This window comes from Urocitellus parryii, unplaced genomic scaffold (assembly GCF_045843805.1).
Source record: "Urocitellus parryii isolate mUroPar1 unplaced genomic scaffold, mUroPar1.hap1 Scaffold_53, whole genome shotgun sequence".
Classification (NCBI taxonomy): domain Eukaryota; kingdom Metazoa; phylum Chordata; class Mammalia; order Rodentia; family Sciuridae; genus Urocitellus; species Urocitellus parryii.
Genome location: NW_027554068.1, coordinates 2,242,109 through 2,386,287, shown reverse-complemented (window position 1 = coordinate 2,386,287; position 144,179 = coordinate 2,242,109). Strand labels below are relative to the sequence as shown.

At 38.4% G+C, this 144,179-nt stretch overlaps 4 pseudogenes; all 4 read right to left on the bottom strand.

Annotated features, from left to right (window-relative positions):
* Window positions 1-42,096: 42,096 nt before the first annotated feature.
* Window positions 42,097-42,852, bottom strand: LOC144252697 (2-aminoethanethiol dioxygenase-like; annotated as a pseudogene).
* Window positions 42,853-51,799: 8,947 nt separating this feature from the next.
* Window positions 51,800-106,572, bottom strand: LOC144252696 (E3 SUMO-protein ligase ZBED1-like; annotated as a pseudogene).
* Window positions 106,573-115,612: 9,040 nt separating this feature from the next.
* LOC144252695 (unconventional prefoldin RPB5 interactor pseudogene) lies at window positions 115,613-116,807 on the bottom strand (annotated as a pseudogene).
* Window positions 116,808-121,985: 5,178 nt separating this feature from the next.
* Window positions 121,986-122,725, bottom strand: LOC144252694 (ribonuclease H1 pseudogene; annotated as a pseudogene).
* Window positions 122,726-144,179: the final 21,454 nt, after the last annotated feature.

Below are 144,179 nucleotides of genomic sequence, written 5' to 3'. Positions count from 1 at the left end.
AGTTCAGATTTCTACATGAGTCTCTTGAACTCTAGATGTGCACCCAATTCATGGAGGGATAACTCCTAAGTATACACATGAGCTACAAAAGGAGGAGGAATATGAGGAGACCTTCCAACATTTGTTACTATTCTAATCGAAAAATTACTGCTTATAATCAGTATTTCTTAACATACATCACTGTTAATTTTAAAGAAACATTTCAAATATTTTGGAAATAATGGTGATTGATTATATACCATGATTTGGCTTCAATATCTGTGTTGAAGGAAAGCAGTTTTGTTGCTACTGACGTGTTCCTATAAAATATAGCATAGTGGAGAGGATTTTCACACTTGTTGTTGTGAACATTTGGATTGGCACCATGTTCTAGAAGAATAATTGCACATTCCTCTTCCTTGTATTATAAGGCCTGTCTGTTTTAACCAAGAAATAGATTATAAATTTGGGAAATCCAAGAAAAATATTTCACATGTTTTACTCATTAGTTATAACCAACTGGCATTAATCAATTTTTCTTCTAAGCATTGCATCAAATTCATTTTCTGCAAAACCATTGGCTACATCTACCTTCATTAACAGTGTGTTGCCATCACTGCCTCACAGGTCAACATTGCATTTCATCTTCACTATAAGAGCCACCACTGCTGGGTTGACATAGGCATAGGATAATGTATAGGGGTTCTTTGCAAGTTAGAGGCTGTGTTAGGAATTCATAAGGCACCTTTGGAATATACAGCTATTAATGCAATTATAAACATTAAATAGCTCATAATCCCTCTATTTTCTTCTGAAGAAGGTACAATATTTACTAGCTGTCATTACTTAATAAATTAATGAATGATCTGCCTATGCCATTGACACTTTCTTTCATATTTCTTGTTTCTGATATTGCTCCGGATTCTACCCTGAGGTACTCAACTACTGAGTCATATCCTAAGCACTTTTTTATTATCTTTTAAAAATTTTTGATGCAGGGTTTCACTAAGTTGCCCACCCTGACCTTGTAGTTCCAATGCTCTCGCTTCAGCATCCTAACTCACTGGAATCATGGGTATTTTCCATTGTGCCTGGTTCCATTGATTTTACTTATTTTTTTCTCTTTATTTTCATAGTTCTGGGGATGGAACCCAGGCCTGAAGCATTATGGGTAAAGAAGGGCTATACCTTAGAACCATATCCCCAGAGCAGAGTGGCCCACTTGCCTAGAAAGAACATGGCCTTAAGATTTAGCTCATCTTCAGCTTGAATTCTACTTTAGGCTCTGTGATGTACTAGTTATCCTACAGTCATACTCTCCCCCAGTTTCCTAAAAAATACAGGATTAAAATTAGTATCTCCCAGGGTCCTAATTTGATCCTTCATGGAGAATCTATGTAAAATATCTGAAGAGTTTCTAGAACAAGCAACAGTCCCATAATTGGTATCTACTGGAATCAATACTATTGCTTTTATCAAATAAGAGTATTTCAATTATTAAATTAGTATCATTATAGTGACTTTTACAGATATCTTTTAAAAACTATGTATTTCAATGAGTCTTAGATGCTTTTTTCCCTATCATTTTAACAACACTGACATTGGAATGCCACTAATAATTCAGGCTGCATTACAGGTATAATTGGCAGCATTTATTTTTTTTTTCTTCTTACACAAAATAAGGCACCATCATAATCCATGGTGCCTTACCTTAAGTGAAATGTAAGACAAACAATATATTTATGGCAGTTATAATCACATGGATGGCATTTAAATTAAATTCAGTTCTTAAATTAAATTAAATTCAGTAGGCTCAATAATAAGAATAAAAGACCAAACTAAAAGTAAAATAATCCTTACTTATTTTTCCCAAGTAACTTAATCCCAAAGGAAAAAAGAATCCAAAAGAATTAGTATGGTTAAATTAATTAAGTATTTACATATACAGGATATATGTTAATCAGGTGTTTTCAATGTTCAGTATTTAATACTGTCTTAATTTTTCACAACGGAAGTTTACAATTTCTTACCACCATAAATGCTTGATTGAAAAGGAGGAAGAACTGTTTTACTTTAAATTGAATTAGGAGGAAGAACTGTTTTACTTTAAATTGAATCTTATCACTTCAGTTTTAATTAACTGGTCACATAAAGAAAGTTTTTGTGTAAGAGTTCTGTGAGATCCTAGAATATGTCAAATACAAAATAAGTAGCTGTTCAGTTTTTAGCATAAAATAGTATTCAGTTTATGAGTACAAATGAATAGAATTAAAGAATAGATGAGTATAGTTGAGAACTTCAGTATTTTTAAGTAAAACTTTTATAAAGTAAAGCAATACTTTCGCAGTAGCAATAATATTTTATACTTGCTCTCTTCTATTTCCATCAGGATGCAACCAAAACAAAATTATTAACCTATAATTGCATATGTGAAATAAAATATACATATAAAAGTGTATGTGTAGTAATATCTACAATAGATGAATGGCACTATAGGACGTTTATATAGAAATGTACTAGGAAAAAACAAATGCTTCTTCATGTTAGCAAAGGTGTTCTAAGAAATAATAAATTGAAAAGAAGACTTCCTTTTTTCTACCTCTCTTTTTAAAATATATTATGTTGTTGATGATGACAATGTTGTTGTTCTTGCTGTTGCTGTTGTTGTGCTGAGGATTGAACCCTTACCTTTGACCTTGCTATGCAGGAGGTGCTCTAACATTGAGCTATGTTTCCAGCCCTGGAATTCTAATTTAAATAAAATAAAGTACTCTTTTACAGATGCTCAAGTTATGGTGACATATGAACATAGAAAATATATTTATTGTCCTTGGTAAGAGAAGAAATTTAAGTCTAACAAATGAGATAAATTTTTCAGCTACAATGCTTTGAAGATGAATAGTAGTGCTATTGGGCTGTTGATTAAGTTTTGAGATGTTTAATGTTCCTCAAATAGATGATTGAATGGTAACTTCTGTGCAACATTTAAAACTGTGCATGCCACTATCTAACAATTCCATTTTACTCTTCTTCCAGATATTTGATTATTATTTTTATCTTGTTCCAGTCACTTATCTTTTGGCCACTGGCAAGCAAGTAATTTATGAAAGTTAATAATGTATTTTGATACACAGAATGTCAAATTTTTGTTCATTGCAAACATTTTCTTAGTGTCATCATGACCCTAAAGAACTGCGTGTAGAACTCAAAAATGTACTGATATTTTTATTTGTTTCTTGTGAAATTGATAACCACAGAAAGAGCTCACACTTTGGGATGGTGAATATTCCTATGCACAAACCACCAGCAGCACCTACCTTTGATACCCCCATCCCCTCAGAACAGGGTAGGGCAAGGTACTGTAGGAAAGCCGCAGGCAGCTCTGTGCAGAATAGGCACCATTTTGTGCTGCTCCCTTGGCCCTAGTGACTGAGAGCCTACACTGACTGGATGCTGTCAACCAATGCTCTGTTCTCCCTGCTTGAACAGATACAGAGTAATGGATAACTACAGGAAAGGGTACTGGGACAGTGGAATCAGCAGTTATGGAATTTTGTGCAAAAAGCTTTTGGCAGATGCTTTTTTATTTTAGTCTGCCTAAAGTGGTGAAAAATTTAAAAAGCATGCTGTGTTTTCTGTTTTGGAAAGTATGAGAGCTGCCAGTGAACTCTAGTGTCCTCTGTGGAAAGGTAACTAAAGTTAATAAAGTATTTGCAGAAAATTCAGGGCTTGTCAACAACTGTTGTTATGAAGATGGTTGGATGATCAAGATGACAATGAGTTATCCTTAAGAATTTGATGAACTAGTGAGTAAAGCATGTGGGAAATAAGTAAAATCTTATTTTTAGAGGTGGGAGACAATATACTAGTGTGAAGTAGTTTTAAAATTAAAAAAAAAGATGAAGGAACATGGAGCCATCTTCCAACTCCAGAGTTCTTGTGAGGCCCTCAGGATACAACAGATAATAGATTATATTGGAAAACTTTTCAATTCTTTTGAAAATGTGTACATTAAAAGCTGCTGTGTGTATTAAATTATTTTATAAAAATAAGTCACCCTATAGGGAAATTATAATTACCTGGGAAACCAGTTGAAGTTTTGGTTTCATTTAGCTGCCAATTGGAAGTCCTGGGTACTGAACTTCCAAGGTTTGCAGGTCCTGGATATTGAGCACTCCATAGGGTATTAAAATCAAACATCCTGGTGAAAGGAGAACTGGTCTCCCTTCTGCTCTGCCCCCACCAGCACAGCCTGGATGGTGCAGGCTTCCATTCCATCAGGACACTCTTCTAACCTACATAACTGACTCACACTTTGGCCTCCAGGACTCATTCAAATTTGTGAAATGAGTAAATAGGTGCATGGAGACACTCAGGACCTCTCTGTTTCTCTAGGCTTTCAGGTCAGGACCTCCACAAATGGCCCACACCAGCCAGTATTCCTGCTCAATCTCCCTTGATAAGCTTCTTCATTGGCAATAATAATTTTGGTAAGTCATTTTTTTTTAAAAGGATAAGCACTATACCCAGGTTCTCATACATGCTAAATACTCTATAAATAATCCATATACCCAACACCTCTGTCAATGCTTTTAAACAAAATAAGATTACTATTAAATGGTCTGGTGTTGGTGGGGGTTTGAGGAGGTGACAATTGGAGGGAGCCACAGATGGAAGACAGACTTTGTGGTAGCAGATGAAAGGCTTTGTGAGGACCACACTCCATGCTCTTCACACTGCTGAGGTTTGGGGAGACCTTTCTGTACCATGTCCATTAAAAAAGGAAACCCTACCAGCCTAGCCTCTTCAGAACTAAATAAATAACATTAATCAGATAGATTGCATAGACATCTGTGGACAATTTAATCCATCAATAATGAATTTGTTTGCTTCTCCATGAAACAATGACCATTCTTTAAAATAGTTTTATATTGCCAGGCATGGTGGAGCACTCCTGTAATCCCAGTCGTTCAGGAAGCTAATACAGAAGGATTGCAATTTCAAAGCCAGCCTCAGCAATGGCAAGGTGCTAAGCAATTCAGTGAGAACCTGTATCTAAATAGAGCTGGGGATGTGGCTCAATTGTCAAGTGCCTCTGAGTTCAATCCTTGAAACCAAAATAAAAAATCATATTTTTTGGTACAAGGTAAATACAAGAAATAGAGATAATTTCTTGCACCCAATCAGATCAAAAAGAAAGAAATAACAGGATAATGACAATATAAAAAACAGAAACCATTTAATGCCTGGAGGTTAAAATACACAACTCTGGATTAGGATTGGATTACAGATAGAATCAGGGGAGAAAAAAATCAGAAATAAATGAGAATAGGGATAAAATACATCAAAATTGATTGTGTAATTAACACCCATAAATCAATTACATACCTATATATCAATGGCAAATGAACTGAAAGAGATATTATGAAAACTATACCATTCACAATAGCCTCAGAAAACAATAAAATACTTGGGAATATATAGAAAGAAAGATTTGAAATATTTCTACAATGAAAACTACAGAACACAGAAGAAAGAAATTACAGAAGACCTTAGAAGATAGAAAGATCTCCCATATCCTTGAAAGGCAGAATTAATATTGTCAACTTAACCATGCGACCAAAAGTGCTATACAGATTCAATGCAATTACTATAAAAATCCCAATGATTTTTTTGTAGAACTAGAAAAATCACCCATAAAAATCATTTGGAAATATTAGAGAACCTGAATAGTCAAAGCAGTCATTAGCAAGAAAAGTGATTCAGGAGGCATCACATTCCACAGACCTTAAACTACATCACCAAGCCAGGTAAGAAAAACAGCATGGTACTGGCACCAAAACAGACTCACAGAACAATGGCAAAGAACAGAATAAACAGTAAAAAACCCACATAAATACAGTTATCTAATACCAGAAGATGGGTCCAAAATATACACTGGAGAAAAGATACCATCTTCAACATATGGTGCTGGGAAAACTAGAAATACACATGTAGCAAGATAAAATTAAACCTCTACTTTTCATCCTACACAAAACTCAGAGTGGGTCAAGGGCTTAGGCACTAGAACCCTAGAGACCCTGCAACTAACTGAAGAAAATGTAGGCCCAAATATCCATCATGCCAGCTTAGGAACTTACTTTCTTAACAAGACTCATAAAGTACAAGACGTAAAATCAAGAATAAATATATGGGATAGACGAAAGGTAGCAGAATACAACAGTTACTAATATGGCATTATGTAAAAATGTGGATGTGTAACCGATGTGATTCTGCAATCTGTATTTGGGGTAAAAATGGTAGTTCATAACCCACTTGAATCTAATGTATGAAATATGATATGTCAAGAGCTTTGTAATGTTTAAACAACCAATAAAAATAAATAAATGGGATAGAATCAAAGAAGCAGCTTTTAAACTTCTTCTCAGCATCAGAAACAATAATATGAAGAGAAAGCATACTGAAAGGGAGAAAATCTTTGTACAGGCCTGCACTGAAAACCTTCAAGTTCTTTTTCAGAGGAAACACTACCACTGGCAACTCATGTTCTGAAACTTGACTTCAAATGACACTGCTTGAGGTCACTTATTAATGAAAGAAATCTCTCTTCCATTCCAGTCCAAGTGTGCTTCTCACACCCTAAAGACCCAAAGATACCCACCCATCCTGGTTGCTAAGCTTGGCATGCTATCACCTCTGCAAATCTGCTCCCCCCAACAAACACCCAGACTCCACATCATCTGCTCTGCACAGAACCCCTGAACAGGCTCCAATGCTCTCTCCTCCCCAGTTTCCTTCTCACCCCAACCTTCCTCAGCAACATTGTGCTGGTCCCCTGAAACTTCTTTTGACAGACAATGAAATGCCTTCCCCTCCCCCGGGTCACACTAGAGCCTTCCTTACCTGCTTCTGGGTGGGGATGGGGTTGGCAGGTGATGTCATCCAGGACAGTACAGAAGACTCCAGGTACCACAATCCAGCCTCTTGGGAATGCAACCCTGCTTACATGATGCAGTAAGTTTTTAATTCTTACTGAATGAAGATTAAATGTCATTTGTATTTGCCTTGGATTCCCCACTCAGAATCTGCTAAAAGATCACCTCATGTTTTTCCATGAGCTCTTTTTGTCATTAATATGGTTCCTCTTCTATCCATAATAAAGTACATATTTAAAAAGGTTCATTTTCAAGAAAATTCAAAAGCTTTGTGGATTTTTTAAAAATTAAAAGTTCTTCTAATATATATTGTAAATTTCATCATATGCTTGCCTGCTCAAGAATTGCCCTTTCATATTCAGTACTTTAGAGGTAAGATTTGAAACAGGGTGTAGGGAAAAAGAAAAGGGTGGGATGGTATTCCATGTATGTATATTTTTGTCAGTGTTTGAACATTTTAATTAACAATACACTGTGTAACAGTGGCCACCCTTATCCAGGTGCAGTGGTGTACACTTTTCACCTCACCTACTCAGTATGCTGAGACAGGATATCTCAACTTTGAGGCCAGTTTCAAAAACTTACTGATAGACTGGCACAAAAATGTTTTTAAAATTAAAAATACGTAAGTACATTTGTATGGTAAAGTGACTCTAACCAAAAACAAACAAAACAGTGGGGAGGACACCACCACTGGGAGCTGTCCTGGGAAGTTACTTCAACTTCTCTCCATGTGCACCCCCACAGTTACACCCTCTCTTCCACCCAGGTTTCTCAATTCTGGAGAAAATCTGTGGCTAACTGATTAAGATGTGAACTGCTGTATAATGTTGCATTATACAAAACCCAGAACATCCGATGGTCCTCAGATAAAATCATAATGTGTCATGCCTCTTCTTAGTCTTTAGTTATATGTCAACACAAGACAAGTAAATTTCTGTGACTTTTAACATACATAAATAAATTTGTCTATTCAAAGAAAGTACAGGTACTAGCCCCAGAAAGTCAATCTCCATTGTGATGGTCCATTCAGAAAGGAAGAAAAGAAGACACACCAAGGATGACCAAAATCATGCTAAGGGAAACATTCTCTCCCACTGCCTCACAATCCCATCTTTCTCTCCCTATAAAAACCCTTTGTTTCCCTGCGATTCCCAAGAGGGAACTATGAGAATGATAGCCCCCACACCCCACACTGTGCTGGAACTTCAGTAAACCTGATTTCTTTCCCACTAATTCACATCTCCTGACTACCGTATCTCCAGTGATGAGGAGCCTGGGCCTGGGTCTGGTAACACCTGGAGTCTGCCAGTCTTCTCTATCACTGATGATGACTCCAAATTCTTTAAAATAAAAAAATCCCTTTTACATCATGTCTACAGGCTCCTGTTTCAACAAATTATTCTCTTCTATTTTCAGAGTAGCCCTTTTTATACAGATAGTGCTTTGTGATGAAACACTGATTATGGTGTGATTACACCCTGTAGCAACTCTTCAGGGTGATAGTGGTCAAAAGGTACAGTAAGGCATGTTATTTACTTCTGTAAGTTCTCTATAAGCTTACAAAATGCTCACACACTATTTACTGAGAGTAAAGAATCATGAGCCCACATACCTCTTGATGCACCACCTCTAGGGTGTAGAAGCAGACCATCTTTATCTTCTCCCAGAAGCAACAGATTATGAAACCAACTAATCTGGAACCTCACACTTCAAAATGAACTCTCAACATTCTTTATACTTCTTTGAGGGTGCTATTTGCCAGCTGTTGGACAAAGGTCAGGTGCTTCCAGGACACAAGCTTTGTTTTCACCACATGATCTGAATGAAGGATGTTGGACAATTCAGATAAGGGTGTTTTAACCATCTCCTAAGCTCTTATCTTTTTATCTAAAAGGCATGGCATGTGCCTAAAACTTTTATTGAACTACCCCCTGATTGAGCTCAATTAAATTTATTGATCATTTGGAAAGTTAATCAGTAGAGAAATTCACAGAGAGGCCCTGTCTAGTTATAAACTTGTTACTTTGAAGCACAATAAAATCATTTCTAGATATAAGGTACAGGAAAAAAGACCCTTTTTACTTACTCTTCCATATGCTTGTGGTCTTAGGATTTTGCTTTCTCATCCTGTTCCTGTGTCTTTTTATCCATTTTCTTATTTAATTCTTTCTTCTGAAGTAAAAATGGAAATACAAGGGAGAATAAAGTAAGCAAAATAAATGGCCATTTGTATTAATACATTTATTTATATATATATATATATATATATATGTATAAATTGAAATGAGAATACAGGCTTACTTCTCACTGAGTTCTTTGAGCTTCTTTCACTGATTGTTCTAACACCCTTCAACAACATCTGTCAACTTTTGAATGAACCAATTTGTTTTTTTTATATGATCACAAGCAGAGCCTCTCCCCCTACCTCACCCACCCCAAACATTGTGCTTTGAAAATCTGTTATGAATGCTAAACAATATCTTAAATGGTCAACATATAACACATGCTAAACAATATTTTAAATTTTCAACATCTAACACTGGCAAAGAGGACATAATGTTAAACCATTATATTATCTGGGCCAATGGGTTTTAATAAACTGAATTAATTGGATTGTTGGGCCTGTTACTGCAGCTTGGCTCAGGGAATGTACAGATAACAGAGTAAAACTAGGTTTCTGTCTATACTCTATGAATTACTGAAATGGGGATTTGGTTAAAAGGCCTACATTTTGTGAACCTACATTCATGATTTTAAATAGGATTATCACTGCCTTTATCGCTTGAAGGTATTATGACTCTTTAAATGAGCATGACACACATATAAGATTTATTTTGGTTTCCATGTATCATTTATCATTAAATTGCTTCAAGAGTTACATGAGTTGCCCATTTAGAAATCTTTACAACAAAGAAAACAATCAAGAATGTGAAGAGAACCTACAATGGGAGAAAAATTGTTGCCACCTGTACATCAGGTTTAGCATTAATCTCCAGGATATATAAAGAAATAATAAAACTTAACATGGTAAAAACAAGTATTCCAATCACCAAATGGGCAAAGGAACTGAACAGGAACGTCACAGAAGAAATGCAAATTACCAAAATATATGGAATAATTGTTCAACATCACTACAAATTAGAGAATTGCAAATTAAAACTACACTGACATTCCGTCTCACTCCAGTTTAAATGGCAATTATCAAGAATACAAGTGATAATAAATGTTGGCGAGGATATGGGCAAAAGGTTCACTCATACATTGCTGGTGGGACTGCAAATTGGTGCAACCAATACTGGAAAGCATTATAAAGATTTCACAGAAAACTTGTAATGGAACCACCATTTGACCAAGTTATCCCACTTCTCAGTCTAAACCCAAAGGATATAAAATCAGCATAATAGACCCAATCAACCAAAGGCTAAATAATCTGTATGACATATGGGTACCAACAAATAATCAGGAGGGAGAGGGAAGAATACAAATTAATTGAATTAGACAAAGGGGAATAAAAGGATGGTAGGGAAAATGGGAGTATAAAAGACAGAATGTATCAGACATAACTTTCCTATGTTCATCTATAAATACAAACACAGTGAAAGCCCACATTATGTACAACCATAAAAATGGGATCCAAATTAGAAAAAGTTATATGCTATACTCTATGTATATATAATATTTCTGAATTAACTCTACTGTCATTTATATAACTAAAAATAGTGAAGAAAAATAATTTAAAAATTCCATTCTATAAACCTGCATAGGATGTTCAATGAAATTCTAGTAATATAAATTTAGAAGAGTAATATTATAACTTTTGGCATAATTGATGAGTAAATTTGAATATTATTATTTTATGCATCAATTCCTGCTCTAAGATACTAAAATAGGCAGCTACTAAAAGATTTGAAGTCCTTTGTAGTACTCTGGGACCATTTCTGGGAAGCAGTCTCATGTCTACAGAGATTCAGGATGTACAGAACTATTCTTTCATGGGGCAGGTGGACCCATTCTACAGCTACACTGTGACTACAACCTTGTGTGTTGCATGTATTTTTGGTGGGAGCACAACTTTACTGAGCTTAATATCCTAGTTTATTCAGTGTCAGTGATGCCTGTGTGTACCTCACAGTGCTTCCACGGGAAATACAGGGAAGAGGGCACATTAAGTTCTCAGTACATGCTCTGGGTTAAATAGGCATGTCCTTCCCAGCACATCAGCTTATTACCTCACCTGAAAATGAGGTTTTTGCATATGAAAATGTTATAAGAGGCTATAGTCAATTAAAGTAGGCTATAATCTAATGACTCATGATCTTAGAAGAGTAAAATTTGGACAGGAATACCTGTGCAGAGAGAACACCATGTAATAATGGTGATAGAAAAAGGAGAGATTAATTTACACGTCAAGGTATGCCAAGTATTTCCCACAACCACTGAAAGCTAGAGGAAACAGGAAGAATTTCTCCACTAGATGTTTCAGAGTAAGTACATTATTATATTTCAGTTTGGACTCCTAGAGTTTGGTACAATAAATTTATTTTTTAATATGCCCAGCAAGTATTATTTTTCAGAGTACTCCTAAGAACCCAAAAGGACCCAGATGTTTGGCTCCTCCTTAACACTAGAGGGGTTACTCCCAGATTGGTAGCTTCTTTTCATCAAACGAAAAAAGAGGAATCCCAATGTGGTCAGCAACATCCTGTGTCCACAAAATCCTGGATAAAATATCATGAAAACTCAGTTTGGAATTCTAAGAGGAAATTATAATTTGAAATTCACATGGAAATCAACAATCCAAAAGATGAGATTCTAAAAAACTGATATATAAACAGTGGTTTAAGTACAGAGGTAGGGCTTGCAGTCTTCAGGGAAAAGATCTGTAAATAAGGAAGGCCCATGACGCTGGAGGATCCCAAGTACCCCATTTTGTCATGGACATATTCAGTTGTAATCTAAGTAGGAGCTACATATTTTTCTGTAGGGCACTGGGGAATGAGGCAGGGAAAGAAGGTGAAGACTGGACCCAAGAAGGACTATATGTCACCTTCATTGCCCCTGAAATTTCTAGACCAGTAACATCAGTTGGAAGTTTTAGACCATGAACATTAGCAAACCCTGGAGGCTTGTAAGAAATACAGATGCTCAGGCCCACCCCTAGCACCTGAGTCAGACACTCTGAGTTGAGGACCAGAAGTCTGAGTTTGAGTGAGCTCTCCAAGTGAATCTGATGCACCCTATTTGAGATGCACTGTTCTAGTCTTGAACAAATGGCCTGGGGTAGAAGTGTCAATTTTATTCTCCATAAGGATACATGGGAAATTGCAGAACCATACCCATAGCTTTTCTTTTCCAAGCTTCTGACCCTTCATTCTAGTCTCTCTTAAAATCATATATCCAAAAGAATATGTTGTTATATATACAAAATGGAACATGACTCATCCTTAAAGAAAAATCAAATTAAGGCATTTGCCAGTAAATTGATGGAACTAGAGACTATCAAGCTAAGTGAAATAAGTCAGTCCCCAAAACCAAAGGCCAAATATCTTTTATATGTGGATGCTAATACAAAATAAGGGGTGGGGAGGGAATAACAGAAGTTCATTGTAGTATACAAAGGAGAATAAAGGTAAGGGAACAGCATGACAATAGGAAAACATAAGAATGAACTGAACATAGAGTTATGTTTGTATATAAATACATGACCAGTGAAATTCCACACCATGTACAACCACAAGAATGGGATCCTAATTAGGATAAGGTATATTCTATCCATGTATAATATCTCCAAATGTACTCTACTGTCATATATATATATATATATATATATATATATATATATATATATATAAGAAATAAATAAGGAGTAAAAGGATATGGGGAGGGAAGAAAAGAGGAAATGGAGACACTAGGGAATGATATTGCTTATTTTTATATTAGATTAATATGTCAATGTGTAACAATAAATCCCATCATTCTATAAAACTATAATGTATTAACAAAAATATGGAAAAAATTAAAAGTGCACAGTGGCATATGAACCTTATTTGCAAATTATGCTTTGGTTCAATTCCCAATACCCCCAAAATTTTTTTAATTACATATATATGTATATATACATATGTACACACACACACACACACACACACAAAATTTACTACATAAACAAATTTAAGTACAAAAATTCCATGAGATAATAAATAGATTCAGAAAGGCCTGTTCACAACACTCAGCACCCATTAAGGTTTAAAATACCAGAGGGGCTAGTGATAGAAGGAGATTTCTTCAAAATTATAGAAGCTGTATGTGATAAATCAAATGCCAACAGCAAACGAAATAAAAAAATGAAACATTTTTTTCTAAAAACAAAGAACAAAACAAAGAAGTAAACTTTCACCACTCATTGAATCCCCATCCAGAGCAAACAGGCAAGAGAATAAATCTAATGGCATACACATGGGAAAGAAAAAGTCATGTTCCCTCTGTTTACTTATGACATGAACATTTTACTTAGATGATTTTAAATGCTCCATCAGAAAATTTATAGTGCTGATAACAAATCTACTAAATGAGCTGATACAAGAATATAATACATAAATCAATTGCATTCCTATATTGCAATAGCAAACTTGCTTCAAAACAATTGGGAAAAAATGTCTCATTCAAAAAACCCTAAAAAAATACTTGGAAAAATATCCAACCTAGGAGATGTAAAAACTCAACAATAAAAATTATAAAATGGTGAAGAAAAATAAATTGAAGACAACCTTAAGAAGTGGAAATACTTCCAATGTTCTTGAATAAGCAAAATCAGTATAACTTGATCATAAATCATAAAAATTGATCCCTCTCACCCTGCACAAAAGCCAACTCCAAGTGGATCAAAGACCTCGGAATTAAACCAGAAACTCTACAGTTGCTTAAAGAAAATGTGGCCCAACACTCTAAAATATTGACAAAATTATCAACTTAACAAGACTTCTAAGGCACAAGAAAAAAAAACTGTCAATAAGTGGTATGAATTCAAATTTCAAAACTTTTGCATAATAAAGGAAACAAGAATGTGAACAGAGGGCCTACCAATGTGAGAAAATATTTTTCATCTGATCGTCAGGAAATTAATATTCAGAATACAAACAAAAGACTAAAAAATGAAACCATCAATTACTAAATAAACACAAAATCTAAATAAGATGTTCAACATCTCTAGGAATCAGGTAAATGCAAATAAAAACTACAAGGAAGAGAAAGTCTGTATTATTGTGCCCTTGATCTTTCCCTATACTGCAATAAAACTATTATGTTAAAAAAATACATAAAGATTTTATCTCACTTCACTCAAAATATCAGTTATCAAGAATATTATGGGGGGATCCACATATCAGAGAGAACATTTTTGGGGAAAGGAAGAATAAAGTTTATTGGATTAGACATTGGAGGATGAAGGGAAAGGAGGGAATGGGAATAGGAAAAACAGTAGAATGAAACAGGCGTAAGCTTCCTATGTTCTTATATGAATATACACCTGTGCAACTCCACAGTATATATAGCACAAGAATTGGAAGTTATAGTCCATGTATGTATAATATGTCAAAATACACTTTACTCTATGTACACCTGAAAAGAATTTTAAAAGAGAATATGTATTGGGAAATATACACTAATGCAGTGTTGGTAGGGCTGCAAATTAGTACAGCCATCCTGGAAAACTGTATGAATATCCCTTTTGAAACTCAGAATAGAACCACCATCTGACCCAGTTGTCTCATTTCTTGGTATATATCCAGTATCTGAAATCAGCATACTATAGAAACACAGGGACATCAGTACTTATAGCAACACAACTCATAATAACCTAATTACAGAACCAGCCCACATACCCATCTACAGACTAATGGATAAAGAATACATGATGTATATACACAATAAAGTTTTACTTATTCATTAAGAAGAATTAAGCGATGGCACTAGGTGGGAAGTTGATAAAATGAGAACACAATTCTAAGTGAAACAAGCCACACTCAGAAAGCAATGGGTTGAATGTTTCCCCTCATATGTGAATACTTGACCATACAATGGAAAAAGGGAAATCCAAAAAAAATAGCAGCAATATCTGTGGACTACAGGAAGGGGTTACAGGGAAGGCAGGAAGCATGGTGAATTTCAATGTTGTGTATGTCTATAATGCACCAAATTAAAAATCTATAAATAAATAGAAGATAAACAAACAGAAGCCAGACTCATTGTTCTCTCTTTCACTCTTCCTCTAATTTTTCTTTTACTTCTATTTATTCTCTTCCTCATAGACAATGCACGCTATGTTGTCTATGGATCAGCTCTATTTGAAAATTGCAAATCCATGTCTGCCTAATCTTTTCTTCTTTCCTCTTAATTATCTCTATTTATAACTTCTCTTACCACTGCTTAGTTTGTAAAATGTCAAACCCAGCCACTAATGCTATAGAAGAAGTTAAAACACTGGAAGTCATTGGTAATATTAATTTGAGTTTATGATGGACATAATTCATGTTTAACTACTATCTTTACTGATAGAAATTGCTGACCCTACAATTTCTGTTTATTTTGTCAATCAACATTGTAGATGTCATAATAGAAACTAAGTACTTAATTTATTACTATATGTTATATGCATAGGTTTTTTGCAATTATTTGACTCCCCCTAAACTCTGAGGTACTGGAAACCTACAAGAAAACTAAAAGCTGGTAGAGTAGAAACCCCATGGCTTCAGATTCATTTCAATAGATGGGTAGACACTAAACAATATGAAAAGAAAACACAAAAGAAGAAAACATCCAAAACAAAACAGAATGATTCAAAATAGACTCTACTGATACTGCAGTAAGGAAATGTCAAGTAATGAGTTTATAAAGTATGTAGATAAGAAAATCTAAGAGGTAAAAAATGTTGTAACGATTGAAATCAGAAAATATAAGAAGTGAAAGGTCATGTCAAGAAGGAGATACAGATTTTGAAAAAGAATAAATTGGAAATTCTTGAAATTGAAGACAATAAACCAGATTATAAATTCAATGGAAAGCATTACCAACAGACTAGATCATCTTAAAAATAGATATTGAGGTAACAAATACAATATATATAATCTTGGCAAAGAAACTTGATCATGGAGAAAAGATGTTAAGAGAATATGAACAGAATTTTCAAGAAATGTGGAGTAATATATAAGGTCAAATCTAGGATTTATAGGGGATCTGAGATATAAATTAAAGGAATGCAAAATATTTTCCATGAAACAAGAAGGTTAAAAAATTCCAAATCTAAAAAAATTAAACAGAAATAAAATACAGGAGGCATACAGGCCTCCAAATATAAAAAATTACAACAAACCCATGACAAGGCACATTATTATAAAATTGCCTAACCTTGGGGCTGGCTGGGGCTCTAACTCAGTGGTAGAGTGCCTGCCTCACACATTGGAGGACCAGGGTTCAATCCGCAGTACCACATAAAAATAAATAAACAAAGATATTGTGTCTAGATAGATAGATAGATAGATGATAGATAGATAGATAGATAGATAGATATTAATGCCTAATCTACTGAAAAATGAAAGAATTTTAAAAGCAGCTAAAAATGACTGGTCATATTTAGAAGTAAACAAAAATGATTTCAGTTGATTTTTCAAGCCAGACCCTTAAAAATTAGGAGGGCATGAAATAATGTATACAAAACTCTGAAAGATAATGAATGCTATCAAAATTTTTAAAAATAATTAAGAATTTTTGTTTTAGAAATGTTGTCTCACTATTCAACTAAGTGAATAAATTTTCTCAAACAAATCTCTATATTTACCTCACATCTAAAGAAATTTTAGGAATTCAACGCAAAATAAGACAATGTCCAAACTTTCAGGAATATGCAGATGTGGGGAGCAAGTATTTTTTTGCCAAATCTGTAAATAATGTGTGACTAAATGGTAAAGTTAGTTTTAATCTGAATTTCCCAAGAGCTGCACAAGACCAGTTGCCAGTTGGGAACTGGTAATTGCTACAAGTTTAAGTTCACATAATCAAAAGAAAGTACTTAGCACTTACCCTGATCCTGACTTCTGTAGTGTTACCACTGAATTCTACTCCAAAGCTTTTTGCTGAGCAATAACATGTCTCCTAGAGAAATTTTGTAGTAAGTTTGTATAGAACATATTTTTAACATGTTAAGATATATGCATAAACAAATTTAAATTTATGAATATAGCTTCAATCATATAACAAAATCATATCTCTCCAGAATAAACTTCAGGGTGGGGGATGTGGCTTAGGTGATAGAGCATTTACCAAGCAAAAAGTCCATGTTCAATTCCCACCACCACATGTAGCAAAGAAATAATAAAATTTAAAACTAAATATTTTATATAGATATTGTAAATACTAGATCATTTTTAAAAAGACATATAAATATATATGATAGCAGGAATGCATCTATTAAACAAAATATGAAGTAGACAAAACTCAAAGTAATATATGCAATTTAGGTATTGTATTATATTGAAATAAAAATATATAATGTAAACATGCTTTTGAAATTTCTGATTGGAGAAATATGTTCCTAAATTGTGAAATATATTTCTGATTTTACTGTGCTTTTTACACAACTTTAAAGAGATTGTTTTCCTATGTTGGAAATATGTATTTTTACACTTAAAATCACATATCATCAAGAAATTTAAAAGAACACAATTTGCTTATCAACACAGTCCTATATATTTTTATAGAAAAAAGACATTATAGTTCATATTATCAATTTTCATTTTGCAATTTTACTCCCTGCATCATTCTGACTTTTTTTTGAGAAGTTAGAAAACCAACTACTAACTTCATGGGGTTTAATAAACAAAAATTGTATGTTAGCATCGAATTAATCTTCAAATAAAATTCTTGTTGACCTTTAAATCTATGAGATAATCCCTCAATTTTCCTTAGCCTAAAATCTGTTATCACCACAGTATGTGCCATATATCAGATTTTTTTCCTATGATGCTGATTTGGATGTGCAAAAGTATAACTTCAGTTAATATGAACCTACTTATTATTAGGGAAACTAGATCCAGTGTCTTACTTCTTGGTTTCAGGCAAGACGTTTTACAAACATTCAACCACAAAATGTGTGCATTATGTACATTGAATAATGAATGTGAAAACATTAAATGTAAAAGAAAGTGATTTATTTCATGAATTCACAAAATGACCACTTCATGATATGTCAGTATGCTAGAAAAATAAAGATCAATATCTAAATTATATGACAGTTTTAGGTAGGAAGAAGAAAAAATAAGTGAGGAACTATAAATAATGAAGTTTCTATTAAATGGAAAGGGTAGGTATAAAATGTAAAAGCTGGTAAGGGGAAAAAATGAAAGGAATAAAATGTCAACAAAAGCATCAACAAAAACTTCACTTTTGATCTGATGTTTTGGGAATGCACCAGAAAGCTCTTCTTGTTCTGCCCAGATTCTCAACTTTTATCTTCCCCAAATTTTCATAATTTATTCATTTCAGATTTGGTTTATAATCTAAACCTTAAATGTGCTCATCAGATTCCCTTATTTTAGGGCTCAGAAAAAAATGCTATTTAACTAAACTTTTTTGAGAAAATTGGATTATAAATTTGGAGATTGCATATGACTTTAATTGGATATATTCAGCTATCCATCATTGAAAAATAATTTAAATGTTACATATTTTACAAGAATATTTCAACTTCAAAAACCCAACAGGTTTAGTATATTTAAACAATACCACAAATATCATAATGTTATTATTTATTGTAACTCAATGGGTCACAAGATAAAAGTGGCTGAATGTATTTAAACTTTCCCATAAAATGAATTTTAAGCTACAATGTAGCTCACATTTAAGAAATTATACTTGAATTAAAGTTACATTATAATACGAATAACCTAATACTGACATTTTTATTAAAATAAAATGTTTTTCATGAGTGGTGTCTGAAATTTTTCAGAGTAGAAAGTCCCAGACCTCACTACATCACAAACATTGACATAGCACATATCAGAGCCAGTTATGAAACTGAGGTATTCCAGAGAATACACAGTTTCTTTTAAAGATGGGGAAAAAGCCACTTCCTTTCACCTTTTTTCAACTCCATGCCCAACCTAGCAGGACAAACATAATTCATGACTACTTTCTTAGGAGGAAGAGTGGATATGCTTCCAATATTCTAGGTTTTGTTTAGGGAGAGACAGGTGTCTGAGGAAATGATTTGACTCACTTGTCTCAAATCTCATATGAGGAAATCTCTTACTTTCAATACCTGAGTTGAGCTGAAAACCAGAGAGAGCTCAAAAGGATTGTCTAAGCATCAGACTCTACAGTACTACAGTGATACACCAAGGGGAGGAAGACAGTACAAAAGCTTCCTAAAGAAACTAGCAAACCTGTCTAATTCAGAAATCATATTTCAAGTCCAGAAAAGAAGCACTCCAATAAAATATTCAAGGGGCTTCCAAAATTTCTGACTAATTTATGAAACTTTTTCCCCATACAAAACTAATACACAAAGTCTGGAAGAGATAATTGTCTTTTCAAATGCAAAAACAACAAAAAATTATAACAGAAATAACAAGACACATGAAGAAATATAAAAACACAAATAAATAAAATAAACAAAACAACTCTCCAAAGACCAATCCTAAGACATTGAAGGTCTATGGATAATTTCATGAAATGAAAAATAGCCCTCTTAAAAGTACCTACATGTGTTTTGAGAGAATACACACATAAAACTACACAAAGGGGATGGGATTCTGGCTCAGCCGTAGAGCACTCGCCTAGCACACACAAAGCCCTGGGTGCAATCCTCAGCACCACATAAAAATACATAAATAAAATAAAGATACTGTGTCCAACTACAAGTTAAAAATAAATATTAAAAAAGAAAACTACACAAAATCAGGAAAATACATGGAAGATGTAAAATGCAAACATGACAGTACAAAAAGCTAAATAAAACAATAAATGAAATAAAAAATTCACTAGAAGTGTTCAGTAACAGACTTAATCCAGCACAAGAGTGAGTCATTGAACTCAAATACAGGCTTTTTGAAATTATTGATAGAAACAAAGAAAATTTTAAAAAAAATTAAATGTGAAGAAACTCTAAGGGACTTATGAGACAACATCACAATGACCAATATGTGTTTTGCATGTATCTCTAAAGAAGAGAAAGAGAAGGGGAAAGAGAACTCATTTGAAAAAATAATAGACTTCTTTTTAAATTCGGAGAAAGAAAATGGATACCCAAATTCAAGAAGCTCAAAGAACAATAATTAAAATGAATCCACAAAGGACCCACAGTAAGGCAAATTGTAACTATCAAAATTTTAAAATCAAGGTTGTTCATGGTTTGGGGCTGGGGCTGGGGCTCAGCAGTAGCACACTTGCCTGGTATGTGTAAGGCACTGGGTTTGATTCTCAGCACCTGATATAAATAAATAAAGAAAGGCTGTTCGATTTACAGTACTGCATATAAATAAACAAATAAATAAATAAGTTCCTATCAGTGACTAAAATAAATAAATTAATCTAAATAAAAATACAAAATTCTGAAAATAAGAACTGAACAGTGATTTATCTCATATGATGGAGCTTCCAGAAAATCATCAGCTGATATTATGGACAAAATTTAGGTCAGAGATGATATATTAATTTTTTCAAAGAAAAAAAGATGCACACACACACACAAATTAAAAACAATTTGACAATCAAGAAGAGAGCACTAGCAATACTTTCCTTTAAAAATTAAGAAAAAATAACTTTCTTGGGAAAAAAAAAGTGAGTGCGTTAATTATCACTAGACCTAATTTATGGGAATTGCTATAGTGAGTCTTTCAAATGGAAACAAAAGAATGCTAGGCAATAATAAGAAAGCAAATGACCATATAAACATTCTGGGAGAGGAAAATATGCAAATACAGATTATTTTTATTTATCCAGATTATTTTTATTTATCAGAAAACATAATTTTATTTCTCATCACTGACAGCATGAAATGGTATTTTGAATACAAACCCATATAATTTTTTTCCTTTTTTATATATTTTTTTCACATACACATGACTTTAGGGTGTATTTTAACATATTATGCATACATGGTGTGCAAGCCATTCCAATTTTTATTCCATTCTTGTGTGGGTACACTGATCATGTGCCCATATGAACATAGAAAAATTATGTGCAATTCATTCTACTGTCTTTTCTATTCCCATCCCCTTTAGTCCCTTTGTCCAATTCAGTGAACTCCTATACTTCCCATATCCTTGTTATGGGTTAGCATCCACATTTCTGAGAGACCGGTTTATATCACTTAGCATGATAACTTCAGTCCCATCAATTAACAAGCAAATGCCATATGTTCATTCTCCTTAAGGCTGAGTAATATTCCATCGTGTGTGTATGTATACACCATAATTTCTTCATTGATTCATCTCTTAAAGGGTAGGTAGGTTGTCCCAACAATGTGAATTGTTAATATTATTCTATTACACACTTAAAATGTCTGAAATCTTATTTTAAAGAAATTATTAATGATTTTTCTTAAATGTCATTTAAATTAATTCAATCTTATATGAAAATTATAGATTTAAAATGCCAGCATATTTTAATACAAAATAACTATGTACATATCTAACTTAAAAATGTTCAAATGCCATTACAAAATGGGGTATTTAACAGTGCTTGGCCTTGTAAAATAAAACATACAATAAACCTGTCATTCTTTTGTTTATTTTAAATTATAATTTGAACAAAATTAATCTGTGAGTTTAAAAAAATGACCAAGATGGTAAAATCCAATAGGTTTATATCACACACAGTAAAGATGAGGAAATTAATGTTGCCCCTTAACCAATATGCTTGAAGGACTATATATAATAGATAATGGGAATGGAGGGACCTGTGAGAACAGAAGCAGATTAGAATGATGCAGCTGCAAGCTGACAAAAATAAGGAGGATTAAAGGTTATCACCAAAACTAGGAAGAGGAATGGATGGATTTTATCCAGAGTCTCAGAAGGAGCACAGCCTTATTCACACCTTGATTTCCGATTCTGACTGCTAGAATTTTGAGAGAATAAATTTCTGTTAGCTACACAGTTTGTGGTATTTTGTTATGTAACTTCCAGGAAATTTACATAGCCCCATTCAGGGCTGCCCTCTCACATATCACTTAACCACTCGTGGGCAGAAATAATAAACAAACCATAAAGAGATTACAAATTGAAAACATAATTTTGGTAGTTAAAAACATTAACATTTACCTACTATTACTATTACTACTACTACTAGAAAAACTTCTAGTCATTTCCAGGAGTTACCATGGAATAGGGATAGAATAGGTATGTAATTAGTTATTGTGGAGATTTGGTCCTTTAAGGTGTGGATTAAGGTATTTTCATTGTTATTTTGGACTCATGTACAAAAATGAAAAGAGCTCAAATATTTGAAAATATATACAGATTTGAATTTGTATTCTAATTCCAGGACCTCACTATCTTTTAACACAACAGGTAGTTGTTAAATTAATTTAAAAATCATAGTTTTCTTTATTTCTATTAGTTTATGTTGTATTGAGAGAAATATATCCATTCCAGCTAGCCAGTTTAGAATTTAGTGTAATGGAATCTGAAAGAATAATAAAAATATTCCAATTTTTATTATTCCAATACTTCTGTGCTAGAACATCAAAAAAACTGCATTATGTTGCATACATGTGCATATGTATATACTAAAATATTTACATATATCCTTAAATTTTTAATGTATACATAGTTCACAGTGTTCTTAGAAGATTCTATAATATACATTGTAGCTAATCAAAAAATAATTTTAATTACTTTTCACAAAAATCCGCTTTTCTTATAGATGTACATCTGAAAATAAAACGGAAGTATCTATAAATATGCAATTTTTGTTTAAAATGCCAATTTTAGGGAAGAGTATAAACTAGACTGATCTCTATTAATAATGAATTAACATAATATTTATAATAAATATTTTAAGGACTATACTAAATTTATTAAAGTTTTCATTGTGATGAGACAGGAACCATATTTCAGCAAAATAGTTGAAATGTTAATATTATGTTTATTGTAGGCAAATTATATATTAATTACGCTTCTAAAGATGGTAGATAAAAATTACATAAAAGTTACTGTCAGCCTTCATTAATTGTGTATTGATTCTAAACTTTATTGAAATGCTTATGCAGTTCTACTAAAGATACAGGTGATAATATCACTGAGAAGAATTTACCTACAACTTGTTCTTCTGCTGCAAAGTGCTTAATGTCATGCCTGTAAGAACTTGAACACACAATGTGTTCTACTGCTTAACTTATATGTGCTCATTATAAAATGTCACACTTTTTTAATGTAATTTCAGGCAAGATTTCTAGAAATGAACTTAATACTAAAAAATTTCAAGTTCTACAATTAATTTTTCAAATTCATTTTCAAAAGAATTAGAAATTTTCTAGTTCTCCATTGTTATTCTCATATAATAGATCTGCTAGCTTGTGTCCACACTATAATGGTTTTATACTATCATGATACAGTTAAATATTTGGTAGAACTACTCACTTTTATTTTCCAGGTATCTCTATTATGATTAGTTATGCTTGATCATACTTATGTATCCTATACAAATGTTTTCATTAAATTTAAACTATTTAAGTATATCCTTTATAGCTTAACCTTAAAAATTATTTTTAATTCACAATATCCTGATATTTTGATTTCCTCAAAAACAATAACAGTGCTATTTATTTCAGTGAAGTGTCATAGCTTTTTTTCAAATACCTTAGATCACTTTTTCAAATTATTTCCAGAAATATTGATGCAGATATTAAAAATAATTTTTACCTTATATCAGTCTGCTGATACATAGGGTTTTTATTATACTATTACGTTAACAAAAATGTTTAACATGACATTTTGTTTGTTTTTAGTATTTATTTTCAGTGCATAAAAGCATGTTAAGTTCTAAGTTTCAAGGAGCAGAAATCACTGATAGATTCTTCATTAAGTTTCAATAAGAAAGGGAAGATGATGCTTTTAGAACATGATTCATCTTACTTCTGCCAGTCTCCTCAGCATTTAAAATTGGGAAAAACAATCACTTCTATTGAAGAATCACTGGAAGAACTAAATTAGGAAACTTCTATAGTATTTTAGCTATTGACTAACAAAAGAAATTCATTGTATTTATGTTAGTTTCTTATTTGTTTTTATTTTTATCTTAAAGGTACATCTGAAGTAACGTGACAATAGTAAATTTATTTTTAGAAGGAAATTTCTGATGTAACTGAAAATAACAGGAAAAGCTTCAGAAGATTGGTGTCGGGAGGCTATTAGTAATAACTTTAAAATAACTGCAGCTGAATGCATTCTAAGAATGTCACCCAACAGTGAATAGACAATGAATAAAATTTTTCAAACATCTGTGCAGGAAATGAACCATTCATCACCAACTGATTTATGACAAACCAACCCAGAAAGATTAGCTGTCACCATTTAGATCACAGGGAATCAATGACACTGTCAGGGATTAAATCTCCATGATCCTCCAGCACTGTTGTAATATGACAACAAAGGACCATGAGATGAATGACAGTGGCAAGAGTCGCTGCTATTTTTCTTGGGTACTGTCTACATATGTCTACAGCTGTCTCCACTCAAAATATAGTTTTATTTAAAACTATTGGAAAATATTATAAACAAGCTGCTATATTTATTGCTACCTTTCAGATAGAGAAATAGGAACAGAAAGAAAATAAGTAAATTCCCTCAGCTCCCAAATATCAAATGGTTCAGATCTTGATGACATGACATGAAAGAAAACACATCTTCTGGTCCTTCATAGAGGACAAGGGGACTATTTCTTCTCTTGTCATATAAAAATCAATAATATCAAGTTGCCCTTTCAATATCCAATCAAACCTGTTTCTAAATAAATGGATAACATAAAGATAGATTCCCACATTAATCAGATAGAGAGAAAAAATAAACATTTTCAAAAGTCCTTGCTATTACTTTCATATTCAATATTTGTCACTAATATCACAGCCTCAGTAAACCTCCAAAGATTAGGATTCTTAAGCCATATTTATGATTAAATAATTGATATTATCAAAGAATGGTGCAGAACCATGCTCACTATACAGTAGATATAATTAGCTGGAAACTAGTTATCATTATGATTAAATAATTGATATTATCAAAGAATGGTGGCAGAACCATGCCCACTATACACTTTATAGAACTAGCTGGTAACTAGTTATTAACACACAGAAATATAAATATTCAAAGTAATATTCCAATTTTTCAGTAATATAAAAATTATCAAAATAAGTCCTATGAGTTTTATAATATTATGATTAGGACAAAATAACCTCATTCTTTTATTTGTTCCACCTAAATAAAAAACAACCTTTAATAGGTTACCTTAGAAAATACATGTTTATTTCATGAAACTCTTATCAACTAATTGGTTCTTTTTTCATTTATTTTTATTCATTTCTTCTCTAACACTGGACACTGAACCCAGGGGACTTATACCACTGTATAGATCCACAACATTTTATTTCAGTGATACAGATGGAACAATTTTTGATAAAGGGTTTCACAGTGTTTCTGAGGCTGCCCTTGAACTTGCAATCCTCCTGTGTAATTGTCATTATGTTCTATCTTTTCAAATTAATGTTATTCTTTGGTATGAATATAGCTCTGTATTAAAACAAGTACTATGATTAAGACCTTTAAAATTTCCAACATTGAAATATAGAGATAGTACCTCCCATTACATGTATTCTAATTAAAAATGAAAAAATCAAAGAAATGTAAGTAACATAAAACAGTTGAAAACATTTTTCTCAAACGTTTAAGACCATGTAACCTATTGAAAAATACATTATGAATTTTCTAAACAAATTATTTAGGTAGCTATAGTAGATGAGAAAAGAAGGTTGTGATAGTTTATACTTTACAAAGAGTGAAAAAAACTAAGATTAAAAGAATAAAAGAAAAACAAAAAGGTAAACACAGCTGATAATCTGAACATCTCAAATACATTTCATAGTGATGGTCTTGCCCACATCATCAGGCTCACTCTGTTACTGATATTATGTGATCAATAGCTGATATTCAAAGTTCAGTTACATAATAATGAGTGTAGCATAAGACTATACATTCACAACTTTCATTTTTTGGTTTATTGTCAGATATTTCATTTTTCTGTTTATTAACTACTTAATATCAGATACTTCATTTTTAAGTTTAAATTTTATAGCAAAAATACCAGAGTACCCATACAAATGCAAATTAATTTACCTAATATAAAAATAGTCTTTCTGTCCTTCTCTCTCTCTCTCTAAATATATATATATATATATATATATATATATATATATATATACACACACACACACACACACACACACACACATAATCATACATTTGTATGTATACAAACACACAACATAGAGAAATATTCAGAAAATTCCACTTTTACTGGAAAACATTACAAATGATGAAGTGAAAAAATAAAAAAAAACTTTTTCTGACTATAATTGGTTTTATGAATAAAAAATTGACATGAAATATATGTTATTACAAAGAAATGTTCTTATAAATGCATGTCTCAACAGAGCAAAATGTCATCAGAATACATCAGACAAATGCCTTAAAAACCTGACTATTTCAGCTACACAGTGTATTTTCCATTTTAAGACAAAACCAACTGATAATCAAGTTTCCATGAGGCATGAGTACAACACACTGGACAACATACACCTCAAAGCATTTCACCAAGCTCATATCCGACTCAGCTCTGGTCCTCCAATGCCTCTCCAGCCAGGGCTTCACCACCAGAGGCCTCAGCACAAGCATCCACTCTAGGCATTGCCTCACAGGGAAAGTCACAGTGTGTGCCCTCCTCATGCAGTACCCCCTCCAGCACCTGATGCCTCCACACCTCTCCAGTGAGGACTCTGCTCCCCAGGCCTCAGCAAGAGCATTCTCTCTAAGCATCTCCTCACAAGTACAAGCACAGTGCAGCCCCTCCCCACAAACTACCCTACCTAGCTCCTACCCCCACCTTGAATCTCCAGTCCCCTGAAGCCTATTGAGGCAGGGCAGTGCCCCCACAGGCCTCAGTATGAGCACCCTCTCCAGGCACCACTTCACAGCAACTGGCAACGTGTGCCCCCTCCTCACACCCTCCCTCACCTAGCACCTACCCCATCCATTTCGGTTCCCCAACACATCTCCAACCAAGGCCATACATCACATACCACTGAGGACACTGAAGCCCTCCCTACCTGAGGCTCTCCTCCAGGGTCCAGCAGGAAGGATCTCCAGGACTTGAAGGAACATGCTTCTTCATGGTCTGCTCATCACTTCTGCATACCTGGAAACACATGGCGCAGAAGCAGTTTGCGAAATGCCCGCCGAAGCTTGTGTGAGTCATGCATGCCTCTGTGCATCAGGGAAGGGCTTTGTGCAGAGATATTAGGAGGCAATGCTTAGCAGCAACAGGCACACTGCACCTCCTTCCAAGGCACTACCCCACCCAGCTCAGGTCCCCTAAAATCTCCAGCAAGGGCCCTTCCCCCACAAGCCTCAGCATGGTCACCCCTTCAGTCACTGCCTCCTAAGGGCAAGCACAGTGTGTCCCCTACCCTGCACTACCCTTCCAAGCTCCTACCCCACGGGGTTCCTACCTCAACCACCTCCTTCCCCATGAGTTCCTACCCAACTCTGCTCCTGGTTCCCTAAGAACTCTTCAGCCAGGGTCCCATCCCCCACAGGCCTAAGCAGGTCACCCCTCCATGAATGGCCTTACAGGGAGAGACACAGTGCGCCTCCGCCCCATGCACTACCCCACCCAGCTCTGGTCCCAGGATTCCACTCCAGGCAGGGTTGCACCCCACAAGCTGCTGAACACACTGGGACTCTCCCTACTTGAGGCTCTCCTCCCGGATCCATGATGGCCAACAGGAGTGCAGTGGTGAGCACCAGGCTGCCCCTATGGGAGGCCCCACATCCTCACTAGGAACTGGGATGTGGAAAGGATGGCAGGGACATCTTCTGATGGCGACAAAGCTGTATGGCCAGGAGAGAGCAGCCCAAGCATCCTTCAGCAGGAAGGACCTGGCCGAATTGAAGACATGTGCTTCTCCACCATCTGCCAGACACTTCTAGGCCACGGGAAACCCACTCTGCAGAAGCAGTTTGTGGTGCATCTGTGCGTGCGTGCGTCTGTGCGTGTGTGCTGCGTGCAACTGTGAGTCGAGGGTGGGGCTAGGCTCATCGATATTGGGGCCAGGCCATGTGGGTAGTGTGGCAGAGCAGAAAACAGAGCACCCTGGAGATGGAAGGATGGCTCGTGTTGCAGGAGCTGCTTCCACTGCAGGGAAGCACAGCAGAACTTGCCCAGGCAGCGGTGCTGTTGGAAACATTCCCTGTCTCTGCAGGAGGCAGCCCTGGAGTCCCCTGGAGGTAGCGGTTGGGGTTGATGCACACCTTTTGCTGTTTGGAGCCTAGAGAGTGCTCACAGTCCTCCTGGCTTCAACTCGTGAGAGGACTGCAGTTCTGGCCAATGCGTTGCTGGGCACTAAATAACTTGTGCCAAACTTGGCAGGGGCAAAGCTGCCAGCTTTGTCTTTTTAACTGGTTGTCATTTCTTATTTAGTTCCCTTACCTATCACTGGCATGTTATATTTCTTCATACTTCAGTATTGGTAAGTTGTATGTTTTTAAAAATTTGACATTTTCTTCTAGGTCATCTGTTTTGTTGCATAATTTTCCATAATCTGATAGTGGCGACGTGATCATTTGGCTGTCTATGACTGATGAGGTCCCTTGCCATTTATAATTATACGAATGAACTTGGAAGATATTTTGCTAAGTGAAAGAAGCCATGTCACCACTTAGCAATTAAGTCCTTTTTTATAATATCCTTTCAACAAACTTTGAGTTCGGTTATATTTTTGACTGTAAAATAATGATTCTTGTGGTGAAAATAACCACTCTATCTGCTCTTGTGACAATGTTTAAACCCCATAATTCAAGAAACTTAATGTGGTATTAGTTTCAAGTTCATTTCAATTCTTCCTATGCTTTAATTTTCACCTTGACCCTTAGAATATTGCAAGCCTGGACAAGCTAGCCTATGGAAGGATGAGAACATGTGAAGCTCAAGCAATCTAAATTGATGTTATCCTCAAGAATAGTCTAAAAATCTTAAGCAAAAAAAATATGCTGGAGGAATCCCATTACTCATTTCAAATTACACTGAAGAGACATAAAACAACAACAAGAATAAGAAGCATGGTAATCACATAAAGTGTACACAGAAATCAATGGACTAGAATTCAAGTCACAGAGAAAAACCAACATGTATACATTCATTTGATTCTTGACAAAGGGGCCAAAAGCATAGGTTGGAGAAAAAAGAGCTTGGCACATATTTTTATTGAGTGGCTGTTATTCTTATTGTAGAATATTTAAAATATATTTTAGATATTAATCCTTTTTTGGGTATGTGTTTTGAAGTTATTTTCTTTAATTTTGTAATTGCATTTTCATTGTTTTGATTGTTTCCTCTGCTGTGTAGAAGCTTTTTCGTTCTACTTCTCCATTTTAGTTATTGTTGACTGTGCTTTTGGTTTTATAACCAAGAAATCATATCCAAGAAAAGTTACTGATCAAAAGCTCCTAATTTCTACAGTGGTTAATTTTTGGTGTCCTTCAGTGCAGGTATTATATTTAAGTCTTTAATATCTATTGATGTTGTTTTTTGTTATGATATAAGATAAAAAATTACTTTTATTATTTTACTAGTGTATATTCAATTTCCTTATTAGCATTTGTTACAAATATTGTCCTTTCCCCTTTGTGTCTTTTTGAAAACTTTGGTGAAGTTCACTTGGCATATATGTGTATTTTATTTCTAAGTTCTCTGTTTCAATGTTCCATATGTCTGTCATTATGTAAGGAAAATAACATTTTAATAAACTATGTAGTATATTTTGAAATCAAGAATTGTGATGCCTCCTTCAACATTATTCACTGTCAAAATTAATTTGGCTACTTGTAGCTTTTGTGGTTTCATATGGATTAATGTAAAAATAAAAATTGTCTTTGCTATGTCTCTAGCAAAGGTCATTGGCGGAGGATACTATCGAATTTAAAAACTACTTTGGGTGTTAGAGATATTTTAACCATATCAACTCTTAACACATAATCACAGGATATTTATTTTTTTGTATCTGCTTTAATTTCTTTTATCTATATTTCATAGTTTTCAGTGTACAATTTTCACATTTTAAGTAAGTTGACTCTGAGTTATCTTACTGTTTTTGATGCTATTGTAAATGATATTTATTTATTTTTTTGCTTTTAAAGTTTATTGTTAGCATATGAAATGTAACTGAATTTTGTTTGTTGATTTCATATCTTGTAAAGTTACTGGATTTACTTATTTTGACAAAATTATTTGTAGACTCTTTAGGAGGAATCTACATGTAAGATTAAGTCGTAGGAAAACATAGATATTCTCAATTCTTTACAATGCAGATATTTTTATTCCTTTTCATCCACTATTTCTCTGAATCATATTACCAGATTTATATGGAAGAAAAGTGATAAAGGTTTTCCTCATTGTCTTGATTCTAACATTAAAAGAAAAGCTTTATTTTTTATTGTTGATTATAATATTAGCTGTGGGCTTTTCATATATTGATTTGATTATATTGAATTGAAGTCCTACTTACTAAGTTTATTATGAGATTTTTTTGCCATGAAAATGTGCTAATTTTGTAATTTTTTTCTCTACACTTATTTAGATACATTCTTAATCATGTATTTATTTAAATGTGATATATCATGTTAATTGATTTGAGCATTTGTGTGATCTTTTAATATACTATTAGATAACTTGCTTTTGTTATTCTTTGAGAGATTCACATCTATTTTAATCAGGGATATTAACCTGTAATTTAATATTGTTTTAATACAATTGTCTAATACTAGTATCAGGATAATGCTGTACTCATAAAATTAATTGTGATATCTTATTTCCACTTTTCAAGAAGAGTTTAAATTAAAGAATTGGCATATTTTAAAAAATCAGGAGAATTTACCTGTTAATTGGTCTGGTCTTGGGATTTGTGTTTTTAACTGGTTGCCATTTCTTATTTAGATCCCTTACCTATTACAGGCATGTTCTATTTCTTAATACTTCAATATTGGTAAGTTGTATGTTTTTAGAAATTTATCATTTTCTTCTAGGTCATCTGTTTAGTTGCATATTTTCCATAACCTCATAGAAATCTCTGCTGCATGATCTGCATGATTTTTCCCTTGTGGAATCAATTAGAATGTTTTCTTGTTTAAATTTATGATTTAATTTATTTGAGTGTTCTCTTTTCTGATTTTTATTTTAATCTAAGTAATTTTTATTAATTTGGCTTACCTTTCTAAGAAAAAAATCTCACAGATTGTTGACTTTTTCTCTATTATTTTATAATTCTCCCTTTTATTTATTAGTGCTTGATTGTATTTATTCTGTATTTTAATGACCTTGTGCTTATTTTTCTGGTATGTTGCTCAGTATAGAGTGGTTTTCCAGAATATGTGAGGCTCTCGGGTCTATCACCAACACTGCAAAAAGCAGATCATAATAGTAACATTAGGTAGGCTGTGTAAGCTCTCATTTCTTTTTGTAAATTCATTGAATTTACTTATTCTTACAAAATTTGCCATACACTTCCTGGTTTTGCTACTTCTCTTAAGTTTCTGAGTTGGGTTTTGATTTTCATTTTTCTCAAGATACATTCTACTATACATTCTGATTTCTTATTTGCTTCATTTTTTTGTTGTTGTTGTTCAGGAGTATGTTGTTTAATTTCTACATACTTATAAATTTTCCCATTTTTCCTTTCTTTATAAATTTCTAGTTTCATTCAACTGTAGTCAAAAAACATACTCTATATACAGTGTCAATGTTCATAATTTTTTTTTACATTTTGGGGGGAACCTAACACACAATCTGTCCTAAAAAAATATTTTGTGTACACTTGAGGGAAAATGTGATTTATTTCTTTATTGATTGGGTGTATTAGTGTATATATTTTTATAAATTTAATGTATTACTAATTGTTATAATATCTAATACTTTATATAATTTATTATATAATGATATGGTTTTTTTGGACTGTACATGTAATCATTTCCTGTTATCCTAAAAACAATACACCTTAATAGCAGTATTTCTTTTTTTTTTCTTTTTTTAAAGGGTTTAATTTGGTTCATGGTTATAAAAGTCCAACTCAAAGGCCCACATTTGTTTATGGCCTTTTTGATTGTAGAGTTAAAGATGATACAAGGCATTGCATAGTGAGAGACATGGAATGCTCACTCTTCTTGATAAAACATATTTTCATTTCCATTAATTAAAAGCAGCAAGTGTAATTCAACCCATCAAATCATAGTAAGAAAACCTCAAAATCCTATGAAGGTACATAATATTCTGCATTCATATAACCAGTCACTGCCAAGATTAGGGAATTTTAAATCTTCAAAAGTATTTAGATACCTCTCATCAATAATAAGCAATTATTGCATTTACTATTCAAAAGAAAAAAGCAATTAATATTGTTTGCTCACTAGTCTATATTACAGAATTATTTGGAAATACAGTAGCAGCACACTTAGTCAGTCTTGACTAACAGTCTTGCATAGAGGTGCAAGAATTTTTCTGCACCACATTTCCTTTGTAATGAGCATATTCTCTCTGTAATGTCTCATCAAAATGTTATATTTTTCACCATTAATTTACTCAGAATTTATTAGTGAACGAAAAGTTTTCTTTTTCTCATTAAACTAAACCACATATAGATTATATTGCCATTTTGGACTGGAATAATTTATTCCTTTGAAAAGTACCTTAAGCTTTTTTCTTACAAATTGCTTATAATTGAGAATGTTAATACTTTTTTGTAATTAAGTCTTTCATAATTCTTTATTGCTGTTCAATTTCCAGGATGTGTTTCTATAGGTTAATGTACTCCAGATTGCATTGTAACACATGCAACACTACAATACTATTAACAGCCCTTGTATATTAATCAACTTTTTGCTACAATGTATTTTACAAGAATATGTGACTGATAATTACACACATTATTGTGCTATGAATAAATTTTATTTAGTGAAGTTTTCTAAGAAAATCAGCATTTGCATACGTAAAATTTATTTCAAACTGAAAGGCCTGAAGAGCTGCTTCAGATTGCCCTCAAGGCTTTTTAACCCATACTAACAGGAAAAATACAATAAGGTAATTTTTGCAGCCCTGGAGGAAATGCATGGTATTATGCCTGTGTCAGGATTTACAAAATGTTTTCAGTGGCATGTGGTGTGGCCTCTTTTCTGTTTAAGGGGAAAATCATTCTCAAGAATTTGCTTTTTCATACTATTTTTAAAAATTGTAAAAAAAATGCTTATTTACTCTCGGTCTCTGTAACCTAGTCTGCATCAAGAGGGAAAGGCTCATATTGTTCCCTTATAGAGGCAACACTTTTCAAAAATAGTAGTAAATCACTTTATTATGAATATTAGAACTCTACTGCCACATGACCAAGTCAATCAAGAGGGCTTAAATAACAGCTGGGCAAATTTTAATGTGTTTATTTCTACAGCTTGTTTTTATGAAAAGTTATGTGAAATAAAAGAATCCTATAAATAGTAAAATGAGGCAAATAGTGCTCTATGGCTTAAGTAAATGATGTTAATACATTTGTACATAAGTTAAAGTTTCTCTGCCTACAAAAAGGACAAAAAAGCTAGAGATAGCAAAACTGTTTGTATCAAGAGTTGGGAGCATGAAATACTTCATTCTAAGTTTTGTTGCCCTAAATAGCTAGTAATGCAGCTATTTATTTTTTTCTTTAGGCTAGATCAACCATTCCTTCCACCTCTTCATTCTACTCCTTCCTACAGAAATCCACATCAAATGAAACAAATTTATAGCACACTATTATTTGAGGATAAAGGCTAAGGCAACACTTCTAGCAACCCAGTTAGAACCACAGCCTTCTGGAACAGTAGAGTTCCAGGGAGAACATGAAACAGCCATCCAAACAATATTTGCCAACTTTTACAGAAAGATACTGGAAATAAACAGGGGCATGGAATTCAACAGTTGGCTAGAGGTGTTTTACATTCAGTTGTTTGGAAGCATAACCAATTTAGGTTCTCTGAATCTTCTGGTTAGAAAACACAGGATTATATTATTAACTCTTAAAGTATATTGAGACAAGAAAAAAAGTAACTTGAGTATAACATGGTCTTTGCATTTAAGGTGAATCTGCAATAAGAGACCTGCTCAACTCACAGATCTGGAGATTCTTGGGGGAAGATGAGCCCTAAGTGACCAGCTGTCACTGAGATATACAGGTGATTACTTAGTAGATGCCTGCCAAGGTAAACCAGATGTGGCTACTGGGAAAGCTTAAGAAAGAGAATAAATCTTGTCCTTGATATGCATAGTTGTTTTTAGAGTGATACCCAAATTCTGAAAAGATGATTGACTTTTTTTTTTTTTTTATTGGTTGTTCAAAACCTTACACGGCTCTTGACACATCATATTTCAGACATTAGTTTCAAGTGAGTTATGAACTCCCATTTTTACCCCAAATACAGATTGCAGAATCACATCATTTACACATTCACCTTTTTACATAATGCCCTATTAGTGACTGTTGTATTCTGCTACCTTTCCTATCCTCTACTATCCCCCCTCCCCTCCCCTCCCATCTTCTCTCTCTATCCCATCTACTGTAATTCATTTCTCTCCTTGTTTTTTCTTCCAACTCCCCTCACAACCTCTTTTATGTAGTTTTGTATAACAATGAGGGTCTCTTTCCATTTCCATGTAATTCCCCTTTTCTCTCCCTTTCCCTCCCATCTCGTGTCTCTGTTTAATATCAGTCTTTTCTTCCTGCTCTTTCTCCCTGCTCTATTCTTAGTTGCTCTCATTATATCAAAGAAGACATTTGGTATTTGTTTTTTAGGGATTGGCTGGCTTCACTAAGCATAATCTGCTCTAGTGCCATCCATTTCCCTGCAAACTCCATGAATTTGTCATTTTTTAGAGCTGCGTAGTACTCCATGGTGTATAACTGCCACATTTTTTAATCCATTCATCCATTGAAGGGCATCTGGGTTGGTTCCACACTCTAGCTATTGTGAATTGTGCTGCTATGAACATCGATGTGGCAGTATCCCTGTAGTACGCTCTCTTAAGGTCTTCAGGGAATAGACCAAGAAGGGCAATAACTGGGTCAAATGGTGGTTCCATTCTCAGCTTTCCCAGGAATCTCCATACTGCTTTCCAAATTGGCTGAACCAATTTGCAGTCCCACCAGCAATGTATATGAGTACCCTTTTCCCCACATCCTCTCCAGCACTTGTTATTGTTTGACTTCCTGATGGCTGCCAATCTTACTGGGGTGAGATGGTATCGTAGGGTAGTTTTGATTTGCATTTCTCTGACTGCTAGAGATGGTGAGCATTTTTTCATGTATTTGTTGATTGATTGTATGTCCTCCTCTGAGAAGTGTCTGTTCAGGTCCTTGGCCCATTTGTTGATTGGGGTATTTGTTGTCTTATTGTCTAATTTTTTGAGTTCTTTGTATATTCTGGATATTAAGGCTCTGTCTGAAGTGTGAGGAGTAAAAATTTGTTCCCATGATGTAGGCTCCCGATTTATTTCTCTTACTGTTTCTCTTGCTGTGAAAAAACTTTTTAGTTTAAGTAAGTCCCATTTGTTGATTCTTGCTGTTAACTCTTGTGCTATAGGTGTCCTGTTAAGGAATTTGGAGCCTGATCCCACAATATGTAGATCGTAGCCAACTTTTTCTTCTATCATAAGCAGAGTCTCTGATTTGATATCTAGGTCCTTGATCCATTTTGAGCTCACTTTTGTGCATGGTGAGAGGAGGGGATTCAGTTTCATTTTGTTGCATATGGATTTCCAGTTTTCCCAACACCATTTGTTGAAGATGCTATCCTTCCTCCATTGCATGCTTTTAGCCCCTTTATCAAATATAAGATAGTTGTAACTTTGTGGATTAGTCTCTGTATCCTCTATTCTGTACCATTGGTCCACCCGCCTGTTTTGGTACCAGTACCATGCTGTTTTTGCTACTATTGCTCTGTAGTATAGTTTGAAATCTGGTATTGCTATACCACCTGATTCACACTTCCTGTTCAGAATTGCTTTTGCTATTCTGGGTCTTTTATTTCTCCATATGAATTTCATGATTGCTTTATCTATTTCTACAAGCAATGTCATTGGGATTTTGATTGGCATTGCATTGAACCTATAGAGGACTTTTGGTAATATCGCCATTTTGATGATGTTAGTTCTGCCTATCCATGAACAGGGTATATCTTTCCATCTTCTAAGATCTTCTTCTACTTCTCTTTTTAGGGTTCTGTAGTTTTCATTGTATAAATCTTTCACCTCTTTTGTTAGGTTGATTCCCAAGTATTTTATTTTTGGGGGGGATATTGTGAATGGAGTGTTTTTCCTCACTTCCGTTTCAGAAGTTTTGTCACTAATATACAGAAATGCCTTTGATTTGTGCGTGTTGATTTTATATCCTGCCACTTTGCCAAATTCATTTATTAGTTCTAGTAGTTTTTTTGTAGACCCTTTTGGGTCTTCTATGTATAGAATCATGTCATCTGCAAATAGTGATAGTTTAAGTTCATCTTTTCCAATTTTTATGCCTTTAATTTCTTTCGTTTGTCTAATTGCTCTGGCCAGTGTTTCGAGAACTATATTGAATAGAAGTGGTGATAAAGGGCATCCCTGTCTTGTTCCAGATTTTAGAGGGAATGCCTCCAATTTTTCTCCGTTCAGAATGATGTTAGCCTGGGGCTTAGCATAGATAGCTTTTACAATATCAAGGTAAGTTCCTGTTATCCCTAGTTTTTCTAATGTTTTGAACATAAAGGGATGCTGTACTTTGTCGAATGCTTTTTCTGCGTCTATCGAGATGATCATATGGTTCTTATCTTTAAGTCTATTGATATGGTGAATAACGTTTATTGATTTCCGTATATTGAACCATCCCTGCATCCCAGGGATGAATCCTACTTGATCATAGTGCACAATTTTTTTGATGTGTCTTTGTATCCGATTCGCCAGAATTTTATTGAGGATTTTTGCATCTAAGTTCATCAGAGATATTGGTCTGTAGTTTTCTTTCTTTGAAGTGTCTTTGTCTGGTTTCGGAATCAATGTCATGTTGGCCTCATAGAATGAATTTGGAAGAACTCCCTCTTTTTCTATTTCCTGAAATAACTTGAAAAGTATTGGTATTAATTCTTCTTTAAAGGTTTTGTAAAACTCCACTGTATACCCATCCGGTCCTGGGCTTTTCTTGGTTGGTAGTCTTTTGATTACTTCTTCAATTTCATCCATTGATATTGGTCTGTTCAAATCATTTGTGTCCTCCTGACTCAGTCTGGGCAAGTCATATGTCTTAAGAAATTTATCGATGTCTTCACTATCTTCTATTTTATTGGAATATAGGTTTTCAAAATAATTTCTAATTATCTTCTGTATTTCTGTGGCGTCTGTTGTGATATTGCCTTTTTCATCCCTTATGTTAGTAATTTGAGTTCTCTCTCTTCTTCTCTTCGTTAGCATGGCTAAGGGTCTGTCAATCTTGTTTATTTTTTCAAAGAACCAACTTTTAGTTTTGTTAATTTTTTCGATAGTTTCTTTTGTTTCAATTTCATTGATTTCCGCTCTGATTTTAATTATTTCTTGCTTTCTGCTGCATTTACTATTGTTTTGCTCTTCCTTTTCTAGGGCTTTGAGATGAAGTGTGAGCTCATTTATTTGTTGGTTTTTCCTTTTTTTGAGGAATGACCTCCAGGCGATGAATTTCCCTCTTAAAACTGCTTTCATTGTGTCCCATAGATTCCGATATGTTGTGTCTGAGTTTTCATTTATCTCTAAGAATTTTTTGATTTCCTCCTTTATGTCTTCTGTAACCCCTTGATCATTCAGTAACATATTGTTCATTTTCCATGTGATATTGGATTTTCCCTTCCTTCTTTTGTCATTAATTTCCAGTTTCAATCCATTATGATCAGATAAAATGCATGGTATAATCTCCACCCCTTTGAACTTATTGAGGGTTGCCCTATGGCATAATATATGGTCTATTTTTGAGAAGGATCCATGTGCTGCTGAGAAAAAAGTATATCCATTCGATGATGGTTGGTATATTCTATATATGTCAGTTAAGTCTAGGTTATTGATTGTGGTATTGAGTTCTATAGTTTCTTTATTCAACTTTTGCTTGGAGGTTCTGTCCAATGGTGAGAGAGGTGTGTTGAAGTCACCCATAATTATTGTGTTGTGATCTATTTGATTCTTGAACTTGATGAGAATTTGTTTTATGTATTTCGCAGCACCGTTATTTGGTGCATAAATATTGATAATTGTTATATCTTGTTGTTTAATGGTTCCTTTTAACAGTATATAATGTCCTTCCTTATCCCTTTGGATTAACTTAGTCTTGAAGTAGATTTTATTTGATATGAGGATGGCCACACCTGCTTGCTTTCGTGGACCGTGTGCGTGGTATATTTTTTCCCAACCTTTCACCTTCAGCCTGTGTATGTCTTTTCCAGTCAGGTGTGTCTCCTGGAGACAGCATATTGTTGGATTTGTTTTTTTAATCCATGTTGCCAGCCTATGTCGCTTTATTGGAGTGTTTAAACCATTAATGTTTAGAGTTACTATTGATATATGGTTTGTACTTCCAGCCATGTTTGATTATTTATCTCTTTTTTTTTTAATATTTCGTTTGTTTCTCCATGATTAGCTTTCCCCATTCCGTCTGTCTTTACTGAGGTACTTCCCACTGTTGGCTTTGGTTATTGTTTTCCATTTCTTCCTCGTGAAGTGTTTTGCTCAAGATGCTTTGCAACGCTGGTTTTCTGGCTGCAAATTCTTTTAGTTTTTGTTTATCGTGAAAGATTTTTATTTCGTTGTCATATCTGAAGCTTAATTTTGCTGGGTACAGAATTCTTGGTTGGCATCCGTTGTCTTTCAGTGTTTGAAATACGTTGTTCCAGGATCTTCTTGCTTTCAGCGTCTGAGTTGAAAAGTCCGTTGTTAACCTTATTGGTTTACCCCTGAATGTAATCTTTCTCTTTTCTCTTGCAGCTTTTAATATTTTCTCTTTGTTCTGTATATTGGATATCTTCATAACAATGTGTCTTGGCGTTGGTCTACTGTGATTTTGTATGCTCGGTGTCCTGTATGCATCTACAATTTGTATATCTGTTTCCTTTTTTATTTCTGGAAAGTTTTCTGCAATTATTTCATCTAGTAGATTACTCATTCCCCTGGTTTGAATCTCTATCCCTTCTTCTATCCCGATGACTCTTAAATTTGTTTTTTTTATATTATCACATATCTCTTATAGGTTTCTCTCGTGATTTTTAACCAGCCTATCTGAGTTGGCTAGACTCTTTTCCAGATGGTATATTTTGTCTTCGTTATCTGACGTTCTGGCTTCTACTTGCTCCACTCTATTAATGATACTCTCATTTGAGTTTTTAATTTGGTTTATAATCTCCCTCATTTCTAAGATCATTGTTTGATTCTTTTTAATAGTCTCTATCTCCTGGCAAAGATGCTTAACTTCTTCTTTTATCTGTTTATGTACTTCATTCTCAAAGTGTTCTTTCGCTGCTTGAATTTGCTGTCTCGTATCCTCTTTAATGTTCCGTTCCATCTGTCTCAGGTGATCCATGAGTTCTTTATATGACCATTTTTCTGGTGACTCTATGTCCTCCTGAATATTTAGGCTGCCCTGCATTGTTTGCACTCCTTTTCTTCCTTGCTTTTTCATGCTGTTCATATTGTTTCTTGTTCTGTTTGACTGCTGAGTTACTGTTTACTCCTATAAATTTATTTGATGCTTGGGAGGAAAGGTATTAGAAGGGATGGGAAGAAGTCACTAAAGAGGATGAGAGTAAACAGGTAGAATTCAAGGAAGGGGGAATAAGAGAAATGAAAAGAAATGTAAAGGCAGGAGAAGAGAAGGAAAGAACAGAATAGAAAATTTAAAAGAATTTAAAAAAATAATAATAGTAGAAATGAAAAATGAAATTAAAAAAAATAGAATAAAATAAAATAAGCTGGATTAAAAAAACATTAAAAAGGAGGACAGCAAAAAAAAAATTATAAATGTAGTCCTAGAGTTTGATTAACTGCTCTTCCAGTAGATGGAGCTATGCCTACCGGGCCAAGTCTCTCCTCTCAGTAGGCGGGAGTCAATCACTGTGCAGCAGTTCTTCCTCCCGGACTGGGCGAGTCTCCACTCCTGCTGTGGGCGGGGCCTTTCCCAGAGCTGGTCAGGGGTCGTTTGCAGCACTGGGCTGGCAGGTGAGGTGAGGGGCGGTCGGTCGTCTGTAGCTCCAAACCACCAGAGGAGGCTCACAGAGTCGGGCCGTCGGGGCCGAGCAAGCAGCGCCCGGTCCCCCACTCACTGCAAGGTTGCAGGCAGCGGCTGCTTGGCGCCAGCCGGCGGCGGTTCACAAAGCCGCAGCGGGTGTGGGCCCTGGCAGGCAGCGCCCGGCGTCGGCAGTTCACAGAGCCGGGTGGCGGGGGCCCAGGCGGTCACTATCAGCTCCTACGTTCACTGTACCGTGTGGTCTGCAACCACCCGGCATCGGCCGGTGGTGGATCTCGGAGCCGGGCCGGTGGGGCCGAGCAAGCAGTGCTCCCTCCCCCACACACTGCAAGGTTGCAGGCAGTGGCTGCTTGGCGCCAGCCGGCGGCGGTTCACAAAGCCGCAGCGGGTGTGGGCCCTGGCAGGCAGCGCCCGGCGTCGGCAGTTCACAGAGCCGGGTGGCGGGGGCCCAGGCGGTCACTATCAGCTCCTACGTTCACTGTAACGTGTGGTCTGCAACCACCCGGCAGCGGCCGGTGGTGGATCTCGGAGCCGGGCCGGTGTGGGCCCAGACAGGCCACGCCCGCTCCTAAGATTGCTGCTACGAGTGAGCAGCAGCCATTTGGCAGTGGCTGGCGGGGCTGTGCCCCTGCTCTGCGTTGCCGAGATTCAGTAGTCTGTGACAAGCAGACCCCTCCAATTAAACTTACTGGGTCCCGGTAGGTCTGCTTTCAGTGGTATTTTGCTTGAAGTTTCTCAGCCTGACGCCTGTGGGTGTATTAATGAGTCTTTCTGATCCCCTTACCAGAATGTGCTGCCTCTTCGCCGGCGGCCATGTTCTCCCCCTCATTCATTTTTGTTTCTGATGAGAGAAAAGAAGAAGAAAAATGCAGATGTCAAGGTGTGATTTAAAATACCGGCCTTGCTTATGCTGAGGAGCAGGGTGGAAATGAGGAGCTGGAGGCCTGAAGTTGGAAATAAGGAGAGGGTGCTTGGAAATCAGGTCACTCAACAGGAGCCCAGCACAAAGATCAAAGTGTGTGGGATGCCTAGTAGAAGGTCTGCAAGATGATTGACTTTTTACAGGGAATTAATTAGACAAGACAACTCACTTTCAAAGTAGCTCAACTCTTAGAATTTCCTCTGTTACAATGAATTGAACTACAAACACTTCAAAACACTGGATCATGCTCAGTCAATGAGATAAAACTATGAGGATCAAAAGGTTATAATGGCAGCAGTGAAAGACAAATCCTATTTACCAAAGGGTTGGGATTAAGATAATCACTTAGTATTTTCTGTACAGAATGGGTTACCAAGGAAGAATATTTTCATTATGGCTTTAGGGTGAAGGCCTTTCAAAGTCCCTTGCCCACTCCCACAAATCAAAGCCCCAGTGGCAATGAAAGTACCAGGAAACCTAGCCTCCCTCCTACCCTGCCCCCAAAACCATACCAGGTGTCTGTAGTCCAGTTGCCCCTGCTTCACAACCTGCAGAGGAATCAGCTGCTGCTCACCTCAGTAAATCCAATAATCAGGATGGGGGGGAGAAAGAGAGCTTTTGTTCAGGGCCACAGCCATCCAGGCTGATAAGGGTATGGCATGTCTTCTGCCCAACATTCCAGGGCGCAATTTGCTTCAAGGGAAGACCTGGAGGCCTGAATAGGGCTCTCCCTAGCACAAGAAGTCTTCAGCTTGAGGGGTTTACAGGAGCCACACCTCTCAAGGCAGGTCGCTCTCAGAGCCAGAGGCCTCCTTGGGTCTGGTAATAGTGGCAGTCACAGCCGTCCCTCCGGGTTGTAGGGTGGGGCCAGGATGTCCAGGAAGGCAGCGGGTCTGTCCACCACATAGATCTGTTGCAGCTTGGCCCTGTGAGGCGTGAGGATGCAGAGGCCTCTGACTTCAGTATACTCAGCCATAAAGTGCCAGCACTCCTGGCCGACCGCCTCCCACTCTAGGGCCTGAAGCGGGGGCTTGAACTACTGCTCTGGCAGCAGGGACCGTGGTTGCTGCCCGCTCTCCGCCTCCAACTTGTCAGTACAGCTGATGTGCACGTGCCATAGAGGACCTTGAGCTTATCGTGCATGCCAGGGTGGTCGTGCACCGGGATGGACGTTCAGCTCTCCAGCAGGAACACTCCAAGGCTGAAGCCATCTGTCTCCTAGACATGCATGTAGGTGACCAGCTGCAGATTGGGCAGCAGGTTGTGCGACAGCGATTGCGGCATGGACTTATGTGGGGCCATGTTGAGTCCTTGGCATGAACCTGGATCAGCAGGCTTTTCAGCTTGCTCATGTTTTCCGGGAAGCCAGGCGGCATTGGCACCTCGGAGCCAAACTCTGAGCCAAGATCGGCAGTGCAGTGGCTGTCCCCGCTGCCCTGAAAATGAGGCATGCCGGTGGGCAATCAATTAGGTCAGGGAAGACGTGTTGTCTTGGGTCTGCTTGGCTGTTCCTCCGTGTGCTGGGCCGGCTCCCTCCTTTCCTCTGACCTTTGCGGTCCATGGCAGCTGCCACAATGGCTAGCAGCCCTGGACTAAGTGGAAGGCCCCTTGCAAGGATCTTCCTGTGGGGTTCATGGTACGCCAGCCACCTTCACTATTAAATATTTTAAAAATAGGGCCTAGCACCTAAGGAATGCTCATTAAATGTTTATTGGTGATGAATTCTATTTATTTGTAAACATATATCTTTAGCCCTACATATTGTTCATAGACCCATAGTGGCATTGCATAAATCATTTTTCTCTGTCTTGCTATGGGTTTGTTGGTGTGAGGCAGCTGTTGGGGATGTTTCTGCTTTGAAGATCCAAAGTCTCCTTTAGGTGCAAAATCAAAATCCCAAGATCTAGACATCACTGTCAAGTATGAGGCTACAGATCTGGGCTATAGATTTTTGTCATTTCACCCAATTCTGCAAAGTATTTGGAAACTGTTGCTGCCCCACCTGGATCATAAGGGAACATGCTGACATGATGGGGATGGCAGGTTGGGAAGATAGATGGCTCTTGGGTCTTTAACCACATGCATCATCATGACACAGAATTATCCAACTCTGGACTAGCCCTGTTTCTGAGCAACTCCTTATGTTGAAATCTCTCTTAGTTGGGGCTTCTCTACTGGGAGTTGAATGCATGCTAAGCAATTCTGATTCCCAACTGCTTATAGGATATAGTAGGTGTTTCTTATAAATTGTATTGGAAGACCTGAACTTCCCCATGTTGCCAGCTTCACTTCAGCAATTTTCTCCATTTTTGTACTATCTACCCTTCCTCTGTGCGCTCCAGACTCTGTGTCAGGTTTGAAGTTTTGTAAATATGCTCTCCCTCATTATCCCCTACTGCCTTGTCTGCTAGATGTTGGTCCAACCCCACTCCTACCCATTTTTAAGGTTGTTAAGAATGCAACGTGAGGTGCACTCTCTTAACAGATTTTTTATTTATATAAAAGCTGGCTAACTCTAGACATAATGTTATAGAGCAGATCTCTAGAACTTATTCAGTTGAAACCTTGTACCTATTTAAATCAGCTCCCTACTTACCTCTCCCTGCAGATCCTAAAAACCACTATTCTACTCTGTACTTTTGTAAATTTGACTGTTTCAGTAATGCCATATAAGTGAATCATGTAGTACCTCTCCTTTTGTAACTGGCTTATTTCACTTAATATATTGTTTTCAAGGTTTATACATGTTTTCAGATATTTTAGGATTCCTTTCTTTTTGAAGGTGGCATAATATTCTAAATTGTATATATACACATTTTTTTATTCATTCAGCCACTGATTGACATTTAGGTTATTTGACATTTGGCTATTGTGAGTAGTGCTAGTCTTTTGATTTTTTGATAACAGTAATCTTGTCAGGTTTAATGAAGGATAAAAGTCATGTGGTCCTATCAATAGCTACAGAAAAATCAGTTCATATTCTTTCATGATAAGAATTTTCTACAAACTAGGATCAGAACATAATTAGAGGTTATATATGACAAGTCCACAGCTAATATCATATTCAATTGTGAAAACTGGAAATTAGGTTTTCTTCTAATATCAGAAACAGTATGCAAAGGATGCTCACTCTTATGATTTCTATTCATGTTCAACACAATACTAGAAGTCCTTGTGGGAGCAAATGGGGGTTGGGGGAAAAAAAGACATTTAATTAGGAGATAAAATTGTTCCTGTTTGGGGATGATATAACCTGAAAGAAAACCCTTGAGGACTGGGGCTGTAGCTTAGTGGCAGAGCACTTGCCTAGCATTTGTAAGGCACTGGGTTTGATCCTCAGCACCACATAAAAGTAAACAAATAAAATAAAGGAATTTTCTTCATCTACAACTACAAAAAAACTATTTAAAAAGAAAGGAACAAAAAAACTTTGGGCTGGGGTTGTGGCTCAGAGGTAGAGTGCTCACTTAGCATGCGTGAGGCATGGTGTTTTATCCTCAGCACCACATAAAAATAAACAAATAAAATAAAGATATTGTGTCCACCTATAACTAACAAATAAGTATATTAAAAAAAACTCACATACACCGCAAAAATCTGGTAGAACTAATACATGAATTTAGGAAAGTTGTAGGATTAAAAAACAAATAAACAAAGAGCCGTCACATTTCTATGTACTAATAACAAATTATCTGAAAGAAAAATAATACCATTTACAATAGCATCAAAAAGAATAAATTATCTAGGAATAAACTAAGGAGGCAAGAGACTTGTACACTGATTCTGCAATATGTTGATGAAAGAAATTGAAGAAGACACAAACAAATAGACATGCCTCATTCATGGATTGGAAGACTTAATGAATAATAAGTATACTACTCCAAACAACCTACAAGTTTAACACAATCTTTATCAAAATTCCATTTGCATTTTTACACAATGAAAAAAATGTTTTAAATTCAATTAGAACTACAACTAACTGTGACCAGCCAAATAAGTCCTGAGTAAGCAGGACAAATCTGGAAGCATCATATTACCTGGCCTCAAGATATGCTACAAAGTACTACAAAGCACAACAGTATAAAACTGGCATAAAACAAATAATGAAACAGAATAGAAATCTCACATATTTACAGTCTTTTTTTTGGACAAAGGTACCAAGCACCCAGAGGGGAGAAGGACTATCTCTTCAATAAATGCTGTTAGGAAAATTATGTATCTACACACAAAAGGATGAATTGGGTCCTCATCAACAATACATTCATTGATCAACTCAAAGGTGACATATATGTGAATATGCCACAAGGAAACCTATTATGCTATATACTGAATATGCACTAGTCAAGATAGACTCACATAGCCAAAAATTTGGGAAATTCTGCAAAATATATCTCCTTTTGAAATTTCAAACAAGGATACATTACAGTTTCATATTACAAATATTATGGTAAAACAATCAACTCCAGAGGGACTAAAGATAAACGTACCAGAAACTATAAAACCACAGGGAGACAATATAAGAGGAAAAGTTCTATAACACTGATCAGGGCAATGATTCTTTCAGATATAATTCCAAAAATAAGAGACACATGAAATATCATCAAAGGGAAAAAAAAAACTTCACAGCAAAGAAAATGATTAACAAAGTGAAAGAGAGAAGCCACAGATTGGGGGAAAGTATTTGCCAACCATACATCTGACAAGTGTATTACCCAAAATGTATAAAGAACTCAATAGAAAGAAAACATAACTTGATATTTTTTTAAAAAGGGGCAAAAATTGAAATGGACATTTCTCAAAAGAAGACCTATACATGTCGAATAGGTACATGTCGAATGAAAAAAGATGCTCAATGTCACTAATCATCAGAGAATGCAAACTAAAACCACAGTGGGCCATCACCTCACTGTAGTTAGAATGGTCACTACCCAAAAGTTGAAAAATAAGAGGTGCTGGGGAGGGAGCAGAGAAAAGGGAATTGGTGATTGCTTCATTGTGTCTGTTGTTTCTTGTGCTACTTTTTCCTTTTTTTAGTAACTATGTTATCTTGAACTGTATTTAGATGTTCTAATTACTCATAAATTTTCTTCTGAGGTCTGCAGGAGTGGACTTTCAAAAGAATGCTGTGCCCAAGTGTCCAGGGTCTGGATATTGTTAGTTTTCTCTTGCTCTGCAGTATGATTTCCTGAACCTCATGGTTTTTCCAAACTTGTGCTTTAATAAACCCAGATCTGATACACCAGTGCATGTAGAAATGAGAATATCCACTCTTTGTTAGCACTGAGATAAAATCGTGTACCTGTAGGTTGAACTGATGTTTGGGTGACCATCTTATCAATTTTACCTTAGTTTTTTTTTTGGAAAAAAACAAAAAAACTATGGTTTTATTTTCCCTTAAGGTCATTCACTGCTTTAGGATCTGATGAAACATGTAAAAATACTTGTTGATAAGAGCAGGATGTTCTTTTACTTTCTGAATACACTTCCATCCTGCTCCTACTTTGTGTTTTACTCATATAAATAAATTATGTGCTCCAGAATAAGCTGTCCTCTAACCTGATTGCTTTGTCTTTTGTAGTCCTGGATTTTATTTCCCAGATTCTTAATGTAGGACTGAGGCAGAAGAAGCACTGCTAGGAGGACTTGGCTCTTGTAGGTTCAGCGCTGGTTCTCTAAGTCAAGAAGCAGGTTGCAGGAGTTGCAGAGCAGAGCTTACACATTTTCAGAAGCAGATGCAGTTTAATTAACAAGAGTTGGTTGTTTATATACTGAAATCAATATAATTTTCAGTATGTTTTCTATATTATTTACTTATTGACAATCATTTTCAAATTCTTTTTAAGATGCATGTTGTCTTAAATTTTGAGATTGCAGAGTTTTCTGAATATCTTCATAAATATTTAATGAGCTGTTAGCAAAGGTCCCATTAAAACTGTGTGGTAAGTGAACATGAATTTGAACTGGAAATTAATAATAGTTATTGACAGACTAAAGAGATGGGTATGAAATGTCAAAAAGAAGACTTTTTTAAAAAAGTACTGCGTTTAAATTTCAAGCAACACTGAATAGTTTTGAGTTATATTGTTTTCTCCTCTCTGTTTTTTTAAAGGAAGTATAAAAAATTACTCCTTTCTGAATTGAAAACAGTTATGAGTGATTGCAACTACTGCATGAAGATGCTAGGTCATGCCAAAGATTATTCTGTGAATATTAAGAAAAGAAGGAAAAATGAAGGAGAATCTGTAAGACAAATGGGGCCTAAACTTATGAAATTATTTCAGCAGTTGATAGAGAGTTATAGCAATAATTCCTTTAAAATGTATTGTTTAGAGATTCTTTATCTCATTTCTGGATGCCTAATACTGGAATTTGTCTCCCCTCCCTTTTACTAAAGATTTTTCTTCAAAACACAATAATTAAGCATAGAAGCATTCATGTCTCTCTTTCTCTCTTTTTAAGGAATCACCCTCATGGGAAGCTGAACATCTCAAGGGCTATCATTCAGGGGCCACCTAGAATAAACTGGCTGTGATCCCAAGGTAATTTTCAGGTATGAGTTTCTAACAGTAAGAATAGCCAGTGTAATGCTTCTATTCAGCTTTTATTTTCCAATGAATAAAATAGTTTAATAAATCTTACCAGATAGTCGAAAGTGAGTTACTGATTACAGATGGTTTATTTGGTTATTTTTCTGATTAATAACATTTATTTTTCCTCTATGAATATTTTAGATATTTTAGCTTTTTTTGGTCAGCTTTAGTGAAAGCTTTAGTGTTTCAAGTGCAGGTATTTTTGTGTGAGCATGTGTGTCTGTGTGTGTGTGTGTGTGTGTATGTGTGTGTGTGTGTACAGTTTTGGGACTGTACAGCTTTGTTGGGGAATACATCACATACCATGTAATTCACCCACTTGAAGTGCACAATTCATCAATTAACTGTTATTGTTGTGATAAAATCCACATAACATAAAAGTAATGATTTGCTCATTTTAAGTGTGCAGTTTAAGTGGCATTGAGTTCACTTACACTATTGTGTATATGTCACCAATATCCATCTCCAGGATGTTTTCATCTTAAGAAACTGAAGCTCCACACCCACTAGACACTCTCTCCCATTCTTCCCCCCTCCATGCACCCAGCAACCAACCATCCTACTTGGGCTTCATGAACTTGATTACTCAAGGTGCCAGGTATAATTGCCTGAATGCAGCCTTTGGCCTTTTGCAACTGTCTTATGTTACTTAACTCAGTGACTTCAACATTCATCCATTTTAGTCTGTGGCCAGCCAGCGCAGATATTCTGAAAGGTTCAGTCATGCAGCAAAATCCTCAGGGAGTTTAAATTAAAGACACAGACACCATTTTACTTTTAAACCAGCTCCTGGATGGTGCCTCAAACCCTCAGTCTCAAGCTCCCCAAGGGGGGCAGCCAGGTTTTACTGAAGATGTGTGTGTGTGTGTGTGTGTGTGTGTGTGTGTGTGTGTGAGAGAGAGAGAGAGAGAGAGAGAGAGAGAGAGAGAGAGAGAGAGACTGCTAGGGAGAGGGCTTTTATTGGAGAACAAAGGATTCTGGGGAAAATCTAATCCAATGAAGGTCAAGGGGGGCAGTGTGGCAAGGTCAGGTACAATGATTGAATCTTTTGGGCAGTGGTGAGACACGCCTCCACATGGACAAGCTTTCAAACCCAAAAGGGTGGGGAAGGCTCTGCCACCTTAAAAGTGACTGAGCACATCACACCCAGCTGGGGAAGAATCTCAGTCATGTGCAAGGATGGTCTCCCACAGTCGATGTTGTAGAGTGGGACTTGGTTTTTTGTAAGGCCAAGTAGTATTTCAATGTATGTGTCCACAGATCATGCGGTGCATGTACAGATCAGTTTATTGATCCATCCATCCATCTATCCATCCAAGGGCTTGGGTTGCTTTCATCTTTGGGCTATTGTGAACATACTGGGGCCATGAACATAGGTGCATCTCTTTCAATTCATTTTTTGAAGGCTTTCAGCTATACAACCAGAAATAGAATTGCTAGTAGTTAAAGTTTTAAAGAACTGCTGTACTATTTTCTAAAGTGGCTGCACCAATTAACAGTACCCTTAATAGGTCTATAATTTTAAACACACAGAATCCTAAAGACCTCATCCAATATTAAAGTTCCAGTGACTTCTAAATGAAATGTCTTCTGAAAGCATCATATAATGAGTATTCTAAGTCCAAGTAGCCCCTGGTCTACCAACTCTGTGACAGTGGGGATTTTAACCCAGCATGTACTTCGCACCATGTCCCAGTGCAGCCTTGCATGTGGAAGAGGTCAAGGTGTATCTGTTGCATAATTGTTTCTATGGACAAGGAGCTTAGATCTTAATCATGTAGCACTTGTCAGAATAGCTGGCGACCAGTACCTGAGGTAGCATTGTGGAAACCAGGGTATCATGGGACCCTCTTGTCTGTCTTTATAGCATGTGTTTGAGGCAAATGACAGCTCTCCTTGTTGGTTTGCATCAGTTCACTTTAGTCCTCAATGAATAGTAAAGTATTGACATTCCCTGTGCTTCTAGAATGCAGAGTGGTTTTTAATTTAGAGAGACTAATGATAATGTTGATTTTACCCTTCATTCCTAAACCCAGCCCCTTTCCTGCCCTGCATCCTGTGCAGTCTGGCTTCTCTTAACCTGTACAAGGAGCTGTGAAGCCTGGGAACCACAGAGCTCAACGTTCAGCTGCTTAAAGAAGGGAGCATCATTCTTCCAACCTGAAAAACAGTCCTACAATTTAAAAACAGAATTCCATTTTCCCCAAGGACACTTCCAGTAAACCAATCCCCCCTAAAAAATATATATATATACACACACACACACACACACACACACACACAGAACAGTTTATTGATCTCTCTATCTCTCTATCTATATCCATCTATATGTGTGTGTGTGTGTGTGTGTGTGTGTGTGTGTGTGTGTATATATATATATATATATATATATTGCAAATTAAATGCCCCTCCATGAGCTTGAGCTTTAAAAGACTTCACAGGAATTCAAACGTCTTCTCCCATCCAGGAATTTCAAATTCCAGTCTTCATACTGGGAAGTTGGCCTCAAGTAGGTTTAAAAAAAGAGGGGAAAAAAATAGGAGCCTTTTATTCTCCCCAAGAAAAATAAAAATAGTTCACTTCCGTTCATGCATCACAAATAAAACACAGAACTGCAATATGCATGAACTACCTAGATTGGACGGGACTTTAAAAGTGGATTTTTTTTTTTTGCTAGGGAATGTTTGTAATGCCAGTATCTTGGGAGGCTGAGGCAAGAGGTTCAGGAGTTCAAAGCCAGCCTCAACAACAGCAAGGCATGAAGCAACTCAGAGAGACCCTGTCTCTAAATAAAATGCAATATAGGGCTGGAGATGGGGCTCAGTGCTCAAACCACTCTAGGTTCAATATGTGGTTCAAAAAAAAAAAGGACTTTGTTGTATTTTGTGTACCAACAAGAAAATAGAAAGCAAAGATAAATTTGGCAGAATTGTAGGAGACACATTGCAATGTGATAGGTGCAACCTGAAAGCCAGAGAGCAACACCCCTGTTTTTTTTTTTTTTTAATCTTTTCCATTTACTTTTCCAAGTGTCTGGAACTGATACTCATTTTCCCATACTTTCCACCCCCCCTCTGCGAAATAAAACCCATCCCTTTTCAAGCAGAGTATGGTGGCTAAATAATTTTACCAGACTCCCCAAGGGGAGACCTTTGCTTCACCTGAAATAGAAAAAAACCCAGGGCTTTGATGGACAGGTGATGTGCTGCTTGGGAGGCATCTGTCTTCCACCCAGACCTGATTGGAATTTTCCAGATTGTTTCAGAACCCTCTCTGGAGACACCTATAGTCAGTCCTTGGAAAGGAAGAGGGGGAAAGGAAGGGGAAAGAGTTTCATCTGAAAGCCTGTGTCTCCCAGCCTCTCCCCATGCCACCTTGGTTTTTATTTTTATTTATTTATTTTTGGTACTGGGGATTGAGCCCAGGGATACTTAACCACTGAACCACATCCCCAGCCATTTTTATATTTCAATTTTAGAAATAGGTTTTATTAAGTTTCCTAGGGCCTCGCTAGTTGCAGAGGCTGGCCTCCAACTTGTGATCCTCCTGCCTCAGCCTCCCAAGCTGCTGGAATTGTAGGCATGGACCACCATGTCCAGTTCTTGGGGAAAATTAAATATCAGCCATTGATAGTCTTTTAAGGAAGTTATGGCCTTTGGTTTGTGGAAGATGGCAGAGGACAGGGCAGGCCCAAGACTCTGTGCCCCTGGGAACCCCCAGCCTTCTATCCTTCCTTTTCAGCTTTAACTGGTCTTTGGGGTTCCAGACAAAACCCACTATTTACAGCAAAGCATCAGCAAACACGTCCCTATAGGAAGCCCCAGACCCTGAGCCCAAAGAAGCCGCAGTTGAGTGCATACCAGAGAGGGAAAATGTGCTCCTGATTGAGCCCCCACTGGCCCTACTCTTCTTCTTCGGGCTTGGTCTCGGCGGTTTTCCTGGCGTTCTTGTACAGAAAGACCTGCTGGTCCACGTGCACCGAGGCCTGCCCGTTCCTCTTGGTGCTGATCATGCTGGCTGAGGAGCTGAAGAGGCGCATAGGGAAGATGCAGGTGGCGGCCATGCACCAGTACTTCTGGAGCACCTTGGGTAGCTCCGGGAAGAGCGCCAGGCTGTCGGACCACCACTTGAGTGGGTTCCCCTGGAGGCTGAGGACCTTCTGCGACTTGAAGTTGCTCAGCTCCTCCAGCAGCTGCTAGTGCAACTCCTCCTGTTCCTCGGCGCCACCTATCTGGCAGAAGGTCTCGGCCAGCATGCTGTTGATGATGCTTCTGGGCTTCTTGGCCACTGGCCCCTTGGACACTGCGTAGAGCTTGTCCTCCGCAGGCGGCAGCAGCGGGAAGCTGCTGTCCTTGACGTTTCCAGGAGGCCTTTGGCTTCCTCCACCACTCGGTTTTCCAATTGCTGCCTCTCTAAGGCGGACAGGAAGGGGAATCTCTTGTAGTAAGGGTACAGGAAGGTGGCCACATTGAGGAACAAATATGTCTATCTCAGTCGTCTCCTGGGAGGTCTTGGAGAGCTCTTTGGAAATGATCTCCTTGGCCATTCTCATCTCCTTGCAGTTGATCTCTTTGATGTTGAGCTTCATGTTCAGCAGCAGCGGCTTCACCATGCTGATGGTTGGATGCTTGGATATGGACAGCATCTTGGCCACCTGCTTGAAAGTCTGCAGCAGGTCCACCACACTGCCAATGGTGGCTCACTTGGTGGCCTCCAACATGAGACGGTGATTGTTGCTGTCCTCCACCAGGATTCCCGCCATGGTGAACTGCTGCTCCTTGAGCCGCTGCAGATGGCCAGGCTGCTGCCCCACCAGGCCACCTGGTTGCTGACCAGCATGCTGTGCTCTGCACCATGCTGCTTCTGCTTCTTGTGGAGCATGTACTTGGCCACCAAGGACTGCTGGAAGTTCGCCACCAGCCTGAGACAGCACACCAGCAGCAAGCCCAGCTTGGGCAGCTGGAAGGCCTGCTGGATGCCCGCTTTGAAGATCCACCCCCCAGACATAGCATCTGCATGGGGATATCCAGCAGGGAGCAAGCCTTGGCGTTGTCCTTCCCACAATCCTTGGTGGTCCTGAAGACCTTGGTGCTGATGCCCCACTCAATGAACATCTCCTAGAGCACGTGCGTGATGATCTCAGCTGCATTCTCCTGGACACCTCGAAGGTCTTTAGGCACCTGGAGGCCACCTACAGGCAGTTAGAGGACGCAAGGCCCGGGATGTGCATGGCCAGAGTCACATAGGCGTGGTTCTGGTGGTTGCTGCGCCACAGCTCGGTGGAGATGCCGCATCACTCGGTGTCCAGGTGTTCCTTGAGCACAGCCTCCCGCATGGAACTGTAGCGCTCTGGCAGAGCCTTGCTGCAGAAGAACTTCCTACTGGGCAGCTCATAACTAGGCTCTGTGGTCCTGAGCAGCACACAGAACATGGGCTCATCCACAATGGAAACGATGCACAGCCTCTCGCAGATTAGCGACGGAACTGTGCCCATCAGCTCCTGCTGCCTTGTGCCCTAGAAGCCATGGCCAGGTTTCAGGCCAGTGTGTTCTGTGCAGGTGGCAGCAGCTGCTGCTGCTGCAATGATGAGGACGACTCAGGACTGAATTTGGAGAAGGCTGTGACAAAAGCCTCCAGCATCTGCTCCGTGTAGCTCTTGATGAATTCACAGAACTCCTCGGGGTGATTCTTCTCCAGGTGGTAAGACAGGTTGGACGTGTTCTTGGAATAGGCAATCTGGGACAAGCAGATGTGACAGTAGATCTTCTTCCACTACAAGATGCATCCTTTGACATTGGTGTTGATGCTGAAATACTTCCACATCTTGCTCTTGGCGCAAGGGTGCGCCACCAGCTTCAGGTCCACCTGCGAGCTGTCCACCACTTTTTCTCCATCGCTTCAGTGGCTGGGCCTGCTCATTCTCCGGGACATGTTGGCTCTGGTGAGGTTACAGGCATGCACCACCATGTCAAGCCTAGAACTTTTAATATTTTGTTGGATGATCTTGATCAATTTCTAAATAAAAAGGGAAATTTTGTGATATAAAATGATCTCTTGAAAGATATCTTAATTACTTTCAACATAAACCACTCAAGTTAAACATATTATAAAGTAATATTGTATATATATATATATATATATATATATATATATATATATATATATATATATGAATACGATGGAGTATTACAAAAAAAACTCTAATTGAATCATAAATACTTCAAGGTGAAAGGAGGGCTTGGCCGACTTTGGCCACAGACCAACTCTGGCTGATGGTCTGTGTTTTTAGAGCCTATAAGATAAGAATTATTTTTCTTACATTTTTACTGAATTGATGGAGGGGGAATTGTGTTTCCCTTAAAGCCTAAAATGTTTACTAGCTAGTTGCTACAGAAAGTTTGCTGACTACTGATATAAAGGGTAATGTGACTGAAGTAGCAAATATCTACTAACGCAAATATTGATGTGATATTTAAAATTTATGTAATCTCCTCACATACAAAAATTTATCAAATTTATCAACATAACTTCTAATAACTCTGTTCTTAGTTCACCTATTTCTAACTTTGATGACATCACATTATCCAAACCCATCACCTCTCACTTGAACTTCTGTATCATCTTCTCTATTTCACATTATTATTCTTTCTTCAATGAATTCCTAACTCCTTGTTGGAAGCTGTTTTAAAATACAACACTTCATGTAATTCACTTGGTTAAATTCCTTTAGTAGCTTTTAGCTCACCTTAAAATAAACATTTTTGAAAGTTCTTCATGATATCATACCTTCAAATCTCTAGAGTCCAAAATTATAACCAACATTGCTTATCTTTTCTGTATTTTCTGACCCCACCAGCCAAAGCCATATTCTAATCCAGAATTTTAGTCTTTTGAGTCTGAGTTTCCATTTGTCTGTAATATTCTCCCACCCTCACCTTTTCTCTTACCTAGTTCTTACTTATCTTTCAGATACTCCATTAAATACCAGTTTCATAAGGAATCCTACTTCAACCACACAAAATAAATCACTTATTTATAACATATACTCTATATTTGTCTATATTTCCATCTTAGGATTTACTATGATTGTACTCTATTAATTGTGGAAAACATATTTTTGGTTTCTTTACATTTTACAGAGGTAGGGCCCATGACTGCTGTCTATCAATCACACAGTGTGGAGCACTTCTTAGGTACTTAACTTTCAGTTGAATAAACAAATAAATAAGGAATAAAGAAGCAAGTCAATGAATAAGACAATAAATATAGAAAACACATCCAATTATATAAACCAACTCAACTTACAGTGTTGTGTTTTAGAAATATAATTATATGGGCATCTCAAAACTCTTGAAAACTTAAATTTTATTACGCATATATAGACATCCACCTTTGTAAGGAATTAAACTTTCTGAATCAGCTGGAACTTTGTTCCCATTTTGACTCTTCACCTTTCATTTTAACATCTCTCCCTGACAAGTATTCACTCACAGTGTGTTCACATATGTGTGTGCACACATGCACCATGCCTCCTGTCATCAAGATTTCAGGGTTTCCTGAGAACTCTGCATTCTCTTTCTTCACATTGTCATTGACCATCTCTATTGCTTCCTGTCACTGACATCTTGGGTCTGAGTTTTCTCTGCTACTTTCTATTTTTACTGCTATTGTCAATCTCTTGTCTATATTCTCTTCACAGTAGTAAGGTTTATGTACAGAATAAAGGCAAAGAGAGGCCCCTCCATCTAACTGTCTGCAATGTAGAAATTTCTAGTCTCCTGGTTAAAATTCCTACAACAATATAAAAAAGCTGTGGGTAGGCCTAACAATCTTGTTAGCAGGGATTAGTTACACAAAGAAGCAAGGGATGGTTGGAAGAAAATTTTGAATGCATTGATAATGGAAATTTTATATTGTATTTTGATGTTTATAGTAGCACAGGTTCACTTCTTTAAAAGACCTGGAGAAACCAATCAAACTGTTCCCTGTGTAAAAAAAAAAATTAATGAATATTCTATTGTGCTGTATATTTGAAAATTCAGAGAGAGTAGAATTTAAGTGTTCTTATCATATTTTATGATTTAGATATTAAGTGTCTCATTCTCTCACTAAAGCTCATGTGTGAGGGAATGCAAGAACATTCAGAGAAGAAATGATTGGGTTATGAGAGCCTTAACTCAACTGGTAAATTAATCCCTTGATGGGATCACCAAAGTGGTAACTGAAGGCAGGTAGAGTGTGGTTAGAGGAAGTGGTACTGGGGGTCATGCCTTTAGGGTATATATTTTGTACCTAATGAATATAGTCTCTCTCTGCTTCCTGATCATGTGAGATACTTCCCTCTGCCACTACTCTTCTGCCATGATGTTCTGCCTTACCTTAAATGCTAAGGAATGGAGATAGTCTCCTATGAACTGAGACTCCTGAAACCATGAGCCCCCAAATAAACTTTTCTCCTCTAAAATTGTTTTTGTCAAGTTTTTGGTCACATCAGTGAATAGATGACTAAAACAGCATACAAATGATCTTCTGAAATACATATACATTGTAAATGGAATGACTAAATTGAGCTAATTGACATGTGTATTGCTCCCACATTCTTGTTATCTTTTATGATAAGAACACTTATGTACAATTTGTATTTGTTAATTAAAACTTAAAAATTATATTTATGAAATATATGGATAGGTCTTTCACCAATTCTAGGATTCTCCATTCTTTTGGGACATCAAATAAAATTCTCTCCAAGTCTTATGAAAATCCTAAGAATAAGGAACTCCTTACCCCAGTATATGCTGTATTTCTTTTGTCTGTGGCACCTTTTTTTTAGCACAGCCACAGACATTGCTCAGTTTTTTCTTATTTATACTTGTAGTCAACCATACATATCACTCTTTCCCTCCTCTTCCTAATCATCAGAAAGATAACCTCAAGTCCCCATGAAACAAGGGAATTTTGTAAAAAATGATGACAGTAAGTTCATCTAAATCAAATGTGCAAGAAACTCCATTGTTCAACATAGTTGTCACAGCCATATTCTCAAAATTAGAGTGAGAAATATTCCTATTTATTGGCTTTTAGCTACTTCTTATTTCTTCAGGACTTTATATACTCTAAAACCACCAAAATAAATTTCAGAACACTTTCATAAACCCCATCCATATCCATGAACCTCATTGTTCATTTCTCCACAACTGGGCTGGGATGTAGCTCAGTGGCAAAGTGTCCGCCTTGCATTCACAAAGCCCTGAGTTCAACCCCCAGTTCCAAAAAGACAAAAAAAAGAACCCCACCAAAAAAAAATAAGATTAAAAAAAAAAAAAAAAACATTTCTCCACAACTTACTGGTCCTGAGTACTTGTCATTTTCTGTCTTTGTGAATTTAAAAAAAAAATCAAATCCCTGTACTTTTATATGGAATGGAGCATTATATATGAAAAGAGGATAACTGTGTCCTTTCTTTTGCTTCTGGCTTCTTTATTTGGTACAATGCGTGTTTGGGGATATGGGCACATTGGTTCTACCCTTGTTCAACATATCAGAGTAGACCACCAAGTAGATCAGCACCTACTCAGACTGCTTTCACTTTCATGACTCCAACCTCAAAATGACATTGTTTGAGTATACCTCCTAGAAAGCAGTGGCCCCAGGGACTCAAGGTCCCCTACAGGATAAAGACCCAATGTTGACTCCTGTGTCTCTCCAACCTAGGCCTGTCACAATGGCTTCCTAAGGATTTGGATTTCCAAATTCACCACTTCTTTCTAATCTACCTTTTTACTTTTGCTTATTTATCTGAACTACTCTGCCTAAAGATCTATATTGCCTCTTCTCTGGAGTATATGATATATAAAACACAATGATGCAAAATCCATATGAGACCTGGGGATGTGGTTCAAGTGGTAGCATGCTGGCCTGGCATGCATGCGGCCCGGGTTCAATCCTCAGCACCACATACAAACAAAGATGTTGTGTCTGCCAAAAACTAAAAATAAATAAATAAATATTAAAAATTCTCAATTCATTCTCTCTCTCTCTCTCTCTCTCTTAAAAAAATCCACATGAAAAATATCCCTAGTTGAGGAATTTCTGTATGGAAAGAATTGGCTAAAACTTCAGAAACACTTTGGATAACAAATTGTGAGGGAGGCACAGATTCCACTACTACTTAAAGGTAGTTTTAGCTGTGACAAGTAGAAAATACTTAGTGTTTGGGTCATCACCATAGGACTTACCAACATTCCTCCGTCCTCAATTGCCATAAAAGTTGTAGGTGCAGGGTAAATTAGGTATGTTTTGTCCCTGTAGACTGTGAACCCTTTGAGACTATAATCCATGCTTTCTCTATCTTTGTATCTCCAGATCATAGCCTAATGTCAATGACAAAGTACTTACTTAAAGCATGTTTCTTTCATAAACAAGTAGATGAATTAATAAGTGAACAAATAAGTCAATTACCCAATGAATATTCACTTAGTGATTATTTGGGAGAGAAGTGCAGTGGGCAGGTCAGAACCACAAGGAAAGCATGAAGTTACCACCCACAAACATGGTTATAATTGTCAGGCAGCTAGTGAAAACTGTCAAAGGACCAGGACCAAAATGCACTTTATTTGCAAGCAGGATCTGCCTTGAGTTTAACAGTTGTTGAATTTAAACTTATCTCACTAACTGCTTCCTTGCAATCCCATAGAATAATTCTGCTTAAATTTTACTTAATTGTATCAGAAAGATGCTTGCCTGTAAATCTGTATATCTTCCCTTTTTTCTACCAGTGGTTTATACTTGAAATAGAACTGAGTCAATGGAACTCTTTACAAAGTATTTCCACTTCTTGCTCTTTCCTTGGGCACCTCACCTGAAGTTAGGGATGATCATGTGACCTTCTTGGGACAATAGCAGGTGTTACTTGTAGTCATAACCCTTCGTATCCACAGAGCACAAGTCTTTACCCTCTGGCACAATGACCTGCAATTTTGATATTTTGCCTGGTACCTAGAATGGGCACATTTTCAAGCAGAGCTCTCAATCAACCCTCAATGGGAAAAAAAGTGAAAAATAAAATTTTAGTTTAAATTGTTGAGATTCTTGCCCTTCTTTGATATGATAGCATGGCCTAAATTCTCTCAAGGAAATAATAGATACAAAATAAGAAAGAATCTATATAAATATGCTGATTAGGTAAACATCTTTGAGACCACTCACCCTTGCTGGAATCAAGGTATTACATTCTTGCCTACTGACCCTGGATAAGTTAGGTAAACAATCTGGGACTAAAAGATTTCTAGAATAATTATAGCTAACTTCAAGACTTGTGAGGACTAAATGAGGTTAACATCTAAGAAACAGAGCAATGATTTGAACAGCCTAGGAACCATATATATGAATGTTATTGTTTTCACTTTTAGTCTTACTCGACTTGACTTTCACCTTGGTTACCCCTTGTGTTTCATTTAAGAGCTGTCTAGTCAAAGACCACATCTCAGAAGAGTTTTGTGAATCATTCTGTGATTAAGAGCTACAGAAATGAAAGTAAAACAAACAAACAAACAACAATAACAGCAATGACAAACTTTGGGGAAGTAAACCTGAAGAAATTACTTTTAGATTTATTGATCTTATGGTGTACTGAGCCTAACATTTAATTACCACTTGGCAATGTGGCCCCTTCTATAGTTAATCATAATTTAATATTTCTTATAGGGAAAGAGAATGACTTTCTAGTAAATAGTTTTATAACAGCCTGTGAGTTCAACTGGAGGTTGTAGAACCACAGATCCACACTGGGATATGAAGGGAACTCTTCAGAGTTTTAGACAGGAGTATAACCAGCATGAATAATCCCCAAAGTCTGGGTTTCATATTCCTTTTGTGTGACTATGACCTGCCAATAAGAGATCTGGAAGGATAATAAAGGTAGACACCCAACTGGGCACAATGAGGATGATTAAGATCATAAGTGTCATGAGAATTAAAAATGAACTTATAACATGGGGCTGGGGTTGTAGCTCAGTGGTAGAATGCTTGCCTAGCCCATGTGAGGGTCTGAGATCAATACTCAGCACAACATAAAGATAAAAAAATAAAATAAATGCATTATGTCCATCTATAACTATAAAAAAATTTAAAGCATATTTTAGCTCTACATGGATATAATAACTTTATTTTGTTTTATTATTATTATTTTTTGAATTCCAGTACTTAGTGAAACTCTAGTGCGGCAAATAACGTGTAAGGGTACTGCATAATAGTTCTTGTTTTGATACATTCCCTTTGTAGTGATTTATTAAGGGAGACTGAAAAAGCCTGATTAAAATGCATAAACTGTGCTGAACAGTAAAGAACTATGTCTAAGAATGAAAAAATGGGACCCACATGCTGCGAATTGAAATTGCCCTTAATGCTATGGCCTATTGTTGAACAGATTAGGAAGCCAAAGGTTGATTGTAATCACATTTGAATTTTCCCATCCCTTATAAAAGCAACACTTCCTTGTGCAAATGTTTCAATTTGTTGTAGTTAAAAACTGCTTCCTGACTTAATCCTTGAAGAAACCAGTTCTTTTGACTGTCAAGTGAATGGAAAAATTTAGACAGGGAACACACTGGACTTCACAAAATGAAACAGAGATTGTATGTTGAAAGAGAAATAAAATCTAAAGAATTAACAGGAGCAAATTAATCCAGCTAGAGAGCTAGAGATAGGGATTTCTTTTGTACTTCATTTAAGCTGGGGAAGAAATTTTGTGGGTTGGCTAGGTGCTGAAATCTCTTTTTATTAATATATATTATATATAAATTTTTATTTTTAAAAATATATTTATTTATTTATTTGCATAATGATAATGATTCTTTTTTTAAGAGAGAGAGAGAGAGAGAGAGAGAGGGAATTCTTTTAATATTTATTTTTCAGTTTTTGGTGGACACAACATCTTTATTTTATTTTATGTGGTGCTGAGCATCGAACCTAGTTCCCCGCACATGCCAGGCGAGCATGTTACTGCTTGAGCCATATCCTCAGCCTTGCATTACAATTCTTAATACACAATTATATAATAATTTATCATTTAATTATATATTATATATAAGTCATGTTGACACCAAATTCACATCTTCATACATGTATTATGTATAATGATGGGGATCTCCTTTTATCATCCATGCTATTCCCCTTCTCCCTTCTTTTCCCTCCCACCCCTATTCCCTATCTAAAGTTAATCTTTCTCTCTTGCTCTCCCTTCCAACCCATTTTGAGTCACCCCCCTTATATCAGAGAAGACATTTGGCATTCAATTTTTGTGGATTGGCTAACTTCACTTAGCATAATCTTCTCTAATGCCATCCATTTCCCTGCAAATTCCATTAATTTATTCTTTTTTATTTCTGAGTAATATTCCATTGTGAATAAATGCCATATTTTTTAATACATTCATCCACTGAAGGACATCTAGGTTTCTCCAGAGTTAATCAATTTTGAATTGTGCTGCTATAAACATTGATGTGGCTGTGTTCCTGTAATATGCTATTTTTAGGTTTTAGTCTGAGAAGAGGAATAGTTGGGTCAAATGGTGGTTCCATTCCCAGTTTTCCAAGGAATCTCCATACTGCTTTCCAAATTGGCTACACCAATTTGCAGTCCCACCAGCAGTGTATGAGTGTACCTTTTTCCCTGCATCTCTCCAGCGCTTCTTGTCTGTCTTCATAATGGCTGGCACTCTTACTGGAGTGAAATGGTATCTTAGAGAAGTTTTAATTTGCATTTTATGATTGCTAGAGATGATGAGCATTTTTTTTCATATATTTGTTGATTGATTGTATATCCTCTTCTGAGAAGTGTCTGTTCAGGTCCTTGGCCCATTCATTTATTGGATTATTTTTTGGTACTTATCTTGTTCAGCTCTTTATGTACCCTAGAGATTAGAGCTCTATCTGATGTGTTAGGGGTAAAAATTTGTTTGCAGGATGTAGGCTCCCTATTCACCTCACATATTATTTCTTTTGCTGAGAAAAAAAAAACTTTTTAGTTTGAATCCATCCCATTTGTTAATTATTGGTTTTAATTCTTGTGCTATAGGCATCTTATAAAGGAAGTTGAGGCCTAGCCCCACGTGTTGGAAATTAGGGCCTACTTTTTCTTCTACTAGATACAGAGTCTCTGATTTAATCCATAGATCCTTGATCCATTTTGAGTTAACTTTTGTGCATGGTCAGAGATATGGATTTAATTTCATTTTGTTGCATATGGATTTCCAGTATTCCCAGCACCACTTATTGAAAATGCTATCCTTTCTTCAGTGAATGCTTTTAGCACCTTTGTCTAATATAAGGTAGTTGTAGTTTTGTGGGTTAGTCTCTGTGTCCTCTATCCTGTAGCATTGGTCCACCAGCCTGTTTTGGTGCCAGTACTATGCTGTTTTTGTTACTATTGCTCTGTAGTATAGTTTAAGGTCTGGTATAATGATACCAACTGTTTCACTCCTCCTGCTTAGAATTGCTTTAGCTATTCTGGGTCTCTTATTTTTCCAGATAAATTTCAGGATTGCTTTTTCTATTTCTATGCAGAATGCTATTGGGATTTTGATTGAAATTGCATTGAACCTGTATAGTGCTTTTGGTAGTATGGTCATTTTAATAATATTAATTCTGCCTATCCATGAGCAAGGTAGATATTTCCATCTTCTAGGGTCTTCTTCTGTTTCTCTCTTTATGGTTCTATAGCTTTCATTGTAAAAGTCTTTCACCTCTTTTGTTAGGTTGATTCTCAAGTATTTTATTTTTTTTTTTTTTTTGAGGACATTGTGAATGGAATAGTTTTCCTCATTTCTTTTTCAGAGGATTTGTTACTGATACACAGAAATGCTTTTGATTTATGGGTGTTGATATTATGTCCTGCCACATTGCTGAATTCATTTACTAATTCTACAAGTTTCTTGGTAGAGTTTTTTTGGGTCTTCTAGGTATAGAATCATATCATCAGCAAATAGTGCTAATTTCTTTCATCTGTCTAATTACACTGGCCAATGTTTCAAGAACTATGCTAAATAGAAGTGGTGAGAGAGGGCAACCCTGTCTTGTTCCAGATTATAGAGGGAATGACTTCATTTTTTCTCTGTTTAGAATGATTCTGGCCTGAGGCTTAGTATAGATAGCTTTTACAATGTTGAGGTAAGTTACTGTTATCCCTACATTTTCTTGTATTTTGAACATAAAGGGATGCTGTTGCTGTGTTTGTCTAATGCTTTTTCTACATCTATCAAGATGATCATGTGGTTCTCATCTTTAAGTTTATTGATGTGATGTATTATGTTTATTGATTTCCTTATGTTGAACAAACCTTGTATCCTGGGGATGAATCCCACTTGATCATGTTGCACAATCTTTTTGATATGTTTTTGTATCTGATTTGCCAGATTTTTATTGATGATTTTTTGCATCTATATTCATTAGAGATATTGGTCTGAATTTTTCTTTCTTTGAGGTGTCTTTGTCTGGTTTTGGAATCAGGGTGATATTGGCCTCGTAGAATGAATTTGGAAGTACTCCCTCTTTTTCTATTTCCTGAAATATATTGAAGAGTATTGGAATTAGTTCTTCTTGAAAGATCTTGTAAAACTCGGCTGTATATCCATCTGGTCCTGGGCTTTTCTTGGTTGGTAATCTTTTGATGGCTTCTTCTATTTCCTCGCTTGATATTGGTCTGTTTAAATTGTGTGTATCCTCCTGACTCAGTCTGGGCAAATCATATGACTTAAGAAATTTATCGATATCTTCACTATCTTCTATTTTATTGGAATATAGGTTTTCAAAATAATTTCTAATCGTCTTCTGTATTTCTGTAGTATCTGTTGTGATATTGCCTTTTTCATCCAGTATGTTAGTAATTTGAGTTCTCTCTCTTCTTCTCTTCATTAGCATGGCTAAGGGTCTGTCAATCTTATTTATTTTTTCAAAGAACCAACTTTTAGTTTTGTCAATTTTTTCAATTTTTTCTTTTGTTTCAATTTTATTGATTTCAGCTCTGATTTTAATTATTTATTGCCCTCTACTGCATTTGCTGCTGATTTGTTCTTCTTTTTATAGGGCTTTGAGATGTAGTGTGAGATCATTTATTTGTTGGCTTTTTCTTCTTTTAAGAAATGAATTCTATGCAATAAATTTTCCTCTTAGTATTGCTTTCATAGTGTCCCAGAGATATCAATATGTTGTGTCTGAGTTTTCATTTACCTCTAAGAATTTTTAAAATTTTCTTCTTGATGTCTTATGTAACCCATTGTTTATTCAGAAGCATATTGTTCATTCCCTATGTGATGTAAGAATTTTTCTTTCTTATTTTATTGTTGACTTCAAATTTCAATCCATTATGATCAGATAAAATGCATGATAGTATCTCTGCTTCTTTGTATTTGCTAAGAGTTGCCCTGTGACATAATATATGGTATATTTTTGAGAAGGATCCATGTACTTCTTAGAAAAAAGTGTATCTTCTTGATGTTGGTTGATATATTCTATATATGTCAATTAAGTATAAATTATTAATTGTCTTATTGAGTTCTATAGTTTCTTTATTCAACTTTTGTTTGGAAGATCTGTTCAGTGGTGAGACGCTTATATTGGATTATTGTGTTGTGTTTTATTTGACTCTTGAACTTGAGAAAATTTTCTTTGATGAACATAGCTGCACCATTGTTTGGGGCATATATATATTAATGATTGTTATGTCTTGTTGGTGTATGATTCCCTAGAGCAGTATGTAGTATCCATCTTTATTCATTTTGATTAACTTTGGCTTGAAGTCTATTTTATTTGATATGACACCCTTGCTTGCTTCTGAGGTCCATGCGAGTGGTATAATTTTTCCCAACCTTTCACCTTCAGTCTGTGTATATCTTTTACAATCAAATGAGTCTCCAGTAGGCAGCATATTGTTAGATTTTTTTAATCCAGTCTACAAACCTATGTCTTTTGATTTGTGAGTTTAAGCCAATAACATTTAGGGTTACTATTGAGATACAGTTTATATTTCTAGCCATATTTGTTTATTTTTGTTATTTAACATGATATGTTTTTCCTCTTTGATTAGTTTTTCCTTTACTGTACTACTTCCTACTGTTGGTTCTCATTGTTATTTTTCATTTCCTCTTCATGAAATATTTTGCCAAGGATGTTTTGAAGTGCTGGTGTTCTACCTGTAAATTCTTTTAACTTTTGTTTATCATGGAAGTTTTTTATTTCGTCTTCAAACCTGAAGCTTAATTTTGCTGGATACAAGATTCTTGGTTGGAACCCATTATTTTTCAGCATTTGAAATATGTTGTTCCAGGATCTTCTAGGTTTCAGAGTCTGTGTTGAAAGATCATCCATTGACCTAGTTGGTTTACCTCTAAATCTAATCTGCTTCCTTTCCTTGTGACTTTTAAAATTCTCTCTTGTTCTGTATATTGGGCATCTCCATTACAATGTGTCTTGGTGTGGATCTCTTGTGATTTTGCACATTTGGCATTCTGTAGGCTTCTAGGATTTGGATTTCTGTTTCATTCTTTATGTCTGGGAAGTTTTCTAATATTATTTCAGTGAACAGATTGCTCAATCCTTTGGTTTGGACCTCTGTATCTTGCTGTATCCCATTAACTCTTAAATTTGGTCTCTTTATGCTATCCCACATTTCTTGGATATTCTGCTCATGGTTTCTTATCAATCTTGCTGTGCTGTCTACACTCTTTGTGATGATATACTTTGTTGTCTAATGTTCTATCGTCTAAATGTTCTACTCTGCTGGTGATACTCTCATTTGAGTTTTTAATTTGGTTTATTTTTTCCTTCATTTCCAGGATTTCTGTGTTTTGTTTTTTGGGGTTTTTTTTGTTTTTTTTTTTTTGTTTGTTTTGTTTTGTTTTTGTATAACCTCTATCTCCCTGTAGAGTTGATCTTTTGCTTCCTGGATTTGTTTATATAAATCCATTGTCAAAGTGATCTTTCATTGTCTTCATTTGCTGTCTAAAGTCTTTCTTGAGACTTTAGATCATCTGAACCATGTATATCCTGAAATTTTTATCTGACATTCCTTTTGCTGCAGATATTACCTCATCTAATGTTGAACTGCTCTACATCATTTATGTTCCTTTCTTTCCTTGTCTTTTTATACTGCTCATGTTTCTTTCCAGCTCTGTGTGACTGTTGTTTTAATGTTTTTCCCCTATATATTTATATTGCTCTTGTATAGTTCCAAAATCTCTCTGGTCAGCCACAGAACTGCACTGGTAGCCACACCAACTGATAGATGGTGAGTAAGGTTTTCCAAGATGGATTCCATCTGTTTCCTGCTTAGGGTGTTTGGTGAGGTGGGGGGTGCTGGGGTTACCTTGTGCTGTGTTCAGAGCTCTGACTGGTGACCCACAAGCAAAGCCTCTGAATTCTGTGCCACCTTCCATCTGTACCAACCATACAGCACGTGGGACGGCCTTCCATGTGTGCCAACCGCGCCGCCCTTTATTTTATTTTTATGTGGTTTCGGGGATTAAACCTAGTGCCTCACACATGCTAGGCAAGTGCCATACCACTGAGACACAATCCTGGCCCCACAAAAAAAAAATTTAATGAATACATAATTATTGCGAGTTAACTGAGTAGCTTAACTGAGTAGCTTAAGTGTCTGGAACCAGAACTGGGTTCAGAACTCAGTTCCACAATTTCTGGGTGAACTTAGATAAAATAGATATTTTTCCCTATACTAGGTAGGTAAAATAGAACTTACCTAATAAGGTATTTGGGAAGATTAAAGCAGATAATATGTAAAGCATCTGGTATAGGTAATTCACCTTTGATGACATAATAGGAAGTTTTAGAAGCTTTGGAAGAAAAATAATAACACAGAATCCTGGATGGTGAAAGGATTGTGAATCTTTCAGCTAATAACAAGATATTAATCTGGACTGTGCAGAGCCTTGAGTACCTGGAGTTGACTTAGGAGCTCTGAGAATTTGAGGCCCTGCCCAACACAACCAGGAAACTTCTTTCATCTGTGTTTGTAGCTATAGCAGTGCACTTACTATCAATAGAAGTATCCACTGCTATTGAAAAATAGGTTCATAACCATTGATTCAGAGAGGTTAAAATGTGTATCTGATGTAACCTGAATAGAGTTTATCTATTGATGTCTTTTCACTCTTTTCTTATTCTCTGGGTGGAGATATTTACTTAGGGACCCTATAATCTTTAATTAAAAAGTGAAAAAGCAAAGGTTCCATCATAAATGGCATTTTTATGAATTCATAATACATTTGCATTTCATTAAACATTTGTCACTATTAGTTACTGAGTTCTCACTCTGTCCCATTGAAGTTAACCAAATGACAATTAACTTTGAAAAAAAATCCTGCATTTTATGGTGATGGGAAGACAAAGAAATTACCTATGCTTCTGACTTGCCATAATGTGATAGGAGAAATTACTGTCACCTGTGAGGCTCTTGACTTATTCTCAGAAAACATTTTCTGGAATCAATACTAAGGTCTTTAGCATAAACCAATTAATTTTGTTGTTATTGCTCACTCACCCAAGTTAGATATCAGACTTCACCAAGGGCGGGTCTGTATTTACGCATTTTCTTATTCTCCAAGGGGGTAGAAAACAGCTACATGGTTATGGTTTCTAGAATTGGGGTAAGCAAGAGGATAAGCATGGTACTGTCTAACACACAGCATCTGTTGTCCCATTTGATCTACCTTTCTACTTTCCTTCCGTCTTTCCTTCTGTTCTTCCTTTGTTCCTTTCTTTCTTCCTACCTCTTTCTTCCTTACTTACTTCCTCTTTTCTCCTTCCTTTCTATTTACTTCCTCCTTCCTTCCTTCCAATCTTTTTCTTCCTTCCTTCCTTCCTTCCTTCCTTCCTTCCTTCCTTCCTTCCTTCCTTCCTTCCCCTTGATGACTTCATCTGGCTCATACTCTAAAAGAACTTCTTCTTAGGTTGGGGATGTAGCTTAGGGTTGGGGATGTTCTAGGTTCAATCCCTACCATTGCAAAAGTTCCCAAACTCAATGTTTATAATAACTTTTATTCTTTATCTTCCCCCACAGTTTTAGTGGTTGAAGCAAGGGCCTTATGTATGCTAGGTAAATAGTCTACCTAGCTATATCCCTATCTGCAACATTATTCCTTTAAGTGACAGAATTCAAACCTAAGCAATCCATCTTCAGAATTCACCAGCCTAACCATGACTCTTTACTGCATTAAGTTTCATTTTGTAGAGAGAAAAAAAAAGTTTATTGTAAGCCACAGGCTCGTGACTAGCCTAAATCAAAGGCTTTGTTGTATTATGCATACAACCCTAAGGGAGTCATACAGGACTGGGGGTTTAGTCTCTGAAAATGAAGCACCTGAATCTCAGACAAAGCTCTATTTGTACATATTTCATTCAAGAACCTTGAGGAAAAGATGACTATTATAGACATAAATGCTTTCCTTTTCCTCCTAGCCACCAAGCATCTTTTTTTAAAAATGTTTTATTTGGAAATAATTTTAATCTTATACAAATGAATTGAAAAATAGCATAAAGCACATATAAATGGAGATTCTATTGAACACCATCTACAGCTAACATCTTACTCAATTTGCTTGATCATTTATAAACCCTTTCTTTCTCTCTCCCTGCATATGCAAACACATAATTTCTCTCTAACATATGCACATATGCATGTATAATGTGTATGCAGTATGAAATATTTATAGCACATATACATAACCATGCATAACTATGTATATTCATAATAGTGTGTTTTTACTAAAGTGTTTGAGAACAAATTTTCTACATGGCCAAATGCCATCTTAAATGCATGGTATTTATTCACTTAAGAGATCTTGAGAAACAAAATATGAAAGTATTTTAAAATATGGATCTAAAATATGACTGCCACATTTTAGTAATAATAATAATAATAATAATAATAATAATAATAATAATTCACAGATATTGATACAATGATCAGCATCTCTAATGATGAAAGGATGATGTTGAACTCCAAGAGTTCAAGTAGCTGCCCCACAGGACAAGCTCATCTTTGCCTTCTATTTGACTGACTTCAAAATACATGCTGCTCTCACTAAACTCAGTTGCCCCTCAATAAATATGTGCAAACCCATGAATTTTAAATGAATTAATAAGCAAACACAATGCAATTGTTAGTAGCCTAACTGACCCGTGTGCCTGAGTATGCGCATGTGTGCTTATATGTGTGGGGGTCGTGTCTGTGTATTTTTTTGCCTTCAATTTAATGTTCCAAACTTGGATATGTTTAATCTTAAAAACTGGAAAGAATAGTATAATGTATATCTGTGAGTCACCACTTAGATCCAAAAGCTATTAATATTATATTATTTCTGGTGACATTAATTTAATAATATTATTTAATATACATGTTATGTGTAACATGCTTGATATTTTCTGATTTTTCACTGGGTTATTTGGGAAGAAATAAAACCTGAGTTTGTCATCTTGTTTTCTTGGACTTATATTCAAGAATGACTGCCAGCTAACAGGTGCTTCTAAACTACACAATACTATTATGGTAACAAAAAAGCTATAAGAGCATCTTAGTAAAAAGGAAAAGAATCACAGCAGCTAAATCCTGTCCAGGAAATGTTGCAAGTAGCATGGGAATTTGAATGATGGACATGACATTCAAGTCATCCAATGGTAGGGGCCTAAGACTGGGACCACTTGAGGGAAGATTAACTTTGCCAACTTTGTTTCTGCTCTGAGGATTTGTTAGTTCATTTGTTCTACAACATCAACATGATTATTATATAGAACATAATATATAATATATTATACATGATTATATAAATTTATAGTACAATTCCAATCCTTGAGAACCTGAGACTACTGATGAAACATGTCAGTAAATAATGAAAGAAACAGTCCTCTGGTGATCCAACCAGTTGAATCAATCTCAAAGGAATAAACTGATAACATCCAGGAGACAGTGGGCATTTGCAATGATTTTAATAAATGCCATATATGTGTATATAAATACTGCATGTAAATTAAAATCATGATTACATTATATATGATATGAGATTTAACGTATTCTTCCTCACCTAATATTCTGTCAACACTTTCTCATGTGCTTTCCCATGGATTCTTGTCTGTCCCATCAAAATTGTCCTTGAATCAACTTTATGCAAAACCTGCCAGCTTCATACTGTAGAGTCAGAACTTGGTTGGAACTAATAGTGAAAGAGACCAAGTCTATTAACCCCTGTTGAAACTTTATCAGATATTTTTTTTTTAATTAAGGATCTGGGCATGCAGGCCTGTGCCATAAAGCTTATCATGTACTTATCAGTGTAGCATGAACTCAACTTACTTCCCAAAGCCTTCCTAGGAATGGGTTGGGACCAGAATATACTTGGATGCTATTGGCTCAGTAACTGTGGGTTTCTTTCTCCTTGCATTCCTGTGTGGTTTTAGCCCCTCATCCTGAATAGAGTAACTCATATCACATCAGATCTCCCTTTGATTTTCTCTGAGCTGCGTCTCTCCTGAGCCATGTGAGATGTTTCTGGCTGCTCCCTTTCCAGCATAATTAAATCCAGTAGGCCTCCTTGGTGACCTCATGAGTCTGAGTTAAGCCCATTTATGAAATATGAAATGATCTCAAATGCTCATGATATAGCTTTCCCAGGGGGCTGTGGAGGCGGATCATAAGCTAAGAGCTTCCTGCTGGAGATGCTGAAGGGAAGGCAGATGTGGCATCCCTGGAGATCAGCAGCACCTCCTATGGGTTGGGCTCTAGCCTCAAGCGGTGGTCATAATCCTCAGCCTTCCTGAGCGGCTTATTTCTATCATCTCCCTGCCTCATTTCTCTCTCCATTTAAGGGTACTGGCTCTTTTTTGGAGCAAGCGACAAAAACAAAGATAATGCCATTTTTCAATGGGTTGATGCTTTGTATTGACTCTTCATGGTGATTGGAGGCCTGAAGCAGAATTGAATTAACTGATCCATATGGTCACAAAGGCATGATTGAATTCCTAAGTTATAGGACTGGGTTTCTTTTATCCATCATTTATACAAGAGTGGAATAAAGAAGAGCATGAATGAATGAAGGCAAATCAGCTCCACTGGAGAAACATAGAGCTCGCTGCTCTATGGGTAGTTAGTAGGGATAGTCATGGAGCATATCAGAGTCAACACTCACCATCCCACCTTTCATGCTTCTGTATAGGAGAAAGGACTTCTATTCCTCATCAGGGTATAGGATCAGAGGTCTACTTCTGGTTTCTCTTTTCTCCTCTCTCCTATTTAGCCTCCCACACCTCTAGCCCACCAAGCAAGGAGAAGAAATAGCACATTTTATTGATGAGACCATGTCCAAGGTCACCACTTTGGTGGGCCTTCTCTTGTAGTAAGTAGCTCAGAACTTGCTGTGTCTTTCCCAAGATGGGTACTTAAATCCAAAAGACAGGAGTGGGAGGAGGCAGAGAGGATGGTAAAGAGGAGCTTTCCTATAGTCTTTCTGAAACAAGAAGCCTTAAATCACATCCTCACATAGTAAAACCAGAGCCCCTGTATTTGGGGGCTGGGGAACATAGCCAGTGCTTACTTTGATCTTCATCTAAGTCCTGTTTTCAATTTTGTAAGATCTAGGTATGAGATTGGGGAAAGAAGTGTGCCATGAGTTGGTTCTGTGCTTGGTCCCTCCTGTCATGCTCACTCCTACAAACCTTCTCAGCACTTACCTCCTTGAACACCAGTGCTTCCCTCCATCTCCAGTCATCTTCCTGTTCATTCCAGGTTCATTATACCACGCTCTATTGTACTTACAACAGGTGTGGAGGACAGAAGGGGAAATAGTAAGATGGAGAGAGGTAATGCACCATAGGCTAAGAATGTCCTGTGTGACCAAAAGGTGAAATGCTAAAATGCACAGGCATGTTGAGGATGTTGGACGCTTCTTCTGTGCTCTGTCTATCCCAAACTTAAATCCCAGTTCCATATCTTTCTAGCCATGTGGATCTTGAATAACTTCCCTATTTAAATTCAACTGTACTGCCTACCCTATAGGATTGTTTTGAAGATTAAGTAAGTTTTCATAAAACACCAAGCACATAAGTGACAATTAGTTGTCACCCTCACCAAGGCTGGCTCCTCCTCATCATCATAAATGTAGAGTTCCCAGATGTAAGCTCACATCAGTCCTAACTTAGGTGGTAGAGAAGATTCAGATCTTATTTATGCTTTGAGGGAAATTGTTGATATACAAGAAATGTTCTGGATTGAGAAGTGCCATGTTTGCATTCTGGTCTCAGCTGAGTGTGGCTTTGGAAGCTCTTCCCTCTCTCAGTTTTAGTTTACACAGATAAAACACAGAGGGTTTGGTTTTCAGTGGCTTCCACGTGGGATGACCACATGAGATAAACCTTGGTGCTCATTATAAAATCAGATTTCTTGTCTCCTCCTAACACCTGCCAGATATTTGGTAGGCCTGAGATGGTTCAGGAGCATGTGTTGATTCAAGTTTAAGCTTTGTTTTTCAGTGCTTCCTTTATTTTCATCTGGGATACAGCCAGAACTTGGACATCAGGATCCTAGGTCATCTTTGAGACCATAAAATACCCTGCTTCTATAGCAATGGTGTGGGAAGTGATGGAAGGAGGAAATGATCTGAATCACAAAAATTCAGAATAAGGGCTGGTTGGCAGAAACTTCCTGAAGGTTCACCTTTTGCCATTTTTATTAAAAAAAAAAGAAAATCAAGCATTTTATACCAAATGTATAACAGGCTTCAACTCTCAGTTGATGAGTGAGCTTTCTGATGAGCGAGCATGGCCCCTTCTGCTCTATCATGTGACACAGAGTCAGGCTCTGGGAAAAGAACTGTCCCAGATAAACTGGAGGGATCTTCCTCTCAGAGCCGGTTTCCAATACCTCCATTTCCTTTGGAACAAATGCTCTCTTGATTAACCAAAATTTTTGGCAGCCAAGAGCAGAAAGGAGAATCCATCTTGTTGCTCTAACGTGGGGTGTGGCTGTTCTCAAACCTTCCCATCTGAGTCTCTTTCCTTGGCAAACAGGATGGCTTTGTGGTGATCCCACAGCATTTCTCTCTTTAATCCAAAGAATGAAACAGAAAAACAAAAACAACAACAAAAAAATGGTTCCTCCACCAATAAACTGGAAGTCCTTTCATCCATTGAATGACATGGTTTCTCGCTTCTTCCCTTCACCATGGGGACAGGGTGGAGTCCACATTCCCTCAAGGAACCCAAGATCATGACATTCATGGTGAGCAAACTGCAGCCTCTAGAAAGCATTTCCAATTAACACACACAGTTTCCTACTGTCTCTTAAATTATGCTTCTATATTTATCGCTACCACCCAGCCCCTCCCTCTCTCCCCAGCTCCCCCTATGCATGATCCCTGCTCCCCATTTAATCATTGACAGAACTGTTGCCATTCTTCTTTCTTCAATCTTCCATTTTCAGAACCACTTTGTTTATAGGAAGAATGTAATTGTTGCTTCCATTTTGATAACCCTGCCCACTAACATATGACTCTGAGGTTTTGTGATAAAATTCATCATTTACATCCAAGATTTCTGTTGATGGGCATTTAATCTGTACAGAATTTCACTATCCTCTGATTTACTGTGGCTTCAACACCAGTAAAGACTTTTCAAGTGTCAACTTTTTTCTCTTTCCCTTCCTCTCTCCTCTTTCTTTGTTGTCCTTCTAAACACACATACACAGATGTGCCTCTGCTAGCTTTCTCTCTCTCCCCCTCTCTTGTCTTTCCTCCTCTCTCCTCTGCTTCTCTATCTCTGTCTGTCTCTCCTCATCTTCCATCTTCCCCTGGTTTTGAGTTCAGTGTTCACATCCAATGGATTGGCATTCTGATTTTTCCCTACTAGGACACAGTTCTCTTAAGAGCAGCTTGGAGAGCACTGACCCCTGGGAAGTGAGGGAGCTCCTTATGTTGAAAGAGTTGTATTGAAAACCTGCAAAATGGCCTCAAAGTCCTCTTGAACAACTCACAGGGGCTGAGCTTGAGCCTTCTGAAAGATGAAATCCTACTTCAGCTTCCTAAGGGGCCAGTCTGTGCAATCTAAAGGATGTGATTTTTGCAGAACACTTGCATAATAAGATACCTAAGTTGTGTGTATGTGAGAGGGGCGAGGGAGGGAGGGAGAGAGAGAGAGAGAAAGAGAGAGAGATGGAGAGATATTCATGTGATCAGTGGTGAGACTCTTCTTCCTTTGTGCTACTTGTTCTCATCTCTTTGTTGACATATCAGTCCCTTGGAAGGTGAATGCCCATAAAAGGTAGGTATCAGTTGATCTTCAAAGAGAATGCAGCACCTTAATCCCACCCAAAAGAACTGTGGCCACCCATGTGCAGTATCAGGGCTCTTCCACTTTCCTCTATTCTACTTATATGCATCCCTCACCTTTTTAGTGATCTTTTCGCTTTCCTCCATCTCCCCACCCATACACTCCACGTCTGTCTTCCTCTCCTCTTCCCCTCATGCAGACAATGCTTATCCTGTAGCCTTGCCCTGCCTCCACACTTTAAAAACCCCATCCCTTCTGTGTTGCCTAAGCATCCTGTATCTCCACAGTCAGTCCAGTGTTTTGTTAGTATGACTCGAGGGCTAAGAGGCTAATGTGATGCCTTTTGCACACAAGGCAGACAGGAGATGTTTTACTTTTTCCAAAAGAAGAATGCTCTATGGCAGGAAATTTAGGTACTTAAGAGAATTCATCAGGAAAATATGAACAATTAGAAATCAAGCCCCCCTTGAGTTACAACTTGCCTGCAAAATTCAGAGAGCACTTCACTTTGCTTTGTTAAAAGTGGGAGGGAAAGGTCATTTTTGTGTTCATAGATTTCCAATAAGTAGTCAGAGAAGGTGGGACCCATCCAGCATCCCCTAGTAGATTATTAGGAAACCATTTTGCCATAGAACCTTCAGATTCTTACTCCATTTGTGAGTATCTGTGATAGTTTTCCCTCATCAAAAGGGTCACTAGCTAGTTGTTTGACTTCTTATTCTGATGGACTTAATAGAATTCTAAGCTTTAGGAAGCTGAAACATTAGCAAACTCTTTTTTTGTTTTCAATTCTTGAGTCACCCCAGTCTTACAGGATCTGAGGTGAGTTGGGTGACTAAGGAATTCCAAAAACCAAGAGAATTACAAGTGGTTTTCATCTATTGGAAGCTCCAACATCTCGACTCAAGAAGTGCTCAGGATTTAGTTGGGAGAACCCCTGAAATCAGCTTTGAAAATTTACCTACTATGGTGTTTTTATAACCTGTGTTCAAATTCTTGGCAGTCCTCCATCAAAATTTGGATTCCCCTGCCATTTCAGATGGCTCAGGCTTTATGACTGCTTGACAGCTTTCAGTACCAACAGTGTCAGGAGCATGGCCTTCTGTGGATGTGGCATATACTATGCTCTGTGCATCAAGAGCTTGATCAGACAGACTATTTGGCTGGTTCATGGTTCTCTCTTATGAGAACCAAGACACCATGTTCTTAGTGGGAACATGGAGAGGACACAAAGTCCTGTGGTGTTAAGGTCTGTAAACAAGTCAAAATAACACCTGGCATTTTGCCAGGGGAATGTTAGAGTTTGTAAACAAGTCTGTATGGTGCCTGGCAAAATGCCAGAGGGAGTGGTTTGAGAAGTAACAAAAGCGAGCCATTAAGTGTGGAGATTCCTTATTGGTCGACTGATGTATCTAGTTTATGCTAATTAAGATAAGCTGTGCAAAATGTATAAATACGTCTGTTGTCCTACAATAAATGGCTCCTACTCCTGCTGTGTCAATCTACACAAGTTATTCGTCACCCCCTGGTTATTTTGCCCAGCCAGATGGGCTGCGGCACTGTGGCTCTGGCCACAGGTCCATCTGAAAGCCTAGCTGCTGGCCAGCATCAAGTGTCAGCAAAGCTTTAAGCTAGTCACTGACTCCCCACTTTCTTATGTGTGGCCTTTTCCAGTTGCCCCTGCTGAAGCTGATTGGACCAAAGATGAGCTGTTTCCACTGGGACCTGTTCACATTTCAGATTCATAGGGAAAAGAAGTGTTGTGATTTCAAGCTGTCCAATTTTGGGGTGGTGTAACACACCAGTAACTGAAACACATGTCTCTTTTGTGTCATTCTTCCCAATAGGTATAAATACTGCCACAATTTTTGAAATGCCTGATATTGATATAAGACCCTCATTCCTAAGAACGCCAGTTCTAAAATGGCATGCCTCTATGAATAGACTCTATGGACTAGGACCCCATATGCAAGGGAGTTTACCTGTTTCTATCAGTAAGTAACTTTGCAATAGCACTGATAACCCTGGGACTCATTTTTCCTTAAATGTAAAATGATGGGGGTGGAGCTACGTAAACCCCAAGATGTTCTCCCAGCTCAACTTATATCTCCTTTTCTATGGGTCTGCTCTGACTTTTAGAGTGAGTTTACTTTCTAGAGTTCAGCTTTAAATGACTGAGCTGGCTTTGTATCATAGGACCTCTCTTTGTAAGTATTATTGGTCATTTAGCAGTGGCTTTCAGTGTCTTCCTCCAATGGAACCAGTGATGGGGGTGGTCAGAGACTGCAGCAGTCTCAGGGAAAGTCTGTATTTGTAGGTGGAAGAGGTGAACCCTGATCTGACAGCTGCCAGGTATGTGGGAGTAAGCTAGTCACTGACTCCCCACTTTCTTATGTGTGCCCTGGGATAAGTGAATTAAAGTGATTCCTGCCTGAACACAGAAGGCCATGCTCCTGACACTGTTGGTACTGAAAGCTGTCTGATGGTTCTCCATTCAGTGATAGCATGGATCTCTGAAATCCCCCCCATAATTCTGGACCTCTTTCTAGTCCCATTCAAAATGAAGGCCTGAGTGATATTTCTCATCTTACTGCAGAAGCCTGAGAGAACTTGTTACTGAGTATGGAAACCCCACGAGAAGAACTCATGTCCAGAGAGGATTTCTTCTTAGTTTCTCCTGAGAAACAATGAATTGGCTCAAAGAGAGGGGGAACAGGCCAAAATATGTTGGGAAACCAAAAGCAAAAGGAGAATAAAATAGGATGGAAAAAAATAATAAAAAGGGTTGGAACTCTTATAAAAGCCCAAACCAACAGTGGTAATTCTCAAAGTGCGGGATTTGATGACATAAATTTGTAAAAAGTTCAGTCCTAAGCATGGCCTGCTAACAACACATCTCCTCCCTCCTCAGTTCAGCCAGGTGGAGGATTATCCATAGAGGCTACTGGGCACTTCTGGTGCTGCTTTCAATCTAGAGTCTTTCCCTCACAGTAATGACAGAGAAGGTCATTACTGCAGCTGCTCTTCATTTTCTAATCCTGAAGTGCCAGATTCTGATGCTCATTTTATAGGATTCCTTTATTGGGTTCCTTCATCTGCTGCTCTTTCTTGACATGAATACTCTTGACAACTCCAGGTGTACCTTGTCTCTTCTCTGGGGACTTTGATTCTTCAACCCACAGAAGTGTCTGAGTTCCTCAAGTTCTTCTAACCTGTCTTTATTCTCTGCATAGAGAAAATAGGATGGCCATCCAAGCCTTTGGTGGCTGCTTATGCTTTGTTCCAGGTGACAGAACTACACCAACCTTGCTGAGTGTCATTGTGGGGTCTCATGGTACACCCCCAAGATCTGTTCTAAGACTGGAGGCTTCTGTGACCATTTTATTTTCTTCTTGCTTTGGCCACTGCTGTGAGCCCTCTGTGTCTGAGGACATTTTCCCTATCTCATTGCCAACACCTACTTCCTGTCTCCTGTGAAGCACTCTTTGATCTTTGGGATCCACATCATCTACCACCTTTCATTGAGGGCTTTCTTGTGTGGGAAGAAATATATGTAGAGAAATGTTCAAAGAAAAAGTAAGTGGGGTTCTTCCCAACTAGCACCACTCTTCAGATGTAAACATTCAGAGTTACTTCTATTTTTAAAACTTCTGCTGGTTATCTACATATGTGTAAAAAAACATGTTTTTAACCTCCATTTCATTTTTAAAAAAAATAGTACTATTTTATACTTTTTTTGGTACTGGGAATTGAACCCAGAAACACTTAACCACTGAGCCCCATCCCCAGCCCATTTTGTTTTTTGAGACAGGCTCTAGTTAAATTGTTTAGGGCCTTGCTAAATTGCTGAGGCTGTCTTTGAATTTGAGATCCTCCTGCCTCAGCCTTCCAAGTCCAAGTCACTGGATTACAGACATGCATCAAGGTACCAGCCTATTTTATGCTATTACAGATGAGAAATTTAGATTATTACTAGCATCCCTTCCATTGGTTTACTTATTATTTTAAATAATATATTAAAAACTCTATTTATTGAAAAAAATTTGAAAAAGTCTTCATGTTTCCAGTATTTAAGAATGGATTCAGTATCCAATACCTTCTCTCTACCTTTTCTCTGACCCATCCTCCTTTCAAGTAATGAGTATTCTTTTGAAATTTGCAAGTGTATAGCATTTACATGTAATTTTGTATTCTGAAAGTCTTTTTTAAACTTTTAAATGGCAATATAAATATTGAAAACCAATAAATGGTATTTGAAAAATATTACTTCCTCCAAACATGTTAGCATATTTGGACATGAAAAGGAAGGGTAGAGGTTGCATGTTGTCACTTAAAAGAAAATACTTAAAGGTCACAATCAAATAAATGCTCCTTGTAAATTTCACTGATTATTTAAAATTATAACACAGATGATAATAAAAAAGGGGATAACATAAGGAATCCTGTCTTATCTCTGAGTTGATTAACAAGGATAGGAGGAGTATGTAATATAGAGAATCAACTAGCATAAAGGCCTCCCATGTTCACACTTCAGGGGATCATGGGGAAAATAAAGAAGACAGAGGAAGAGGGATGGTGTGTAGGATCAAGCATGCAAGAAGCATCATAAATAACTACTTAAAATGGAGTTTGAAGGCTGGGAACATCTCATTTACCTCCTGGAGGGGCTCGACCGAAAATAACCAGCTTACTGTTGGCCACATCAAAGTAAAATTGATGGGCCCCCTAGTTTGGGGAATGGAAGGCATTATTTTTTTTCTCTTGAGCTGCCTGGGTTCCTGTGCAATTTGGGCAGGATGTCGACCTAGTGATGAGAAGTTGGTTAAGAGGCTGAGGGGCAGTAGGAGAGGATTTCCGGGCAGGGGTAAAGAGCATTATATTCTGGAATGGATCACCTAGGCTAGAGCCTTCGTATGACTCAGTCCTGAGCATCATCCACAATGATAGTGGCAAGACTGGGTCAAACACTGTCGGTTACTGGGCTACAGCAAACCAAAAGAGAGATTAGACCTTGAATTGTGTCACCCAAGCACCTCAATAGCCAATGTCAGGTTAGCCCAGAGAGAATCAGTTTCCTAAATGGTCCTACCCCACAGCATTGATCAGAGGGTGCCATGAGGCCCCTCCCCTGGGCTTTGAGGACACTTCAAGCTGTCTTCATATTCTTACAAACCATAATGGAAAAGGAAACAATGGGAGAGTAATAAAGTCTGAGAATGTGAGCATTTTACCTAAAAGCACTGTTGAAATTATTGTACTTGACTGAAATGATCCATTAATTTGAATTTATCTTTTGCTTCCCCTATCACATGTGAGCATCTGGGGAGGATCACTTACAGAAGTGTGAAGAAATCACACTTTCTCTGCACATCTGGGTATAGTGAGCGTCCAAACCTAAGAGGCCTGGGCTGTTATTGGATACCATCTTTTGTAACCACCCGGAGTAGAAATATCTGGCAAACATCCTCTGGCCTAAGAAAGCTTGCACTGTCCTATAAAAAATTTGGGATTTTTCACAGTCATGGGGGACAGGGAGAGGCTGGATCTTTGAAACTTCTCACAATAATTCAAAAATCTCATTTTTGTTGAGAGTTGATCATTGACCAAAATATGCTGAGAGGTTGCCAAATGGACTGATTTGAACTGTATCTTATTGTCCCTATCAGAGGAGTGAGGAAACTGAAATAATTAAACATGGTTTTAGCTCCCTTTGGTTGCTGGTGCTGGGCAAGGGGTGGAAGTTGAGAATGGAGGTTGGGGATGAAGCTGGGGTGAGTCTTGAAGTTATCCTAGTTTTTCCCTAGAGGTGTATCTCAGGGTATCCATGACTTTCCTTTTCAATGCCTTACTTCCAAGAGGACCTAGAATAAAATCAAAGTCCCTCTCTAGGTGGCCAGGCTTGACCACGCTGGCTTCTGCCTCTCTTTCTAACACCTTTGTGTCATTATTTTCTTTCCCACTCAGTAAGCATCAGAAGCTTTATTTTATGTCAATGCTAGTTAAAATTTTTTTTTAAAGTTTCTGCTTGCATATTTTTCATTATTGGAAAGCTTTTGTCCTTATAAAAAAATCAGTGCAAATTTTTTTAGAAATATTTTATTTTAGACTCACTTTTTTTTCAACTTGTTCTTTTTAGAATGGTATACATGGTTTTTGACATTATACATACGTGGAGTTATTACTTATTCTAATTAGGGTCCATTCTTGTGATTGTATATAATGTGAAGTTTCGCTTGTCTTCTATGAACATAGGAAAGATATGTTGTTACACAATTTTTAGAAAACACTAAACTCTTTTTTTGTTCCTTCAACACATGATCCACTTTTCTTCTCCAAGTCCTCTTTCCCCCTTTCTTTCCATAGCTTGCCAACATCAATGTCCCATTTTAATTGTCTTCTCTATGGAAGGGACTATCCTGATCTTCCATGACCCCCTGTGACTCTTACCCATTTTTATCTTTCATGACACCCTAGTTTTTGACTTTTTAGACATTTATCACAGGTTGTGACAATTTCATTTATTGACTTGCTCGTTTGTTGTCTTTGCCCCTGGAACATAAGCTCTCAAAGGATTGTACATGTCTTTTTGATCATTGTGTCTCCATTAAGTAGCACAGTGCCTGCTATGTACTTTCTCTTAATAGTTGGTTGGGAGATGAATCAAGTAGGCAGATATCATTTCATACTTTGAACTCAGTTCAGACACATTGTAGCCAAGGGATAAAAGGAAGGACAAGTCACCTCACCTACTCTATAAACTAAATAATGTCCATTACGTAGACTGTGCCTTGGTTGTCCCCGGGGAGATGAATTAAATTAGGTGGATGTAGCAAGCTATCTCATGGCAGAAAGAGGGTTAAAACTGAACAGAGAAAGAAAAGACAAATGAAGTTGGTTCACGGCAAAACAGATGTTTCACCTCAAATCCACTTTGTTTCCATCAGGAAAGGGGGGAGTGGGAGCCCTGGGGAGAGATGATAATGATTATTTGCCTGGACTTTGATTCCTCTGAGTTGCCCAGACACTGGCGACCTGGGGCTCTGAGCTCCCTCCTCCCCTTGACCCCTTTCTGCCTCACCAAATGAGTCATGGCCAAGCTTTGTGGAAAGTGCTAGCAAGTGGCAAAGGGGAGGGGGCTGGAGAAAACCTGAGAGAGCCGGCTACTGAGGTTCTGGAGTGATTTCAAGCCCCAGAAGACAAGTGTGGTGTCTTCTGGGCCCCAAAGTAAACATGCTTGCAGGCTGATGTGCTGGGCCCCAGACATTGGGACCCTGAGGAAACCAAGACCAGTTCTATGAGTGGTAAGGTTTCCAGGAAACTGGGGCCGTGAAGAGGGAGGGAGTGAGCTCTCCTCCTCAACTCAGGTGGACAGCAACTCCACCTGGCCTTTGGCAGCATGATTGATTTTGGACAGTGCAGGATGTTACTGGGTGTCACGCTGGAGTGCCATTCAAACACCCTGACACTGCTGCTCATATGCAGTACTCAAGAAATAGTTGTTAGGCACCTACATATTTTTATTATGGAAAAATCAACATGTGGACAAACAGTGGAGTTTGGGCTCACTAGAGCACACAGTCTAGTGGGCTAATGATTTGTATGGGTTCACATCATATGTCCTTACATGTTAGGGACATCCCAGTGTGAAGAGTAAAGCTGCCCTGTTTGGAGGCTCTTTAAAAAACATGAGATTGGTGACATTCAATAGCTAGAGTGACTGGGGCCATCAGACTTAAGATCCCAAGACAGCAAAGCAAAAAAGATTTTCACAGGGCAAATAGACACTCAAATCCATCATGATAGGCAGGTGCTTCAAAGTTCCCGAGGCCAGAATGAGAAAGGTCCTTGGGGCTTAGAGAGCCCCTCAGCAGGGAGGAAGCAGTTCCTGGTTCTCACCCTTACTTCCAGGCCATTTACAGTTCTGCCACATTTCCTCCTCACATCTCCTCCTTGGAGGTGCAGACATTCAATCCTTCCAGCTCCTTTCCCTCCAATCTCCTCCATCTGGGCAGGCTGTCCCTGCTGGCTGTGCTCCTTTGTTCTCTGCACATCTGCCACTTCTTTATTAATGTTCTAGATGGGATTTGTTGGGTAAGGCAGAAAGGTGGCCTCTAGGGGATGCTAAGAAATTACCCAAGTCCATATAAGTTATTATCTCATTACTTTCTTCTTTTTCCTAGCTGCTGGTTAGAAATCCTTTGTCAAGGCTACACACAGGTGTTCTCATCTCCCCAAACTGCCCAAACCCTTCTTCTGATATTGGAACCTCCTGGTCCCCTTGTTGACCACTCTTACCTCCCATGACTGTCCCTCCTTTGCTTGAGCAATACCTCTGAAGTCATCACTTTCCTTTTATCCCCAAGGACATTTGCATTTAACCAATCACCCTCAATCCAGCTTTGCTTCTCTCATACTCAGCATAGATCTTGAGTTAAAGCAATTTGGTTTGTTGTTATAAGAGGAGAATAACCTTCACTTAGCTTAAGCTAGTGTTTGATATATTTTCTATTACATGAAGCCAAATGCTTGACTAACCAATGCACCAGAATTCCCTGGTCCATTTGATTTCATTATTTATTATTCATTTTTTAATTTATTATTTTATTGAGACACAACATTTGTATATCTTTATGGGTTACCTTATGGTAATTCAATTACATGTACAACAATCAAATAAGGTAATAAGCATTTCCATCTCCTTAAACATTAATCATTTTTATGTGTTGAAAATTTCCTACTCTTCTTTTCCAGTCATTATGAAAAATGTCATAGATTATTGTAGCATATAGTTACCCTTCTGTGTTAAAGAAGAACCAAAATTAATTATTCCACTCTGTGTTTTGGTGTCCTTTATTAATTTTTTTCCAATCTTTCTCTTTCCTGCCCTTCCTAGTCTCTAGTGACTACCATTCTGTTGTTCCAAGATTGACTTGTTAGCTTCCACAGATGAGTAGGAATATGTGATATTTATCTTTCTGTGCCTGGCTTATTTCACTTAACATAATGACCTCCAGTTCCATCCATGTTGTAGAAAAAGACAGGATTTCATTATGTTTTTATGATGGAATAAAATTGCAGGATAAGAAAATCAACATACAAAAAAATTGTATTTTATGCACAAATAATAAACTTGCTGGAAAAGAAATTAAAAAAGCAATCCTATTCAAAATAGATACAAAAAGTAAAAATATTTAGGATTAAATTTAACCAAAGAAATGAAATATCTCTCAAATGAAAAGTATAAAATAGCAGTGAAAGAAATTATAGAGAACATGGTTAAATGGAAATACAGCCCATGTTCATGGACTGGAAAAAAAATAATATTGTGCAAATAGTCATACTACCCAAAGTCATCTATAGAGTAAATGCAATTCTCATTTATTTTTTTAAAAAATATTTATTTTTTTAGTTGTAGTTGGTTACAATATCTTTATTTATTTATTTTTATGTGGTGCTGAGGATCGAAGGGCCTCACACGTGCTAGGCAAGTGCTCTACCACTGAGCCACAACTCCAGCCCCCTCATTTGATTTTTGATGTTGTCATGCTGTACTTGCTAATGTTTTCTATTTCTCTTTTGATTATACTCCCTCCATAATTTTAAGACTGGTAGTGCTGGAATAGCCCTTAGATACTAATATCCAGTTCCTTAATTTTATATATGGGGAAAGTAAAACCCACAGGGGAAAGTAAAAGGGAAGTTATTGGTCAGGATTGGAGCTCAGGAATCTTTAAAGTTAGTCCAGCATTCAGTGCCAACCATCTTCCAATCTTCTTGACTAATAATAACAAAGGTTAAGAGTGTGGAATCTCTGCTCTTGCTTTATAGGGCCACTGTGGACACACGCTGAGCATAGCCATGTGCGTTTGAGGCTCTGACAATCATGTGGAAAGGCAGACTCTGAAGACATGGGCAGTCATCACTACCTGGGAGACTGGGGAGACCCAGAGCACTTGCTCACTGAGCTTTTCTGTCTGGTTTTCTAACTCACTTTCCTGGAGACAGATTATCAGCCTCTGTCAGTGTCCCAGAGATGTGAGCTCTGTGGTCACACACTTATAGGCTTTGTGTGCACACACAATCAACTACGAGAGGCATGTACAGGAAACATGTTGCTGGCCAGCTGTGTATTTCTGGTTGTCTTTCTTTCTTAATTTTTACCTCTGTTATGTCCCATTCAAATGTCCAACATGTTACTTTTCTTATCTCCCTTTCTGTCTGTGCATACCACATCTTAGTCCATCTCTCACTTTGAGTACTGAACATCTTATTTGTTTCCTTTTTATAAATCTCAGCTCCAGAGATCAGATTGCTGAATGTATTTCTCCCTCTGTACAGGGAGCTCTCCCTCTGGCTGCCTTTTTTGCCTTTTCTGTCTGAGCACAAACATCAACTCCTCAGAGAGTCCTCTCTCACCAGCTTGTGCTGCGTGTCACCCTCTCGTATGCCACTTCCATCCGTGCTTGGCTTGGATGTCTTATTTTCTTCTCAGTATTGAGCACCAACTCAGAGATTGCAGTTGTGTATTTGTTTGTTTCGTTTGCATTCTTTGCGTCGGGATGCAAGCATGTCTCCTAGAACAGAAGCATCTATTCTTACACATCCCAGTGTCAAAATTGTGCTTGGTTTGAAATAGATATTCAAAAATCTTTTGTTGAACTAAAGTGAAGTGAAGATGAACTTTTGAAATTAGCTGGTTCTATGTCATGGGGGTGTAGGGCAGCTACAAAACCCGGGACAAGCCCTCCTGTTGGCTGTCAGTCATAGATGTCTGGTAAGTGAAGGACACTCATGCAGTGACTCCTTTCTCCTGACATCCTTGCCAGCATTTCTGCTCTCTTGATGTAACTGAGTAATCCTCAGATGTTAAATTAAGCTCATTTATATCCATACCAATCAAAGAGTGGTTTTCTTTTTCTAGGATGGGGGAGTTTCCTCTAAAAGGTTTTATCAAAAATGCATGCTTTCACTCACTGACTGCTAATCCCCCCTCTGCTTAGCTTCTCAGCTTTTCTGGGAAAGCTTCTCTCCTTCCCCTGATCTGCCTGTACTGGAAACTTACAATTATCAAAGAATCTCCTGTGATTCTCTTTGAGAGACTAGAGAGATCACAACTTCTTACATGTCTCCACAGATGCTTGGATGGGTTTCCAACTTGTCTCCCTGGGTCCCTTGTGCTAGATTCAATCTAGTTTTCTTATCTTCTTATCCCCAACTCCACACTGCTTCATTCCCCAGCCCAATCTTACCATGTACTCACTTCCTATTATTTGCAGGCTCTCCTAAAATGTTTCCTGATCCTTGTCTGCATGCCCAAGCCCCCCGTTCATTCAATCCTTGGCCCGTCACCACCCCTAGAGGATGTACCTACCTCTCCTTATTCCAAATTTCTTCCTCATCCACAAATCTTTACTCAAAACAACTTCTTGTGAGAGGGCTTTCCTGACTCACTCTCTCTGGTTCTTAGTACCTAATTCCAGACATCCCTTTGATGAATCTGTCTGTCTGCACACAGCTGTATCTATAGGATCCAAATGTGTCCAGATGTGAGTAGGTATCAGATTTTAGGTTCCCACTTAAACTTCATGCTTGGTGGAATTTCTTCCAGGTAAGAAACTAATTTTTTTCTGGGCCTGGGAGTGGGCAGGCAATTTGTCTACATTTTATTTAAATAACTTCCTTTTTCTTTCATGGGCATCAGAGTAGAGTATAAATTGGAAGACCATAAATGAGTAACCATCATGATGCCAGGGCTATTTCTCCTTGTCATTCTTGCTGCCCTGGCTCTTGCTTTTCCTCTCCCTAGCCCTTGCCACTTGTCAGGTCAAGAAATGATCCAAGTCAATCAGAAACTCTTCTTTTTGAGGCAGCCCAATCTAGCTTGGAGGAGGAGGCAGAAGAAGGTGGCAGGAGAAAGTAGCTCTGTCCTCAGGGTCTTAGAGCTTATTGGAGAAGGAGAATCAGTAAGCAGACAGAAAGGAAAACACTTAAAAAATGTGAAAGGAAATGGCTTGGAAGCCCAGTATTTGGCTTCTGGATCTTTGTTTCATCCACCATTGACTCTCCTGGCAACTGTCTAGGAATATTTCAGAGTCACTTGGGTAGGGCCTGAGAATGAATCAAACGTCTCTTTTCATAGACCCACTGGGCTGACCGAGCGCTGCGACGGTCATTCTTCCCATTCCCTTGCCCCTAGGCCAGACCACATCAATTCAGCCTGCCCAGCCAGGGGTATCTCCTGTTTCCAAACCTCACCAGAGACAGATCCTACCCAGCTCTCTGTCTGCTTTTCCTGCCTCAGTGGTTTTGAGCCTCCGTAATGAATGGCTGAGACCGCTGCATTCCTTGGACACCTCTTAGCCCTGCATATTTGTCCCTCCTGGGGAGGGAACTCAAGGAAACTTAGAGGCAAAGGCCTCTGTGTGGCAGCCCAGCCATACTCAGCTTTCTCCACTGGGCTTCTCAAATGCATTTTGTCTGGGCTCCAAGGAGGGGAAGTGGTTCCCATTTGCAAGAAGATGAATGCTGGTATTTGACTTACTGCTGTATCAGGGCCCAGAAACCCTGGCAGAGAAGACATCTCTTTAATTTGGAAAAAAAGACTGAATCCCACCTGCCTGTTCAGTTTGAGCACCTCTTTCTCTTCCACCTCCTTTTCTCTTTTCACCTCTCCATGTGGGATTGCAGCCTGTCAGGACAGGCCTTACGGACAGTCCTGTCTCTGCTTGGGGTCCCACAGTTCTGCTCTCCTGATGGATGGAGTGCTGTCAACTGATATTGTTCTGAGCTGCAAACTGGTGCTCTAAAGTGAAGAGGAAGTGGTTTTGGGTGAAGGGGTCATAGTAAATGAAAAGAGAGTTGATCAAAGGCTGAGATTTATGTGCTTTTAAAAGCAGATACCTCTGACAAGTTTTCTGTGTGTCTTTGCTATAGAAAATTCCATTCCTTCCAGACCTCTTACCTGCTGCTCTAAATGCAATAAAAAAGAGGGTGTGATGATTAGTTTTATGAATCACTTTGAATGGGGTCATTAGGTGCCCAGATATTTGGTCAAATATTATTCTGGGAGTTTCTGTGTCAATGTCTCTGGATAAGATTTTAATTGGTAGAGTAAACCTACTGACCTGTGGGTCCTAGGTTGAAAAAGCACCAGAGGCCGCTACACATTCAATTCTACTAGTCTACAATTGGGTATAGAAGACCCCATCACAGTCCTTTCTGTAAAGCCATGAAGAGGCTTCAGAGAAATTCTGCTTGGGTCTGTGGCTTATTTAGAACCACACATCTTGGGAGATGGAAGATGGCAGAAAGCCCCAGAGCAAAGGCCAAGGTCAAGATTATTGCTGGCTTGGATATTATTCCTAATATCACATGCAGACGGAAATCCCAAGTGGCCTCTGTGTATATTTAAGTGGCCTCACACAAGATGAACCTGGAAGCCCAAATCCAGAAACACGTGAAGAATAAAGTGGGCACTAATGAAATTTAAAAAAAAAATATGGGAAAATGAACTTAACTCTGGGGACATTACAATAATAGAGAAACCTGAAAATTGAAAAATAAGTCTATTTAGGATTGTCAAAGACAAAGTATAATAAAAGTAAAAAGAAAAATGATGAAATAAAAAATTGTATGCACATAAGAGAATATTTAAAGTAACAGTAGTAAATTGTGATACTACAAAATAAAGTCATCAAGAAGAACTGCTAACAGATGAAATAAACTCTTATCTACAGTTTAGAACTAACACATTAAAAAAAGAAAGAAAAGAAAGAAAATAATGGGTGTGATAATTAACTTTATGTGTTACCTGGGCCACGAGATGCCCAAATATTTGCTCAGATGTTATGCTGGTGATTCTGCGTGGGTATGTTTGGATGAAACTTACATTTTCATTGGTACAGAAAAGCAGATTGCTCTCTACAATGTGAGTGAGCCAATCAGGGTGGATGAAGGCCTGATTGCAACAAGAAGGCCATGCTCTCTCAACTAAGAGGGAATTTTCGGGAAGACTGCCTTCAGACTGCATCTGCATCATTGGCTGTCCTACGCATGCTCAGCCAGACTGCAGACTTGGATTGGACAGTCTCCATCATTGTATGAGACAATGCCTTATAATAAATTTCTTTCGGACTCCCTGTCTCTCAAGAAGACATATATATCTTATTGGTCCTATTTTTTTGTAGAATTCTATTACTATAGGATAACAGAACGTAGGCCCATAACAAAATATGAACACAATAGAAATTATACATACATACATACTTGTAAACATGTGATGGGTAGTTAAGAGTCATGGGGAATGGATTGAGAAGCTTCAAAATGCATCTGATTTAGTTCCAAGAGAAAAAGATACAAAGAATGATATACATTTCCAGTAATGAAGTCATGAGTTCTTAGGTTGAAAGTTCACATCGAGTGCAAATAGAATATATAAAAAGTAAACCCACATTTATTTATGCTATTGTGATGTATAGAAAATGAATAATAAAAATGAATCCATCAGGAGAAAAAAGGTACTGAAAGAAGAATTACATGAGTTAATATCTTGATAGTGCTGAGAAAAAGTCAACCTAGAATTTTATACCCAGCTAATAGTTCAATTGCATGGATGGATTTTTTTTTTAAACTAGCCAGCTCTTGTTAGGCATTAAATTGATTCCAGTTTCTCTTTATTCTAATAAACTGTGCTGTTATGAACATTCTTATAGCCAGAGATTTATGCATTCTTAATTATTTCTTTAGTATTAAATCCTAGAAGTTTAATTCTTAGTTTAAAAACTGCCATGGTTCTTGTAGGATTTACCTCACATGCTCTTTAGTAAGACACAGAATATTTAGCTGGCCAAAGTTTGCAGCTTCTCACAATCTGAACTGAGGAAAAGACAAGGAAGGGATTTCTGTCTTCTCTTCTCTGGGAAATTTTGTGTGCATTTTTCCCAGCTATGAATTTGAAAAGTACTGAGCCTCTCATATATTTTGGTTGTTCAAAGCCCTATATTTTAGGTATATTTAAAGTAGGCTTCATGAATCACCAGGGATTGGTGTTTTTTATAATTGTGTATGTTTGTATGCATTGCTGGGAATTGAACCTAGGGCCTTGCACATGCTAGGCTAGCACTGTAACACTGAGCTACCTCCCCAGCTCTTTTTATCTTCTTATTTTGAGACAGGAGATTGTTGAGTTGTTGAGGTTGGCCTCAAACTTGCAAACCTCCTGCCTCAGCCTCCCAAGTTCCAGAGATTACTGGTGTGGGTCCAATGCCCAGCTATAATGACAATTTTACCATGACAGTTATATTTGTACATACCCTCATTGTAAGAATGTCTATAATTGTAGTCACAGGTGGCAGGGGAGGGAGAAGAACAGAGCAGTCCCTTAGTTCTTCTGAATAGAGATGCTTGTTTTTGATACGCTGAGCACAATAAAATACAGACTAATAGTATTTTACCAGAGAATAGAAAATACTTAAGAGAAGCCGGAGTGCTTTGAGACAACCTTCAATCCATTTACCAAAAGAGCTCATAATGGAATTCTCATTTCAAGGGAGGCCAAACATTAATAAATATTGAGAAAGGGAAGTTAAAAGGACATCAAGTTAATATTTTACTATCCCTTCTTTGATCTTGGAAAGCTTAAAATATTTTTCCACACTAATTTCATGCTGTATTGATTCCTCCCTGCCTATTGGCTTATTGGAGCAGACACAAATGCCTCTCTTAACTACAGCTTCCATTTCCATAACACTTTACAACACCAACAGGTATTTATGTATTCACTGGCATCACTTATGGATATCACCACTGTTCTGGAATAATCATTGCTAGTTAAAAACTGGATCAGCAAAACAAGCCAATCCCCCCCCCAAAAAAAAAAACTGGATCAGGTCATTAAAAGCACTGCCATGTTATTGAGTTGGGTCTCAGTCATGTAATAACATCTCTGAGGTGGGTTGTATTGGTTTTGGAGGGAAAAACAAAACATCCTATACTTCATTGACTCTGCCACATTCAGCTATGTTCAAAATACATTCTGAAGCTGACTGTGTTTCCATTTCTGTTGCTACCATCCTCATCTTGAAAAAATGAAAAGTCTCTATCCCCAACTGCAGTGACCTCTTAACTAACTGTTCTGTTTCCACGCTTTCCTCCCTTCAGTACATTCTGAAGCTGGAAGCCAGAGAGAGCTCCCCAAATGTAAGTCAGGCCATGTCCCACTGTCTCCTCCCTCAGAGACAGCCCCTGCATGATGGCTCTTGTTTTCCTCACCAGTGCCCTGCCTGCTTGCGCTGATCCATGGAGAAGACAGAGCTGTCACAAGAGGGTCTCCATGAATTGCCAGCACTCATCTGTATCTCCCAACCTCAGTGCCTGGATGCTCTGCCTTCCTGCCTTTTCTGAAGATCACTGTCCCTGATGCTGCCTCAGTCACCCATTCCCTTCTGCACTAAATCTTCCCTCCCACCTAGCGCCCTGGTACCTTTGGATAGCTACCCCTTTCCTCTTGTGCAACATTGATTTTTTTTCCTTCTGCTGGATCCATTCCTAGCAGCATAAAAACAGGCTGTGATTTCTGTCATTTGAAGAAAAAAAGAAAGAACAGAACAAAATAAAAATAGTTTTTTACCATTTTCTCTTTCCCAGCATCCACTCCATTTCTCTGCTCTCGCTACAGCAAAACCCTGTTCATTCTCCCATTCTTGTTTGAATTCACTGTGGCCAGCCTTGCCCGTATGACTCCACCCACACCCTTCTCCTCAGGGGAGTTCATGACCTCTAAGGTATGAACCTTCAAGGATCAGTTCTCAGTTCTCATCTTAATTGGCCTCTCAGAGCATTAGCTAGTATTGATCAATTCTTCCACCTTGAAACGGTTTCTTCTTGCTGCCAAAAAACACCCTCTCCTCATCCGCTGTGCTCCTGCCTCAGGCTCTCTGTTATGTCTCTGTTCTCACGTCTTGCTCCTCTCTCTCCATCTCTCAGCTCCAGACACCCTGGCCTCCTTCCTGTTTCTGCCCTGCCAAGTACATTTCAGCTTTCTGCCCCATGGCTCACTTCCTAGGTGTCTGCATGGATGTCACCCCACCCTTCCTTCAGGCATTGGCTCCAGTGTCACAGATGCCATCTACATCTTTCCTTGTACTTTTCCTCCACAGCATCTCTGGTCCCCTGCCTCACTGTCTGTTTTATTTCATTTATTGCTGGTCTCTGCTGCTAAGCGATAAGTTCCACGCAGGTGGAGATTTTCATCTATGTGTTCCCTGTTGCATCCCCAGTGCCTAGAACAGAGCCTGGTGCATGATAGGAGCTCAAGACATATTTGTTAAATGAACAAATGATGAACTTTCTTGCTATTGTTAGTAATGAACTTGGAGAAAAATTTCAGTGAATTCCTTTGAGTCTTTCACTTTATAGGAAGTTGAAAGATTTTGTAGTTTTCTTATAATTATGTGACTTGAAAAATCAATTTATAAGTTTGGGGACAAAACCAACAAATATTTTGGAAGATAGAATACCTTTCTTTTTCTGCCAGTCTTTCTGTATACACAACTGTCCATTGGGAGTCTGTCCTTGGGTCTGGTTGCTGCAGGAAGGTGCCATTTCTTTGCCAAACTGAATGAAAAGGACAGAATAAAAAAGAAGAAGCCAGAGCTGAGCATGGTGGCACATGCCTATAATCCTAGCAACTCAGCTGAGGCAGAAAAATCGTGAGTTCAAAGCCAGCCTCAGCAAAAGTGAGGTGCTAAGCAACTTAGTGAGACCCTGTCTCTAAATAAAATACAAAATAGGGCTGGGGATGTGGCTCACTGGTCGAGTGCCCCTGAGTTCAATCCCTGGTACCTCCTCCCCACAAAAAAGAAGCAGCTAAGATCTTGTCTCAATGTGGCATTTTTGGTTCCCAAACATCATAAGAGCAGACCTGAGTGGCTACTGTAAATGTACCAATTCCCTCCTGCCCTTCCTTCATGCCTCCCAGCCACACAGGGACCTCACAGCTCCCCACTTCCTATTCCACACATATCAGCACATGGGGGCATGTGCCTCACACCCCCTCCTTGCCTTCTCTCAAGTATTTTTCCTTCAAAAACACCTTCTATCCTAAACCTGCCTGTTGAAGTCCCTTCAAAGCAAACTCACCTCTGCTGCCTTTTCAGTGCTTTGCCAGTTGGCCTGGACTCCCCGATGCCCTGTGCTCCAGAGAACAGCAAGCCACAGGGCACCTTCATGTGGCTGCGTCCCTGCACACCTACACATAGTGTGTGCATACCCATCACTAGCTCATTGAGAACAAGGATTGTATCTTACTGTTCTGGTGTTTTCAGCACCAAGAAAATACCTTGGACACTGAAGGTACCTAAGGTAGTTAGAATTGTACACAAGTGGACATAAAGCATTTTTTAAAAAATTAGGTAAAAGATCATTCTTACATATGCCCCTCTTGCTGGGTAATATCCTTCCCATTCTGCTTTGTGACTATTTGTAGCTGCTGCACTTGGTTTAGATATTTTGCAGCAAAGCCCTGTGCCCCATCACGCCTCCTCCTTCACCCAGGCAGCAACAGTGAGCTCCTTTTTCTAGTGCTTCCTGCTCACCCAGGGGCCCTGGCATGTGTCTGCTCATCTGATGCAGCAGTGGCCAGGATATTACCCAGGGCTGATGGGGTCATCCTGTTGTTCTTTGGCAAAGAAGGAAACAGGTTAGACAACACACACCATTCTATAGTGCAGAACTGGATATCAACTTCTGCCTTTCTGAAATTCTAGTCTTGGTACTCAGTATAACCAGGCAACTATACCATTGCCAGTTCTTAAGCAGAAGCTGTAGAAGAGTAAGTCCCAGGAGTCAAGAAAGAGCTAAAACTACAAGCCAGGGCTGGGAGTGCAGCTCCATGGCTGAGCCTGTGCTTCAAGTATGCACCAAAACAAACAAGAAACCAAAAACTGTGAGTCAATCCATTCATGGTTATTGAGGCTTTTCCTACCACTATTCTCACCTAGCAACACAGACAACTGGGGTGATATTTGGCTGTTGAAACTAATATCAACTCAACCATAGTATTTGTTAGCTAGATTAAGAAAATGCTTTCAGAGGCATTTCTAAGTAAGCACCCAATAAGCAAGTTATTGACTAATGCAGACGGCCCTCAGCGGCATTACTGCCATTGCCAGCAGAGGGGATTAGGCAAAATGGCAAAGGGCCTCCAGCCAAAAAGATCTTGTGGGAAGCCACACTGATGTCTGAGATGCTGGGCCTTGGGTCCCAGAAGAAGGAGGGCTGGCATGATCTTGGCAGCTGAGCTGTGCATAAGCACCTCGGGCTAGAAATATCCATATTGAAGAAATACGTGCTGCAGCTGGGAAGCCCATAACCAGGCTTTCTCCAGAAAGGGAAGATGTGCTCATGGGTAATCATCTTTTTAAAAAGTCTAGCTTATCTCAAATGCATTCGATTAATTGTATACTAAAATGCTCTCTTTGTAAGGATTCCAGATGATGCTGGGAAAAAATGACTGCATTTTTTGAGTGCTATGGAGCAATCCAACAGAGAGATGTGCACAGTGCAGAGGGAAGGAAAGGTGCCCATGAGAGAGCATTTCCCTAGCAGACTTTTCTAACTTCCACCTGTGGGTATTTGCATGCCACAAGGCTGTTCCCTGACCCCATACTTTAAAAATAAATAAGGGCTGCTTTCTAATGCTTTACACACACTTGATTGAAAAACCAAGGGACAAAAGAGATAAATTGTTCTATATGTATTTAGCAGTCCCAAAAGACATAACCAAAGTCGGATACTGAATGAACTTATTAACCTATGAATTGCCTTGAAGTGCACAGTGTCACAGTATGAGTTCCCACAGGTAAACACTCTTTGGAAAACTTTGCCACTAGCCTGAGTCCATGCACAGCTACCCCCGTGACAGAATCCCTGCTAGAAGGGAGATGCACTTGGGAGCTGGCAGATCCAGAGGATGCCTGATGAATGACTCCTCTGTATCAAGATAGGGAAACTCTCTTACATAGCAGCAACAGTACGGATCCATGGTGATTTCTGTTTAAGGGAACTCACTCCCTGTTTGCTCTTATCTGAAATCTGTGTATCAAGTGTGTTCGTGATGATCCACACTAATTGAGGCATTCTTGGCCCCATAGATAGTGTCGTCTGGGGACCACAGCCAAGGTGTACAGTTGGGCTGAGCTGCATTTTTGTGATGGATTTATGTTCTTCGAGCATTTTCAGAAATTTATGCTCACCTGATGCAGCAACACTGACTTTGCTTCCTGCCAGCTCTTTGCTTCATTGTTCTCACTTGTCAAATGAGAATGGGGATTCCACTTTTCCTAGGGGTCTTCAGATAATAGATTATAGACCTAGAAGGCTCAATGTGTATGTAATATATTGTTATTGTTGACCATAACTCAAAACTCTGACTTCTTATAAAGGTAATGCAATTATGAACCAAAATTACTGATATTACTTGGTATCCTATAATCATTCTTATATTTTCATTGAGTTGCTATGAAAGCTTCTGGGAATCTATGGGAACTGAGATAGAAACGCAAGTAACTGATACATGGGGTAGAAAGTGGCAAGCGTTTTAAGAGGTAAGTGGGTAACTCTCAATGGGAGTCCAAACAAAAGCATGCTTTTTCCAAGGAGAAGAACCAGAAAAGACTTGATAAATGAGGAAGGCTGGGAATGGGTAAAATTGGAAGGGATGGGGATTCCCAACAGGGAAAACAGTGTAGACTGAACCCATTGGGTAGATTTCTTCAAAACCTAAGGCAATGAGTACCAGTAAACTGGGAAGAAAGATTGGAGTCACAGTATGGGAGGTCTTATATATCCAGCTGAGGAGTATGGACTTGATATCAAGAGGCAAGGATAAGCATGAGAGTGTAGGATAAGAGAGACTGGAGGAAATAGACCAAATGAAAATTGTTAGTGTCTTTAAAATCAATGAGGGCATTTCAGAGAAAGTAGACGGGGGGTGGGGGTGAGGCAAGAAAGACCCTGAAATGAGACAGGAGTTTGCCTTCAAAAAAATGAAAAACAAAGATGACCTGTGGTAGGAGATGTGGAGATGACCAGGTGGCCATTAGGGCACGAGGCTTTGAAAATATTGCCCTTTCATAGTGTTTCCCAATTTTGAATGATGTTATTTTCTACTTTTCATTATGCTCAAAAGAGCTAAAGATGCAGTCTAGACCTATGAGCCTCAGGAATGACATGATAGGTTACATTGGTAAATCAACGTGGGGCTTCAGTTCTCAGACTTGAAGAGTTGTCCCTGCTTCCAAACACATTTCAAAGAATGGATCTCTGAATTGGTGAATTAAATGATTAGCAGGTGACTATTTGAATAACAAGGAATATTTTTTCCAAAAGCTGTTCTTCAGGTGGTCCTTAGCCATTGAGCATACTGGCCCTGGCTCCCTTAAACTGTGATTTATTTATAGGTGTTTGATAAAACACAGGAACCAACTTATCTCCTGAATCATGGTATTCCTTAGAGCTACATGTTGCTGTGGGCAATATTTTTAAAAAGGCTTATTATATATGTATGGAGTTACCATAGCATAACATGTCTAAGAAATCCAATGAGCACATATTCATTTTATTTTAGTCAACTTTGAGAACTAAAGCTATATTTTTTATTAAACACATTAATGAAAAGCTTAAAATCTGATAATCATTTAGATCACTGCCACTTGCATAGTCTCATAATAAATCAGAGTCCAGAAAGTCTTTTATTATTTTTTTCTTCCAAAGTTTGTGATGAGGTAAATTTTTATAATGTCAACTCAGAAAAACCCAACAATGGCTCCCTCTATGAATCATTAAATGAGGTAAATTATTTTGTTTCCATAACAGTTCCAAATTTTCCCTACAGAATGTTTTTAAAAATCTATCTCTGCTGCCTAAAAGAATGGAAAGCAGAGGCTTGAACAGATTTTTGTACACAAATGTTCGCAACGACATTTACATTAGCCAAAAAGGAGGAACAACCCATCATCTGCAGATAAATGAAAAAAAGTAAGATATCTAGATGTCTAGTTTTTGTTGTTGTTGTTGTTTTGTGTGAGGCAAGCCCTGTACTGCTGAGCCATAGCTCCAGCCCCTGTACATATTTTTATTACTAAAATATCTTCAAATTGTGATGTCTAATTTGAGTGTGCTATCTGGTATCTGACATATATATATATATATATATATATATATATATATATATATATATTAAACTATAAAAATAACAAAAAATGCAACCTATGGCTCTGAAGCCTAGAGCAAGAGAGAGAGAGAGAGAGAGAGAGAGAGAGAGAGAGAGAGAGAGATTGATTCAGCATAGTGATGGAAAGTTCTAGCCAGAACCACTGGGCAAGAAAAGGAGACAATAGGCACCTAGACTTAAAAAGAAGGAGATGAACATTCTCTATTTACAGAGAACACAATTTTATTTTTATAAAATTCTAAAAAATCCACAAAAAATATTAAAAATCAATCAATAAAGTTTCAGAACATAAAGTCAACACACAGAAGTTTAGAGAATTTCTATACCCTAATAGGAAACTGAAAGAGTTAACAACAAAGCAATCACATTTATAATGGACACAAAAGAAAATACGTAGAAGTAAATTTAAGAAGGCAAAAGTCATCACACTGAAATTCATAAAACATTGGTGAAAGAAGCTGAAGAAGACAAATAAATTGAAATATATTCTGTATTCATGGATTAGAAAATTTACTAGTGTTAAAATTTTTATACTGACCAAAGTAATTTACAGATTTAAAGAAAACCCTATCAAAATCCTGATGACATTTTCACAGAAATATTTTTAAAAATTCTAAAATTCGTGCAGATTCATAAAAGACCAAGAATAGTGAAAATAATCTTGAAAAAAATGAACAAAGCTGGAGGCATTAAACTACCTGACATCAAAACATAGTATAAAGCTTTAGGCACACAAATAGCATGGTACTGGCACAAAATAGATGATGAATGGACCAATAGAATGGAATAGATAGCTCATAAATAAACCCAGGGACTTAGAGCCAACATTTTTTGACAAAGGTGGTAAGAACACTTAATGGAACAAGGACAATTTCTGCACTAAGAGATGTTCGTACACCAGATATCACGTGAAGAAGAATGCAATTGTACTTGCATTCTTATCTCACAAAAAGATCCACTCAAAATAGGTTAAGACCTTAAACATAATACCTAAAACTATAAAACCGATAGCAGAAAACACAGTGGAAAATCTCCAAAGGTAATAAAATTTAAAAAATGGAAAAATGGAATTACAACAAACTAAAACTCTCTACAGACGAAGAAACAATCAACAAAATGAACAGACAACCTATGGAATGAAAGAAGTTTGTCATTCTCACATCTGTTAATATAAAAATATATCCACATAACTTAGTAGCAAGGATCTGAATAGATATTTCTCAAAAGAAGGGACATAAGTGGACAATAGGCATGTAAAAAATGCTCAACATGAGTCATTAGAGAAAAATGCATTTTTAAACCACAATGAGATATCACTTTTATTCTTGATAGTATACCTGTTATGGAGCAGATAATGAATGTTATAGAAGATGTGGGGAAAAAAATCTTTTGCACACTTTTGGTGTATAATGTAAATTAATATAGCCATTATTCAATCTGATCAAAATCCCAATGGCATTCCTCATAGAACTAGATAAAGCAATCATGAAATTTATCTGGAAGGATAAGAGACCCAAAATAGCTAAAGCAATCCTTAGCATGAAGACTGAAGCAGGTGGCATCACTTTACCAGACATTAAACTATATTACAGAGTAATAGTAACAAAAACAGTATGGTATTGGTACCATAATAGACTAGTAGAATAATGGTACACAATAGAGGGCACAGAGACTAACTCACAAAATTACAATTATTTTTATATTAGATACAGGTGCCAAAAACATTCACTGGAGAAAAGATAGCATCTTCAATAAATGGTGCTTGGAAAACTGGAAATCCATATGCAACAAAAAAAAATTAAATCCCTATCTCTCACCATGCACAAAACTTAACTCAAAATGGATCAAAGACATAGGAATTAAACCAGAGATTCTGTTTCTAACAAAAGAAAAAGTAGGCCCTTATCTTCATCATGTGGGATTAGGCCCCAACTTCCTTAATGAGACTTCTATAGCACAAGAATTAAAACCAAGAATCAAAAATGCAATGGAATCAAACTAAGAAGTTTTTTCTCAGCAAAAGAAAAAATCTGTGAATTTAACAGAGCCCACATTCTGGAAGCAAATTTTTAATCCTCACACATTGGATAAAGCACTCATCTCTAAGGTATATAAAGAACTCAAAAAGCTAAGCACTGAAAAAACAAATAACCCAATCAACAAATGGGACAAGGACCTGAACAGACACTTCTCAGAAGAGGATATACAATCAACCAACAAATATATGAAAAAATGCTTATCATCTCTAGCAATCAGAGAAATGCAAATCCAAACTATTCTAAGATATCATCTCACTCCAGTCAGAATGGCATCTATTATGAAGACAATCAAGACAAATAACAATAAGTGTTGGTGAGGATGTGGGTGAAAATGTACATTCATACATTCCTGGTGGAACTGCAAATTGGTACATCCAATATGAAAAACAGTATGGAGATTTCTTGGAAATCTGGGAATGGAGCCACCATTTGACCCAGGTATCCCTTTCTTTGGCCTATACCCAAAGGACTTTAAAACAGCATACTATAGGGTCACAGCCACATCAATGTTCATAGCAGCACAGTTCACAATAGCTAAACTGTGGAGCAAATCTAGATGCTCTTTAGTGGATGAATGGATAACAAAAATGTGGCATATATACACAATGGAATTTTACTCAGCATTAAAAGAGAATAAAATCATGTCATTAGCATGTAAATGGATGCAGTTGGAGAAGATAATTCTAAGGGAAGTTAGCCAATCCCCCCAAAACAAATGCTGAGTGTTTTATCTAATATAAGGAGGCTAACTCAGAGCAGGGTAGGAATGGGGAGCATGGGAGGATTAGATAAATTCTAGGTAGGGAAGAGGGTGGGAGGGAAAGGGAGGGGGCAGAAGATTAGCAAGGGTAGTGAAATGTGATGGACATCATTATCCAAAGTATATGTATGAAGACTCAAATTAGGTGTCAACATACTTTATATATAAATAGATATGAAAAATTGTGGTATATATGTGTAATAAGAATTGTAATGCCAAAAAATACAAGGAAGTACATGCATAAAGGCATGAATTGGTGTGAACATATTCTATATACAAAGATATGAAAAATTGCATTCTATATGTGTAATAAGAATTGTAATGCATTCCACTGTCATTTATTTAAAAAAATAAAATCAACAAAACTGAAAAATATAGAATGAAAAATTTTCAACCAATTACAAAATAAGACTAACAAATGATCCAACAATCTGTTTCTTGGTTATATATCCAGAGGAAATCAAATCAGGATGTCTAAGCATCTGCACTCTTATGTTCACAAAGCCAAGATATGTGATCAATTTATTCTTTATCAAAGGATAAATGAATAAAGAAGATGTGGTATATGTAGGCTATAGAAAACTATTAAGCTTTTTAAAAGAAGGCAATCAGGGGTCTGGTTGTGGCTCAGTAATAGAATGCTTGCCTAACATGTGAGGCACTGGATTCAATCCTCAGCACCATATAAAAATAAGTAAATAAAATAAACGTATTGTGTCCATCTGCACTATTTTTTTTAAAAGAAGTAAATTTATCCTTTATGAGAACATAGATGAGGCTGGAAGACACTACACTAAGTGTAATAAGCTAGACACAAAAAAAGTTATTTCCTGATGTCTCTTATACATGGGATTTAAGAAGTCTGTAATCAGAAGCAGAAAAGAGAATGATTGTTACCAGGAACTGGAAAGTAAGTGTTGGGGGATATTAGTCATTGTGTAGAGAATCTTCATAAGAGATAGGGAGAAGGAATAGGTTCAAGAACTCTATTGTACAACATGGTGACTATAGTTAATAACAACATATTGCATTTTTGACAATTGGCAACAGTACTTTTAAAATGATATCAACACAAAAAATAAGAATGTGAATTATATACATGATTATTTTGATTTAGTCATTCCATGATGAATACATTCCTGATAAATATGTATGTCTTTTGTCTTTATTGCAAATAATTGCAATAAAAGAGAACACAGACATTTTATGAATCCAATGGTAGGCAGGAAAAACATCATACATAAAAGGATAATAAAGACAAACAACCTGATAGAAATATTTCTAAATTCATTAGTATTTCAATATATGTGCATATAAGAAATTACATAATCAAAACACAAAATCTGATAAACTAAGGTAATCATAATAAAAAGCTACTTATATGGAGTAAAATACAGTCCTATTACATACAGGATCGATGAACCTGAAATAAAACCACAGAGGGAGGCTGAAAATAAGAGAAAAACAGTAAAAAATACGAAGTATAAAAGTATCAAGTTAAAAAATACACCACTGTAGCCATTTTAATATGGAGAAAAAAACACTTCAGGCAAAAACTTTTAAGGTAAAGTGAGAAGCTCAACAGTTATAAAAGAACAAGTTTCCAGGAAACTGTAAATCATAAACCTGTGTGTATCTAATTATAGATTGTTCTAGTACATGTTGCAGATTCATCTAAAGTGTGTATACTAAGAGGGTAACATACAATTTTCTCAAGTACACATAGACATTTACAGAACACCTGGGGAAACATTCTCTTCAAACTTCAGTTTTCTTTTCAGGAAAAAGATAGTATTCATAATATTATTGAAATTTTAAATAATTGATGCATATAAAGCACTTAGTACTGTTTCTGATGCATAGTAGGAATTAGTTATCATCATCACCATTCCTGTTAAACACACGAAAAACTGGCCTACTTGTATATTCTCCCCTTTGAGCAAGATGTTTAAATATGCTCATGTTTAAATATAAATGAAAATCCGAGACCAAAATACTTCTTAAAAAAGATCCATTCTCATGAAGGTGTCTTTTCCACTAGAATTAGTTTGCTTTATTGGTTTGATGAAATTCATCTTTCTATGTCAGGCATGATCATCTCCATTCTCCCTCCAATGTGAACTCTCTGAGCAGGTATGAGATATTTACGAGGTAATAGTATTCAGCAAATATTCCTTGGAATAATAATCTATCCTGGACCATGGCTCTTCCTCAGGCTCTGTTTGTTCCTGTTTGTACACCCAAAGCTGATTCCCATGGCCAGCTGTGTTTCAAGAACCAACTATGCAAAGAATGGTTCTTTCTGTATGATGACTCAGTTTATTGCATTGGCTTCAGAATAAAGATTCCAATATAGGTGCAAGATGCAGGAAAAAGGGGCATTTATTGCTGAATGGACAATACACACAAGGCTTGGGAGGGCTTTTCTTATTGTTTGTTTTTATTATAGTTTTTTAATTGAAATGTAACAAAAATAGAGAATGCTTACATCAGAATTGTTCAATGAATATTCAAAACATGCATATACCTGTGTAAGCAACATGCAAAGATAGGAAATTGAACATTCCAGCACCCTCAGATGCCTTCTCATTACTTCCTCCAAATAAAATACTGTTATGGTTTGGATATGAGTTATTCCCCAAAAGCGCATGTGTGAGACAATGCAAGAAGGTTCAGAGGAGAAATGATTGGGTTATGAAAGTCTTAACCCAATCAGTGAATTAATTTTCTGATATGGATTAACTGAGTGGTGACTGAAGGCAGGTAGGGTGTGGCTGTAGGAGGTGGGCATTTGGGATATATATTTGTATCTGGAAAGTGGAGACCTCTCTCTGATTTCTGATCAGCACATGAGCTTATTCCCTCTGCTAGCATGATGTCCTGCCTCATTCTGAGCCCTAAGGAATGGAGCCTGGTGTCTATGGGCTGAGACTTCCCAAACTGGGAACCCCCAAATAAACTTTTCTTCCCCTAAAATTGTTCTGGTCAGATTTTTTAGTTGCAGCAGTAAAAGAGCTGACTAAAACAAATTACTTTCTCTTCTAACAGAATGGATCAGTTCTGCTAGTTTTTGATGTTAGTAAAATGGAATCATATGGCGTGAGCTATTTGTGATTATTTAGTATTCCTTTGAACATTAGTATGTTTGTGAATTTCATGTAAATGTTCACATGAACATACTTGTAGTTTTCCATTGTCATTGCTACATACTATTGCAGTGTGTGAATATAGCAAAAATGTGTTCATTTTTAACTTAATGGCCATATGGAGAGCTTCTTGTTTGATGCTGTCACAAACAGTACTGTTATAAATGTTCTTGCACATCTCTTTTGGAGAACACATAAATACATTGCTCTTCAGACTGTGTGTCTATATGAAACATTTGGGTCACAGGTGTACCATGTGCCACTTTAGCTGATACCACCAGACAGTGTTCTAAAGCTGCTACAATCACACTCCCTCTTAGTGTATGGATGCTCCAGTTGCTATTTTCTTGAATTTCTGTAGTTTTATTTTGACATTAATACAGAATCATTTAAACGTTTTGGGGATGTGTATATCTCAAAGTCCTTTAAGTGCTAATAATGATTTTGAGCACTTTTTCATTAATTATTTGGATATCCTCTGTGTGGGATGCCCCTATTCACCTTTAATTCAGAGACCTTACTAAAGTCATATTTTAATATTTTTAGATATTCTACTAAATATTTCTTATAACTTCTATGGGTAATAATTTATTTTCTCGGTGTAAAATATTTATTTTTATTTGTTTTTTAAAAATATTTATTTCTTTGTTTTAGGTGAACACAATATTTTATTTTATATTTTTTGTGGTGCTGAGGATTGAACCCCATACCTCATGCATACTAGGTGGTCACTACCACTGAACCACAGTCCCAGCCCTTTATTTACTTGTTTTTATAAGGGATTGAACTCAGGGATGCTTAACCATTGAGACACATCTCAAGCCATTTTTTATTTTTCATTTTTAGACAGGGTCTTGCAAAGTTGCTTAGTGCCTTGCTAAGTTGCTGAGGCTGGCCTCAAACTTGCAATTCTCCTGCCTCAACCTCCTGAGCAGCCTGGATTACAGGTGTGCACCACCATACCCCGATCAATGTAAAAGTTTTTTTGTGTAAATTAAGCCTCTCTTCATTTCATAAACACATACCTCATTGAAATTCTTCTCATCTACCATAACAGCCTAAATCTTATGAAATGCCAGCAGGTACATAGGGAAACAGAGGAGGAATAAAAATTGTCATAAATTCAAGAAACTTATTTTCTAAATTTGAGTTACTTTTCATTTATAATACATATTCACAATTACCAAACTATATCTAGATAGTACCATGTTGTCTTGATTCTTACTAAAATTACATTGTTTAGATCTTTCTTTGAATAATCTACAAAGCACATAAAAATAAAAATTAATAAATATTGCATTGGAAATCTAGGGAGATGAAAGAACAAAGTGCTAAGACAAAAGTGATCATGGCATTACTGGGTATCTCTTTCTTAAGGAGAAGGAAACTAGAGTTTGCTGAATATTTGACAGAGCAGCATATATTGCTTGGATTAACCTACTAACAAAAATTATAAAAGCTGAAGAAAATCCAAGCCAAAAAAAAAAAAATGATAAAGGTGGCACCGGAGAAAATTCAAAGGAATGCATTCTTTAAAGAGTAAGAGTAAGATCCACATTTTTTACAACTTTGCACTGAGGACACTTGATAGTTATACCATGTTATGAATAAATGCAATCCAAACAAAATAGGTTGTCTGCACAGAGGAGTTATAAATAGGAGTTCAACAGAGAGCAGCTGCACAGAGTCAAAAGCCACATAGGAAAGAACAAGGAATCTGTATACGAATTTGTTGCTAGTCAGGGATGTCATCTGATATACTCAAATCTAAGATGCAAGATTAGTAGAAGGCATAGAGTGAAAGACTAATTATGTAAGCATAGATTTTTGCATCTGCCTAGTGCTGGGAAGCAGATGGCTATTCAAGATACACAAATTTGGGGTGACTTAAAAAAACTCAGACTTTTAGTTATGACATCAGAAGGACAAGGATTAAAATGATCTAATAGTATCTCTCTGCCTGTCAGAATAAAAACAACCCACAACCTTTCCTTTTTGTTTTTCCAGAAATATAGCAGCACGTAGAGTTTCCTCAATTAAATTTTTAAAAATTTATCCTGATTTGTTCATAGTGATGACAGAATGCAATTCATTTCATATTTCAAACATATAACACAATTTTTAAAGACAGTCGTTGTACACAATGTATTTTCACACCATTCATGTCTTAATAGTTTCACACCATTCATGTCTTAATAGTTTCACACCATACATATCTTAAGAGTTTCTCCAAAATTTTCTACACAATGTGGAAACTGATAAAAAAATGCAAATCCTGATATATAACAGAAACAATTTAATGAGAACCAAGAAAAATAATCGACTATAAAAAGAGACCCTGTGTGATTCACTTATTGGAGCTTTCAGATAGGAACTTTAAAATAACTATTATTAATATATTCAATAGAACAGAGGATAAAAATTTTGAGCAGAGGCCTAGAATTCATAAAAAGAGTAAAACTGAACCTCTATAAATGAGACATAAAATAATTGAAATTAAATTTTCAGTTGATGGGGTTAATATCAGTATTGAAACCATGGGAAAGGATTTGTGACTTGTTGTTCTTTTTTTTTTTTCCCCCGAATTACAATTTTAGCTTTTATTCAAGGAAGAATATACCATTTTTATCCTAAACCAAATACAACAGTAGTGAAATTTGTACATAATATGTGGTTAATAAATATCAAGTAAGGGAATGTATTAATATACTCCATAAATAATCCCCCAATTTTTTCAATATAAATACTTCAACAACTCATACCTTACACATGGTATCTGTGTAACAAATTACTATACAAAATCCAGTATTTAAAAATATAACAACAATCTTTTTTTTGTGGAAAATACATGATAGACTTAAATTTGAGTAAAGCAAAATGTTCTTTCATGCTGTGCTCTAACCTCTTACTTGGGATACTTCTTTGATAAAGGAATAGAATCTAATAACACATTTTGTCAGAAACTGAATTCTTCAGAGTTAGACATAGTAAGAGTATCATAACAGGGCTCAATAGGGGTCTGTCAGAAAAACCCATACTAAGGCAAGGTGATCAATTTTCTCTCAATAAATAAATGAAATTATTCCCTGCAAATCCTTCAATGGACAAGGTGTAGCTACAGCTCATAATATTCAATAAGTACTTAATGAGCACAGACTGCGTAATAGACCAAGAACCAGCAAACTTTTTCTGTAAAGAGCCAAATGGTAAATATTTAGGCTTTGCAGACCATATGGTCTCAATGGTAACTACTCAAGTCAGCTGCTGTACCCCCAAACCGCCACAGTCAATATACAAACAAATGAGCATGGCTAGGTTCCCATAAAACTGTCTTTACGCACACAGAAACCTGAATTTCCTGTAATTTTCACATGACACAAAGCATTCTATATTTTTATTTTTTAAGGTGGACAAAATACCTTTAGTTTTATTTATTTATTTGTTTATTTTTATATGGTACTGAGAATCAAACCCAGTGCCTCGCACATACAAGGCAGGCACTCCAACACTGAGCCACACCCGCAGCTCCAGTATTCTTCTTTTGATTTTGTTTTTCATCGAAAAATGTAAAAACCAGTCTTAACTTGCAGGCCATATCAAAATATATAATGGGCTGAATGTGGCCCATGGTTTGCCAACCCCTGAACTGGGAATATAGTTCAGTGGCAGAACACTTGCCTAACATGCATGAGGCCTTGGGTTAAATCCCCAGCACAGAAATTTTTCATTTAGTGCACCCACAACCTGCTTTAGCCTTCTAAAACTCAAGACACAAATTTCTTATTCTTTATTTAACATAATCTTGAATATTAAATATTCAAAGTCAAATATCTTCTGCACTCTGAGGGGCTCCCTGCACCTCTGGGTCAAGCCCCTGGCCCTGAGGTCTCTGGTGAGAATGGAGCAGCTAGTCTGCACCGCCTGCAATTCCGGGAGCTCCTCGCTGCCCTCCAACGCCCCGCTGAGGGTCTGTGCCCGGGAATGGCGCGGAGCTGCGCGGCCTGGCGGCTGGGGAGCGCAGCCCCGGTGGTCCTCCAGTCAGCCACAGAGCCAGGGCAGGCTCTAGCCCCTTCAGATCCATGGGCGCCTTGCTCCTCCTCGCGCGCAGCACAGCCAGAAGGTGAGTGCGTGAGGGGGTTGGGAATAGGGGGGTCCCCCAGGGGAGGCTCCGGGATGGGGGTCGGAGGCGGTGGCAGGGCAGTGCCTCAGGCCCCAGAGCAGCGCCTCAGGCCCCAGGCCCTGTGCTCCCAGCGCTTTCAGTTTGCCCCGCCTGGCAAGCGGCTTGCGCAAGGCGGCTATGCCAGCGGGCCCACTGAAGCAGTGTGCTTAGCAACCGCCCTGGGATGCGGATTCTCTAGCTCTGCAGCAGCGCTGGGGGCATCGCACCCTTGCAGGCCGCCTGCAGCCCGCCCGCAGTCCCGCCCGCTCCTGGCTAGGTGGGGGAGGATTTGTGATTTGGAAGACAAGTCTGAAGAAAATTTCCATACTGCCACACAGAAAGAAGAAAGGATGCAACATACAGACACACACACACACACACACACACACACACACTAAATTAAAATGAATGTGGGAAGTTGCAAAAAAAAAAATTCTAATCAGAGTTTCAGATTAAAAGGAGAAAAAAAATGATGAACCAGAAGAATTATTAAAAAGAACTTGTGGAGAATTTTCTAAATATGTTGATACATCAACATGGGTTCATGATAGCCAAAGCAAAATAAATAAATAGAAACTCACTTTTAGTCACATTCTATTTAAACTGAAGAAAAATAAAACACTATGAAAAAAATATAAAATCCGTCCCAGTAAATAAGACACATCACTATTAGGGGGATAGCAATAAGAATATTGCTGACTTGACTAAGAGACTATGGAAGATAAGACAATAGTAGTAATATATTTAAAGTAATGAAAGAAAGAAAAACTCAACCTAGAATTCTATATCTTGCCAAAATATCCTTAAAAAATGAATGCAAACATTTTAGACCAACAAAATAAAAGCAAAACAAAAAAAACCAAACCTTAGAGAATGCTGCAGAAAAGAAAAAAAGAGCAGTCCAAAAGACCAATCTAAATAAATATTAATTATATTACAGTGCATAGGTTAAAATGTATGTAAAGATAAACTGTTAAGATTATTGCAAAGAACAACTAAAATAGATTTGACCTATTTTAAATTTCTTGCAGTATAAGGGAAGTGTCCAATCACTTAAAATCAAAATTAAATATCTAAAACATTTAAAAATGTGTTTTAACAGGATCTGTGATTATAACATTGATCAGCTATAAAGAAGTTTAAACTTTTGCAAACACACAGAGACAGAATTATGTTTCATGAAGTGGCAAAATAAATTATTTTTTTCATTTTATACATTTTGTTAAAAAAAAAGTATGCGGCAGACACCCAAGGAGATATTTCACAAAACAAATTAGTATCTCAAATTAAGCCACCAAAGGATTGTTGGGAATGTACAAGATGCCGTTAACAATGGCAAAGATCAATTGATTCAAAATTGAACAATTTCGAGTTTTTGAAGTTTCAGATAAATGTGCATGATATAAAACATTGCACAATTAACATTTTGTAAGACAAAACCACCTTAATACTTAAAGAAAAATTAGTCATAGATGGACACAAAAATTTTATTTTATTATCCTTATGTGGTGCTGAGGATCTCACCAGTTCCTCACTTGTGCTAGGTGAGTGCTCTAACCTTGAGCCACAAGCCCAGCCACAAGCACCTTACTATTTTAAAAAGATATCAATTTATATCCCCAAACCACAAATTTGTATCATTAGTTTTTGAATACTTTAAATTTTAAAAGAAGGATTTCACATAGATACAAAATAACTAATTTCCCCCCTCGCATTGTAGACATCAATTTTCCATTTCTTAGGTCAAAACTAAAAGTTCACTTTCCTTTCCAAGCAGATACCTGAAGTTTCTCAACTGCTCTTTTCTGCTGTGTGATGCATATCAAAATATCTGTGCTTCAATTTCTATGAAAATATTATTTCTATGGTTATTAAAATGTATGCATGTGGGGGTGGTAGAAGACATGAATCACCCATTTATTAGTTTTTTGAACTGTAGGAAGAAATTGAAGATAGTGATTTTGTGTTCTTTTCCAGTGCTCACTGGTTGAATCATGGGAAAGTTTTACAGATTTCCTAGATTTTTAACTTCAATTCAAAATTGTTTTAAAACAATTCTTTTTTGTTTTAAAACAAAAAAATACTTGCTAATTATTTAATAATACAAAACAAAATTGACAATGACTTATTTTTACTCACTAATATCACAATGCATGCAAGTGAATTAAATTTGAAGTTCCAATGGAAGAGCTTACTTGTGATATAAGGGAATTGAAATAAGAATTTATGTGGAAATTGAAATTTTTCATTATACAAATCAGCAATATGATTTTATAGGTTATTCTAAACATAAATACAAAATACTTGTTATTAACAGCATTATGAAAATTGATTTCAAAACCTATAAGAAAAGATTGAAAGTTGTATTTTTGAAACTCATAAAGTCATCTTTCAATTTGCAAAATATTTTTTAAAAAGTATATAAAGTATATAATACATAATAATAATACTTTGACTCAAGATTTAGTGAATTTGCTTACCTTGAATGGCAGGATTTTTGCTTCAAACTCAAATCAACTCAGAAAATTTCAACCAGTTTTGTCAATGTAAGTGAGAAAATTAAAGAAAGATAATTATTTAGAAGTTAATTAAGTTACTGGAAAATTTTAAAGTATATTTTGAGCATCTTAGGTATACAAATATATTTTTTTCAAGTGACATAATATGAAATCAATTTAGATCAAATAACTCAGATGAAAATTTAGCATTATATTGAGGTACACTAAAAGTATAAAATTCATTCTGGACTTTGAAGACTGTATGAACATAATTCAAAGTAGTTCATATATAATGTTGAATAATTACAGTAATGATAACATTTTATGTAAATTGTTTCAAATAAAATATATTATTAAATCAATTCATTTTTCAGTCTTATCTTTTTAAATATTGCCACTGATATTTTAAAATTTCACATGTAGCTTATATTATAATTCTGTTGCACAGTGTTGATATAATTATTTTTGTGACAATATTAAAGGACTGAAATTAATTGATTTGCAGACATATCTTCACCCAGCCATTGAATAATATACTATTTCCTCCAGTGTTCATGAAATGTCTATCAAAATAAAATATATTCTGGGCCAAAAACTCACTCTCAATGTATATCCACATACTCAATCATATAAGGATTTCTTTCACACTGACCACACTGGAATTAAGCTAGAAATCAACACTGGAAGGTAATTGGGGAATCCCCACATGCTTGACTGTTGACTGTTATACACATCAAAGACCAATGGGTCAAAGAGTGAAGCACAAAATAAATTAGAACATAGTTTTAACCAAATAAAAAACATTACATCAAAACTTGTGAGATATAGCCAAAGTAGTCTTTAAAGGGATATTTGTTCCATAACACATATATTGGGAAAATAAAAGGTTGAAAATCAGTGATTTAATATTTCTCAGGAAGTCAAAAGAACAACATAGATCAAAGCCAAAGAAAGATTGATGGAGATAAGAGAATAATCAATGGAAATTAAAAATACACCAATAATAGAAGAAACAGAAAACCAAAGTTAATTTTTAAAAATAGAGATTAATATAATTTATAAACCACTGGTAAAAATGATTTTTTAAAAAGATAAAACTTGTGTGGCATACCATAAAAGGACATTTAATTTAATATTATTTATTTTAAAAGAATATTTTAAATCACATTATGTCAATTCATTTAGCTAACATGGAAACACCCCTTGAAAAGCACAACAAGACTGACAAAAGAAGAAAGAAAAATCTGAAGCACTTTATAAATGTTAAATAAATTTAATCTGTATTTACACAACATATACATTTAACTATTCATCACATGGTACTCCATAAATATGTACATTTTTAATGTGTTAAACACATTTGATAAACAATTAAATTTAAAAATAAGCTTTTACACAAAGAATAGTACCAGTTCAGATCTCTTTAAATCATTCAACCTTATTCAACACAATTAATGATTGAAAGATAATACTTTATTAAAATTCAAAAACTTTGATAATCAAAATATACCCTTTGAAATTGAAAACGCAAGTCACAGACTGGAAAGAAATATTTGCAATACAAACAACAAAACTTGCACATCCAAAACATTAAGTCCTCTAATATATCCATTAAAAAGAAAGAAAACCTAATTTAAAAAATGGGAGAACTTGAAAACACACCTCAAAAAATATGCAAATGGGAAAAAAAGCATATGAAAAAGTGACAAATATGATTACTTATCAGGAAAATCCAAATTAAAAATACAAAGTACCACTCAAACAAGAGAAAATGCTAGTGTTGGTAAGAATGTAGAGAAATTGTAACTGTTGCATGCTGTTTTGGGGAGCCTACATTTTCAGTCATCTTTGAAAAAGCTGGTCATATACTAAAGCTCAACATATGACTAACCCAAAACTTAGATGTCTGCCCATGGAAAGCAGTCATTATATCCACATAGATATTAACAAGGATATTTATAATCTTGATATGGAAACTAACCTCCAGTCTATCGATGATAGAGTGGGTAAACAAATTGTGGTATGTCCAGCATGGGATATGGAGCACGGTTATAGAATGGACTGCTCCCTGTAGAACCACAGATAACCCCACAGATAAAACCAAAAGATGCTGTGCACAAAGAGGATATTTATATTTCCATTTGTATGAATCTCAAGCAATCCACAGTAAAAGATACCTAGAATAGTAGTTTCCTGGGATGGTGTTGGAGTAAACTGACTGGGAAGGTCCACCAGGAAGACTGTGGGGCATGTGGATATTCTGTATTCATGTATATGGTGGATGCCCAAATATAAACATAAAAAATTGTGCTTTCTTTACATGTTAAACATTTAAATCATATCTTTAAGTCAAACATTTAAGATTATATACTTCTCTCTTTGTATGTTATATCCCGATTTAAAAAATGAGAAGATTAATAACCATCACAAGTTTGGGAGATTGAAGAAATAAAAAAATGATAACCAAAAATTTTATTCCCAGTCCCTGCCATTTACAGAGATTCCAGTTTGAGTTTTGCAGTTTAGTATTTATTCTTCTCCACACAGTATTCCTTAATCCAACTGTTTTTACATTATCCTTACATGACTCTTTTGGCCCACTTCTTCTCCAGAGTCCTTTATAATTATTACTCCTTGAGCCACTGGAGAAATCTTCCCCACTGTTTTGCCCACACTATTTATTCATCTCCTTTATTCTGTAGCTTTCCTGAAGAGTTATCCAAAGTTCTAGGCTGGTTTAAAATTTTCATCTGTTTCCTATACTCAGAGAACTAGTAGCTTAAAGACTAAGTGCAGGAGTGAAACCATTTGTGTCAGATCAACTTCCTAGCTGGACTTTTGTGGCTGCATCATTCAATCTCCTTAAAACTCAGTTTCTTCAAGTATAAAATTGCCTTTCATTTCATAGAGTTATTGAGAAGTAGCACAACTTATACTCTGCATAGTGCCCAAGATGTGCCCAATGCCCAGTGAATATTAAGTATTGCCACCTAACATGACAGTATGTACTTGGAGGAAAGGGGGATGAAGGTGAGGATATTCACTAAGTGAAGCCAAGATTTCAGTTCAGGGGCCTCACATGTTGGCTTAGGGGTACCTCTCATGGATTTCACACATGGCACAGACCATGACCCTCTGTTGAAAATAAGGTCACGATCAGAGCTGAACTCTAATAAAGACTAGAATTTCTCAGTTGAAAATGCTCCTTAGCAAAGCCTTCTTAGGGCTAACTTTGCAATTTATTTTGAAACCATTTTATTGGGGAAGGGGGATACTATTAGGGATCAAACCCTAAAACTTCTGCATGCTAGACAAGCAGTCTACCACTGAGCTACATCTCCAGCCTTTTTAATTTCATTTTGAGACAAGGTCCCACTAGTTTTATGTTATACTATGTAACATGTGTCCCAGAGCAGTACTTACTAGCTGTGTACCACAAAAAGTGTACTTACTGGCTGTGTACCATAGAAGACAAGTAACTTAGTTTCTCTTTGACTTAATTTTTCCATTTGTATAACCAGGATTATAAGAGAACTGACTTCATAAGGTTGAGGGTAAATCCTTAGCATAGATTAAGGCTCACTAAATCTACCTGTCCCCAACATAATGGTTGTCCGTGTTGTAATTTGCATCTTGTGGTAGTAATGTCTCACCTTGCAATTGCTCTCCTCTGTGCCCCAAGAGTCTGATCCTCAAGGTTGTGTTGCCTGAGCTCCCCTGTCCTGTCTTCTTTTGGGGTTTGGCAAGGAAACTGAGGAACAGAGGGCAAAAGGAGAAAAATCAGGTCATTTTTTCCTGCTCATCCTCTCTGGCGCTTCACTTTGGTTATGACTCATTCAGTTCATGATGTCAGCCTCTTCCTACTGCTCTGCTCTTTCTGGTCCTCTTCAATAGAATAGTGGTAATGTTTCCACTGATGCTGGTGTCTGGGTAAACTCATCACTTGTTACTTTCTTGAATGCTGCCCATGTTACAATAAGTGATTTCTTAAATAAATTCTCATTGATTAAACACTTCTAAATGGAACTGACCTCTTACAGAGAGTTTTATAAAAACAAAGGTACCTCTGCAGATTCAGCTGACTCCATGGAAAATGGGCACAATTCATCAGTTTCCATCTTCATGCCGTATTCAATTACATGCCTTCTAACCTGAGTTTGTCGGCTTTGATCCAGTTTGTGTGTGTATCACTTCCCTGAAGATGGGTCTCCTTGGTCTCACAGTGCTCCTAGTCCAATGGGTAGAGAGGCAGGATGGCCAAGCATCCAGTGCTCTGTGCAAAATAGTAAAAGCATACACTCTGGACTGTCCAATTAGGAAAATGCACTATCTCTGGAGGATAAATAAGAAAAGGCACCTGCTGGGGTGAACAAATTAGAAAAACATACCCTTCATAGTCTAGCCTAGCCAGAGCCCTGGCTTGGAAAATTGGAAGTGGGCATTTCAGTCCTCAATAGGGCCACTTGGGTCAGCTGCTGCCTTTGAAATTTCCTGTTCAGGAATCAAATGGCAATGTTTTGGTGCAAATAGTGGTCTTATTTCCCATATTGTAGAAAATAAAATGAAAATATTATGGATTTTTAAATTTCAATTTTATTTTTCTCTCCCCAATTCTACTTGATATTTTGGTTCATGCTGCTGCTAAATTGATAAATATTATATAAATTCTGTCACAAAAGTATGTTAATTAACTTTAAATCCAATACAATATCTTGCTCTGCATTGAGCACCATGACTTCCCATCATCCACAACCTGAATGTATTTTAAAATACTGGCTTAATTGAATAATGTCAGACTCAATTTACTAATGGAGTTTAAAAGATACATCCAAACATTTGAGAATACCTATACATCATTACTTATTTTAAATGGTAAAGAACAGCACAAATATGCTAATTTGTTTTACAGTTATACAAATATTATGTATTGATTAAAGAAAATGGTCTATATTAAGGTTAAAATATTTTTTTAGTGAATTTTTCTTCCAGGTTTTTACACACAATACATTTGTTAAATATAATCAAAAATATTATTATGGGTATTCCCAAATAGTTATTTATGCATTTCTATTTTCACATTTATTTAGAATTTAAAAACTAAGCTAATACTCAGTAGCTGTTATGCTGAGACATTATACATATGTGTACATTCTTTTATTTATTTAATTCAGACAAGTAATAAAGTAAAAACATATTATTTTCTGGATACCAATAATGTATTAACCCAAATCAATGTTTTAAATACAACATTTTAAATATTTTTGCACCTTCATGGGCAGCAATTTAATTATGTACACTTAAATCTAAAATATTATATATGTTCATGAGGATGTCTATTGAAATGAAACAGGAATTCTTTTCTCATAACCTTCAAAGTGTAAATTTAGGTGTTATATTGAGCAAATCATATCACCATAATTTTTGAACTCTGGAAACATATAATACAAAAACTTGTGCTATTTATTCTTTGGTATAAACTGTTTTTGAGTTGGCTTTTTTTGCATTTTTTGTAACCTGTTAGAATATATGACACAGTTTTTAGACTGAAACTTTCACATTAATTTTGATAAATTTCTTTATAAATGCCATTTTAGGACAGAAAACTTCAGTTTACAATTCAAGAAATTATATAAGAGTTGAATTTAGTTTTATAAACCTCTTTTTTGAGGAAATATAATAAGTAAAACTAAATCATTTTTAGTCAATTTAAAATGCATTTTGCCACAGATTCATCTTAATTTTCTCCAAAAAGTAGCTTTCTGGAAGCCCAGGCTGGAGTACTATAGGAATGGTTAAATGTGAGGTAAAATGTGTTTACTGGGTGGATGTTCTCATTAGCATTCCAAATTTTTAGGTATCAAGGAAACCATCACCAACTCAAAGCAAATTCTTTATCAGCAATGTGTCAGGCACCTGTAATGGCTTAGAACTGCAGCAGAGAAAACACTGCATTTTATATCTGGAATTACTTGGGAAAACTGAATCCACTTTATGTTTTCTGGTGTGAGTGTTTTAACATTGGAATTAGGTATTTATACCTGCTAGCAAAGTTTGGAAGTCAAAGTCAAGGGAACTATCATCTGTGAACTCACACTGAAGCCCTAAAAAGTGATGCTGTCAAAAAGTTGGTTGGGGAGCAGCTAGGTACACACAGTATCACAGCTGGTACAAAACTGCTTGTGTTTAGTTTAAAACACAAAAGCAATGTGTATGAACTGTGTTCTTTGAAAAATAATTCAAAATTGTAAGGCCAACTTAGTAGTAAGAGAATTAACAAAACAAGCTGAATATTACTATATTCCAACATTTACTTTGGTTTTTGTAATATCACTGATAAGAATGACAGCTTGCTACCAAACTAATTCAAAACACCTTATTTCAAAGTACATGTAACATATTTTGCTTATACATTCTAAAAATTCACAACTAGGTTTTAGGATGTAAACTCCCATTTCCTAGTTTTTCTATTGAAATATGGCAGCTTTGAACTTTGAAACCCTTTTGGCAGTTCATTCTGATACTTCTGACAGAATTTCTTTTTGTTCCAGAATGGTGAGTAGTACAGGATGAGCAATGACTGGGTGTGGTGTTAAAGAGGATAAAAATTCTTTTTCTATTACAGTTCCAGAAAAAGCCTCAGGTGCTCCTGATAATGGGAAAAGTTTATTCTGATGATTTTCTTGTGGTTCTTCTTTTAAAATGCTTTCACTGGTGTCACTGCAATTGGCTTTTTCACAGCTAATACTCCTCAAAAAATCCTCTTATCAAATTCAGCAGCACTACTTTCATTGATATCACTAAAAACACTATTTTCTCTGCTTTGAGACTTCAGAATAGATTTACAAGGAACATATTCTCCATTCACAACATCAACAAAGACTCTGTAAATGTCAGCAGGAGTCCTGATTGTAGGAAGCTCTTGAGCAGAATGACCACTCTTCCAGAGTTGTCCTTTACGTTTGACGACTTCTTTCTTTTCACTGAATTTAAAGTGGTATTTTTTTCCAGTATTTATTCGAATCCTCTTAGGTTCAACCGTATGAGAAAAATATATTTTTGGTACAGAATTATCTCCAATCCTTAAAGCATTATGGTCATTTTCATTATCACCATCATGACTGTTGTCTTCATCATCTTCTTCATTTCTCTGACAAAAACTTGAACCATTTACTGAAAAGTTCAACTGACTAGTCAATTGTCCATTGAATTGTTCTAAATGTGTAACATCCTAATGATTACTGCTGGGGGCAAGGGACTTTGTTTCTTGATGTATCACATTCACATTTGTGTTTTGATCTTCCTTCTCCACTTTAGAAGAGGCTGGGTATTCTCCATTTGCAGTCACAGTATCAGGCTTACTATCAAGTTCACCCAGCAATTCTTATCTCTATAATTCTTCAAGTCGAGCCCACAGTTTCTTATTAGCAAGTATATCCTCAGATTTTACTTCATTTGCAAAATTTGCTTCAAAAGTATTTGAAGATTTTGTTTGGAATGAGGTTTTTGAGAAATTCGTTGTTTGGCTTTAAACTCAAAGTCACTTTTAATCTCAGCAATATCACCTGCAGCATCACTCATTTTTCCAAATCTTCTGTGAATTTAACTCTGGATTCAAAAATTTTCCATCACTTTTTTTAAACCATTCATTGTTTTTCTTACATCTTTTCCTGTTCCTCACAGAGCCACACCACCTCCAGGGCACGCAACAGCACCAAGGCCAAGGCGGAAGCGTGTGTCACAAACTTCCACACATTCCAGAATCAGAAGGGGCCTCCGTGAATGGGGCACCGGTTTATGGAGGCGGCCCGGCCGGCTGCTGCCCAGAGTCCTCCTGGTTGCCTTCATGCACTGTGCGCCCGCTGCTGCTGTCACAGTTTAGAGAGGTTGCCACAGTTAACATAGATGCTGGTGAAAGACAGAAATCTCCTGGATCAGAGAAAACATACTTAGGACTCAGGGCATAACAGTATGAGCTTCAAGTTGTCACCAGTTCCCCTGTTATGAGATCCATGATTCAGGCAGTGCTGAGTGACTCTGTAGATATTTGTACACAGTGTATTTGTGTCACAACTGAGAAACTTGGAGTTTAGAAAACTCTCTACTCTTAAGGGGCTACTAGCAAAGCAGTCTAATTTTTACCCTTCAGAGAGAGAGAGTATGTTTATTATCCTGGCCAGGAAACAAATGTGTCCTTTACTCTGGAGATAGACCCTAAACCTATATTCCAAATGTAAGTTGTCATTTAAATCTACTTCTTTAAGTCAACTCTTTTTTTTCCTTTCTGTATGTCTCATTAGTGCCAGCTATTCTTATTGTTATAATAACGCTCTTTGTCTAGAGAAATACTTTTGATGGAAATTAACATAGGAATGATTGTGAGGTTTTGAGAAGATGGACAATATGAAATCTTATGTGATAAACCTACCTGCACTTAATGACTAAAATATGTATTCCTCTATGATAAACTTATAACTACTCAAATTTTACAGTTAGTTACTAAGAAAGATTTAAAATGTGTATTTAGTCTTTGAACCATAAGTTCTTCAGCTAAACATACAGAGAGTAATAGGTATGAGATGGAGTTCTGACAGAATACTTATCTAGGATGAAATGGGAAGAAAGGGAAATCTTTTATAAAAATGTGACCAGATGTGACTCCTGAAGGCATGTTTCAATTGCCAGGAGAAATAAGCATGTTCTTGGCAAGGGGAGAATGTAATTTGTGTGAAAGTCAGAGGCTAGACTTATTCATAGATAGAGTGATTGGGGATTCATGGGAAAGTTAGTGGAATGATGTTTTTGAGGATTAATGAAATTAAAGTTGGAGGTCTGACAGGCCTGGTGGAGGAGTTAGACTGGAGGTATTAAAATTAGTGAATTAGAGAATATGTCTAAAATGGGGAGTAAGATGATTGAGAATTGCAAGATCATGGACAGAAAGTGTAATGGATGCAACTGAGTGTGGGGAGGGGTATAACTGGGAGGAAGGAGTGATTTGTGTGATTAGAAAGCAATCAAAGAAAATGTCCTTCTGTCACTTAAAGATGAGAACCTGGATTTGATTGGAAGGATGGTTCCAGGTGTGTACTATGAGTAGAAGGAAAATCACTCACCAATCAGGAATGAATTAACTGAAGACCCATCCCAAGAAGTTGTGGGCCATGAAGGACCATGCTTCTTTTAACTTAAGGATGGATGAAGTAAAAAGTGTGCCTGAGGGACACTGGAGTCACCTTTGTGAAGCCTCATGAGAATGTGACCTCAATCTACTCTATGAAATCACAGTTGATTTATTGAGAATGTGAAACAGGAAATGAAATGAGTGACTGCATCTATGTCCTTGATAGTTAGGTACAGTGGATAGGTAGGTGAACTTAGATTATCTATTCTCTTATATAATTTGAGGCCACTTTTCTAGCTCTGGATTTTGATAGTCTCTTCAAGGGGTAGTACACATCACTGGGCAGTACTTATAGGCAAAATTTATTTCCTTGTAAGATGATGTCAAGTAGTGTCATGACATGATGGGGAAGGGAAATAAGGTCACAGCCTCTTTGAACTCAAGGAATTTTTCATTAACTGTGTACAATTTTTTTTTTTGTCGGTAGCAGCTCTAAGGTGCTAATCCTGTTCCAGTAGTGTCACATATTTTACCGGCCCTTGATGATCACTATTTAGTGTAGTCATACCTTAAAAAACAGTTTGCTAACAGCACAAATTTTGGAAATGAATTTTGTTTTTTTCTACTCTCTTCTAATTTGATTTGTGTTTTAGGGGGTTAGTAACTGTGCTCTGTATATTTTAATGCCATAAAATTTATAAAACAATATTTTAAGGAAGATATCTTTTATTAAAACAAGAAAAATTGACTTATTAAAGACCAGTAGAGGAAGGGAATCAGGGGGAGGCAGGAAGGGAGGAAGTACTAATGATTAAAATGGAGAAAACTGTTGTGTGCATTTGTGAATATGTCAAAATGAAGCTCATTATTATGTGTCAATAATTTATACCAAAACATTAAAAAATTATTAATGGCTAATCAAACTTTGCAATAAAGTAACTAGCAATATCTTATAATCATTATTTGAAATTTCTTTGATTTAGAGCTGGATTTCTTATTAAAGATATAGTTTCTAGAACCAATATTTATAGGACCCCAAGTACAATTCACACAAAAGGGGGAAGGGGTTCTTTTAGGTAGTGGTTGCAGTAGGTAGAAGCATATTGACAGCTTAAACCTGAATTCTGTCATTTCAGTGGGTGAGTGGTGACTTAGTCAAACTTTTTGCAACTTAAGGTAAACAGTAGACAGTTGCACTATACTGAAAGACTGAATGCTGTAGTGTTAAAGGATCTGAAGGTTGTGTATTAACATGTTTTTGAATAAAAAAGTGAAATGTATACCACTTTCACAGAAAGGTTCCACTTTGGAATCCTGTACACTCTGTCATTTGGATATGTACTGTACTTACTTTCTCACTGTCTCTGATGCTCACTAACATGGATTTCTGAGAGCCTCAGGAAAGGAAGTCAGGGTCATTTAGTTCTAGCCTATGTGCAATCTTATTTTTTTCCTTTTTTCTAGCTTTACTTTATTTATTTATATGTGGTGCTGAGGATTGAACCTAGGGCATTATACATGCTAGGTTAGCACTCTACCAGTGAGCCACAACCTCATCCCATTATTCTTTTACTTATATTAGTCAAAGTAGAAGGACACATTATCTCTGTGCAACTTAATAACAGCTTTTACCTAAAAATTCTTTCATTTCTCTGTTACAGTTTTAATGTAAGAAAAATGTTTAACCATTCATTTCTTGCACTATTTAAAATTTAAAATTGGTAGAAATACTTTTGAAGGGGTTGGAGATATAGCTCAGTTGGTAGAGTCCTAGACTTACATGCAAAAGGCCCTGTGTTCAATCCCTACCCCCCCCTACACACACACAAATACTTTTGGATATTTTGTTAGGAACTATTCTTATCTTTTTCCATTGTAGAATTTTAATAAAATTAAGCAAAATGATAGAATTCGGTACTGTTTATAGATACATCAGTACAGGCTCAGAAAAATTCAAAAAATTGCAGAAAAGTGGAAACATATTTTAATTATTTCTTGATTATTGCAAATTATTCATATTTTGAGCTGCTAAATAGTGAAATACTACTTTAACATAATATCTCAGAGATTAAAATATAGTTTGAGCTTTTGAAATCTTAAGGACAAACACTAAGCAAGTTGAGCAAATTAATGGGCATGGATATATGCTAGACATTTATCTCATGACTAAATCTTGGACATTTGTGTCCTTTTCCTATCTGTTACCTGTTAGAATCTTTTACCCAAGAGAGTTATTGAGTAAGGGTTCATGTGTATGTGTGTGTGTGTGTGTGTGTGTGTGTGTGTGTGTGTATGATTTTCTGTATTCTTATTTTATGGAAAATAAAATTTAAAAATAAAAGATCATGCCAAACATTAGTTTTAAACCCACACAGTATTTTTATTTTAATTTTTTAAAATTTATTGAGACTTGTTTGTGGCCTATCATGAGATCATCCTGGAAAATGTTCCTCACACTATTGAGACAAATGTGTATCTGGCAGTTGTTGGATGGAACTTTCTATAGATGTCTGTTACGTCCATTTGGTCTAGGGGGCTGGACTTCAGGCCAATAACAGCTGGGGACTTCAACACCCCGCTTTTGTTCATGTACAGATCATTCACATAGAAAATCAATAGATACAGAAGAGTTAACCTGCACCCACACAGTATTTTTAAGGAAAAAATCCAAAGAAACTTTTCAAAGATATATGCATCTTGGTCTTTAAAATCTGTAACTGAGCCGGGCATAGTGATGCACACCTGTAACCCTAGCAATATGGGAGGATGAGGCAGGAGAATCCCTAGTTCAAAGCCAGACTCAGAAGATTAGCAAGGCACTTAGAAACTGAGTGAGACCTTGTCCCTAAATGAAATATAAAATTAGGCTGGGGATGTGGCTCAGTGATTAAGTGCCCTGGATTCAATCCCTGGTACCAAAAAAGGTGTAACTGAGCCAAGAGTGGTGACACATACCTATAATCCCAGCACTTAGCATGCTGAGGGAAGATCACAAGTTTAAGGTCAATTTTAGCTACTCACCAAGACCTCTCAAAATGAAAAAATAAAAAGGTCTGGGGGAATATCTCAGGGTAGAGCATCCCTGGGTTCAATCCCAAGTGCCCACCACACATATACATGCACAAAATTGTAATTGTGGAGCATGTGTGAGGTACTGGGTTCTATCCCCAGCCCTGCACACACACACACACACACACACACACACACACACACACATTTGAAAGAGTTGAGGCCATTCTTCCATAGCCACGGTCTCCTGTGTACACAGCATCAGGCACCTGAAGTTCTTCCTGTGAGCCACATGCACAGAGTGACTACAAGGGCAGGTGACTCCACCTTGAAAATCAGAAGGTCAACGAACTATTCCACAATTCTTTTTGAGTTCCTGTCTGTATCTTTTAACCAGTGTTTCATTGATTTCTTATAAAAACAACACCCAAGCACTTTGGGCCAAACTGCAATAAAACACATGAAAATATACTAAGCCCAGTAAGCAGTGGATCTCAGAATTACCAGAAATCAAAGATATCCACTTCCTGACACTTCCTGGAGTGCTTTTTACCAAGACGTCATAGGACACAGTGACTCCTGGCTCAGCTCTGTCTCCTGCAGCCACTCCTGCTGCAAGGTCTTGATGCATATCCAGGAAATGACAGCAACAAAAGCCATTGCTAGTCTTCTCCAGAGCACCCAAGTGACTCCACTCAGTCTTGAGACTACTGAGCCCCTTCTCTGGCCAACCTATCGACCTCTTCATTGCCCACAAATCCAGAATGAACAGGAACATGCATCTACTGAATATCCCTGCCAAGGGTGAGCTCCTCCAGCTGCACAAATTCCTCTTTGTTGATCACCTTCTTCCTTGTACTCCTCTTCCACCTGTTCTTCTTCCAGCATTGGACCCAGTTAGTAATCCTATTTATAGTGAACATACTGTCCATATATAGAACCAATTTACTGATGTTCTGAGCCTTGCTTGTTCCATGGCTTTGTGGGCTGCATGGATTTCTGCTCTTAGTTTTTCTGTCATCCAGGGAGTCTAATGCCTATGTTTAAAGGATGGCCTGGACCCCAGTAGATGCCAATTGCTGCTCATGCTCTCCTCTGTCCATTACTGGAGCAGCATCCATCGGTGTAGCCAACTACAGAGTCTCCCATATAAGAAAATGTATCCTTGCCAAGGGCAGGGCCTAGCTCTAGGTTTTTTCACACATACATCGTACTCAGCTCTGAGACTTCTTCTTCGTAGTCATCTAAGGGCTCTCTGAGATGCTTGGTGACTTTCACCTGTGACTCCTGGACGTCTGTATTTTTTTGCTCAGGTGAGGATGACACCAGTCCTGTGGCCACTGTGCATGGTGTAGAAAATTCCTAGCCCACAGCAGCCCAGCTGTGCAGTGTGACTAGAGCTACTAGGCCTGCCAGAGGCAGCAGGCCTTGCATTGCTCAGGTTCATGCCCACAAACACATCACTTTCCAGGTTCTGCCACACCCCATGAGCTCAGGAAGGGTTCATATTAATGATTATGTGAAAGCAGAAATTAAAAGCTCAGAAGTACGTCTGCACAAAAATGATTAATATTTTGTGTCTTAAGTTTATGATTTTGAAATAAAAACAATATTTAATATTGTATATTTATGTTGAATATATTCTGGATTCCAATTTGGAATTCTTCACTTACTAGCTGTGTTTTTTCTATGAAATCATTTAATTTTTTTCAGTGTTAAAGTAATAACAATTTCTACTTACTTCACAGGGGTATTTTGTGAAAATTAAACAGAAAGAAATCTGAGAAAGCTTAGAATGCTACCAGTCCCAATGCACATGTCAGGTACAGCCAATATTTACATTTCACATATAGAAAAGCAATCCCTCTCTGGTTTATAGAAGACCATTTGCTTTTTGCTTGAGCTATTTCCAGATTTTCTCCTATTTCTTACTAAGTATGAGAGAAATAAACAAGAGTACAAGTTAACGGTTTTTGTAGAAAACATCTTTCTGATGTTTGCCCAGATAATGAAACTACCAGTTGTTTCTGAGAATTTGCAGGACAGCAGAAGTGCAGCGGGCAAGAACTGTAGTGGAATTGGCTGAGGTGGGGGGTCCAGAATGAGCTACTGTGTACTTATAAGAAACAAAAATTGCAGTTAATGTTATCACTAGACTATACTTCTGTTTTTTGAGCACCAACCTTTTGCTAGGCCCTGAGGAACACTTTCCATGGGGGGAACTGAAGCACAGGGAGTATGTCCAGAGGATACAGACTTCAGCTGGAGCCAGAAACTGACTCCGGGGTTCTTGTTCCCAGGTCCCTCTTAACTCCCTTGGGTAGAGTTGATGGTAAACTCTCCTCACTCTTGAGTATAAAAGCTTTGCTAGTAAGGGCCCCTGAAAAGAAGTTATCTGAAGGATTGTGAGAAATTGTTTGTATGAAAACCTAGAGGCAAGAAAATGAGACAAAAATGAGTTGTAGGAGCTGGGGCTGTAGCTCAGTGTTGGGGCGCTTGCCTAGCCTGTGTGAGGCACTAGGTTCAATCCTTAGCACTGCATAAAAATAAATAAAATAAAGGCATTCTGTCCATCAACAAGTATAACATTTTTTTTTAAAAAAAAAAAGGAGTTTTAGATAGCAGCAAGAAGGATTTGGGATAGCATTAGGAAGAACTTCCTCAGAATAAGGCTTTTTAGGTACAATGGGTAACCAAGGGAGGTCCGAGTGAGTGCCTCTCTCTGATATTCTCAACACTTGCCCTTTTCCTCTTTCAATACCCTATCACCCCTAAGGCATTCTTTCCTACCACTAGCAGTATCTGAAACATAAAGTCACCTGTGACCAACAGAATATTTGGGATCCAGCTTGAGCCAGGGATGGCCAGAACTTTTTTCACCTACCCCTCTCTTTTGGTAAGGGTGGTACTGGGGATTGAACCTAGGCACACTTAAACACTGAGCTACATCCCCAGCCCCATTTTTTATATCTTATTTAGAGACAGGGTCTCATTGAGTTGCTTAGGGCCTTGCTAATTTGCCGAGGCTGGTTTTGAACTCATGATCCTCCTCCTGATCTGCTAGGATTATAGGTGCGTACCACCACACCTGGCTTCAACCTGCTTTCTGAGTTCTCTGTTTGACCCAATGTCCTTCCCACCAAGCCAGAGAGTGGGTCACGAAGGCATCACAGAGAGTTATACAGAAGTGAGAAAAGCAGATGTGTGTCTTGAAGCAAGAATGGATTTGTGTCACAGACCAAAAAAAAAAAAAAAGATCCTAATTCTGACTGTCCCATTTTGTGCTGTGTGGATTCAGATGAGATTGTATATTTGGCTAATGACTGTAGCTAGACTACGTCTGCACGGCCAAGCCCAGTGCAGGGCAACTGAAGGGCACACAGAGAAGTAGGAGATCCACTCCCTGATGCCAAAGCATTCCCAGCGCAGCAGTCCAGGGGGAGCTCTTGTGTGGAACTGCACTCCCAGCACAAGAGGTGGCCCAGAGCAGAGGCCCAGGCATCCTGGGCGCCTAGCTCTGTCTCCGCATGTGCAGTGTTTATGGTCCATGGAACACTTTCCATGCATCATGTCATGTCATATTCACAATAGCCCCAGACGGTCTGACACAGTAGTCCAGACCCTTCATGTTGCAGGTGGGGAAATGGAGGCCCCCAAATATTCTATACCTTGCCCAAAGTTGTACAGATGGTGAGTGGCAGGCTGCAGGCCCCTTGGTGCTCATGGGAGCTCTTTCCACTGAGGCCCTCCAATTCTCCCTACCCTCCATCAGTCTACTACACTCTCTGTAGGTACAGTCCTGGACCCTTCAGCCTTATCTATGTCAACAGTCCCCCAAGACTCCCAGCCAGCCACCTGACCCCTCCCAGGTCCTATTTGTTTCTATACTGGGAACAGAACCCAGGGACTTTAGCACTGAGCTGCATTCCCAGCCCTTTTTATATTTTACTTTGTGACTGAGTCTTGCTTATTGCCTAGGCTGGCATCAAACTTGTGATCCTCCTGCCTCAGCTCCCCAAATTGCTGAGATTACATGTGTGTGCCACTGTGCTAGACCTAGCTTCATTTTTATAAATTCATCAAATTTCACATGAGCTATAGGACAAAATGTCCCTCATGTCAGCAAGCTTAAAGGAAGAACCAATTCACAATAGACAAATACCCTGTTTTTTTTTTGTTTGTTTCATTTTTTGGTGGGGGGAGGCTGTACTGGGGATTGAACCCAGGGTGTTTAACCACTGAGCTATATCCCCAGCCCTCTTTCAATTTTTATTTTGAGACAGGGCCTCCTTAAGTTTCTTAGGGCCTCACTAAATTGCTGAAGATGCCTTCAAGCTTGTGATCCTCTTGCTTCAGCCTCCTGAGTCAATGGAATTACAAGTGCACACCACCATGCCCAGCTAAAGCACCCTTTCTTGGGACTCCTACTTGATTACATCTAGCATCTACACATATATGATGAAATGTCTTAAGCTTTCTTTGTGGGATATACAGATTGTATCTTTAAAAATCCCTGTATTGCAAAAATGTCGGAAGAGGGGATTACCTGAGTCCCTAGAGATCTTTCCAGGCCTGTGGACAAGAAACTGCTGAGTTCATCTGAGCTGTATGGTATGAATAAGGAGGGCTGGATTTCAGACATTGGGTTTGGGGCCTGTGAACTATCTGCTGATACGTAAAGGAAGGAGAGACCAACAAAGACTCAAGTCTGAATAGAGGGCTCCTCCCCATCCTCCTTGCTTAGGGAGAGGAAGAACAGCTGGACCTCTGGATTTTTGCCTTGGAGAAGGTTGCTTTTAGTGTCTGACTATACAGAGGGGAAATTAGGGGAACAAATAAGGACTGAGCAGGATGTTTGCATATCCTTTAGTTCTGTAGGGTGGAAATCATTTCCATTTTTATAGATGAGGAAACCAAAGCTTAGTAGTATGTGGGAGTTCATCTGAAGTACTAGAGTAGGTACTCAATGGAGCAAGGATGGATGCAGCTTCATCAATGTTTATAGCAGCTCATTTCACAACAGCCAAGCTATGAAACCAACCTAGGTGCCCTTCAACAGACAAATGGATAAAGAAAATGTGGTGAATATACACAATGGAATATTACTCAGCCACGAACAACAATGATTTTATGACAATGAAATAGAAATAATGCTCCAGGGTGTGTGGAGGGGATGATCTCCATAAGAGGAAAGGACCTGGGGTCCCCATGGGGAGAGTTTTGGTATTTGGAGTGGGAACCTCCCTTTTCATGTATTATGTATTTGGGGTGGTTCCTGAGTTTCCCATGATGGCTTAATGTACGTGTGCAGATTTCGCCATCTTGGAAATTGTTCAGCATATACCATATACATTTTCTCCAGACTGTCATGGACATGTCTGACTGCATGAAGGTGGTCCCCAGGTGGTGCATTGGTCCATTGTGTGTGGCCCTGGGACAAAGCCTGAATTTCCTCTACCTAATCCTCATTGCTTATGCCTACTTAAGCTACCTACTCCAACATTAAGCCATGCTCCTCCCTCTATACTGTGCTTCTGTGACAAAGCTGAGACACTGGGATTGATCATGTTGTCACAGGCAACCACAGGGACAACCAAGGGCAGGCCGAGACAGGTGCCCACCCCTGGTGCTTCCTTACAAGCTTTTCCTCATTTGTATGTCTCTTCCTTTTGTGGAGAAAAATTCAGAGGAAATGCCTCCCCTCTCTCCAGGCATTTGCTGGAGACTGATGACTTATGTCTAGTAGGGGACACAAGAGGGCCAGTGACCTTGGGTCACAAGAAAGCCCCTCCTGGAGCCAGCATGCCCCCCAAGGAACCCTCTCAGGGCTTCCCTGGAGACCTTGCCAAGCCTCCTCTGCTGGGGGTTTTCCAGAAGGTCAGGTAAATTCCAGGAGTCCAGGATGTCCATGTTTCTCACTCACTCACACAATCATAGCATCTCCCCCATGAATCAATCACCACACTCAGATACAGTTTCTCATTTGAGTCCGGGTATGGAAGCATGTCTGTGCACACGCACACATGAACACATGTTGTAGGTGATGAGCTTTTCCAGCAGCGACTCCCAGGAGCTCAGAGTCTCTTATCCTGTTGACACTTCAGCAGGTCACAGCTCACTCTGTTCTGATTGTGTGCAGGGGTCACAGCAATGCTAATAGCAGCAGAGGACAATTGTGGGACTTGAGCTGTCACCCTCCTCGTTTTCTTCCCCCATCTAGAAAGTTCTTCCCTCTTCCTAAAGACCACCCAGGCTTAGCTACCCCTTACCTCAAAACACACATATCATCATCCCAGATCTCACAGTCACAAAATAAAATAAAGATTAGAACTGAGTTTTCTGGGGGTGTGGGTGGCTACAGATTTCAAGAGGCCAGGAATAGCCCCTGGGAGGTGGGTTCTAGAAAAAGAATTGGAAGAAGTATTTAGCAGCAGCAGGCAAGGCCATAATGCTCAGTTGGGTACTCTGGGCCAAAGCAAGTGATCTATTTCAAGAAGATTACATCGGAGAATCATGGCTAGAGGTGTAGAGTATGGAGGTTGAGAACAGAATGGAGTCAGCGACATGAGACAGTTATTTAATCCATCTGGGTCTCATTATCTTCATATTTTTTTAAATTTTTTTCAATATTCATTTTTTTTTCAGTTTTCGGCAGGGAGAACATGTTTGCCTGCATGTGGTGCTAAGGATCGAACCCGGGCCGGACGCATGCCAGGCGAGCGTGCTACCGCTTGAGCCACATCCCCAGCCCTCATTATCTTCATCTTAAAATTGTGATAATAAGAATTGCCTATGTTATGTTATAGGGTATATTTGAGGTCAAAAGAATGAATACATGAAAATTTCATACAGCTACATGAGGAAGCACCATATCATGGCATGCTTTAATTTTCAGGATCAGACATCAGCAACTATCCTTGATCCCTAGGACCCAACCACTGCATTGATGTCCTACTGCCTCTATAAATGCTAAATCAGCCAATAGATCAAGCCAGTGCTGGCACAGACTCTATGACATTAATGACCTCAGTCAAACACTCATCCCCATCCTAGTGTAAGTCCCTCCCTAAGAATGGTATTCCTGATCCCAATCCCCAGCCCAGGGCAAGGCCTTTGTGCATAGATCTTCCCAAATTGGCATTTAGTGATGTCATGTTCAGAAGTTGAAGTCAGATATCTTGGGAGTATTTATATTATAGTAATTGGCAAACACTGCAAATTAGGGCTTTTTATTCTCTCAGTGAGCAATTTACTAAACATTTCCCAGCACACCATTGCTTACACCAACGGATTCATACCTCCATGTGACACTCTAGGGCTCTTCCTTAGATAACCATTGCTTCTTCAAGACACAAAATCCACCTGTAGCTGCCTTCCTGCCACAGGATTGTCCTGTCTCATTTATATCTCTTTGTAAGCTCAGGGCCCACTGTTGATCAGGTCCCTGCCCTTTGACACTGAACTTTGCCCATTAGGAAATGATCCTTCACTGCTTGCCAGGCCTATTTCCTAGCTGCAATCCTAAATGAGTATGGAGTCTTATGTCAGAACCCTGTCCTTTCTTCATCTCTGCCTGTACAGTGTTGCCCCAAGAAGACATCAGCCTCCTATGCAAGCCTAAGCAAGCCACAATGAGGCAGACACAGTAGTTCTGTGGAGCAGAGTCTAATATTTAGCAAGTTCTGTCATTTGCTTTTCTAGGGAGTAGGAGGTTTTGAGGGGAAACCCAATCTAGGGCAACAATTACTCCCTCTCACCAGCTGAGTGGGCCCATTTATTTATTCATTACAATAACAGCTATAGGAGGGCAGAATTCAACATCTATTTTGGTTTGGGTTGGGTTCCCAGCACTTGGAACATACTAAGTGTTCATTAATTCCCCTTGAATAAATTAGTGAACAAAATTGCTCATTCCACCCATGTTCGCCCAAGCCTCTGTTCTGTACCAGGCCATTTTGAATCCTGGTGACAGAAAGAACAAGATACGGCCCCTGCCCTCAAGAAGCTTGTAGTCCCACAGGCGAAGAAATTGGATGTTTGAAAGCATGAGAGCTACCACAGTATGGCTTATGAACCCTGGTGCTGATGGGAATGGGAAACAAAGGTTCACCGTTTCCAGGCTAAGATGAGGTGCTATGTGGACCAGAGAAGCCCTGATATTTGTCTACACATGCTCAGTGGACTGTGCAGGCTGCAGACTGAGGTGACTGCCCAAGGTCCCTTGGCTAGAACACAGCCTCACTGCCTCCCTGGGACCCCACCACCCAAGGAAGCTGATCCCTTGACCAACAGAGAGGATTCAGGCAGGGAATATCCGCCCCTCCCTGCCCCAGACTGGGCCCAGAAAGGCCTGGCATGCTTCTAATATCAAGCAGCAAATTCAATCAGGAAGATGAAAATTCCTATTATTTTAATATATTTAGAAGAGAGTTTAAGGTTGATTTTGTTACACGCTGTATATTTTTACAACATGAGGTCAGGCCACTTTGATAAATGCTGTAATGAAAGACAGAGGGGGCCTTGGGAAAGGGGGAGGGAGAGAAAGAGGAGAAACAGAGGGTGGGGGAGAGACAGGAGAGACAAAGACAGATGGAGAGAGGCAGTGACAGTTGGAGGAAAGGAGGGAGAGACAGGGAGAGAGAGATGAGAGAGAGAGAGAGAGAGAGAGAGAGAGAGAGAGAGAGAGAGAGAGAGAGAGAGGCTGTGCATCTATGGAACTGTCTTACACATATGTCTACAACTCCTTGTGTGTCTCTGTGTCTGTCTGTTGTTCGAGTAGATGAATCCATTTGGGGATAAATAGGATGGTTTTTCCACCTGCAGGAAGCAAGGCAGCCAAAGGCTGATTGGAGCTATTTGACTCTGCTGCTCTCAGAAGGCCTTGGGCTGGGACTCAGGTTGCTCCTGAGGCCAGACCCTGGGCTCAGCTTAGAAATTGAGATGCAGGCAGGCAGCCAGGAAGGCAGGGAAAGTCCAAGGAGACTTAAAGGCTCTCCTATAAAGTGATCCTCAACAGGAGAGGGGACTTGCTCCCCAAAGGCCCTGCTGCCCAGCTGACTCTACCAGGCAGCTCCTTGTTCCCCTTCTCTGGAACACCCCAACCCTGCACTCAGAAGCAGGCACACATGGCTTCCAGGGCCCAAGGCCAATGCCATGGTCACCCACTAAAATTTTTTGGAGACCAGAATGCCTGAGCTTACAAGGGAGGGATTAGTTAGCCAGGCTGGAGAAAAATGGCTTACAGCCTGGAGGCTGGGGGATGGATAAAGTGACCTTTGGAGAACCTCAAAGGCACAGGAACATTTGACTAAAAGCTTAGGGTAATAGAATGGGATGGGGTAACAGTTTCTGCAGAATTTTTGGTTCAGAGTCCCAGGGAAGAACCTTAAGTTCTTGAAATTGCTACTCAAAATCCCCTGCCATAGTCTGGACCTCACAGGTGACCTGGGTTGCCACCAAATCCATCCTTCTGCTTCTGGGCAGGTAGACACCTTCAAAAATCCAGCTCAATGTTCACTTACCCTTAATACACTTCCCAGGGTCCAGGTGTTGTCTACTGCAAATGCAACGCCCTGGGGCACTGGAAAGGGAACCCGTTTTCCCCCGCTTCCTCTAGGAGAGAGCAGGAGAGGAACTATATCCACCACCTCTGCTCCCTTCAGGGCCCCAGAGGAGAGCCAGTTCACAAGAAGGACAGGTCTGACCTAATGCTCTCTGTGGCCTCTCTTGGTGGCCTATTATTATTTTTTTCTTTTTTTTCTCCCCTTTTGGAGGAAAGCCAGGAAATGACCACTTAAAGAGCTAGCGGACAGGGAAAGTGAGAATAAGAGAGGAAGGAGAAAGACAAAGGCTGCATTGTCACCTCTCTCAAAAAAATGTCTGACACTGCAAAGCAAGATGACGGGCTGGGCTTGTGGTTGCCTCTATCTGTGAGTATAACCTTGGGCTGGAGTTGACAACCTGGAAACAGAGTGTCAGTGTTGGAAGAGGTTCTGCCTTGGCTCCTACTGCTCAACAGGAGATGGCAAGCTGCTCTGTGACTCGTTCCTTCCTTGCGCTCTCCAACCTGCCCTCATCCTCTGGATCTGGCCCAACAACAACTTCTCTCAGGGATTCCAGGCCAGGTCATGGTGGGGGTGTGTTCTTGGACCCTAGGGAAACTTCTGATGGAGGAGTCGAGGTCCTAGGATCAGGAGCTCCTCAGTCTTGTCAATTTCTGTTAGAGCATCAACAAGTTTCCATGGAGTGCGCATTGCATGCATTGGGATATCAGAAAGGGGATGCTGTCCTGGGAGGAACAAAGTGCTTTAGAACTAGAACATATAAGGGAAATCTCTACAGACAGAGATAGGACCCAGGGGGTAAGCTGAGGGCTGAAGCCAAATCAGAGCAAGACAAGGACCACACCCTCCCCAACCCTCCATTTCTCTGCTGTCTCCTGTCTTCTCCAGCTAATAGCCATTCCCAGAAGCCCTTCCACCCTCAGCCAAGGTCCTGCAATCTTCCAATTTGGCACCCCAGTTTCTCTAAGTGGGTTCCACCACTTTCTTTCAGCCTCTTCAGAATTATCTCTTGGCCTTCAATCTTGCTTCACTTTTGCCAAATTCAATTTCTCAAGGATTGCCAAAGTCTAATTGCTCTGGCAATGACAGTGACTGCAGTTAGTCCTCAGTCCTATCTCCAGAAAAGGAGGGAAGAAATGACTTCTCTCCAGGTGGTGACAGATGCATCCCACGTTTTCTTCATCTCTCTTGTTATGTCCTCCCTGTAGAAGGTGGAGCTTTGTGCTAGCAAGTCCTAAACCAGGAGATAAAGGCTCAGCTCTGTCACTTCATCCCTGTGCCTTGTCTCTGAATTATCTGCTTCCCCAAAGGTCGACATTTTGGTACTAGACTCAAGCATTTGCCAGGGTCCTTCCTGCTCTGAGACCATCTCAGTATGTGTGTGCATGGAGGGGGTGTGGCCCCAGACTTGACAGTAACTGACAGTGGTACATCTAAGTCTGGCTGGCTTAATTCCTAGGGAAAGACCCCATGTGATGGTTTGGATGTGAGATGTCCTCCAAAAGCTTATGAGTGAGACAATGCAAGGAAGTTCAAAGAAGGAATGATTGGGTTGTGAGAGATTTAACTCAATCAGTGATTAACACCCTGATGGGATTCACTGAGTGGTATCAGGAGGTGGGGAGGCATGGCAGGTGTGGCTTTGGGGTACATATTGTATTGGGCAGGTAGAGTCAGCTTCCTGAACATCATGTTAGCTGCTTCCCTCCACCATACTCTTCCACCATGATGTTGCTGGCTGTATGTAGACTGAGACCTCAAACTGTGAGCCTCAAGATAAACTTTTCCTCCCTACAGTTGTTCTGGTTGGATCCTTTTAGTCACAGCAGTGAAAAGCTGCCTGAAACACGCCCCTTCCACCCCTCTGTAAATGCTGAGACCTGTTTAGGGATGGGTGGGCTCTTTCCCCTCCTCACAGTCACTGCTTTCTGGTGTTTCCCCAGCCAGGAATTCCTTTGGAAACAGAACCTGGCAATGGTCCCATATTTTGGGAAGTGCTGGCCCCAACCCTGTCTTCCCAGCTATGGAGCCCAGGCCTGCAGCAGGTGTGTGTCAGTGTCCTGGCTCTGGAGATCTCTAACCTCTGGCAGGAGGGAGTGCTATCTTTGGAAGCATTTCTTCTGTCCTCAAATGAAAACCTGTGGCCAGGGGAGCAAACAAGTAGGGAGAAAGCCACAGACCTCAATGGTCCCTGTCCCCACTGCCAGCCACTCTATTTCCCCCCTGACCAGTATACCTGCTCCTTCTCCACAGAGGGCATATCACTCATTATTTTTAACCTCTCTTCCCCTCTCTGGGTCCTGCCCTTTCTGTCATTAAAATGTCTCTCTTGTGTGTCCCTTCATACCCATCCCCACCATCTCCCTTCACTCTCTGTTCCTGAGCAGCCTGTCTCCCACAGTGTCACCACAGCGACCTTCCTGAAAGGCAGATCAGATTACACCACTCCCCTCCTCAAGGGCCCTTATGGGCTCCCTGTGGCCTGCTGAATCAAGTCCTAATTCACTTGTTATTCAAGGCTCCAGCTTCCTTTCCAGAAACATCTCCCACTATGGAAATGCAGGAATCCCACACTCAGGGCACACAGGGCTCTCCTTGTTTGCCAAAATGGGAGCCTTTCTGAATGGCCCACAAGCACCTCGACTTCTCCACATCCACGACAAACCACCCCATTCCACCCACCTTTCCCTCTTCCACAGTGCTCCAGTGCCAGCATTCATGTCTTCCTTGCTGAGCACCTCACTCTCCCTCACACCTGACATCCATTTGGGGACTAGATTATATCAAACTGTCATCTGTGCCATCTCCTGACACCACTCTATCTCCACTGCCACCCTTCCAGAACAGAACCAGCTCATCTCTTGCTGCCTGACCTGCAGGAGCCTCTGTCTTCCAGCCTTGACTTGCAAGGCTGCCCTTGAACTCCTCCTTCCTCTGAGCTCCCTACGATCTTAGGACCTGACTTTCAATGCCCTGTTCCCTGGTGATGGCTTTTCCTCTTGCCTTCACCTGGAATGTTCTCTCCCAGCTCTCTGCCTGGTCCAGCTGCCTGCAAGGCTCATCACAAGGGCTGCTTCCTCCAGCAAGCCTTCACCGAGTCTCCTGTTGGAAAGAATAGGTCTCTCCTCCAAACATTCTGCCAGCTTTCCTGGCTGGGGGTTTTGGTTTATTTGTTTTGTTTTCTTTTTGCAATAGTGGGGGTGCAACATTAACCTATATCCCCAGCCCCCTTGATTTTCTTTTGAGAACAGTCTCACTACATTGCTGATGCTGGCCTCAAATATGCAATGCTCCTGTCTCAACCTCCTGAGCAGCTCAGTCTATAAGCCTGTGCCACCAGGCCTAGCTCCCATCAGGTCGAATGTAGTGGTTTGGAGCATAGGCTCTGGAGGCAGCCTCCCTGGGTGCAGAATCCCAGCTGGAACATTATCCAGTTCCTAGGGAAAGTTACAGAATACCTTTGAGCAAGAACCCCAGTTTCCTTGCCTGTAAATTGAAGATAAGTATAATTACCACCCCATAGGGCCCTTGTGAAAATGAAAAGATTAATCTGTGTACAATACTTAGGATAGTATCTGCCATGGGGAAAGTACCATATTACTCTTATCAGTGCTGTTATTACTAATATGGCCTCTTTTATGGATTCATTTTCTGTTGCTATAACAGAACACTTGAGACTGGGTAATTTGTAAAGAAAAGAGTTTTATTTTGGCTCATGGTTTTGGAGGCTGGGAAGTGTAAGAGCATGGCACCCATGAGGGTCTTGTGCTGTTTCAGCTCATGGCAGAAAGTGAAAGGGCAAGCAGGCACACGACAGATGGGGAGAATACAAGAAGCAGGCTTCTTTATAACAACCCCCCGTTGTGGTAACTAATCCAGACCCTCGAAAGTGAGAACTCCTCCCTCCCACGAGACCCCATTCTTCTGTTCATGACAGCTCTGTCCCATGGACCCAAACACCTCCCTCTGGGTTCCCCTCCCAATACTGCCATATTAGGGCCAACACATGAATTCTGAGGAACACATTGGAACCATAGCAACCGGTCTGACAAATCCTCCTGGGCAGGAACCAAGTCCGACCCCTTTCATCACCCACCCTGGAGATGTCCAGACACATTTGCTGATGGAGCCTAAGGCTACCCACCCCCTGACACCTCCTGGCCCTACAGAATCCAGAAGAAAGGAGGGAGGCTGCGAAAGAAAAAAAAATGTCCTCCCCTCCTTGATATCTATCAGGAGCAAGCCAGCTCATTGCCACCCCTATGCCTCCTGCCTGTCTTCACACCCCCATGCCTCCTGCCTGTCTTCTGAGGTCCAGGTCACAGTGCAGCTGAACGTCCCTGGGCATGGGAGTGATGGAGACAAATTGGAGGGAATTCAGAGGAGCCAAGTCCCTGAGCCCTTGAGAAGGGCAGGCTTAGCTGAGGAGGGAGATGGAAGCAGTTCTATGTGTGGCTTGGCTGAAGGACAGCGCTGGGTGTGATGGGGACATGGTGACTGGATTTAGGGATTCCAGCCATGCAGACAAGCTGAAGAGGGGGAGACATTGAGCTCTAGGGTGGGGGAGCTCTCCTGAGGCTGTTGGGCTCTGGGGATACAGACCTGGAGCTCCCTGGACACAGAGACAGGCCTGCCACCCCTCTGCTCACTGGCCTGAACAGAGGGCTCTCGGCCTGGCTTCCTGGGGGTGCTGACACTTTGGTGCAGGCCTGACCCTGAAGGCAGAGGGAACCAGGCCAGTGTCTACCCCATGTATCCACAGCTGTCTGAGGCTGGGCCTGGGGTGGGCCCTGCTGGGGGGCTGAGGCCCATCAGGGATCACAGCCCCCCTGGGGTGTGGTGCACTACCTGCAAGTCCACCACAGAGCTGTGGGCTCTGAGTTCTCTCTCTCCCTTCATCCCTGCACCCCTACAGTTTCAAGTCATGGTTTTCAGACCATAGACCTCTGCCCTCTCCTCCCAGGTACCAAGGGGCATGGAGAGGCCGGGAGGAAGTATTGGAAATGGCCTCATCATCCTGCCCCCCCCATCCGGGCTTCGTCGTCCTTGGGCCAAGATAAATAAAACAAGTGAGGGAGAGGCCTCTGCATGCTCCAAGCTGATGTCTGAAGCGGCCCCTGTTGGTGGAGGGAGTGGCGTGCCGAGTGTCCGTCTTCCCAAGGTTGCAGTGGGTGCTGTGCCACCCTCCTCCCAGAGGAACGTGGAAGGGAGGGTGCCTGGGCCAGGTGCCCAGGAACGAGTAGCATGAGAAAAATGTTGAATCCCTCCTCAGTGTCTCCTTTCTTGGGTGCTCTGGAGGGACTGCTAGGGAGCCTAGGAGGAGGGAGGAGTGTGGAGATGAGGGGAGTGGTAGGAGACTCTCCCCATCCCTATCCCCCAGCTCCCCAATTTTCCATCTCTGGTCTGCTGGGCTCCTGGGTCCACTTCCTGAGGTCAGAGAATCTGAAGGCCCCTGGAGTAAGAAACCTAGATGACCAAAGTTCCAGAACTCCCTAAACTGAGGGTGACATGGGTGCTGCTGCTGGGCACCTTCCGTGGTGACCGCTGTGTCAGAAGACCTCATGTCTAGATCCAACTCCTCAATTTACTCCTCATGGACTCTTTTCAAGTCCTCTTTGGACCTCTGTTTTCCAGTCTCTAAAATGGACTTTTAAATCCTTGCACCTTGGGGCTACTGGGAAGTGCACAAAAATTCATGGCAATAGGGTCCTAGAAAGAATGTTTCAGCTTGAGGACCTGAAATTTAATGTTTTGGCAGCGCTCAGTTCTGCATCAACACAGGACACACCAAATGTTCAGGCACCCCAGTTCCAAATGCTGTCACTTAGCTTTTTCCATTTGGTGAGACGCCAAGATACCCCAACTCTTTTCTGTTCCCAATTCTCTGTGAGAGAAAACTGCCCCATGGGACCTGAATCTCCAGTTTGGAAATGCTTTGTGTCTAGCCCAGGTCCTTCTGCTGAGGTTCCTACTCAGATGTGTACTAACTTGCCACCCCCTAACCAGTATTCTCTTTCCTCTTCTCCCTCACCTCCTGCTCTGTCCTCAGAGGAAGGAGGAGGGGAGGGCAAAGGGTGGCCTTTCACTTGGACAGATGGAACAGAATAGGGGGAGCATTATACTTCCAGAAGCCGTCAGCTGTCCCACACCCTCAGCCTCACTCTCATCACTTGCAGGCCTCACCAACCCAGCTGGAATAGTGTGGTCTCTCACTGTGCACTGCCACCTGGGCGCCAGCCCTGACTCTAGTCTCCCCTGGCAGCTCTGTGACATTGACAAGCCCAAGTTTATGGCAGCGGAAAAATGAAACCCACATCACCCCACCAGGGTCCAGCTCCCATCCGGCAGAGCCAGGGGTGTCCTCCAGTGGGCAGTGGGAGCCCCAGCAGCCCCTCAGGACACAGTGGAGTTGGGGTGGCATGGGCTCCACCCCAGCACAGCAGTTCCTGCCCTGCACCCCCCTCCCCCACAGGCTGCTCTCTGTCCCAGCCCAACTGGGAGGGCTTCCACAGCGTTGGTGATAGGGGCCGCTCCCTCCTGAGTTGGAGTTTAAAGGGGACTCCTTCTCCAGGAACCTGCAGCCAGATTGCTGAGTGTTCACAGTGACCTGGAGGTGATGTTTGGAAATCTGATTTGGGATAACATAATGTTCCTTTAAGTAATGCTGGCTGGAGGGACAAGGAGGGGAAAAATGACCAAGAAAAACAACCTGATTGAGGTTTAAAAGGGGACATTGTAGGGCCACCTCCTTCATCTCCCAAATCACTTTCCTCTCTTCCCCTCCTCCTCCTGCCCCAGACCTGCTTTTGTTCATGACAATCTCTTGGAGAGAAGATTGAAAGTGAAGTCTGTTTCCTTGCTTGAATATACATATATTTAAAGTGGGGAGGAAAGCACTAGCTCCCGACCCACCCCCGGCCCTCCCCTGAGCTTTGTGGGTAATGGGAGGGCTGCCTGCTCTGGGCTAGTGGTCAGCATGGGCTCTCCATTGCCCACTCATTGCCCCATCACAGAGGGATCATTAAGGTGGGAAAACAGGCCAGGGGTGGGATGGGAAACTAAAGGAGTGGTGGCAAGGGCACCACTTAGTCACTGACTCCAGGCGCTGTTTATATAGTGGTGGTTGGCCAGCAGTTCACCAACTCCTGCATAGAATAAATACAGTATGAGGGGCTAGACACCAGGCAGGACATCTAAGTTCACTGTCTAACACATAGTGTGCTCGGCCTGCTAGGGAAAAGAGTTAAGAAGTTTTAGCTGGATCCCTATTGAATGAGTGACCCTGCTCCCCCATACCTATCTAGGCTAGGATTTACTTTGTGACAAAGGGAGGGTTAAGATGAAACATCTGTGTCACAGCAGGAGAAGCTGGGGTGGCAGCCAAGGGACCTCCCACAGAGGAGGAGATGCTTGTGTGGAAAGATGGACTCAGTGGGGGGAGGAAAATGAGGGTGATGGATATCTAGGGAGGGACAAACACACCCAGCCGTGGCCACCACAGCAGTGTCCTGCCAACCCCATAACTCCCACCACCACACACACCCTGACACCAAGCCTCTTTGCTCAGCCAAGCCACTTGTGCAACATTGCAGGTAGGACCTCACATGCCACCCACTGTCTGGCTTTCTCCCTGGTGTTCCATAGCCCCTGGCCCATCCTGAAGCAGCCCCCAGGCCTATCAGGGCAAGATGGGGCAGGCCGAAGGAAGAAGGAGGTGCAGAAGCCCGCCATGCAGCCAGCATGGCCGCCTGCCAGCCTGAGATGGATTCCTAAAGCCCCGGCTTCTCAGGAACCCCCAATTCCCTGGGCCTTGGTGCTGGGACCCCCGCCTGCTGGGGGCTGTGCTTCAAGAGAAGGAACAGAGAGGGCTTTTGAGTGTTTTTTTCAGGGGGCCTTGCTCCCCCTGGCCCCCACCCAGGGCATGTTATTACTATCAGAAATATCAGGCGTCTCAACTCCAATTAAAGTCAGGTTAAATGTCTCCACTGCAGAAATTCCACATGGGTCCAGATACAGAGGAGGGGCTCCCTCAGTCTGCCGACTCTCTCCTTCCCTCTTTCCCCAAGAGTGAAACTAAAGCACCAACTTAGAACATGTTTTCAGACCATTTACTCCAATACTCTCTGCTTCTACATGAGGACACTGAGGCATAGGAGAAGAATGGTCTTGCCTAAATTCATTCAGCAAGTTAATGGCAGAGTCAGGATGAAGGCCCAAGTGTCCTGATTGTCATTCTACAGTGTTTTTGTCACAGCACCCATCTGCAGCATTGGCCTTAAAATCGTCAAATTGCCTCCACAGATGGCCTACCATCTGTGGATGCTGGGACAAAAGCCAGAGGTGGCTTCTCTTAATGTACAGTGTACATAAATCATTTAATATTGCTTGATATAACCTGGGCACAATGGTGCACACTTGTAATCCCAGCTGCTTCAGAGGCTGAGGCAGGAAGATTGCAAGTTTGAGGCCAGTCTCAGCAACCTAATGAGCCACTGTCTCAAAAAATGCAATGGGCTGAGGATGTAGTTTGCTGGTAGAGTCCCCCTAGGTTCAATCCCTAGTACTGCATAAAAGTTGCCAGATAGAAGGGCCATGTAATCATGGGCTATTCTTCTCTGAGTCTCAGTTTCTTCATCTGTGAAATGAGAAATGCAAGAGATCATTGTTTCCATTTGCTCAGCATCCACTGCTTTTTTTTTTTTATAACAGCTGCCAAAATTTTCTCAGGAAATCACGTCTCCCTCACTGTGAGTCCATATGAGTCAGCTCCAAGAGCTGACAGATGAAGACTCAACTCTTGCCCACCATAGCATTTGATCATAGTAGGTAGAGATATTGATTTGTGTAGTCATGTGACCCTCGCTGGGCCAATACAAGCCCTCTCTGGAACTTCTTTCTCTTTTGGTACTGGGAATTGAGCTGAGGGGCACTGAAGTACTAAGCCGCATCCCCAGCCCTATTAAAAAAAAAAAAAAAAAAACATTTTATTTAGAGACAGGGTCTCACTGAGTTGCTTACGGACTTACTGAATTGCTGAGGCTGGCTTTAAATAAATTGCTGAGGCAATCCTTCTGCCTCAGTCTCCAGAACCACTGGGATTACAGGTTTGTACCACCTCACAGGGCCCCCCTCCTTGGAACTTTTGATAAAGGCATAAAAAAAAGAGTCATTGAAGACTCATCAGTAGAAGACCTAAGCCTAGAGTTTCAAGAGCTCTGTGAGAAGAACCAGCCTGCGAGAGAAGCAGGCATTCAGGAGATGAATAGACCCCATTTAAGCCCAGGATCCAGTGTGACCCTTGCACAGTCACACATTGCTTAATGCCCAGGCAGATTCCTGGAGCCACCCTATTCCCCGGAGCAGGGTCCATATACAACTCAATCAATCCAGCATCACAACAATTATATACAGTTTAACTAAAATAATCATCTCAATGATTCCCTGGCCTCATCTTTCAACCATTCTGTCTGGCAAAATGCCAGGTGTCATTCTGACTTGGCTGTGGCTCTTAACAAGATGATTTTTTTGTTGTGCAAGCATCATATAGTGTGCTTACCCACACTAAGATGACAACTCCCTCACTAGGAGATGTAATCTCATGGGACAAACCATTGTATATGCAGCCTGTCATTCACCAAAATGTTATGTGGCACATGATTTTACTTCTCATTTATGTTAACTAAGAAGATACCCTTTTGGCTTATATCAGTTTGAGTTGGAGTCCTGCCATTTTCAATTGAAAGAGGCCCCCCTGATATAACAGAGACTGGAGATATCCTATATCATGAATGGCAGAGTTGGATGGTACCTTAGGGTGACTGTCCTGTAGAGACTTAGGAAAAATGTGAGGAATAAATAAATGAGTGTCTGAGATAACCATGCTTTTCATGGTCTGGCACTAAACCTCAGACATTTGCCTGCTGAATGCTTCCAGCTGGCTTGCCTGTAGTAGACAGTGTATAAGCTTAGACCTTGCTTTGAACATTGTTTTTTGCATCTACCATCTATATCATCTAAGAAAACCTTATTTATTTCTTAGTGATAGACCCAACCTGATCTTTTCTTAAAATTTGGCATCTCTCCACAAAGCCATGAAAAGATAATTTTGGCTTTACTATAAATTACTGAAAATTCTGAACCTGCTTGGAATGCCTGCCTGTGCCTTAACTCACCCATGCCTGGCTCTCTGACCAGATAGCAGCCCTCTCTGAAACTTTAGTGACACCTCACAAATCTTGGCCTTCCCTGGCCAGACAATGACCCCCTCTGAGGCTCTAATGGTCCTCATAAATTCTGATGTTGGGGCCAGCAAAAAATGTAAACTACCATTAGTGTGATGCTTGTCAGAGTTCTGTAATCTGTAACCCCCCTTTGTGTAACTTTCTGGGCTATAAAGCTGGGCTGAAGGAAAGTTGGGGTGCTGTCTTGTTCCCGTTGTTTTAGGAGGGAGAGGCAGCCCAGCTGGTCGAAATAATAAGCTTGCTTTAATTTGATTTTAATTGGAGTCAGTGGTCTTTTCTTGCATCCTGGTCTAACATTTGTACTAGAGATTAAACCCAGGGGTGCTCTACCCCTGAGCCACATCTCTAACTGATTTATTTATTTTTGATTTTGAGACAGGGTCTCACTAGGTTGACAAGCTGACCTAAAATTTGTGTTTCTCCTGCCTCAGCCTCATTAGTAGCTGGGATTACAGGTGAGCACCCACACATTCATGGGAAACCTTCCTTTCTAAAGCCTCAGGTTTAACCCAAGAAGTATTACAAAAGCTAATGTCTAACTCAAGAGATGGGATAAGGCACCAGGATACACCTTTGAATATTAGGACAACAGACATTTACACATCATTTGCTAAGGGCAAAGGGATAGTCTGACATCCTTAGGGGCAGCTAGGGTAGGGCTAGGTAGAGACACCTTATAGAATTGTACAGATTCTGCACCAATCCAAGGGTACCATTGGCAAAGTGTATGTTGAGAAGTGAGTTCCCTTTAGCTGCATAGTCCTTAACCTCTGCAAACTTATATGGCTGATCTATGGCTGAAGCACATTGCAATTGATACTCTTGTCATTCTTCATCACTGAAGGCACATTCATCTTTAATCTTTTTACCTTTACAGAATTGGAATTGCAAGAATATTACCATGAAGCTATTGTTGGAAATCTGGTGTAATGAGTATTTTATGGTGGCCAAGGGACCTGGGTGTACCAAAATATTGCTCTAGACCAAAGCCAGCTCTTCCCCCAAGGTTCCCAAGGGACAGATATGCACATAGAACAACAGCAAAGAAAAGCAACGGTTCCCTTCACCCTTATCTGGACTTTGGACCTCACACCTCAATGTGAGCTCTTTCATACTCGCTAGGATAGTTTAGCCTAGCCATGAGCCTTGAGATATTTCTTCCCATCACAAGATTAAACACAATACTGGATACTGTCTCCCTCCTAGCATCTTTATGGAAGACAAAGACAAAAAAGAAAGTATATAGGTAGTGAAAATCTGTCCCTAATTCTGCATAGAGCTCTGGTCATATGGGCAAAATAAAAAAAGAAGCAATTCACACCCTTTTTATGACAGCTGATGCATAGTGACTTTACTTGCTAATTGAAGGTAGTTCCATCAATGTCCTGATACTTGACATCTCTTTCTGATGGGAACAGGGGAGCAAAGAAAGGGGTGATAAAAGGAAGTTTTCCAAACTCAACTCATAGGTAGTGAGCCCTGCATTAAGATGCAGGTATAATGGGAGTAATATGATGGGCTTACCAGATGAAATAGACTCCTTTTTCTTACCTCAAATCTGTACAAATGATAGATAGTAAAATATCATTTAAAATTCCATTTTAAATAATAGCCATTGTGGAATACACTTAGTGACCAATTAAAGAAAATAGAGAGGGTGAATGAAAGGCATTTTTAAGACATTCAAGCACTCAGAAATGTTATTAGTTACAGATTCTTTCTGACATAACTGATAGAAATATATCACACTAAGAAACAAAATGATTAATTCAAGCACAAGAAGAGGGATATTAGAATAATGGAAAAGAAATGAGGGCTGGGATTGTAGCTCAGTGGCAGAGCACTTGCCTAGCATATGTGAGGCACTGGGTTTGATCCTCAGCACCACATAAAATAAATAAATAAAACAAAGGCATTCTATCCATCTACAACTACAAAAGAAATTGGGGAAAAAATTTAAAAAGAAATGAGTGAAGTATAAGAGAATGTATCAACACAGGATGTGATGGGGTGGAAGCATAGGGCAAGGGGTGGACTGTAGTATAGTAAAGAGGGAGCAGAGGTAAAAAACCATATACCAAGCTTCTTGCTTTGTTTGGAGAGAGAATACATGCAGATTAATTTTAAAAGCTGGTAGAGAATGCATATGTGTAATGTATGGGCAAATTTTTGAAGCTTTAAATTAAAAGGTATACTTTTGAAATCATTACTGAAAATGAAATGGAAAGAAGAGAATTTTCTCCATTTAACAAAGACAGCAAAGGGGTTGGAAACAGTGAGAAAGAAGGCAAATTTAAAAAATGCAAAATGAGATGTCAGAAATTAGTCTAAGTGCATAAGCAATCATAGTAAATGTAAATGCTAAAATTACCCTGTTAAAAGATAAAGACTCTTAGGCTTTTGCCATTTATGAGACATACATAAAACAAAATAACACAAAAAGGTTGAAAATATACTCAGTGTTAACTAAAAAGAAGGAAATGTAGTAATACCCATGCCTGACAGAAGAAGATTTAAATAATAAATAAAGAATATTTAGTTCCTTATAGGAATAGTCCATGACAAAGATAAAACAGCAATGAACCTTTACAGCACGGTTTAACATAGATAACAGAAAATTATAATCATAGGGCAAAAATATTCTTTATTCAGAAATCAACACATCAGGTACTAACTTACTAATCTGCTAACTACATAAAGACATCAGTATTAAAGTGATCAAATTAGCAAAGTTGAACATTTGTATGTTTGTATGAACAGAAAAGTCATACACTTTTTAAATACATATTGAATACTCATGAAATTAATGATATGTTAAGTCAAAATAGAAAGCTCAATAAATTTGAAATAATAATATCACATATGGTCACATAGTAACCATTGGGTCAATAATATAATGGTTTAAAAATAAAATAATGCTTTGAAATCTATGCCCCCAGAAAAAAGAGGGGGAAAAGCACACTTGTAATATGGTGAAAGAAGAATTAACATGAATTGGTGTGAATATACTATGTATACAACCAGAGATATAAAAAATTCTGCTCTATATGTGTAATAAGAATTGTAATGCATTCCACTGTCATGCATAAATAAAAAA